A 144,179-nucleotide genomic window follows, 5' to 3' on the forward strand; every position below is an offset into this window, starting at 1 on the left:
GCCCGCAAAGTCAGTTTGCAAAATACAATTTTATGTATTTTTATTAAAATACGTTCTATTTTTACTGAAGGAACAGTTTCAGAGTATGGACTTCCTTAAACAACTGGCGTTTATAACAGATATCACAGGTCATCTGAACAAACTGCAGTGAAGAAACCATCTGGTGTCAGATTTAATGGGAAACATAAATGGGTTTCGTAATAACCTGAAGATTTTCAACGTTACTTTAGAGAGGAATAATCTGGTCCATTTTCCAAGCTGTCGGCGGCTAGCAGATGATGAAGAAGCACTGGACATTTTTTAATTCAGTGCAAATATTAAATAAATAATGGATGAGTTTGACTCCAGATTAAATATTTTGAAGAACTTAAAGCAGCATCCAGCTATTTAGCAATCCTCTTGGCGTTAACATCGAAGAACAAGAAGCTTCTCTCCAACTTGAATTGTGTGATTTGCAAGGCGATGTGTTCCTTCAAACTAGCTAAGAAAAGGGGCCAGAGTTTTTCAAATACCTTTCAAACGAACGCTTTCCAAACCTTCGTAGTATTGGACAAAGAATAACATGGATGTTCGGCAGCACATACACGTGTGAAAGTGTTTTTTCTTCAATGAAGTTCATCAAGAACCGCTACAGAAGTAGACTGGCAGATTCTTCACTGCATCACATTCTGAGACTTTCAAATACAGAAATTGAAGTGGACATTCCAACTTTAATAAAAGAAGCAGATCGGCCTCAATTTTCACATTGAACACTTACTATGAAGGATTCTTATTTGTATGGTGTGTTTTTCATTTCTTTCAATTCATCCATAAGTATTGGGTTTTTGTGAAATAAATTGTAATTATACAATTTTGATTTGTGATTCCATTGTTTTTAATGCCTCATTTTAGAAATTTAGGTCATCCGAAAGATGGTACTACATTCTCAGTTCAGTACTTACAATTTTTGTAATTTTTAATCCCCCCCCCCCAAAAAAAATGCGGCCCGCCAATCAACTGCTGGATATAATTTTGGCCCTCGGACCTTTTGAAGTTGGAAACCACTGTTCTAAAACGACGCCGTACGCAGTGACAGAATTCGTTTTTGTCAATTCAAGCAGACAGAAAACCATTTCTACCTGGCTAGCGGCCATATTGATCGACTGACGTCAAGGGCGCTTATGTGATGCTGACGTCATGAAAACAAACGAAAAGTGGAGATCGTAAACTTGAAGACTTTCTCTGTAAAACGGTACTAAATGCTTCCTGATAAAACAAACAAATTTCAATTTATAAAGTGTTTAAACTGTCCATTTCTTTTAGGATAACCCTGTATATTCTGGTCTTCAGAAATATAAAGTGTGGCCTCTGAAAGAAAAGCCAGACTAGTGAGTCTGTATCAGAAGGAGTATTTTATATTCTTTACTCCGTTGGGTGTCTGACTCCCACGCAGTAGACCCGCATTCTATTCTCACGGTGAATAATCTGAGGTGGAACAACATCTATGCATTATGGAAAGCCAATTAAAAATGTAGGCGAAGTTAGAAGTAATATAGAAAAGAGTAAGTTAAGTACCCCTAAAATTACTGATATTGATAGTGAAAATGGTAAACTTGCCATTACTTATTATAAATTACTTAAATCACTTGATAATAACTTATTCTTAATTGAATTTACTCCGGTTACAAGTAAAATGCATAAATTAATGCATCTTCTACCGTAAACGTGCAAAATTTAAAAGTAAAACTGAGATGGCCAAGGAAATATTCAATGTCTTGATTAGACACAACAAAAAGAAGCTTATCGATCCTATAGATTTTTGTCATTTTTCTTTCTGATTTCCACACCGGCAGAGAATCGCATCCACAGATATTACAAATTACTTATTCCTTTTTGCAATTCAAATTTCAATTGAAATTCGCTCCTGAAAGTTCTTGTAATGCGTGATTAGCTTGGAATTCAAGACACAGTCTCAGATGAAGAAAGAACAACTGTGCCGATTCAAATTCTCTTTTAGTACGATTTTTCATCTAACCTTCTTGTCTTATTATAGCTATGTCCTGTATTTTATAGACAAGTCTAGGGGCAATCAACAGACACTATGAATAATTCACCTTGTAACGTAATGTATGAAGTAGAGTATTTCAATTTCCAATAATTTAAAGTTATCAGATGTAACTTTAAAAATTCTATATTGTCGTTGAAAGTTGTGTAACAAATAAAATATAGCTGTAATACCTAAGTTTTGTATTTATATTGAATTTTATCGAACCTTAGTGCAGAATTGATTACACTTAGGAGGTTCATAAGATGAACAATCATATTCAGAAATGTTAACTTATTTGATCTATCTTATCAGGATAACAGAGAGTGAGGAATGATGTGTGTCGATAAATTCATCAAATGTTTGGCTAAATAAACTGTATAGTGCAGTGGTTAGCGTAAGGCACTAATAAGCATGGGGTAACAGGTTTGAATCCTGGAGATTAACCGAAGAGGTAAAAAGAGGACGAAAACGAACCAAACTATCCCCTGTCTCAGTTATCTCTGGAGCAAGGCCGCGCATAGCCGCAGAAAGGGCAGAGCAAAGCAGTACAAGCTGCTGCGAAGGCTGGTAACTGCAGTCGTTTTCCCACCCTCCACCCAATCCCATTCCCTCTCACATGTTCATTGGCGGAGCCGTCTCACGTCACTACTTGCGCAGAGATTTTTTTTCGTTCGCTTGCTCGAGAGATAACCGGGAGTACAGAAAAGCAGATGTGGTTAATGGATCGTGTTAAAAAGAGGGGGGAGGGGTTACACGGTGCACTCATTGACATACCTTTTATTTTTTGCATTGGTAAATAAATACTAGAACATACTATGAGACACATATATAACGTTTAAATAATTTGATACAAATGATTGCGATTCAACTTGCTACAAAATTTTAACTCCTGAAGGGACAGGGATTGCCATATCTCTCCCTTCAACGTTCATATCCTGTCACTGCTGCAACCAACAAGCGCGTTACGATTTGCGGGTTGCATACCCTGCAGGATCGTAGGTCATTTTGCTTAGTCCAATTGAATACAACGATGCTCCAACCCTATATTAAAGGCACAGAGCTTCGAAGAAAGGGGTCAAAAGTTGGAATCCTGTTTAAGGCACGCATTTGTCCCTTCATCCATATCATAGTTCATCAGTCATCGTTACGATTAACAAAAGTGGTAGAAAAGCAAAGTAAAATAACTAAAATCAAGGAATTTACATGTCTTAGGGTCGGATGAATATAGCATTTTACATAGACGCTTATGGAAGCGTTGCTTTTAAAGTACTCTACGAACATGTTAATTTAACCGCACACACATCGGTATCCCCGATGGCGCAGTGGTAGCGTCGTCGCCTTGTAATCAAGCGGTCCCGGGTTCGAGTCCCGGTGGAGGCACATAGGTTCTGATCCCTTTTTAAACTGTAGGTCCAGTCCCGATTAGCCTTACTGAGCATAAAGTGGACCTAAAACAACAACTCAATAAATCAATCAATCGAACAAAAATAGGTACAAAACAAGGTACTGATTAATGAAAACAAGTTAAAGAGGGAGTGTTTTCATCATACACAGCAGTTAAAACACATTTGTTGTATTTGAAGGTAGTATTTATACGAGTACAACGTATATCGAGATTAAGAATCGACTTAATGTGCTGTTCTCAACTGGCACGAGCAGGGAGGAGGGGGGAGGCATAACCGAGAATACATCAGAGGCTCTGGGCCTCCCCGAAGGCGTAGTGGTAGCGTCGTCGCATTCGGATCCCGGGTTCGATACCCGGTGGAGTCACATGACACAGTGGTTCAGATCCCATTTTAATATACTGTACGTCCAGTACAGAACAATTCAAGCATCAGAGGCTCTGTTCAATTTTCTATTGATTGAATTATGTTATTTTACGTCGCCTTTCTGCCAATTTTGGTTAATCGCGACGTTGCAATGAGATGGATGAAGGGACATACACAGGCACATATGATGACACCATGCAATTCATAGAGCGGGTTATATTGGCTGTAGGTCTGGGCACCAAAGCCTCGGTCGTCTGCAAAAGGCAGTCCAAGGAGTACTACGTGTAAGTAGGGTTGATATTTAGGTACATTACGAAAGGGACATCCATTCAATCTTCGAGAACATTTCGATTGAAGTACAACAAACGGGAACCTTGTGTGATATTGTACCCCGTACTCTTAATTTGCACATACTTTTTGAAATGTGAAACCTGACATGAGCAAGGGTGTTCTGTGTGGGTGTCCTTTCATGAGTTCCATCAACCGTTGGTTCTTTTTTGCCCTTCCATTCACCGTGACTAACAAGCCGAATGACTGGAGACAAAAGCACAGAACAAGCAAACAAGAGACGGTTTAGCGTTTAACCAATTAGTTGGAAACGGTGCGGCATTATCAAGGGGTCGGGAGTCATAATTCCGTGAAATCACCACGCAGTTTCAATGAGCTTAATCTCGGAATGAGACGAGATATTCTACGACGCTGCTCGTTTCTTAATTTCTTCTTGAAGGATCGCGTTACGTTAATTTCATTCGCGCCGAGTTGTATTATATTTACGTATGTAACAATGGGAAACACTGTTGACGGCCACCGTGGCTGAGTGCTCTGAGCATCACGCTAACAAGCCAGAGACCCCAGGTTTGAACCATGATCAGGCATGGATGTGTCATGATTCGGGAAAGGATTTTAAGGTGCAAATTATGGTCGGGAAAGGAAAAAAATGTTTCTGAAAATGTTTTCAAGAAGGTGCTGATAAAATGACTTTATTCCATACTGTCTTCATCATCATCATCATTCTTAATGGTGTAAGCAACGTCCCGTGGAACTTGGCTTTTCTTTTGAAGGGTGGTGCTACACTCAGAGAAATAAATGCATCATATCGATTGATGCACCAGAATGCATCGATTGTTGCACTAAAGTGTGTTTTGTAGCTTCTTCAAAGAATCAGATTCACATTTCATGCATTTTGGTGCATTTTTGTATGTCGCGAAAGAAACACCAAAGTGCACCATTTGATTCAAGTGAGGGTTGTTTCAGTCGAGATGCACTTTAATGCATCAGTTGATGTTCCTTGATGCACCTTCCTGCATCTTCTTGGATGATGCACTTAAACGTTTCGTCTGAGCTACATGAAGCATCAAAACGCATCAGCTGATGCATTAAAGTGCATCTTGACTGAAAGAAATCCTCACTTGAATCAAATGATGCACTTTGGTGTTTCCTTCACGATATACAAAAATGCACCACAATGCATCAAATGTGAATCTGATTCCTTGAAGAAGCTACAAAACACACTTTAGTGCATCAATCGATGCATTCTGGTACATCAATCTATATGACGCATTTAGTTCTCTGAGTGTAGGTAGGAGTGGAAAATTTTGTTGCTTTCGTTTTTGGGATATGCTTTTTCCTGCTGCAACTGCAACAGCTGAGTTTCTAGGGTAGGGAAGAGGTTTTTGCTCCTGTTTACTTGGCTGGAGCTTGAAGTTTTGAGGTGGTGTCCTCGAAAGGGTTTAATTTGCCTCCTTAGAGGCTGAGCGTACCGGCAGTTCGTTGGGGGTGGGGGTTGTCTCCCTCGGCTGGTATGAAGGAAGTGAAGGATTTGGTTCTTCCAAAGAAAGTACAAGGAAATTTCAAGAAAGGTATATGAATTTACAATGGGTCTTTGGTTCCTAATTTATTTTTGATTTTGCAATTCGGCGTATTTTGATGGGGGATTAATTAGCGCCCGCCTTCTGTATATAATGCGCGCGGACCGCATAGAGAACGGTGGTTCTGCCGAATAGGTTACGTTGAAGTTTGTGTTTTCTCTCGCGGGTTTTGCTACATTATCTTAAGAACTATTGGGTCTGGAATGATTATATTGTACTATTTTATAGCTCTCGTTCCGCTCTACAAAATGAGACTATAGGATTTTATATAGCTGCTCAAAAAGAGTGAATTTTTTTTCTGTCCAATATTTTTTAACAAAACGTGAAAAAAGAGTAGGAAAAATGTGCTGAAACAAAAAAGAGGGGGTAAAAAATGGATAAAAGAGGTAATATAACGAAAAGATGCAACAAAGTGTGTTCACTTTACTTAATACATATCTCAAACGATCCTTATGAAAGCACCTATATTTTTGGAAAGGGGCTGCCTGCACCTTAAAATCCGTTCCCCAGCCATGATACTTGTCCCATCAGGAATTTAATATATTTGCCTTGGCCTGACCGTCACGTTCACTTGGGTGTCCGGTGACTTTTGGCTACATAGTGTACATAACATGGGATTAATTCCTAAAGAAAGGTATGATGATAGTTCCAAACTCTGATTTAGCATAATTTCGTTCTTGGTATTCGCTGTTTCAATTCCGTCGTCTTCTACCTCTGCTTCTTATCTTAATTCTCTTATTTTCCTCTTCCTTTCAATCTCTGGATGACCGTCTTCATGACACAAGACATAGTCCACTAAACATCACGTAAACAACTGCCCACTACCAAAGACAAAAATGGCGGCGGCAGAACGATGATCCAGCATCGTTTTCTTTCTTTGCAGAACTTCATCTCCTTCTTCACAATCTTGTACCAGAGATTCATCTCTTCCATTCTGTTTTCGTTTGGTCGTCTCAACATTTAGCGCCCTAATGAAAATCTCTTTTGTATGTATGTATTTTAATGTTCTCTTCTACTTATTACTACCAGTAATATTGATAATAAATAATATGCAACAATCTACTCCCCCATTAAAACAATACATTTCCTTCCAAATATATGCATTTCCTTTTTGTATTTGAATCCAGAAATTGAAGTCACTATAAGCTCCCTGCCCCCCCCCCTCCCCCCAAAATCAGAAAACTGTTCGGATTGAATGGAAATATTGCCGGCCAAACCTTCTTCACTTTAATTCGTTTTGTTTCTCGAGGGCCTCTTCGATTCCGTAGTGGTAAACAAAGACCCCCCCGAGTTCGATACCCCCAACGGCATATAGTTGTTCGGGTCTCACTTTAAATTATACGTCCAGCGCCGATTTGCCTACCAGTGCATAAAGCGGACTTAAACTTCTAACTTAGTTTTCCGCAGTGTAATATTTCCAGAATTGAGAAAAAATGTGAACGAAACAGTCAAATGTACGCCCAGTTACGTTGTTCAGAAACAGGCAGGGAGAAAAATTAATGCAAAATAGATAAATTTCTGCGAAATTCTTAAAATGTACCGAAAACTAAAACATTTTATGGGGCACGTTGAATTTTAAAATTATATTTGTTAAATAGTTTATAAAAACTCTCTTAATAATAATATAGCTACATGGTGTATTAACGAAAACTAAAACTAAAGTGGACATTAGTGCCAAAGTCGTAAAATTCATGATTATCCTTTTCAAGATATAATTGTAGCATTAGAACCTTAGGCATGTGATATTCAACGACCTTCATATGATAACACATAACAAAGATTTTTCTTTATTTGCTTATAATTACAGACGGATTTGAATCTCAATGTGAATGCTTCTTCATCTATCTACCTCAGAAATAACAATATCACTGCAACGGAATCCGTTGACTTATATGTTCATAAGTCACTTTCACTCGACAAGCAGAAATTCCTGCGGCAGAAACATGACAATCTTCTCCAGCACCCTCTCTTGACCTTATAGAACTCCATCTCCTTCTCAAGGATTCTAAAATCCAACTTCAGCACTTCAATCAGATTCTTTTTCGTTTCCTTAATTGACAGGCAATGACTTTTTATGAACCGCACAGCATGTTCGTGGTCGAGTCGCTTGGGTTGTTCAAAGTAACATTTGAGTCTGTTTTCGGAAGCCATCTGTTCGTCCGAAAGCTTTCGTTTAAGGCTTCCGTCCAAATCCTCGATCTTTTTGTCAAATCTAGATCGTGCACTTGTAGAAAACAGCTTTTTCTGCAGTGAGGACTTCTGGGAGTCCACAAACTGACTAATTTCTTCCTCCGCACGCTTCCATTCACTGTTATAAACTATGGATATGGGACTCTCTTCGCTCTTTTCAGCTTCTTTGTCGCCGTTTGCCTTTCTCTTCTTCTGGTTTTCGGTATGGACAACTATCATTTGCCCTCTCTTCCCTGCGAAAGTTAAAATCTCAGGTGCCGGGGGAGTTCGCTCCTCTCGTGGTGGACTTCCCACGGAGCCCCGCCGACACTGAATGCAATAGTAACAAGGCATAAGCGGCTTCTCCTTTTTCTTCCCAACCATCTCGTAGAAACTTCTCTCTTCCAGAATCCGTCTGAACTTTCGTTCTATGTGGTTCATTAGATTCCTCCTGAACAGTTTTACAGTCTTGCATTGGAACGTAGCAAATTTCAATGTGTAATGTGCTCTGTTGTTATTTTTGGAGAGCAGGAAGTATTGCAGCTCTTCCTCCTGTTTCGATTGCAGCTCCTCGCACCTCCATACAAATGCTGCTTCCAAGCTGGCAACCTCCTTCTGGAAGACGGTTAACGTGCTTTTCTTCAAAAATTTCCCTTTCAAGCTCTTCATTGAAGAGGATTTTTTTGCTTGAACAGCGCAGTTAACCATCACCATCGTGTCCTCCCACTCAGCACTAACGTAAGTTCTGATGAACTTTTCGCCCCGTCGAGAGAGCGAATCTTCATCTGCAAGCTGCGAGGGCGTTGTTTCCTCTACTTGAACCTTAATTCCATCAAAGCGATCCATTTTAGTAGTTCCGTGTTGCGTTGCATCGTCTCCCGAATCTTGAGTGTCTGTGGGCGAGATCGCATCAACTGCCAGAGCGCCTTCACGATTCGTGGTCGATTCCTTACGATCTTCTGGCAGTTGACGTGTCGTGGCCTCATAAATCCTCTCATGATGTCGTTTTTCCTTTCGAGCGACCTGCACGCCGTGGGAAGAAATTCTACTGTAGTCGTCGCCTCTTTCGTAGACGTTCCTAGCAGTGCTTCCTTCTTTCAATGTGCTGGCTTCTCCAGGTGGTTTCACATCGGCAGACAGAGCGGCTTCATTATTCGTGCGTGGATCTGCGCGGTCTTCCGTCAGCTGATGCGTCACGGCCTCGTCCATGTTTTCAAGTTCTCTTGCATTGTAAGGAAACTGTACGCCGTGGGACAAGAGTTCGCAGTAAATGTCACCGCTTTCGTGTACGTAGCTAGAAGAATACTTAGATGCAGAGGTGGTCACCCTCCGGAGGGCGACCCTCATGAGGGCAGACCTCACCCTCACCCTCCGAAGACTTGTGAGGGTGAGGGTGTGTGAGGGTGAGGGCGAGATCGACCCGTGAGGGTGAGGGCGTGTGAGGGTGAGGGCGTGTGAGGGTGAGGGTGAGGGCGTGTGAGGGTGAGGGGGACTGGTGAGTCGTGAGGGTGAGGGCGTGTGAGGGTGAGGGCGAAGCCGAGCCGTGAGGGTGAGGGCGTGTGAGGGTGAGGGCGACTGGTGAGTCGTGAGGGTGAGGGCGTGTGAGGGTGAGGGCGAAAGGCAAATCGTGAGGGTGAGGGCGTGTGAGGGTGAGGGCGAAAGGCTAGTCGTGAGGGTGAGGGCGTGTGAGGGTGAGGGCCATGTCAATCCGTGAGGGTGAGGGCGAAAGGCTAGTCGTGAGGGTGAGGGCGTGTGAGGGCGAAGTCGAGTCGTGAGGGTGAGGGCATGAGAGGGTGAGGGCGTGTGAGGGTGAGGGCCATGTCAATCCGTGAGGGTGAGGGTGAGGGCGTGTGAGGGTGAGGATGAAGTCGAGTCGTGAGGATGAGGGTGTGTGAGGGCGAAAGGCGAGTCGTGAGGGTGAGGGCGTGTGAGGGTGAGGGCGAGGGCAAGGAAAATCCGTGAGGGTGAAAGACGAGTCGTGAGGGCATGTGAGGGTGAGGGCGAGGCATGAAGGTGAGGGAGATTGAACGAAAATGACCACCTCTTGTTTAAAGTTGGATCCGAACTACAATGTGCCTCCTCCACCGGGTCTAGTAAGAAATAGGCTTTAATATTTTTAATTCGTTTCATTGTGTTTCTAGTCCAAAAACGCATTTTTATATTGCCTATAAATGCCTATTAGGTGAGTGCCTATTTTGCTTAATCGTGCCTAAAATGCCTATTCTGCCATTTTTGCTTATTTCAGCTTTGTTATGCGCCTTTGGCTTTCCATATGTTGAATGTAAGCGTTCGTTGACGTTGAACTGCCTGAAAGCCTCAATCGGGGTAAGCAAACTGGACGACCTGTTAGTGACTCATCATATATGTGGACGCAACGACGCCAGCTCTCCCCTTCTTTTTTTTCCCCTGAAAGATTTGTGGGAATCAATCGGTACTCATTTGCTTTGTTGTGCCTGTGAAAAAATGTGGTTATATGAGGAAGTATCATGTGTTTCAAAATGACAAGGGATATGACAGCCAGAAATGTATTAATCAGTGGCGTGCCAAGAGGGGATCGGTGGGGTTCATAACCCCTCCCCTTTGCTCCAGTATTATTTTAAAAAAGTGAAAGGCAGTAAATGATAGAAAATACTGCGAAAATCCTGGACACGCCACTGGTATTAATTAATAATTCATCTTCGCAGGGAATTGTGAATTAAAGTAATTCTGATATAAAGAACTTGCACTAACCATTCGGCCAATTTGAACAAATACCCCAATTTCGGATGGCATCCCATTTCGCCTAACCGCATAAACCGGTCGGAAGGGGGAATGAGGGAAATTTTGATCCAAGTAAACACCAAACAATTCCCAACATGTGCCCATGCCAAATAGTCAGGCGTTGCTCCGAAAAAGGAGCATTGTCACAGAATCCAGCAGCCGGGGGTGTTTGTTATATTTTCTATAAGATAAAGGAAAATAGGACTCCATTTCTTGGTCGATCTTTTAGTAGGCAAAAACAATCCTCCACTCGACCCCCTTCAATCTCTGACTTTAGTCGGATTAGAAACTCTAAGCTGCTTCATTGACGCTTAATGTTCTGCTTGTTCTTGTTTTATATAACCTAACCAGGTGTGTGATATCAAGGATAACTAAGAATGACTTTCATAACTTGCACCGGAGTTCGGGCATTTATTTTGGTTAGAATAGGCAGACAAAAAGGCATTTATAATGTGGAAAATAGGCACCAAATTAAAAAAAATAGGCACAATAAACAAAAATAAAGTGGGAAAGTTCCAAATAATTTATCTCTATAATTTCATTTTAAAATCAACTAGTAAACAACATATTTACTTTCATTTGTTGCCTTGATTACACACAACCACTAGTTTTTTTTTGTTTTTTGCTTTCTTGAACATTCATCTGTCATAAAGAATGATTTTCATAACGAGAACGATCTCATTTGACCACCCATGAAATAGGCTATTGTAAGAACTGGATTCATATCGTGAATAAAATATTTTTTCTCCTTTAAGAGTATCACAAATCGTTTTCAAGTTTTCCAGTTCTACATTTTTACTCATTACACCTTTGCACTTTTCTGCAACAGCTAACTTTTTCTTCTGACACTTCAATTAGTAGCCGCACCGATTCCTCCAAGAGTTTAATGGATAAGAGTTTCACCTCTTTTTCCCAGCTTTGTAATTGTTTCTGGCAACTGGCAACATCGTAATGTGCTAATAAATAATGTTTTTGAAAGAAAACTAAGTTATGTACAATTTTTTAAAAACACATTCTAAAAATGTCATTGAAAATTAAAAAAACAGGCGTAAAAAGTAAAGATATAGGCAGTAGGGTATAAAGTAGGTAAATCGAAAAACTTTCTATATATATTAAGACAATTTTTTTCAATAAATGCAGCAGGAAAAAACAGGCATATCGGCCTGTGGAGGGACCGTTATATTTCATAAATCACATTATACGCGTACTGTGCCGATAAGCAGTTAGGCAAAGGGGATTAGGCGAAACTGGACTACATGCAATTTTGTGTTCAATTGTACGCACAAAAAGGGATGAAAAGCAATTTGCATCCTTTTAACCAAAAAAATATTTTAAATGGTATTCCAATTAAAATTTCTGGGAAGAAATGAACTAGCGTTACCTATTGCGCTAATTGCGCACAAATGTTTCATTGACAATGGATTATAATTTTAATCATATTCTCATTTGCATGAAAGCTAAGATAACATAACCTGATTAATTGAAAGCATTTGCATTCTTTTATTTTTGTACGATTATATGACCTGTTTATCTGTGTATGTGCATCAAATTATAGAATAAGAAATATTTGATTTTGATCTTCTAAGTGCACATGTTCTGGTGAGCCAAGAGAGGCCATTATCCAAATTATTAGAATTATATTATTTAGTAGGAGAGACAATGAGCGAGCAGGTTAACCGAATGGGCATAAAGGTGTAACATTTCTCAAATAGGGCAAGTAAAATGTGCTGTAAATTTCCCTTCTTGTGGAACTGTATTTTGTTTGTAAAAGAATAAATACAAATGATGTATTAAGTACAAAAATGTGTTGAATTTAATTGTACAGGATGGCTCAAGTCACTTAACACCTCCGGTAGAAGGCCACTGCAGCGCGCAACATGGAAATGGTGATGACCAATCGTTATCAGGCCAAGAAGGAACCACATTGACGCCACCCGCGTGGTCGACGGCCATCTTGATGTCAGCCATCTTGAATTCAACTTCAGAATTTTAAATGGGAAGGGGGTGATATGATATATCAAATCAGGCTAGAATTTCACGAGAAATGCAATGGTGAAGGTTTTTTCGACGTATCTTTAACCAGTAAAAGGTTATTACTGAATTCTTGTACCAATTTGCTCCTTTTCGAGGTGTTAGAAAAATGTATTAAAATTTGTTTAGCGCATCGGTAGCGCATCAAGATCAAAGAGATGTCTAGGGAGAGAAGTTCGCATGCCATTGCACACGACTTTAAGAAGAGCTGCTCATTATGAATGGTTGATGCGAACAATTTACAGTGTGACGCTTCCATTGAATTAAAAGTCCTTCACAATGACAAGGCCGTTTCGTTTCTACCTGGTGAGGCGGTGGAAAAACGTATGTCAAGTGGAAATCACCACATATTAATAAATTATATCTCAAACGTTTGCACATAGTTAGCACATGAATGCACACTATGTATTTTTATAAGCACACGAATATTAATCAAGATATTAATGAGTTTATTGTGGCGATTCTGGCTTGATATCGCTACAAATCAAAATAATATTTTTCAGCAACAAAATTGTACTATCTTTTAGGCATTCGCTAGCACATGAAAGCACACTATTTATTTAAATTAGAATACAAATAGTAATCAAGATATTAATAACATTATTGGCAATTCTGGTTTGATATCAAGATAAAATCGCCACAAATAAAAAAAATATTTTTCAGCAACAAAATTGTACTATCTTTTAGGCATTCGTTTAGCACACGGAAGCACACTATTCATTGCCAGCTGATCTCACCGAGGGACGAGAAGCATGTGAAAGAAAAGTGTTGTATGTGAACTGTGGCTTCAACAGGACAATAAATATTGTGATTTGAAAATTAGATATGTGAGATTGATTAATCTATCTCTGCTAGACTAGCTACTCCTCAGTGCACGTCACTCCGTATTTTACTTGATCCGGAAAGAAGGTTCACTCAAATATTATGAGATTTCAATCGAAGTTGTACCAATTACACCTGAATGTAGTCAGTTCAATGCCATGAATCTAACCTTTAGTGATCAGAGCGAGATTAAATTTGCTCGGATCATAGAATGCATCACCGTAAATCAATTTCGGTGCAGTGGCGGCGATTGGATTCCAAAACCGGCAGGGGCAATGTGCCAAAACTAGGGGGGGGGCACAAAGGCAGTATATTTTCCTTTGTAGATAAGGTTTAGCAAAGTACGAGGGGAAAAGTGGCGAAAAGTTGGGGGGCAATTGCCCCCTCGCCCTCTAATCGCCGCCACTGCCTCGCTGTTGTATTTCCTTTTTCATGACATAGGAGCTACAATAATTATTTTAAACTTTCGTTTCAGAAGTAAATCAAAGAAAAAAATGGTTGCTGGAGGGTAATTTAAAGGGAAGTTTTCCCAACTTCTTTAGATTTTCTTATTGTCAAGAAATTTCGGGGAGGGGTTGTAGCCCCTTATTCCCATTCCCCCTCCTCCGCGTACGCCAGTGGGGTAAGCAAATTGTGTGTCTGCTAGTAGTGGATTCCCGAGATCCTTGGATTTCAAAGCGAAAGCGTGGGCACTACATTATATGGGAGTTAACCAATGGGAACCCAACGATACAATTAACCATGGAAAATAATGGTAGAAATTGACTGACATATTTAAAATTATAACACAGTACTATTGTACTTGTACTTTGATTGTTGTTCTGTCTCATTCATTTTCTCTTTTCAAAAACTTCCACCCAGTACATTATATTTCCATGTCCACTCTGTCTTCAAAACTCTTCATTCACCAAGCTATAGTAAATGCTCCTGTTCCTTCTGTGAGATTACCATCATGGTTTCCAAGAATGAATGTCTTTCTTCAAATCGAATCTGTCCCTCTTACAACAAAGGATGGGGTGGAGGTAGGGGTTTTGAACACCTGCGGGGCAAGTCTTCCTTTTCCATGGAATTCTAGTAATTGTCACGTAGTGAGATCAAGTTCAACATATTTGTGCAGAGGATGAAGAGATCCCACAACTTAGATGTTTACATATCAATAGCTTGCGGATTTTTTACGTATTTGCCTTTTTCATTCTTTCGTAGTAAAACATAGGCTTTAATATTTTTATTTCGTTTCATGGTGTTTCTAGTCCAAAAACGCATTTTTATATTGCCTATAAATGCCTATTAGGTGAGAGCCTATTTTGCTTAATCGTGCCTAAAATGCCTATTCTGCCATTTTTTCTTATTTCAGCTTTGTTATGCGCCTTTGGCTTTCCCTATGTTGAATGGAAGCCTTCGTTGACGTTGAACTGACAAAGCCTCAATCGGGGTAAGCACACTGGACAACCTGTTGGTGACTCATCTACCGCCTAACTACCCTTTCTTTTTTCCACCTGAAATCTTGTAGCAGTCAATCCGTACCCATTTGCTTTGTTGTGTGTGTGTGTGAAAGGAAGTAGACAGTTATCTGTGGAGATATCATGTTCATATTTTTGAAAATGCCAAAAGCACAAGACTGCCAGATGTGTATTGATTTAAAAATGGATTTCTGCAAAAGTTTGTTTAACCACCGACGGAAAATTTGATTTTTGTTATTCAGCATCGCTTTTTTTTCACTTTTGGCTAATCGCGAGGATTCGGATGAGGGATGACATGATGACATTTATGAAGGAGCACTCGCAAAGAACATCCATGCCCAGGCCAGGATTCGAACCTGGAACCCCTGCTGTGCTATCCACTTCCCCACGGAGATCGGTCCCACTGACAGAAAAGTAATTTTCTGTCAAGCTTGTGTTAAATTACTATACAAATTAATATTCTATCCCACATACACGTAGTACCTATATAGTTTTACAAAATATCCTTGTTCAAAACTCAAGTTCTCTGTACGTGATTTAAGGCTCCTCTGAAAATGTATTTCTACCTATCGCGTTATTAGGAAACAAGAATAAATGGTGAACAATGCACACCGAGATGAACCCTCTTACATTGCCTCAGTTCTGAATGAAACAATGCTAAGTTATAAGTTATGTGAAAAACTTAGTGTAGTGCCTTTGTGTTGCATAAGTCAAACGATGCTATTTATTCTAAAATGTAATGCCATACAAATTAACAGCTCACGTATTGGTGTAATGTGCGCAATCAGCGCAATGAGTAACCCAAGTTCATTTCTTCAGATACATTTTATTGGGAACATCCACAATTTATTTTAAGGGTGCAATTTTTTTTCATAACTTGCAAACAATTGGGCATGAAACTGGTGGAATTTACGTAAAAATGACAAAGGCAATAGTGGCAACGGAAAAAGTGGCAAATTGAAAATGGCAAGCGGATAAAATGGCAACGATACAAATGGTGAGAATAAAAGTGGCAAATACAATTATTATGATTTTACTTGAAAATTGAGAAATTTCTCGCATTTCACAGTTTGAAATTAAAATTTAACATAATGGTATATTTTTGCAGATATATTTACAAGAAGTATAACTTGCACATGTAGCTCAATATCGGACACACTGGACGGAGCAGAACTAAACCTGAAATCTTCTTCATTAAGTTTTAGCCTAATGTACGAATTTCCATTGATTGATTCTGTTTATTTTACTTAAATTTTCTTGGATGATCGCGAAGATGAGGATGTGTGATGATTAGGGTACGGATTTATAGGCACTAAAAACCTCTGAAATAGGCAGGCAATAGGCACAAAAATGATGCAAATAGGCACTTAAAAAGGACTCTAAAATAGGCAACTAAACTAAAAATACATTAAAATAGGCATTTTTTACTTCCAATGCACATGCATACTGTATTAGCATTCCAGTTTACATATAAAAATGTGCTAACAATTCACAAATTTCAGAGAATCGTCAGTTAAAGTAATTCTCGCAGAAATAACTTGAGCTAACGATTGTTACGTGAATAATTGTTCTGAAGTGATGAAAAAAGGATTTGCACCATTTTAACAAAAAAATATTTTAAAGGATGTTCCGATTAAAATTTCTCCGGAGAAATGAATTTCTGTTACCCACTGTACTAATTGCGCACATATATTTCACAAACAGTTGACAATAGTTTGAATGAAATTATCATTTGCAGGGAAGCTAGGATAACACAACCTGGTTAATTTATTTATTTGAATGTATTTTACTTGCACTTTTTGCACGAGTAGATGAGCTGTTCATCTGTGTATGCGCATAACATTTTAGAATAAATAATATCGTTTGACTTAGTGTCAGTGCTCGAAGTGAGTCGGCATGCGAGCGGATGGCATCCTCGCAACTAGCGCCAAGACACGCTATTAGTGTAATTCTCCATATTCAACACAAAGCCACTAAACGAAGTTTGTCACATAACATAGCATTGTTACATTTAGAACTGAGGTAATGTAAGCTGAAGGCTCGTCACAGTGTGCATTGTTCACCATTTATCCTTGTTCCCAAACAACACGAGAGGTAGAAAAATATTTTCTGTGGAGTGGGAATTTATACGTGAGCAGCTCAGAGTTTTGAACAAGTGCAATACATAAAACTATACATATGTAGTACCTAGGTACATGTGATATTTCCCATGTGAAAGAAATTGTTTATTTGGAAGTAATTTAACAGTTAAAGATGTCTGCTTCATACAAGCTTGACAGAAAATTACTTTTCCGTGTGGGGACGACCTCCGTGGGGGAGTTGTTAGTACAACAAGGCTACAACTCAGGGGTCCCGAGTTGGAATCCCGGCCTGTGCATGGGTGTTCCTTGTGAGCAGTGTCGTGCCCAGGATTTTCGAAAGGGAGAGGTTATGTATATTTTTTCTTGGTAGTCAGCCCTCATTTTGTCATATTTTCCTACCTTTGACGTTCTCTTTTTTTAGGAATACTTTGCGAAAGGGGGTTATAACCCCCATCAAGCCACCCTCGTGCACGCCACTGCTTCTGAGTGTCTCTTCATCAGTTTCATCATATCACTCATCCTCATCGATGCGATTAGCCAAACGTGGAGAAAAGCGGCGCTAAATAACAAAAATCAAGTTTTCAACCGTAAAACAACCTTCTGCATCAATCCATTTTTGATTAATACACTTCTGGCTGCCTTGTGCTTTGGAATTTTTAAACATATGAACACGATATCTTCACACCTAACTGCCTATCTCCTATCACATGCTCAACAAAGAAGATGAGTACTGGTTGACACAAGAGGATTTCAGGTGGAAAAAAAGAAGTAGTGGGTTCAAATTTGGCGAATACCATATTTCAGTTAGTTCAATGTAACCAATGGCTTACCTTCTTCAATGTAGGGAAAGCCAAAGACGCATAAAACAAGCTGAAGTTATCAAAAAAGGCAGAATAGGCATGTTTAGGCACGATTAAGCAAAATAGACACTAACCCTCAAAATAGGCATTTATACGCACTAAATGCGCTTTCGGACTATAAACACCATGAAACGAACTTTAAACATTAAAGCCTATGTTTTTCTGCAAAGGAATAAAGAAAGCAAATAAGCAAGAATCCGCACCCTAGTGATGATATTTTAAAACTGAAGAAGGGACACTCACAAAGAACACCTATCCAGGCCAGGATTCCAACCCGATACCTGTGTCATCGTAGCGCGCAGTACTAACTACTCCGCCGCGGAGTAGTTCTCTTAGAAGAAGAAGATGAAAAATGGTTGTAGCAGCAATACCGACCTAGTTTAACTTTAATGTGGTGACATGATAACAGTGTGGCAGCGGGGGGATGATCTGTGAAAATGTTGCTAACTCGGGGAAACCATGCCCCCTCACTTCTTCGAGCACTGCTTATCCTCTTTTTTAAAAGTGATAGGTAGAAAAACAAACCCTGTCCTGGATACGTTTTCGGAGTAGCCGAAAACCACGTAACCAGCTGATAGTTTTAAACAAGGCCATTACATAAAATTACATATTTTTCCCATGTGGGAAATAAATATTAATCTGTCTTTTGATTTTAGGGTGTTTTTTGAAGTGCTTATTTTTTTTTATTTTTGTGCCCATTTGTCTGCCTATTTGAGGGCTTTTTAGTGCTTTTAAATCCGCACCCTCATTGTTAGACATTATACACGTACACATTAATATCTACTCTTTTCCGGGCTCGGTTTTAAAACTGAAAAGTGGAGTTTGATCTTTCCAATTTCCCTTCAATTATGCCCATGGAATGATAACTACCAATTTTATTGTATTGTCTTCACACATGTATATTTCTCAACATTTATCCCTTAATAATCAAGTAATGTAATTTTATCATAAATCGAATGTGTTTTAAATAAGAATGAGAACTTAGCAATATTCCAGTGGTTTCGAGGCCAAATATCCGACGCATACATAAAACATAAAAACTTTCACTGTCAAACGGGAGGAAAGCAAAGTAACAAGAGGATAAAAAATAACGGATCCTGGTGTGTCTTACAGTACCAAGTTTAGTTTTAAAGAACATATGTATCCACTATGTCGCAAACCAAGGGTACGAAAAATTCGGTTTTTGTCAGATGTCGTGGATAAGATCTGGCAAGCGTAAAAAATATTAGAAGTTGTTGATTGATGTGATGAATAAAGATAGAACTCTAAAAGTAGTCTGCCAATGTTTTCGACATTGTGAAACAAAACATCGCAGTGTCTGCATGCCAATCGTATATTTCTTTAACTTTCCTATTGTTTTTTTGGCACTTGACAATTAATTAATTAAATATTTCCTCAATTATAGTATCAGTTACATTTCTTATATATATATATATATTTGTGTGTGTGTGTGTGTGATGGTGTGTGTGTGTGTGTGTGTGTATTTCCATGCATTCTTTTACAACATACTTGTTTCTCTTAACATATTGCCCTCTCACCCCACATCAGTCCTTTTTATTTCTCTTCTTATCTAAGTTCCTCTTTTTTAATTTACTTGTTGTTGCTATCCCCTCATACTACCCAGGTCTTGTGAAATATATGCCGTCAAATATTTCTCAGTGTTCACATTGTATAGATATGTAGACAGAGGCAAAGGAATTGAGAATGGGAAAGAAATAATTTAATAATTCCCATTCAGTATCAATGCCTCATATGCAAACAGGTAGGAGCAAGCGAGTACTCGACTGTTTCCCCTATTGACAATGACGTTACTGTAACCACATTCGTTAAAAGAACAGCATTCATATCATGACGATCAGATTTCCATTTACCTGGTAGAGGTTAAATCAACAAATTTTCTTGACGGAAAATAAACTAAACTAAATGTTTGGTAATTGCAACGTTGTGTTCTCTTAAAATCGAGACGAATTACATGGGGTGTAGGCAGCAGTAGCATATGATATTCGTAGTATCTTTGCCATAACCCACTCTGTTAAACGCAGGAAGGAACCATGTGATTATTTATTAATCGAAACACTGACCGTGTATTATGACGGATTTCTTCCGAAAAAAAAATGAAGTGAAATAGTTTTTTGGGGAGAGAAAATGAAATGAAAAGTTTCATGTGCCCAGATATGGGTTTTTCTTTGTGTTCCCTCGCCTATTCCTTATTCATGTATCTTTATCGTTGCTATTCTAGAGAAGTATAATTGGAACGTGAAGAAACCAAAATACGATTTGATTGATTGATTGATTTGCTTTATTGTACTCCGCTTTTGTGCCAATTTTGGCTAATTGTGAAGATGGGATGCGTGATGAGATGATACGATGAAATTAATGAATGGTGACTCACAAACATACATGCACAAGCCGACAGTCGAACCCGGGACCCCTTGCGTCGTAACGCGATGTGCTAACCACTCCGCATCAGGGGCCGGTTCAAAATAAGAAGAAAAAGAAGCAATGCACATTGCCCATCAACAAGGTAGTAATATTTTATATTCGTTATCAAGGGATGTAGTTTGTTAGACGTAAACTTTATGCTCAAATAAGCTAATATCTACTGCACCTACAATTACAATGGGAGAAGTACTAAATTGTCCACCAGCTAGAAGTGGAATCCTTGGATTCCAAAACGCAGAGGTGCAACAACGAATTTTGTCGGTGGGGGGGGGGAAGTACCAGGATAAAAGTACCAATAGCTGTAGTAGTAGTAAAAAATGACATTATTATTATTATTATTATTATTAGTAGTAGTAGTAGTAGTAGTAGTAGTAGTAGTAGTACTAGTAGCAGCAGCAGCATCAAAAACGTTATCATCCTCTTAAATTACGCAAAAAGGGGGTAGAAGTCGGTGCTAAAGTATTTGTTTGGTCAAACTATTTGAAATATATTTTCAACACGTTCAATTTCACATTAGCTAATAATGGAAAACAATCACACAAACTGTATTTTTGAATGGCAGAAAATGCACGATAAATGCATTCTGATTATAATTCTTTTCGTACACATGACATGTATAACTTTCATGTACATCACATGTTGAACACATATGCAACATGGAGCGACATAAAATAAGAAAATATATATGCAACATGCTGCCACTAAATTGTGCACAAATTCAAAATTTATTCAATACATATATGTACAACAGATGTATATTGCCTAAATATATTACATTACAGAAAACAATTGTATTGCGAACAAAGCGTATATGAAAATTTTTAGATCCAATTTTTCCAAACTGAAAAGAATATTGATTTAATATGACGCAAATAATTTCACGGGGCGCCATGGCATTCTCTCTTTTATAGCTTTTTTTTTTTAATTTAGATCGCTCAGCGTCCACGGCCGACTCCCGCCGCCCCCTAACTACGGCTGTGAACATGACGAGATTGAGAAAACCAGACAGTGCGAGCGAAGCGTGCAAGAAAATTTTACGAAATGTATTTTTATTTGCACAATATTTGAAATCAATGGGGGGGGGGGCAATTGCTGCTATGTGCCCCCTGGAAATGCCCTTGGCCGTCAACGTTTGCCCCCTTAGAATTGACTTCCTTCGAAGCTTGGGGGGGCAATGCCTCCCTGCTCCCCTGTAGTTGCGCCACTGTCAAACGACAGCGTGGGCACAAGTATGTTTGACAAAGGAAAGTTTATTTAACCACGACACAATACAATCAGCGATTCACGAATCAATGAAAAATAATTTTTGAAATTGACTGACATATTCAAAATTGTAGCACAGTACTATTGTACTTTGATTGTTCTGTCTTCATAACCACGAAATTTATGCCTCGTCAATATATTTCCCCCTTTTAAAAGCTTCTACGTTCTATTTAGTGAACATATTTCCATTTCCAAGCTGACTTCAAGCTACTCTAAATACTCCTGTTCGCGGTGCAGATTTCCATCACGGTTTCCAAGAAGATCAGTGAATGGAATGTTGTTTTTCAAATCCAAACTGTCCTTGCAGACAAGAGGGTGGGGGTAGGGGCTTTGAACGCCTGCGGGGCAAGTCTTTCTCATCTATGGAATTCCGGTAATTGTGACGTAGTGAGATCAAGTCCAACATCTCTGGGCAGAGAATGAAGTGATACAACTCAGATACTTGTATATTATCATTGTTATAGTGTGATAAACAACAATAAATAAAGACGGAGCAGTTTCACCATTGATAAGGTGTTTATAAAGTGAACGCTACTGTCAGTGGCCCACCCACAATACTGTATATGACACGATTTTTGTGACAACGTATAGTTAAAAATAATAAATATATTAAAAATAATAATTATACTTGATGTAAATTAATTATGCATTATATAACTCAAATAATCTTAGTCCAAAATGATAGCCTACTCATTGTTAAACCTTATTGCTTAATAAAGAAAATGTATTATTATTATCATTATTATTAACTTTCTTCACATGAATGAGTTAACAATTTCGTGTCATTTCAATGTATAAAATGCACGTGGTAAAGGAACCAGTTATTTCTTCAAACATCGCTAACTGTCTACGGAGGGCAACCCTCATGAGGGCAGACCTCACCCTCACCCTCCAAAGACTTGTGAGGGTGAGGGTGTGTGAGGGTGAGGGCGAGATCGATCCGTGAGGGTGAGGGCGAGATCGATCCGTGAGGGTGAGGGCGTGTGAGGGTGAGGGCGAAAGGCAAATCGTGAGGGTGAGGGCGTGTGAGGGTGAGGGCGAGATCGATCCGTGAGGGTGAGGGCGTGTGAGGGTGAGGGCGTGTGAGGGCGAGGGCGAAAGGCAAATCGTGAGGGTGAGGGCGTGTGAGGGTGAGGGCGACTTGTGAGCCGTGAGGGTGAGGGCGTGTGAGGGTGAGGGCGTGTGAGGGTGAGGACGAGAGGCAAGTCGTGAGGGTGAGGGCGAGTCGTGAGGGTGAGGGCGAAAGGCAAATCGTGAGGGTGAGGGCGTGTGAGGGTGAGGGCGAAGCCGAGCTGTGAGGGTGAGGGCGTGTGAGGGTGAGGGCGACTGGTGAGTCGTGAGGGCCTGTGAGGGTGAGGGCGAAAGGCAAATCGTGAGGGTGAGGGCGTGTGAGGGTGAGGGCGACTGGTGAGTCGTGAGGGTGTGTGAGGGTGAGGGCGAAACGCAAATTGTGAGGGTGAGGGCGTGTGAGGGCGAGGGCGAAAGGCAAATCGTGAGGGTGAGGGCGTGTGAGGGTGAGGGCGAGATCGATCCGTGAGGGTGAGGGCGAAAGGAGAGTTGTGAGGGTGAGGGCGTGTGAGGGCGAGGGCGAAAGGCAAATCGTGAGGGTGAGGGCGTGTGAGGGTGAGGGCGACTTGTGATCCGTGAGGGTGAGGGCGTGTGAGGGTGAGGACGAGAGGCAAGTCGTGAGGGTGAGGGCGAAAGGCGAGTCGTGAGGGTGAGGGCGTGTGAGGGTGAGGGCGAAGCCGAGCTGTGAGAGTGAGGGCGTGTGAGGGTGAGGGCGACTGGTGAGTCGTGAGGGTGAGGGCCTGTGAGGGTGAGGGCGAAAGGCAAATCGTGATGGTGAGGGCATGTGAGGGTGAGGGCGACTGGTGAGTCGTGAGGGTGAGGGTGTGTGAGGGTGAGGGCGAAACGCAAATTGTGAGGGTGAGGGCGTGTGAGGGTGAGGGCGATAGGCAAATCGTGAGGGTGAGGGCGTGTGAGGGTGAGGGCGAAGCCGAGGTGTGAGGGTGAGGGTGAGGGAGGTTGAACGAAAATGACCACCTCTGCTTAGATGTCGGTTCCCTCTCGTCATGATCCGTGGGTCTTCTGCCACGGTCTTCTGCCAGCTGACAAGTCACGGCCTCGGCAATCTTGTAAAGTTCTTCCTTCTGAGGAATACTCGTTGCTTCCTGTATTGTTCTCCTCGCTTTCCCTTCAAAATATCTGTCGCAGCAAGCACAGGGTGCTGCACAATCTATAACAGAGTTCATTTCCAGGGGTTTTATCGGCAAATCACGGTTTGGTTTAAATCTCTCCGCAGCAAGTGGCTGCGTGACCGTTTGACGCTCTCTTCTTTTCCAGTGCACTCATTCTGGTCGGTGGCCTTTCTGAGCGACTGCAAAGTGCTCAGTGCCCTAGCAGCAGGGGCGTGCCGTGACCTTTCGTGATAGGCAAGCGATGGGTGAATTTTTCGTTTCGGTTAATTATAACAATTTCAAATATAATATAGGCCTAGACACATCCCCATTTACAATAATGTGCTTAATGGTGACGTATCGGGCTTGAGTGTGTGATGTGCATACATACCGTAAAATCAAATCTTCGCTGCGCGGTTTTTAAAGAAGGAAAACAGCCTTCGATATAACTTTTAAATTCCAACCATGAAGAAAATTATGATTTACCTGACATTTGAGGGCAACTATACATTAAATTACGTTCTTCTTTAACCCTGAAAATAAGAAACATCCTATTAGCATAAAGTTTTGATATTAAATAAACGGACGGGTTTCGGTTCCTTACTTGGCTAGAATTATGAATCATGACTTGTCTTCAGTTCCTGAATGCAAGCGCAGATGTGATTCTGCGAACGTTCATGTATTTGCACTGCATTATAAAAATTGCTCAAGTCACTCACCGTAGCCTGTACAGTTCCATCAGTGGCGTGCTCAGGATTTTCGAAAGGGAGGGGTTATGTATACTTTTTCTTGGTAGTCAGCCCTCATTTTATCATATTTTCCTACTTTTGACGTTCCTTTTTAGGAATACTTGGCGAAAACCCACATCAACCCCCCCCCCCCTTTGGGCACGCCACTGAGTTCCATGGTCCTACATTTGTACTGAATAAAACGCATTGCGAACAAAATAATTTATTAAGATCATTGCTGCCACATAAGTTATGTGACATAACCAGATAATATTGTTGTACTGAGATGTTTTAAACTGCCTAATGAAAACTTTCCCATCTTTCTAAGTTGGTTTGGTTATGAACAATTCAGGACACGGTCGCTCATGGTTCACAAGCTCCAACCTTTCACCTTATGTTCTCGAAGTGAATGGTTTTGAAAGAAGGCCCCTAATAATCAAGTCCTTACCTGCAACACTGCAAATCGATGGCTCATCTGGTATGTCAACCATGGCGGAAATTTTCAATGTAGAATCATACTTTTACATCCGGTACAAAAACACTACATGAAGAACAGAAAAACACAGCACAATATCGCAGTAAAAAACAACACTCATCCGCAGCACCTACGCTTCTTCCGTTTCACCCTACCTGCAGTTGCAGTGTTACATACCCTCCATATTTCCCAGTAACTGACTACATGACGGATATGTTCAAGTACCGGCTGTGATTTCATTTCTTATAAATAGCACACGACTGGTGATCACTGGCTAACTTCATAATGTAATTTGTTAATTACTATAGAGTTTCAAACATGAAAATCGAATCGTGAGGTGGTGCTACAGATGCGCAGAAAATTCTGGAAGCTAGCAACACTTGTGGCCCGTGTGGACGAATTCTTTCCAACACCCTTGCCAAAGACAGATGCGATCTTGGTGTTGCTTGCCCTCGGCCTTTTTTCTTCGTGAACGGGAATGGACAGTGACCATGCAAGAACTGCATAAGTCACTCGAAAAGCGGGGAGAAAGGCGAGTAGTCCTCTTCTTCTAACGCGGTCAGTCGTACCGCATCGCCCAACGTCGTCAAGGGTGCAGTCGGTTTATGTTTCAAGCCAATAGAACAGGAAATAGGGGAAATGAAAATTCTGTAATGTAAATATCTTATAGTAAATAAATTCCATTCTAAGGTATATAAAGGCATTGAAAAACACGGACTTAAGATATCAAAAGTGTTTTAAAAAACAACGCAAGCGGCGCTTGCCCCGCCTTTCCTTACCGCATGCTTCTGCCTAGCAGCGATGCCATATCTGCGCTCGTCATTTACAATGTATGCACCTGTTGATTCATTATTTTTCACCCTCCATGCAGGAGAAAGAGTGACGACCAGGGCTTCTCCTTCAGGCAAATGTATCTCTTCGCCACGTATTGGGTGCGAATGTGAGTTGGGGTCCCAATGCCTATCTTCTGCATTAACTAGTAGAATATCGTCTTCTGTTAAAGCAATGTTCGTTCTCTTCGTAACGTTTTCATTGTTCTCAATGGTAAGCAAGATTGGATCCTTGTTGAGTACAATTCTATCGGTTTCAATCGTCTCCGTAATCTTGACGTGCTCGTCTTGGGTGAGAACAGCAGCTTCCTTTTTGGTCTCCATATTACTCCTTGTCACTGAACTTTCAACAATCTTGTGGAAACCATGAACCAGCACGTCGAAAGCTCTAACTCGTAGCGTTTCTTCAGTCATCTTATAAATTTCTCTAATGCTGACAGAAAAGATTACTCGAGGTTGGCCGTCCGTCTGAATGAAATAAGCGTATCTCAGAACCGAAGAAGATTGATACGACAGGAGTCGATAGATGAAAGAAGAGCTGTAAAGACGATCCTGAAAAGTCCATAGTGTGAAGAACTGGGTTGTTTGTATGTGATACGCATGATGCGAGTAACGCTCGTCCAAATTTAGAAATTTTCTTAAGTAGTTTTCTGCTTGACGTATATGTCTATGTACATCATAGCAAAGTCCCGCAAGCAGTTTTCTCCGAATTGGGGGATTAAATGCACTTGTAGTCTCTCGACTGAGAATTTGCAGCCTGGTCCTGACGGACATCAAATCACCAAAGATCTGCGACACAAGATCCATAGCGCTATCTATTCACTTTTGCACCTTTCTTTCTTCGCAGCGTTTAACGCACTTCTATGTCCAAATACTTGTGTTCGCAGGTCTAATTACCGGGCAACGTGTTCTCCTTTATATTCAGAGCCAACAATGCGCTTGATCGTTTATGTACTGTTGCTAATCCCATTTTAACTTTTGCTCTGATAGTAATTATTACTTTGCTTCCCTTATTTTTACAACTCACTCGTGTTGCTTTCCCTGAATGTATAAAACTCGCTCTCCCGTTCACTCGATCTCATTGAACCCTTTCGCTGCTCCGTTAGGGAATGAGGAAACGACAAGCGCTACAGGAAGCGAAGAGGCGAAATACTTTTGTAGCCCCACCGCAGTTAAAGAGTGTGGAGGGATTGTAAATGCTCGTCTAGTTCTCGAAATATATACTACAGGGTGTCCCACGAACGGCGCAACTGGGAATTAAGAGTGGCGTTACTTGTAACCGAAACCTGTACATACATAAGTCATACACCAAATGTTAGCCCTGTCCAAGTAGATATTTTTAAACATAGAAACAACAAACGGGGTGCAGTGTTGCTAAATGTAAGTGAAAGTGTAAATTTATTTTTCCACAAAGCATGGAAAATTGCATGTCAAACATTCGTACGGAAATTTGGACGTCAATTTCCACCTTGGGTAGGTGGACTATTTCGCATAGTTGCCAGGAGTAGGTAAGTAACACTTTTTTCACCATAATTTTCACTTTCTTTTTTTCCTGTTTCCAGTATTTCCATGTCATAGACCATCACTAAACACACCTTTTGTTGCCTTCAAACATCAACAGTGTTGCCACTGTACCTCATATTTTTTTTTTAAAACACCCATTTGGACCGGTACGCCTTTACGAGGCATTTCAGGATTGGCTATACGCGAAAACGATCGGTTTTCTTCTCTGAACTATAGATGGCGAAATAGTTCACCTACCCAAGGTGGAAATTGACGTCCAAATTTCCGTACGAATGTTTGACATGCAATTTTCCATGCTTTGTGGAAAAATAAATTTACACTTTCACTTACATTTGGCAACACTGCACCCCGTTTGTTGTTTCTATGTTTAAAAATATCTACTTGGACATGGCTAACATTTGGTGTATGACTTATGTATGTACAGGTTTAAGTTACAAAGTAACGCCACTCTTAATTCCCAGTTGCGCCGTTCGTGGGACACCCTGTATAAATTTGTGTGTGAATATGATGGTTGATGTTGTTTACTCTTCGCTTTTCTGCCACTTTTTTGGCTAATCGTGAAGATGTGTGATCAACTCAATGTACAGACACTCAGAAATAACATCCATGCTCAGGTCGGGGTTCGAAGCCGGGCCTCCTGGGATCGTAGTGTGCTGTGATAAGCACTCTACCACGGGAGCCTGGTAATTGCATATGTATTTACATATATTTAGGTATGTATGAGTGTATAAATAATTGTTTTGTGTATATCGACGAATTGCCGTTTTTTACTGTGGTTTGTCTCTTGTGATGGGTATCTGTTAAACTAACGTCGTCGCCCTGTAAAGCATATAGTGGTTCTCATCCCACTTTAAACTGTAGACACATTCACGGTTAACCTTTGTGCATGAAGTGGACTTAAAAAAACAACTTTAACAAGCAAGTGTGTATGTGAAACAAGAGCTAAATAAGCAAATAAAATATTTCATTAATCACCGTCGCGAGAAATACGAGTAAAAAACGACACCAAGAATTAGTATTTTTTTTTTTTTTTTGTAATTTAGCGCACCGTACTCTGTGGCGCAGCGATCAGCAAAGCGCGCTACGACACCAGAGTTCAAATCCCGGCCTGGGCGTGTTCTTTGGCAGTCTCCATTCAACAATTTTATCATATCATCACGTAACTTCATCTTCGCGATTAGCCAATAGTTGCAAAAAGCGACGCTAAATAACCAAAATCGAGTCGAACCCAGAGACGAGAGTCTACTACACAACACGCTCGCCACTGATTAGGCGTACCCTCTGCCAACCCCCCCCCCCCTTCCAGTGCAACGCGTTGAAGAGAACAAACATATTCGTATTCGTATATGCTGCCTCAACAGGTAGTCCACGTTCAGGCATGTATCTAGAATTTTTTTCGGAGGGGGATCTGAACCAACCGTCTCAATAATAATAATAATAATAATAATAATAGCAACAATAATGTAAATCTTTAAATTAATATAACTAAATTGTAATTAAATTAAATACTAATTAAATATTTAAATTTAATAATATTGCATTTTTATTATTACATGAATACGTAAAACGATATAATATCATATATTTATTATCTAACTTGCGTGTACTGAAGATCTCCAAAATTTGTATAAAAGCAAGAAAATTAATGTCAAATACATAATGAATTGAATATTTATCAAATAATAATCCAGTTGATCCAGTTAGATCCAGTTCACGAAAAGTTCCTGATTAATATTTTGTGCATATATCAGAAGTAATAGAGTTCATAAATCTTTTGTGGTACTATGATCCAATATAATAATAATAGTAATATATATAATAATAACGTAGTACATTCGAGTCCAGTATTATGCTGAAAGTACATTTTCATTATTTTATTTTAGTGCTTGGTGTCTTTCGAGGGGGGTTCGGAACCCTCCCCCCTAAATACGCCCTTGTCCAAATTCAATATGCCGCTAAGGTAGACGTTCCAATCTCACTGTCTTTACTTGTTCTTAGCCTTTTAGCACGAATATATATATATATATATATATATATATATATATATATATATATATATATATATATATATCTATCTTCACAGTTCGTTGCATGTAATTCTGGTAGCAAGATCCTTATATCAGTTCGCGTGCATTCAGAACTTCTTACAGGTTTTTAAAATTTGCTCACATGGGCGCTAGGCATTACAGTTGAAAGGAACTAGACGATCAAAAAATAGAACGCAAATCTCTCATGTATACACCGTACATATCCTCCGTGGATCTTCGGGCATCATCGGGGTACTTGCCTTGCATCGGTTGTTGTATGTTTCGATGGTCATCGATGTCTGCTTGTGTCAGGGCTATTAAAGCTCCAGGAACCCGTAAATTCTAATGGGTTCTATTGGGTTCCGCTGCAGGACCGGAACCTTTTCTTAGCACAATTTAAATTCCGTCCAAGTTGCGTATTTTTTATTTCAAAAAGGGTTCCTGGACCGTATTTAAATTGATCCGGAAAAGAATGTTCTTGGACCGTATTTAATTTGAGCCGAGAAAAAGTTCCTGGACTGAATTGAAATATTTTACAGATAAAAAGGTTCTTTACGGTTCAGAACCTATTTACGCTTCGTGATTTTCTCTTCTGGACCGGAATTGAATTTATTAAAAATTTCTGGACCTATAACAACAGTGGTTTGTGTAAATAAAAGCCCTTGCTCGTAATGCAAAAAGACCACACTTAAGAATGTGTACAACTGTGAGGAAGAGTCGATAGTCTGCCACGTGGGACACACAGGTGGTTCGATTCCCGAGATGGGCGATCTAAGGTCGGACTTTTTCCGGTCTTGCATTGAGACGCGGCGAAACACGGAAATATCCGGCAACAGTTTGTCTGCTTCTGTTGAAATCCAATGGTGTAACGCCCACTACATGGAAAAGCGCGGAACGGAAGCCGGAATTTCCGTGCCAGAAGTCTGCAGGATATCTTAAGATCTGTCGCCCACTAAGAACTCGGAAGCTGGTCTGTTGAGTTTTGTTGCCGCGTTTCAGGCGTCTCAGTGGGCGTCAAGTTTTAAGCGGCTCTGCGGCTCACCCAGTCTCAAATCAGCGCATTTGGTTTAGCCTGAGCTCTGTCTGGCATGCGCAAAGCGGGAAAGGTTTGTCGTCTGCAGAGGACGTCACGTGACTCATAGGAGCAATGTTGCAATAAGCGGAAGTTACAATTCTTCTAGACAAAAAACTGGCAAAGCTATATGCTGTTGTCTTGTCTCACAAAAAAAAATACACTTACGAATCTAAAGTAGCACGCTGTCCTTCACGATCGTGAAATTCGTCAATTGCTCTACGAATAACACTTGTCAAATTCGTCCACATCACTTTTAAATGTCTTTCTTCTGCGTGGTTTGTTAGGCGTTACTAATCCCTTCCCAGTTACTTCGTAGCGATTCAAAGTACTTACTGATATATCAGTAGCTGCGGAAACACGCTTTTGCACTTGTTTCACGTTCAACGCAAGACTACTGTCAGCTTCTTTCTTCATAAACTTATGAACGTTAGGATAATTTCTCTACTCTGACTATGAACCACTTTGCTTTCTCCAATATTCATTCCAGTTTTCACCCCAGCTTTCGTTGAATAAAACACCCTAAGCAACACAGGTCAACAATCACCTTATTCGTGGTAACACGATCTGCCTCCCCCTCCTTCCCCCCGAGAGGAAGAGGAGGAGAAGGAGGATGCATGGTTCTTTCGTCGAGGGGTTTAATCAATTCACCGTCAAAAAGAATCCTCTGTCATTCTTTTCCTTGAACTATCACCTTCTCAAACTGTCGCTTTTTAATATATATATATATATATATATATATATATATATATATATATATATATATATATATGTAATTGGTGATAAAATAACGCAGTAAAGTATGAAGTAAATATATTTTATCCCACACTACTTACAAATCATGAAAGCAGTCAAATTCGAAATTAAATTGAACGGACGTTCAAAACGTTTAAAGATAGCACTATTTCCATAACAGATAATCATTTTTTTTACCATTGACCCTCAGAAATATCTCAAACTGACAATGAACGTTCATTGAACTTATTTATGATCGACAGCTAAAACGTCATTCATTTGTGTGGCTGGTTGATAATCCACCACCAGATAGAATTTACACAATATTTACCTAAAAACTTTGGGTAAAGTCTCCTTCCCCCTAAAAAAATCCCTTTCGTGTTCTCACAAAAAAAAGTTATAATTTGGCACAATTTTTCTTTCGCAGGCAAACCTTTTGTAAAGGTGTACTTCAGCCCTTTCCATTTGTGAACAATATACTGGGGAAATCCCTCGTCCTTCACTGATGTCATTGCATTACAACCCCATCGTGATTTAGTATTAGGATATCGCATAGTGAAGAACTGTTTACAAGCATCGCCCAAACCATTGATTCTCCCCAAAAGATTTCCCTGTCTTCTTTTTTTCTTTTCCTAGCTCTCAGCATGTGGTTTTCTTGGAAGACTGGCGGATTGTGAAAGAAAAAAGGGACGGCGGACGAGTGTTGAGGAGGGGGGGGGGGGCGGGTTGAGCGCGAGCGGTACAGAGGGGGAAACGGCTAGCGCGACCAGTTTAGAAAAGTCGAAGTTAAAATTAACATACATTGCTCTGTACGTCGAAAAACTACAGACATTCTAAAGAAAATTATGTAAGATCAGTTTCATTTCTTTGCTGTAGAAGAACAGTTGAAGCTTTCTTGTGCTTTAAAATGTTGGTTTAAGTTATTACATACAATTAGCGAGCAAGTGAATTTTACGAAATCGAGATAAGGAAAACTACGTAATAAATATTCGAAATATTAAACCACTGATGATATATTGCTAATTTCTGTAAGAACAACATAGAACTAAAATCTCATGATTATCAATTTCCCTGATTTACTATTTTTTAATTCACTAACTCACCTCTAACCAATATGGCGTCATCTCACATCGAGTACACTAATCGACCTACCTGTATGTATCTACCTTCGTTATATTTACGCAGAGATCTGGCAACATGTCAAACGGTGCTGCCATCTGTTATCGAAAAATTACCACAAAATTGCCTTTAGTAGGGCCTTAATTGCTTCTGTTTGTCATCTAGCAGGACAATATTCTTATTTTATTTTTCGGCAATGACAATCAAAATAAATGTCACTATTGAGTTTGGGAGGGCAGTCCATAGACTTGTAACTTGCATGATTTCTCTGTTAAACTAAAACATTTATTTTCTTAATTTTATTGTGTGACGCTCAAAATGTAGGACATTTAGGACATTTTTCAAATTCTCCCCGGATGCCGGACACGAGGCTAAAATGTAGGACATGTACGGCAGGCACGTATCCAGGAATTCCTTTCGGGAGGGGGGGCTCAACACCATTTTTTTTAAGGGGTATAGTAAGAACCTCACAATTGTATGTTTAAGATCAGTGGTGGCAATTGGGTTCCAAAACGGGGGGGTTGCGGAGTGCGTTGAAAGGAAAGTTTACTTTCTCTTGGTAGCCAAGGCTTAACATTAAGAGGCCATAATTTTGAAGCAGAATAATAAAAACTGGGGAGCAACTATCCCTTAAATCGTTGCCACTGTAAGGCTATCATTTTAATCAGAACGTGAAATCGGAACATTTTTTACCACTCGACTCCTCAAATTTCCATGCATTAATAATGTGTGCCGGAACCATCTCAGTATGTGTGTTTGTCCATTTCTTCTCATCAGCTATAAAAACATCTATGGTATCTTCGAGTGTTTTTACGAAGCTGTTACACATGCACGGGATGGACAATCCACTCGACAACGCGAGATTCAAATTGTGGGTTGCGAACTGGACGCAGACAGCTCTTGAATATTTCTCTCTGATTCGAGCCTGAACATCACTAACGTGTCTTGTCCTCACATTTTTTCAGCTCTTATAAAAGCCGAAACCCACCAAATTGTTCAGATTCAGGCCTTAGCACTCACAAGTGTTCAAAAATGCCTGTCACAGCTTCCGCTGTCTTGTTATATATCAGCACGAAACAAAGGAAGTCTTCTCGAATACATGTGGATCACGAAACAATTAATGCATAATGAAAACCGTTCCGTTCCCAACACATCTAATGTTTCGTCTCCCAGTATGATCAAATGCTTACTCATTTATCTCCAGTGACGTGCCCAAGGGAGGGTTGGTGAGGTAGGGTAGAGCCCTGATTTGGGTCCTGGTAGAGCCAGGCCCGTAGCTAGAATTGATCTCTAGGGGGGGCTCACGGTTTATCAGGGGGGGGCTCACGGTATATCAGGTGACTTTTTAAAAAAAACGTTTCACATTAAATAAAGGTAAGCTATTTTGTGTGTGTTAAGGGGGTCATTAAAGAAATAGAAATATAATACAAATAATATCCTCTTTTTCAATATCTTCTAAAACACGGTCATCTCTCGAAGTGTTAATTGAATGCTACTGAACTCATTCCTTACTAAACACTTCATACACTTTTGATTACACAAATATTTGTATCCCATATGAAAAATGCATGTTACTTCTCTCTTCATAAACTTTTGTCTTCTCGTTTAATATCTAAGAAACTAAAAGTTAAAATATACAAAACAGTAATTTTGCCTGTAGTATTATATGGATGTGAAACTTGGTCCCTTACATTGAAAGAGGAACATAAATTGAGAGTATTTGAAAATAAGATCCTTAGGAAAATCTTTGGACCTAAAAGGGATGAGGAGACAGGTGAGTAGAGAAGGTTACATAATTTAGAACTACATAATTTGTATTCATGTCCAGATATTATTAGAATGATTAAATCAAGAAGACTTAGGTGGGCAGGCCATGTGGCACGAATGGGAGAGGAAAGAGGAGTTCACAGGATTCTTGTTGGGAAACCTGATGGTAAGAGACCTGTAGGAAGGCCAAGACGAGGATGGAGGGACAACGTTGAGATAGACCTAAGGGAAATCGGTAGGGATGGAAAAGAGTATATAGATCTTGCTCAAGATAGGGAAAGATGGAAGGCCTGTGTTGCTGCAGCCATGAACCTTCGGGTTTAAGAAGGCTAGAGAGTTAGTTAGTTAGTTAGTTAGCATATGAAAAATGCACAATATTCAATAATAGTGACTACAGTACATACCTCTGCCTTAAAAAAGTTGGAGTCGGCGATTCTTCATGTTGTTGAACCTGTGAAGCAGTCTCGACATATCTATGTTTGATGCTCGTTTTTCTCAAATGCCAGAAAAACAAGATTTGCCAGGCGCTTGCTGCACATTGACAGTCTTTGAGGGCTATTGATGCGGATTAACACAGAGAAAGTGGATTCACACAACGCTGTACTGCATGCAAAAGTTCTTATGCCAGCAAGTAGAGCATAACTGTCTTCGTAGGCCATTCTAGTTTTGTAGAGTTCTTTAAAAGTATCAGGGGAATCCAGTTTCTTGAGATATGCATTGGCAACAGTTAGTTCCTCTTTTGACGGAATGGTGATTCCAAAGGCTGATAAATATTCAATGTTGCTAAATTGAAGGGACTCAGCCGATGATATAGCCTCCAATAAGTCGTCGTTATTGGTAAAACGTCTATTTATTTCTGTTAGCACAAGATCTAAACATTCGTAGAATATTTGTGTGAGAGATGTGAGCTTTTCCTCTCCTAGGACGTCAGTGATAACGAAGTCTTGCAACTGTGTATTTCGTTTTCTCTTTCTTGTGGGGTGCTCAACAATCTCGTCATGAATTCCATCCTCTTCTAGCAGTACATTACTTTCTTGCAGAATGCCTTCGTACACATCTTCCTGACGCATGCTCCTTAATGTTTCTGTGGCAGCTTCAATCATCCTTCTACCAGCATCCAAATGAGCATTACGTGCTTGAAACATTTTATCAACTGGGCTTAATATTTCAAGGATCTTTTTCATGAACACTAAGCAAAACCGAAACTGAGGTTTGCTAATGACTACAAGCAAACCAACACTTGCTGCTACGTCATCCCCGTTAAAATTTCCATTTTTCACCAACTGCAAAACATGAATTATATCTCTGTAGTTTTCAAATATTGTTCTCGTCATTTTTAAATGTCCTGACCAACGTTGTTCTAAAAGTCGCGAAAGACTTCTCCCCTCGTATAAAATGGCAACTTTTCCCTTTTTTAGAAAATTGTGCAACATGGAACTCTGTTCGAAAAAGTGTTTAATTGGAGAAATTTCATCCACACATTTAACAATTACCAGATGTAACCGATGGTTAAAGCAATGAACGTAAGGAATTAGACACCTTAGCCGTTGCTGGATTAAAGCTTGCACACCCCCTTTCTTCCCACTCATAACTGAAGCCCCGTCAAAACACTGGCTGAGCAATTTCGCACTATCCAAACCATATTTCTGAAAAATATTTAGTGTTAGATCTGCAAAAGACTCTGCATCAAAAGCTGACAGTGTTTCTATGCACAGAATTGATTCCATGACTGTCCCATTCTTTACATAGCGGATTCCTATGGCTACGTTTTCTCTGTTGTTTTTATCTCGTGTACCATCTTCAAGCAAAGTATACAAAGGAACATCTGCACTGTTAATGTCACTAACAATGTTTTCACGTACGATGTCAGCCATTATTTCAATAATGTCATTTTGAATTTCAGGGGACAAGTAAGATGCGTTTTTAGGCACCTGCTTAAAACAGTCTGCAGGTTTCTCATCTTTTCAAAGCGTGAACTCGAAAAGATTTCGAAACAGGCTTTGTTCCTCATGTTCTTCTAAGTGGTACGTTCCCCTAAGAGGCAATTCGTTTATTGCAAGGAACTGAATAACTTCAGCAATGCTCTTGATATAATATTGATTCTTTTCAAGAACATTCTGATTGACTAGTGTAGAAATAGATTTTCCCACCAACGAACGGTTTTGCTTTTCTGCCCACCTTGACTTTGCTTCTATGTGTGTAAGTGTCGCATCATGTTTCACTAGCCCTGCTTTGGTTTTATCGAGAGCTGCCTTCCAGTTCTTAAAACCTTTAGATGTAAAGGCCACTTCTTTGCATCCGAAAGGCCGATATTGTCTACAAGCATAGCAGAATGCTGCATCTAAAAATTGTGAATACTCTAACCATTTGAACCTTTTAAACAAGTCACTTTGAAAACACCGTCCATCAGCATTTCGGGGGTAATGTTTGAGTTTTAGCTGTTTAATTTCCTCACCTGGTTTGGAAATCTTCTTGATTGGAGGCAGCCGTAGATGGGGAAAGAGTAGGTACGGTGGTCGCCGTGGTCAAAGATTCAGATGTTTTTTTACGAATTATAAATTTATCCATGGTGCTGGGGAATCGTTAAAATATCACAATACTACACACCAAGGATGAAACATGGTTATATTATTCGTTACTAAAACCACTCACTATCACACGAATCAGTTTTACGAAGATACGAAACACAATAACACCCGCGCAAACGCGAAACCTTCTTTACACGAATGAAGAACTCAACGAAGTGTCTTTGTCAATGTTTTTCCCCGACAGGGCATGGGCAAGCCCTTATATTCCACCCCACCCCTGACCGGGCAATAAAACTTCCCTTCGCAAAACTTGGGAGCCGATGACCTTTGATGCAGATGGAAAGGACCTGCTACAAGGGAAAGCCGAAAGAGGGGGAGCGAAGGTGCATAGATCCCCTGTGGAAGAAATTTGGAGAACCTTCTAAATACTTCCCGTTACTTAAACTTCGGTTTATAAACAAGAAGAACAAATGTGATAGCTGCTCTTCATGTACTGTGAATTTATCCTTCTATCAAGTTATGAGCAAATAATATCCACACTCTACATTTTCACTATTATGCAATAGTTTTACCTAATACCAGGGGGCTGACGACAACGCCAGGGGGGGCTGGCGACAATGCCAGGGGGGGCTCAGCCCCCCCTGGCCCCTGCCTAGCTACGGGCCTGGGTAGAGCCTGCAATTTCCGCCTAAAATGTCTACATATTCAACATCTTCTTGCTTTCTCTTCTCGACATTCATAAAATTTTCGGCTCTCTCTTTATGGTAGTTAAGTGTTTGAATGTTTTTCGAACCCAGTAGGCTTAAACAAAAGTATTTTTTTATATCATGAAATTCTCAGAATGCATATACGAAATTTAGTTCTGGCAAAACTAAATCATCACTCAAAACTTTGATTTTCAGTTGATCTATGCAGTATATTTCTGTTTTAATATCCGGTACTGATGAAATATTCACTTTAGAGAGAGAGAGAGAGAGAGAGAGAAGAGAGAGAGAGAGAGGCAGGTCTTGATCTCTTCGGCCCTCGAACCGAGCTAGCACTACTCTGAGGCCCCGGAAGTTCTGCTGTCGTCAATGTCTTCATTTTCGAATCACTATATCTTATAAAGCAAACAGACGCTGTCTGATCTGATCACCAATCGACTGTATGAATTGTCACACTTACCTCTGAAATCTCATTAACCGATTCCTTGTACAGATCAATCGAAAAATTGAATCGGCGTATTTATATCCTCATTACATTGTAGAACGTTCCGCAGATAAAAGGATTCGTTAATATCGCCAGTAATTGACTCCTTCTCTCACTCAAGAACGTACCCTCTCCCGCCTTCCAGAGATTAGAAATTACAACGAAACGCCATACGTGTGGCTCTACCTTTGTTGTGCAGCTTCCAAATGCTGACAAGTCTCTACATAGTCCTCAAGTGCGCTGAGACAACACCGAAAGCGCAAGAAAAGTGTACGTGCAATATTACCAACAACAGGGTTATAGAACATTCTCCGTCTTGCCTCGATACTTGTCTATCTCCTTAAATCATCGTCACATTATTCAAAAAGCCAAAAACCTAATTTTATCTAGTGTAAAATAAAAATAAAAATCCTGGGGGGGGGGGGCTCGAGCCACATCAAACCCCACCTTGGATACAATAACAGGGTTATAGAACATTCTTCATCTTGTCTCGATAATTATTTCTCCCAAATTATCATCACATTATTCAAGAAGCCAAAATCCTAATTTTATCTAGTGTAAACAGAAAAAAATCCTGAAGGGGGGCTCAAGTTTCCTGATTCCCACCTTGGATACGTGCTATTGACAATAATAGGGTTATAGAACACTCTCCGTCTTGTCTCGATAATTATTCCTCTCAGGTTTATAAATTTATTATCTTCACATTATTTAAGACGCCAAAAATCTAATTTTATCTAGTGTAAATTTAAAAATTTCCTGAGGGGGGGGCTCGAGCCACCTCATGCCCACGTTGGCTACGTGCTATTAATAATAACAGGGGTATAAAACATGTTCCGTCTTGCCTCGATAATTATCTCTCTCCTTGCATTATTTTCACAGTATTTAAGAAGCCAAAAACCTAATTTTATCTAACGTAAACTGAAAAATTTCCTGGGGAGAGGGTCGAGCCCCCTGTGCCCCATCTTGGATACGTGCTATTAACAATAACAGGGTTACGGAACATTCTCCGTCTTGCCTCGATAATTGTTTCTTTCCTTAAATTATTGTCACATTATTTTATTTCACACCACAAGAAACAAAAAAAACTCATTTTATCTAGTGTAAACCTAAAACTTTCGGGGGGGGCTCGAGCCCCCTAAGCCCCCCCCTCTGGATACGTGCCTGATGTACGGGAAAAACCGGACGTCTGGTAACTCTACCTATGCTTTCCACGTAATTTTTGCAAACACCACGACGTCACAAAATATAGCGTGCAGAGCCACCTGGTAGTTGTAGTGAAAACTAGTTCGTTGTCATGGCAACCTATTTGCCAATCAGATCCATGCGTTCCACGCAATAACCCCCCACTTCTCGTCCTATTCTCGATATTTTCTAATAATAATGTGGACATTTCTCCTAAATTTAACACGGCATATCTACAAAGACAATAAGAGTAAATTAGAAATGATGATTTTTTTTACTTTTTTTTTCTTTCGGTTACTTCTGATGTTCTGTGTTTGAGGGAGATCTCTTAGCAAAAACACAGCAAATCGTAAGTGACTGAAGAAAAAAAAGATGCCTAAAAATCATCATTTCTCAATTTACTCCTATTGTGTTTGTAGACATGCCGTGTTAAAGTTACGAGAAATGTCCACATTATTATTATTAGAAAATATCGAGAATAGGATGAGAACTGGCTGGCAAGACTTCTTCCCCAAAAAAGGAGGAGAAAAAGGAAGAAATATAAATATTTGTCTAAGGCGATAGGCATGGAAAAATTGCACAAATCCCCAAATAAATAATAATAATGTATAAGACGAAAATATTTGCAATCCAATGTGAAGATTAAAATCGTCGACCAAGTATTGGAAACTTATAAGCTGAGAAAGAGGTTGTGAAATAATTTAAGACTGGTTGGTGGAGGAAGATTTTAATTTACACCCACACACAAGCATATTGATTGATTGATATGATTTGTTTTAATTTGCTTTTCTGCTACTTTTGGCTATTCGCGAATATGGGGACGCGTGATAGAAATTATTGAATGGATACTCACGAACACCCATGCCCTGGTCGGATTCGCACCCCGGATCCATGGCATCACAGCTCGATGTGCTAACCACTGCGCCACAGACGCCGGCACATGCATACATATTTGTTAATTTATTATAAAAGGCAACGTTCCCCGGGTATATAGCACTAGGGGTGTGTGGGAACCCAAAAAGTCGGGTCCGGGATCGGGAAATAACTTCCCGACTTTTCGGGATCCCGAGCAGTCGGGAAATACTGAATGGTCATTTTAAAAACTTGTTAATTCTCGACGTTTTCTGCATTGCAAGTGTCTGGAACTTATCGGAAATTGTTTGTTCCAGAAATGCAAAAACAATCACTTAAGTTGAAAATGTGAGATTTTAAGAGGTTCGGGAAATTTTGAACATTTCTGTCCTGACGGGAAATACCGAATTTTTCCCATCCCGAATGTCGGGATTAAAAAAATTTCCCGACCAAAAAAATTCTGTCCTGCACACCCCTATATAGCACTGTGCCATAATAGCATATTTAGGGGATGTGGGGCCCACATATTCTCGAACTTGGCTAATATTGGAGGTTTAGCGATCAGCACCATGCTCTGGCTGCCTTTTCCGCCCTCTTTCCCCCAGGAACCAATTTCATTTGACTGGGTGCGCTCCCGAAACGCTTAATGCAGGTACAAGTTCGGAAAAATTCCAACAACCTTAGATCACCCACCTAGGAAATTGGCACCCTCGCCTATAATATTTTTTTCCAGCTATTTAGCAAATTTTGTATTTCCATTGTTGGCAACACTATAACATCACCAGGATGCAGAGAAGGCTTCAGTCTCCAGCGCTTGGGGTTGGAAGCCAGCAGGAGGGATCACCAAGGTCGTCCCTGCCAGCACAAATACGTCATGGGTTGACAGTGGCGTCGCTAGGCCCTTTTGGAGGGGGCTTCAGCCTCCCCAATTTTTAGCTATTATTACATACAGTATTTCGAGAAAACATATTTGAACAATTGGTAATGCAAGAAAATTCCTCTAGATACATATTCTGGGAAAGAATCGTTTCGTTGTGACAGTTTTTTTTTTAAACCACGATTTTACATCTGACACGTCATGTCTTTAGCTGGGAACAGTGCAAACGATCGCCGTCATTTGTTCTATTTTCACAACGGTTGCTACGCGAGCAAACTGTAGTGGTGCGTTTTGTGTTACGGAAATTGTGATATTGTGTGTTTGTTATCAAAGCTTTTTGTGACATTTACTGTTGTTCGTACAACAATGGACAAATTTATTATTTGAAGTAAGCGCCTGAAATCGGAAATCGGAAAAGGGAGTGTGTCATGAATTGTGTGTGGATTGTGTTATTGATAATTTTGCAAGAAATTCGAACCGCAGAGTACAGCTGATACATAAAGTCATAGTTCACCAGCATTAGAAAAACAGAACAAGACTATCCACCTGTTTTCATAAAAATTAATGCAGTAAATCTATGTTAGTTTTAATTCCTTATGCTTGTTATATATTATTGTCTTATTAATCACTTTGCTATTTTCAAACATTAAAAATATTTACAATAGTAGTAAGTGTATCTGGTTGCAGCCCCCCCCCCCCCCCAAAGCAGATGGCCTAGCGACGCCACAGTGGGTTGAAAGCACCGCCTGCTGGTTCAAAGACTTTTCCCTCAGACGAAGAAGCCTGAAGATAAATAAAGACGACCATACACTAGAGCTTACCCCTTGGTCGTTAGTTGAGAGTGAACCATCCGTTAAATTTGCGAGGGATTATTTCCTGTATTTTAATATGGGCTTCGGCGATAGCCTAGGTAGCTTAGAATATACGTGCCTGCTTCATCCCTACTCAGCTTCATTGCTTCAGTTTACTCCATTTTCCAGCCACTTTTGGCTAATGCGAAGATGAAATTGATGAAAGATCAATAACGAACACACAAGGACAGGATACAATACAAGCTGCACACCAGGGTGTGACTTTTGACAACAGAGCATCATTAGTCTGTAAATGCACTCCATTACATACTGAAGAGATGTTGACATTTGGGTGTCTTCAGAATCATTACTACAACACAAGTATTATCCATTGTGGCAACTTTGTTTTCTGAAATAAAACTGAGTGAGTTCCAACAGTGCTGTTTATCAATTTGGAGAAGTATATTTCTGTATCACAGAGAGGGACTGTATGTACACTTCCTGGTAATTGCAGACTTAATATCAAAGGACAAAGAGCAACTGAGTGAGAGGGGTGAATGAGAGAATGGCTCTTCCTCAGCATGAGTTCTCAGGTGGGAAGAGAAGTTTGACATGGTCAAATGTTTTCCACAGTGCTTGCATTGAACTTGTATTCTCACTTTACTCCCTCCACCTTGAGATGTTGGCTGGGACAACATGACTTTATTGGGAAAACAATTATTTAATAACAATAGTTTCTTAGCTTTACAACTATTTTTCATGTGGGAAAAAAAGTTCTGTTTTTTTACCTTAGTTCTGCATTTTGGACAAGGTACAAATTCTCTGAAAGAATTAACTAAAACTGCCTGACAGGGTTTGCCATGCATTTTCATATAGTGTGCAAAATTGGATGAAGGGTGTACACATTTATCAGGCACAGAAATATTCGATAAAAATTTATGTTTGCAACTTTTCTTATGCCGTAATAGACTTGATGCTGCGATAGTTCGCCCACATTCTGGACATGATACACGCTTTCCAATGTAAGGATCTCCTTCATTCTTGCCTCTGCAACTTCTTAAGTGATGTTTCAAGTACCATGTATGAAATAATTTTCCACATATGCAAAGCACTTTCTTTCTAGGTCTTGAAGTGGTCTTTTCATTGGGATGTTTTGAAGAATCACGTCTTTCATTACACTGGTAACTGTAAAAAAAATGTATTATTTTTTTATTTTTTTTAAGAAACTTGCAATATTCTTTCAACACAAAAATATTTAATAATGTATGTTAATATTGTACACATTTTTAAGTAATATGGAAGCTGCACATTTCACAGCCTTTGGTTGATAGAAATATTTATCTGAACACTTAACTTAATATGTCACTGAAATGGGCAATCTGGAGGCAACGTGCAAAATCATTGGAGGCTTTGTGGGAGGGGAGAAAGATCTTAATTTACACACACGAAGAGGAGCAAAAGTGTGGACTAAGACAAAGACAAGCAATATTTTAGTGAAACATGAAGTGCTTAAATTAGCATCTTTGAAGGACTTTCATGAATAATATGGGAAAAAATATACGAATGGAACTCGTAACTGGATATTTGTGTATGAATTAAACAAAAAGGTTCATTATTATTACTGCAATATATAACAGTTGAACTGAAAAGTTCGTAGGCTGACTCATAGATGGCGTTACTAGAATTAAATCCATGTGATTTTTACTTAGTACTAACCTTCAAAAGATACGTGTATAAATTTCACAGCTGCCGGATAATTAGTTCGTGAGATATAGCATTGTGAGTGAAGCAGCTTTTGTTATTGTGAAAAAATGGATAAAAAAGAATTTCGTGTGTTAATAAAGCATTGCTTTTTGGCGAAAAAAAATACTGTTGAAGCCAAGGCTTGGCTTGATAAACATTATTCGGACTCTGCACCAGGAAAATCAACCGTTGAGAAGTGATTTGCTAAATTTAAACGAGGCGAAATGAGCATCGAAGACGATGCACGCAGTGGACGCCCCAAAGAGGCTGTTACCGACGAAAACATCAAAAAAGTCCACAAAATAATTTTAAATGATCGTAAAGTGAAGTTGATCGAGATAGCTGAGACTTCAAAAATATCAAAGGAACGTGTTGGACATATTGTGCATGAATATTTGAAAATGCGAAAGCTGTGTGCAAATTGGGTGCCGCACGTGCTCACAATCGATCAAAAGCAACAACGTTGTGATGATTCGGAGCAATGTTTAGCGATATTCAACCGTAATAAACACGAATTTTTCCGTCGATATATTACAATGGATGAAACATGGCTCCATAACTACACTCCAGAGTCCAATCGACAGTCAGCAGAGTGGACTGCACGTGATGAACCGAATCCAAAGCGTGGAAAGATGCAACAGTCGGCTGGCAAGGTTATGGCATCAGTATTCTGGGATGCGCATGGTATTATATTCATCGATTACCTCAAAAAGGGCCAGACCATCAACAGCGATTATTACATAGTGTTGTTGGAGCGTTTAAAGGATGAAATCACGAAAAAACGGCCCCATTTGAAGAAGAAAAATGTGCTGTTTCATCAAGACAATGCACCGTGTCACAAATCAATGAAAACGATGGCAAAATTATATGAATTAGACTACGAATTGCTTCCCCATCCACCATATTCTCCAGATCTGTCCCCCAGTGACTTTTTCCTGTTTGCAGACCTTAAAAGAATGCTCGCTGGAAAGAAATTTAGCACTGATGAAGAGGTAATCGCCGAAACTGAGGCCTATTTGAGGCTAAAGAGAAATCGTACTATAAAAATGGCATCGAAAAATTGTATGACCGCTATAATCGTTGTATCGCCCTCGAAGGCAACTATACTGAATAATAAAATCGAATTTTGTCAAAAAAATATTTTTTACTATGTTAGCCTACGAACTTTTCAGCCCAACTGTTATATATTTGAAAGAAATATACACAAACATTTGCATTTTCAATATTTCCTGTCACTTTCTTCTGATTTAAAGTAATCCCAGTGATGATAACTGATTATGGCATGAAATTTGATAAAAGAAAATTCAGAAAACTCCCTTAGTGCCATCGTCATGATAGCAAAGGAACTTTCAGACCAATGCGACAAACGACACTGACATGACTACCTATATGGACAATTCCAGTCTGTAAAAAATCATTCATTGAGTGGCATGAAGGAGTTTGAAGAGTTATTATGCACGCTATTGAGAAAATGAATCAGTCCGATTAGCACACGCACCATAAGTGAAAAGTTTAGCTTGTTGTGTCATTTCAATACGAGAGACTTCAAATTATTTCTGAAGGTTCATTTCCAAGCAACATGTGTCACATACAAAGTAACATGTGGCAGGGGGGTTCACAACCAAGTGATATGCGGTACGGCCCCTTCAGTATATAATAAAGTATAATGAAGCATTGATGCTCACTGTGCAAACAACACAACTAGGCGACACGATGCATGCCATTGAGGGAGCTTTCAGACCGAAGTGATATGAATTAGGTGACAGGCAACAAGCGTCATGCGACACTTACGTCTTGGAAACTAACCTTCAGAAATAAATGCAACTTTTTGACCCAAAGCGACACGATAAGTCACATGTGTCGCTTTCTCGCCAGCATGTGGCTCAAACTGGGCTACTTCCTTAACACTGTGCAACATGTTGCCTCATTTTTTCTCACATGCGCGATGAATGTTTTGCATTAGGGAGATTTCACACTGAAGCGACAAGCCACAAACGACACTTGTCGCTTGAAGATTTCATCAACAAACATAGGTCTCTGTGGCCCGTTATGTTGCTACATGTCTCGCTTCAGTCTGAAAACTTCCTTGGATTGAAGGGCCCTTGTTGCTTGGGTGTGATATACCTGTGTCGTTTGTTGCATGCTGCTTGTGTGTCTAAATCTCCCTGAGGAAACGGCCCAGTCCGTGCTTGTGTCGCTTTGATTCGAAAGGCTGCATGATTACCGAGTGCTCTCTTCCAAGTGACATGTGTGGTTTTTTGCTTTGGTATGAAATCTCTCTGATACTACTTATTTTCTATTAACATAGAGAAATAAACTTTAGTACACAACCCAAACCTTGACACCCAGCACCATATTGCAATGTTGCTGCTTGTGTTATGCATGCTATTTATTTATTTATTTTATTTTAATTTTCCTTCCAAATTAATACCATTTTGAGACAACAAATAACTCCACAAATATAACTGTTTCCATCAATTTGCTTACCGTCTTTCAAGACAAGAAAATGTACACAATGTATTCTAAAAACTAAGCTGTATTAATTTCATAAGAAAAGCAGTAATGAAACAGATCGCACTGCCATCTATGTTGTCATCTACCTTGGGAATCAGATTTTTTGGGTTCTTTTCCACACCCAAGGTGCTGTAATATGACTAGCTCATTTGAACTGAGAAATGTTTAAGAACTGTTCTGAATTTTGACCTCAAGTTATAAAACACCACATAATTTATTTTCCATGTGCTGCAGTGTAAACTGTGATTGCAATTAATAGAGATCATGCAAAGAAACTTAATTACCCCTCTTCCAAAAATTTAGCTCACATTTCTAGGTATCCTTGTTTAATAAGTATTACCGAATAGGGATTCTGTGGAATAGTTGTATAAGCTTTTGCTATCGAAATATTAGGGTTGGCCCGTTTTAACCAATGACGCTTTATATTTTCATTTTAGTCAATAGTGAAGTGGATGGAATCAGAGGTTACTTATTAGCATATTTGTTGAGAATTTGTTACACAATGAATATGATATGAATGAATATAATAAATTTTAAATAATATCAAATTACAACAAACAAATTGTGATGTGCAATTTTTGTGACTGAAGGTGCTGTAAGCCAATCTTTTTAAATACTTGCAAAAATACCTCTAGCATTTAAAGTGAGAACTAAGATAGTATTAAATAATAAATGGTTTATTACACAATGGTTAATACTTAATACACCATTAACACGACACATTGAAGCCAGAAAATGTATCTTACTATTACCTACATTATAGTATTTCCACAATGAAGATCAAAATTAAGAGCAAAATTAGATGGTTCAAAAAAAAAACTACTATACAAGAAAAAAGGGTCCTGTGTTTCTTAAAATCTTTTTTACAACCAAGCATAATTCCAAACTTATAGTACTTTACCAGGAGATAGCCATGATTATATTTTCATCTAACATATATTACAAATTTGTGTTTTGTGAAATGAATTTTGAAGATTCTTTTTTTATCATGATAAATGTATGTTAACAATTTGGTTGACAGTGAGTTGACTTATATTAGTTCACTTTTCTACCACTTTAGGTTAATCACAAAGATGAGACTGAGAGGTGATATGATGAAATTGATCAAGAGATGCTCACAAAGAACATCCATGCCCATGATGGGATTAACTGGGACCCCTGGCATTATGGCAAGCTGTGATGACCACTCAGCAATTTGGTAGAAACTTTAAAAGTTTAACATACTCATGAGCACTGTAGATTAGTTTAGATTATGTGAGGCATTACAGTTCACTTTTAATACAGGTGCTATTTGGGAACATTTTATGTAACCCGAGCCATTGATATCCTGTGGAAAAGAGACCAAGGATCTGTAGATTTATGGGTCAAAGTTTTATCCACCAGTCACCAGGGAGAGAGATATCCGAAATGTGCATAATTTGACCATGTCTTCATCTAAAGCACACTGAATTGTAAACCATGAGCATTTACTTGTGCAAACTTCTATTTATTGATACTGTTTACAAATTAGTAATGTTGTATCAAGTAATTTTTATATTTAACAGTAGAGCACTAACTAACTCTCTAGCATTCTTAACCCTGAAGGTTTATGGCTGCAGAAACACAAGCCTTCCATTTGTCCCTATCCTGGGCAAAAACAATCCACTCTTTTCCTTCCTTACCAATTCCTTTACGCCCATCTCAATGTTATCCCACCATCTTCGTATCGGCCTTCCTACAGGCCTTCCCTCTTACCATCAGTTTCACAACAAGAATCCCGTAAACTCTTCTTTCCTCTCCCATTCGTTCCACTTGGCCTGCCCATCTAAGTCTTCTTCATTTAATCATTCTAATATCTTGACATGAATACATATTATGCAGTTCTAAATTAGGTAACTTTCTCCACAACCATCTTAGGTCCAAATATTTTTCTAAGGATTTCATTTTCAAATACTCTAAATTTATGTTTGTCTTTTAATGTAAGGGACAGTAGAACACTAATGCAATAACTATTTTCTATCAGACAAATCACAAATTGAAAGCGAAATTGGTGTAATGTGTGGATTCCAAGATAAAACTACCAGATTCTTACATGACAGTATAAGAGATTCAATAGAAACAGTAACACCTAAGCAAGGAAAATAAATTTTGTGCAAAAGTAATACAGAATTCCCAATTTGCTGGAGAAGAAACTGTGGCTGAAATGAATCACACAGAAAATCTCAAGGAAAATGTATTTCCTTGAAGAGATGTTGCTGCAAACTATGCCATAAGTAAAGTTCCTTGGTAAAACTGGCAGACTTTAAATTAAGACAAACTGATTTTTAAATCTATAGCACATCAGCACATAGGCTATATTCACCCATCCCACAATACAATTTGTAATTTTCACAAATAAATTTGGTTATTATTAAAATTTATGAGTTGAGCAGGTTCTCTTCCCCTTTGATATTGTTCAGTTAAAGTATTAGGTGAGTAATATGGTTTTAAATGGAGATAATTAATGAGGTATTCACATAGGTCATACACAGAAATTTCAGTGATCACACCTGGTACTTTTTTTAATAACAGTAAAAATAAAAATGTTTTCACTGGAATAAAAGACATGGGATGAAAGGTTGCAATCTACAACCCCCCCCCCCCCCAAAAAAGTTGTAAAAATACATTGAATTTTCAAGTTTTGTGGTAGTAGGTGAAGCTTTTACCGCCGTGTGAATCACACCCGGAACTCCACTTATTCTGGAATTGTCCAATCACAACATTGTTGACAGACCTCACTCTTCAGGACAGTAACAATGTCATAATTCTGAAACTATAATGATGATATGGATGAGCTCAATGTCTTTGTTAACAAAATATTTAGATTTGAAGCATGTGATTGTCACACTCTGAACTCGTGGATTGGCCCCATTTACCACATGTATTCACTTTTGTCTGCTTCTACTCCCGCCATCGCTTTACAGCTTGTATAGCTGCTGAGGATCATCCTTAGTGATCATCCAGCAGTAGTCTTCCCACATGGAAGTGGTCCACTTGACCTGATGGAAACATTCCTCATGTGCATCACTAGCCACACCACAGTAGTCGAGGAAGAAGTGGGAATGGATCATGTGTATCTACAGGGAATTATTACATCCATGTTTCTGATACAGATACGTGTTCTCCATCAGGTCTTTGTAGTTTTCTGCACTTACATTTCCGAGAGCTACAGTGGTCTAGTCGGTAGGGTATCTGTCGGCCATGTGGGAGACCTGGGTTCGATTCCACAGGGTGGGTGATCTAAAGACAATTTTTCTGGCCTTGTCCCTTTCTGGCTCTGTGGCTCACCCAACCTCAAATCCTGAGGGGTAAAGGTGGCCGGACATGGTACTGATCACATCACCTCCAAAATTGCTGACATCAAGAATGTGTGGGGCCCTACCTCCACATCCCATAAATATTCCTTCGTACATGTTCAGTCTTTTATTTATTTATTTATTTATTTTTTTTTTTTTTTGTTGCCACCCTGTTGAGTTGTGTCTTGGTAAAGCTATGGGTGTTAAATTCGGCTGAATATGCACAATGAACCTTCATTGTCGTGGGCGTTCATGAACATTGCAAGTCAGTTAAGTCAGTTTGAGTTTAGTGTTTTCATAACAAGGGCGGTGTAAGATAATTTTACTCGTATGCCACGAAGTACACTTGTGACAGGATTCAATACAGCCCTTTGATTGAGTTGATTTATTTTACTTCGCTTTTCTGCCACTTATGGCTTATCGCGAAGATGAAGATGGGTGATGGTATGATGAAATTAATAAAGGGACACTTACAAACACCATAAAACATAATATTTTACCCTTGGTGCCTGTGCTAATAGCACTAGGTTTCGGGAGCGACATTATTAATTTGATTTGCTTTATTTTACTTCGCTTTTCTGTCACTTTTGGATAATTGCGAAGATGGGAGTGAGTGATGATATAATGAAATTGATGAATTGGCATTCATAAACATCCATGTCCTGGCCAGGATTCGAACCCGGGACCCCAGGCATCGTAGCGTGCTGTGCAATACAGCCCTTATGTTTGATAGTTGTGCAATAGTGTGTGTTCCGTCAGTGTTATTTAATAATGTCGTGCCGGCAACCATGGTCGAGTGGTTAGCATATTGCGCTACGATTCTAATCCCGGCTGGGACATGGATGTTTAGGAATACCCATACATCAATTTCATTATATCATCACTCATACCCATCTTCGCAATTAGCCAAAAGTGACAGAAAAGCGAAGTAATAAAAACCAAAGCAAATCAAATCAAATTAATAATGTTGCTCTCGAAACCTAGTGCTAGTAGTACAGGCACCAAGGTTAAAATATTACATTCACAAGACAGAAATATGGTTCTTAAAGTGTATTCTTACTTCAAGGAATTGGCGTCATAAGAAGTGCATGCTGAAAGAGTGTTTTCTCGTAGTCGAGAACTTATGGCTAAAGCGTGTGATGTATGTGTGCATACTGTGTTGCGTATTACATATAAAACAGGGTAAAATATCTACCACAGAAATAGGTGAACACCTATTCAAATCTCCTGGGAAACATTTCAGAAAACAAACAGAAATGAGAGTGATGATGGCCTTGCAGTTCCTCTATAATAAATACCTTCAAACTTCTTTCAAGTGCGAGTTTCTCTTATATTCTGCAGTTATATGATAGAATTCTTCACTATATATTTCATTGTACTCAAATATCATGTGCATGCATTATATATAAAAACTTGAATATTGGACAACAAATTCTCTGTGTTTCCCTTCCGCTAGCAGTTAGTTTGGCAACAGCGCGACAGCATTGGCTGTGTATTGGCTGAACTCATATTCCTTCTAAAAGCGTACGCCGTATAATTCTCATCATTGAAGAGGTTTCGAATCTGAGGACGAACAAAAAATGCCTTTAATTGTAGCCTCACTAAGAAGAATGAATTTATTAGCCAAATACTTGAAAGCTAGACTGGTGTGGTCAATGGCTCTGACAAAGTTCTTCATCAGTCCAAGTTTTGTGTGTAGGGGCAGGAGAAAGTTTCTGTGCAATTCTACAAGTGGTGGGTGTTGCACACTGTTCTGAACTTGCAGGGAATTTCTTGCAGGCCAGTCTTTTCCTCATAATGCAATCTCCTTGCTCAGTCGCCAACCTCTGTACCAGAGTGGTTAGCACACTGCTCTATGACTCCAGGGGTCCTGGGTTCGAATCCTGGCCTGGACATGGGTGATATTTCTGATGTTATCACATCAATTCCATCGTGCCATCCTCATCTTTGTGATTAGCCAAAAATGGAAAGATGAAGTGAAATAAAACAAATCAATCAATGAAAACAACGTGGCTGCCAGCTGTAGAAAGCTGTCGGATCGCGTTTCGCAAAAGATTGGCTTTTCTGTGTTCTCAGTTTAGGTATGAATTTACAATACCGGAAGTATCTCCAATTGCTTTCAAATTCAGCATACTCACTAATTTTGGCCTTCCAATCACGAATCTGCAGTTAAAATTTGGAAGTCACGTCTAGAAATTGCAAAATAACCTTGTACCGCTATGATTCTCCATACACTAACATGAAGACGTCTTCCTTTCCGCACAACAGTCCTGCTACTGACGTTGCTCAAGTGCTGTGCAATAAGTGAGAGCGTTGATTTGCATGTGAGAAAATGGCATCTTGCATAAAGGTGGAAAAAAGATGGAAAACATGCCCCACGAACCATTCAGGGTAAGGTTAGGTTAGGCAAGCATAGTTAAAATTAAGGGTCACCATAAACATAGTTTTGAAATGCTAATTATTGCAAAAAATAGTTGTTTTCTTCAAAAATCAAGGGTGTTTACTCCGTTGATGGACCCACTTTTTTAGACTTATGTTGGAATTTCTGGACGTGACCACCAAATTTCAACTGTGGATTCGTGATTACGAGGCCAAAATTAGTGAGTATGCCGAATTTGAAAGCAATTGGAGATACTTCCGGTATTGTTAATTCACTCCTCAGTTTATTTCTTAATTGTGGTACTTTGCACGGATGTTAAGCTATTGCTATTGAACAGTGCCGATGGTAAAAACATTAGCCCAAGTGAGTGGAAATGCAGTGGGAGATGTTTTATTGTTCCAGCAGCAGGTGTCCTCCCGATGCTTTTCTCTGCCTCACCGAGGGAGACACGTGCAACAGACAGCGGCCCAGCTCTTGAACTTTCTTTTTCTTGTGCTGTTGTGTGGAGACATTAAGCTAAACCTAGGCCCCAGGCCAATGGAAAACAAGTTCAGTGCATACTACCATAATGCCCAGAGCAAAAAAAACTTTCTGACTCCACTTCGGAATTGGGAGAATTTATGGAGCAGGACTGTATTGCAATAACCGAAACGTGGCTCAACGACAATGTACTGGATTCCAAACTGACATTTTCAAAACAGTTCACTATGTACAGGAAAGACAGAGGCTCAAGAGGCGGGGGAGTGATGCTATGCGTAAATAATATTGCAAGTTAACCACGTTTCTGTTATCACAAGAATGTCAATCTGTTTCTCTGTAATTTCGATGCATATTTCCTGAAATTTGGGGAATAATGACCTACGTTTAAATTTGCTATTTTGAGACCCAGGGAGCAGCCGGTTCTTTTGTCATCGGCAAGAGGGTGACGGAGGACATGCCCTAGAGCAGTGGAGTTCATTTCAAGGGGAGTGGTAGGTTCTGTTAGAGGCATAACGGTAGAAGTAACTTCTGGAGGGTTGCAGAGCAGAGAGAGGTTGCAAACTCACTACATTTATCCGCAAATACATAAAGGTTACAAATATAAATAAAAGTTTTCTGCTTTTTACGGTACTTTTGATTATTAGAAATTTATGAATATGTTTTTTTTTATTTACTAACAATTAAACTTTGCTTATGTACAAGAACGTATCTCACATTTACGAAACTAAACTGAAAAATTATGCAGTAGAGATTAAAATATTGAAAGTAGTAAACAATAATAAAAGGAGCAAAACACGTATATATATCAAAGAAAAGAGGAACTTAAAACATTTAAAAGCTACAACTTAAGACTAAATGTGTTCCCGATAAATGAAAATGATAAGAGTAATGGGAAGTTTAAATTTTATGTTATAAAAGGTAAAAGATTTTAAAAAATGATAAAGTTTACAGATCACTCATATCTTCCCGGTAAGCGTTCAAAGTTCATCTAATTGCTTTCTGCAAGTGATGAAGTGCTTCACATTTCCAATGTTTATTACGATATTCCCATCTTGGGTCCAACAGTTCTTGTAATTGTATTTACTCATCGCCAGTTTCAGAAGCTCGAGACGTGCGCAGCAGAGATCTTCTGTGATGGTGATATTAGAACCCTTTAGTTTCAGTTTATTTCGAAACACACTTGCTCTCGCACGGTAATTAGTAAATTTAACAAGAATGGCTCTTGGCTTACCTCCCTTCTTCTGTCCTCCTACCCTGTGGCTTCTGCAAATATCACCATGCTGGATTTTGATGCCCAGTTGCTCTTCAAACAAGGTGGTTGCTTTGTTGTCAGAAGTTTCGGGAATACCGAATATCCGGATGGAGTTCCTCCTCTGGTACTGCTCTAAGTCGTCCAATTTGTCCCTGAGCCCTCAGAGTTCCTCATCCTTCTTCTTCAGTTCATCCTTCATGCTGTGCATTTCTTCAACGTTAAAGTTTAGTGTTTCCTCCAGACTTTGAAGCACTGATTTTGTCACTGCCTCGACTATCAAATCCACCATAATTTTCATCATTTCAGGTGCCTGCACAGCAATCTTCACTTCCTCACAAACACATTTCACAAATTCTACGTTGTTCCAGTTGGAAACACTGCTTATGATGTTCGGTGATCCCTGGTTCTTTCCAGATTTTTTCGGTGCCATGAACGGTGAATTAGTAAATAGTACAATACAAGACACAAAGTAATAAACCGAAGGTGTGTTATCTGCAAATGCACTTCTCAGATATTAATCTCACCTTACAATAATAGTTTGACCATTAGAATGTTCACTTACTGCAGTTGTTTACGTTATTTCGGGAGCACAAACGTTACGCACTAGCGACCATCTGCCATCTTAGTGTTGGTATACTGCTTTAGATGATTTGTCATTTTGATCATGTTGTTCTATTAACCCTTAAATGCATGAATTATTTTTTGTCAATTTTTTTTTCTTGTTTTGAGTCTAATATCTGTTATGTACTAATAAGTGAATTAGAATCATTTTTTGAAAATTTTCATTCTCCCTTTTCAAATTTTGCCCAGTTACCATATGGTAACAATATGCGTTCACCCCCTACAAATTAATTTATTATTGAAAACTTGGAATTTTTTGAATTAACCTTAAAATTACTTTCAAAATTTGATTATTTTTTTAAAATAATACAAATATTATAGATCGATTGTACATTAATCTCACATTTTCTGAGCTAAAGGAGCTCAGGTATCTATTTAGTACATAATGTTTACTCTATATTCACATATTGTTTATCATTCTTGAATATTCACTTGTCGTAGAGACTTTGCATTGAGTTGATTTGGAGTTTTTAAGTCCACTTTATGCACAAAATAGCTAATCGGGACTGGACCTAAAATTTAAAGTTAGATCGAAACCAATGTGCGATGTACTTCCACTGTGTATCGAACCCGGGACACCTTGATTACAAGGCAACGGCATTACCACTACGCCATCGGGGAGGCCCTTGTCATAGAAACACATGGAACGTGAAGTCCAACCACAGATTTCATATGTCCAATGCGAACACTACTGGTGGACCACCAGCATACCACACATCTTTTAAAATCTTCCTTTGTGTTGTAATGGGCCGCCAAGCTCCTTTAGGTGCAACATGAAATGATATCATATAGTTTTGAGCAATATCCATCCAAATTCAAGCTGGAAGAATTTTTGTCTCGGGAAAATTCATGTAGCATATGGATGAGGGAGGAGCTGCAGTTTTTCTAAATTTGTTCTCAAATCTTATAGGTTTACCTCTAATAAATAGCTTGCACGAATGTTTTCCATAATACGGGATCACAGACTCAACAAAGCTTAGCCACCAAACAGGATTATTATGGAAAACATTCGTGCAAGCTATTTATTACTTTTATTGTGTTATATTTATTATTATTATTTATATTATTATTAAAATAAAATATAAATTATAAGCAATAGAAATAAATAAACCATGCAAAAGACGAGAAAATACTTTACAACTCGAATTTCTTGCTTTAGTTGCAATAATAAATAAAGTAATTGTTGAAAAGGCCTGTAGCTACTGTATCTGCATAGCGTTACCATGTGCTAACGCCACCGTTATGAGCAAAAATCGAACAAATTCTTGAACAGAAAACTTCATAAGTTTTTAATTACATGTGTTTACTAAATGCTGAAAAATTCAGAACTACATAATGAAAGACACTCAGAAAAAAACCACTATATTTACTTTCCAGTGTATGACATATTGAATAAAAAAATCGAAGGTCAAAACAAATACATCCTCTCGCAACAATGCCATTACCTGGACTGAAACAAATGGTCTCAAATGCAAGCTTTATGCTTCCTAGAGCGACTTCTGACACTAGGTTTGCCTACACACTCAATACAGACAAGCCTCTAGCACGAAAGTGTGCGAATATTGAGCATTACCATATGGTAACACTATGCGTTTAAGGGTTAACAATATTAATGTATTAGTGATTCCCTGTATGCTATAATAGTTGTGGATTAAGTGTACTTCATAGTAACACCTTGCAGATTACTCTGTGAAACAAACAAATAAACATTTTCAGATTCGTATTTTCAATTTTTTGACGCAGGACAATTTTACTTTTTAGTAAGTGAAAATTACAGATAAGATAAAAGCAATGTCATTATTGTATGGACTACTAAAGTACTTTTATTTACCCAAGCAGATGGATGAGTTCTTTGAAGGAGACACCTTATTAAATTCTCGGCCTTAGGAGTTTCTAGCTAGGATTCAGTATCTCGTCAACCTCCATGGCAAGATGATTAGCACACTACGACACCAAGGGTCACAGGTTCGGAAACTAGCCCCTGTGCATGGGTGTTCTTTGCGAGTGTTCCTTCATGAATTTTATCATATCAGCACTCATACTCATCCGCAATTAGCCAAAAGTGGCATAAAAGAGAAGTAAAACAAACCAAATCATTCAATCGGTATGTGTGTCTTGAAACAATAATTGATTCTGTCACACACAAGCCAGTTAAGGGACAACTACAACATGCTATTTGGCTTGCCCAGGTTAAATTTTCTATCTTCTATCTTACGTTTCATTGCAATTGCAATTCGTGTAAAATACTCAAATTGTGGGTTTTTAAATCTTAAATATTCTCCACACACAAACACTGTTAAAATGCATATTTATATAATTTATGTTATGACATTGGAGATGTCGAAAATTTGAACAGTTAAAATAATATGGACAGTTTAACTGGCTATTTTCTTCAAATAAAAATGAATTATTACATATTCATCCAACCTATTTGGGGTGATTATGATAAATAATTTTGGTGGTAATGCATCCACCATCTTGGGGAGATGGGCACCCCTGTAAGGTGGAGGGCAGATCAAGTATAAAGTGTTAATTAAAGCCAAAAAGCAAGCTACTTTCAGTAGACATGCTGTAGTAATTAAATACTTTATGGGTATTATGATATGATTGGGGGGAGGGATGCGCCATTTGCCTTGGGGGGATTGACATCCACCAAACTTTAACATTATGGTTTAAAAATATTGCTCTATTTATTTTTTGTATATTTCTTGTTTTAAGTCGCTTTTATACCTCTCGAGGCAAATCGTGGCACTGAGGATAAATGAAGATTATGAAATTAACGAAGGTCCGGGACTCGAGCCTGGAACATTCGGTGTCTGTTTAGTTAATCCACCACTAACCGCGCTTGGCCGCAGAGTGCTCTCTCTTACTCTTCGGGCTTGGTGGCCAAGCATGTTACGTGGTCCACTTCTGATCCCACAAAATTCTCAGGTTTGAACCCTGGCTTCAGTATTGGTGTTATTTCCTACAATCTAATCAAATCGTCACTCATCCTCATTGGCCAAAAGTAGCAGAAAAGCCACTTAAAATAACAAACGGTACAAAAACAAATTTGTTAACAGCTAGCAATTTCTGATCAAGAGATGCGCATCAGCTTTGATTGTTGACCCTTTAATGACAAGTTTACGATTATTATTGTTAATATGAATTGCCATCCATCAACAGACGGACCAATCAATCATTCTTAATTCATGTCGCCTTTCTTTGTAGTATTTATTGTTCCTTCAGATCAGCTTCGAAACCTAAGGAAATTCTTAGATGTTTGTCTGAATGTTACTGACAGTGGTTCTTTCAAGCCACTGGGGTGGGAACAGCCTTTCTGGCAGTGACCCTCTGTTGCCATGTTTACCTATGAAGGAACTTGCAGTCATACGACCAATTAGACCTACCGCTTCGGCAAGAAGCGATAACTTTACAAAGCCCTCCTCCCCGAAGCAGCCAGCAGGAAAACAGGATTTTGTCAAAATAGCCCTTCTGCTCTGTTAATGAGCAGCGGTTTCTAACGGCGTCCCGACTTAATTGATTATTATACATAGTTTTTTGTTTTGATTGACTATACATTTTGAGAGAGCACCTCTTCTCTTAACTTCAAGCAAAGAAATTTTGTTATCTCTGAGTGGGTTTCGAACTATGACAGTCGGTGATTTTGCTCCAAATCTTGTGTGCTAACCAACTACTCTTAGATGCCAATTTGAGATCGACAGCTATAGAGCAAATATGTTTGAAGCGAAGAGTCTTATTGAATAAAACATAGCTCGACTCACCCTCACATTTAATTTTTTTTAGATAACTAACATGCATTTCGTATAGAAGACACCGCGAGACTGAAAATTCACACTATTTTGCATGACAAATAGACCTTATTCCAGTGAACTGAAAGTTTGATGTATATAATAATTGTCAGGAATTAAGTTCAATGCCCTCTGTGTGCGTGTGTTGTGATGGGTTCGCATGTTCCAATTTTGTTTTAATTCCATTACATGGTCAGAAAGGTTATCCAAGGTGAGGCCTACAGTTTAAAGTGGTATCCGAATCACTAGGCACTTGTGCCTCCAACGGGAATCGAATCTGTGACTCTTTGATTATAGGGGGTTCACGTATTAATGTCATTACAGTTTCATGAATTCAATGAAGCCAAGGTGGGAAAAAATGTGACGAAATGTCTTCTACACAGAACTATATATATATACATATATATATAATGTGTGTGTGTGTGTGTGCAAAAACTTTCTAGCACATCAACTTCCCTACATGCACCACCTTCATTGTTTTATCATTACGTTGAATTTTGCACCAGTGACTTATCACTTTAGCTCACATTACTTTGAGTCGTAAAGTATTGTATGTAATTAACTTTTAGTATAGTTGATAAGCTCTCACCAAATAATTTTTAAGGTGAAAGGTGGAGTTCAACTTTCAGAAAAAAATAATGCGAGTTCAATTGAGAATACGAAAATGGAGCAGAATAATTGAAGGAGTCCGCCATATAACGTTGTAAGCGCCAACTTTTCCAATGTGGAGATTTTGTGGCAAAAACGGAGTATGCGACATTCCCCACCATGTAGTAAATTTACATTGATCATATATTAGGTTGGTAGCACTGCAAACCTAAGTGAGAAGCACGGAAATTTTGCTCTTGTCGCCAGAAGAACGTTGTATGCACCAAACAATGGACGCTGTGTCGGGCGTTACTCTGTCACCGGGTGATCAAAAATGCATAAATAATGGAAAAAAACGGAAAGTTAATGTTTCGCATTGGAAGGATAAGAAGAGGAAAGCTTTGAGAGATGCTGGCATGCCATATGTAACAAAGAAGAAGAAAACTGTACCCGGAAAACTGCCACCAGAAGAGCTGAGTAGAATAACGTTGTAACCACCACTTGTTGCAATACGTTTACATATTGTGGGGTTCTGATCGTATTTGTTAGTGTTACCCTTGAATAATGTAGAGTCCGCAGACAAAATTGTACGTATGCCTGTCTGTCGGCATCGCATTTTTGATTCCGGAACCATACATCCAAGCATGCCTAAAATTGCCACGATTCATCTTTGTACCTGCCTACACCCAGGGAAAACTTGTTTGGGCAAAATATTTTTGCACCAATTTTTTATGTTATTTTTGTATTATGGCTTTGGGTGTCCAAGTGAAAGGGATAACGTTCCTTATTACGAATATGTATTATATTTTGGTTCAAATTTCAATGTTCCATTTTAGTGAAGATTAGTAGTTATATTGAAATATAAATAGCAGTATGTTGATTTAGAAATCGTTATCATGCATCAAGGTAGTCGATATTACTCGCAGACGGGTAAGTGAAGATATTTCTAGAAGACATTGCACTGTAGAGTATTATCTTCCAACGAAGGAAAGTAATGTATGAATATGCCAAAAAATGTTATGCAACATTTTAAAGATCACACCTCGCCGTGTACAGATACTTCTTGATAAAATAAAGTTTGATAAATCTTTGACTGACAACCGAGGGTTACACGGGAAACAAGGAAAGACATCGGATGAGACTAGGGAGCTTATTAAACAACATATTTCCTCATTCCCACAGAAGGAAAATCATTATTCAAGGCATGAGAGTAAAATACAATGTTTGGATGCAGGGCTAAATGTAAGGAAAAGGTGGGAACTTTTTTTCATTAAACATCCTGAAGTTAAAGTAAAACTTCATCTGTACCGTGACATTTTCAATTCTGATTTTAAACTAAGATTTGGTATGCCCCGGTCTGATACTTGTGCATATTGTGACCGCTTGCACATTCGTATGATTTCAACCAACAATGAAGCGGAAATGAGACAAATTGCAAATGAAAGTAACCTTCATCACATGAGGGCAGATCTTGCTTATAAGTCACTGCCAGAAGACACGAAAAATGCCAAGGAACACGGAGAGAACATTGTTTTGTGTATTGACCTGCAGCAAGTTTTATTTTGTCCCAATCTGACCCATAATAACGTATTTTATCAAAGGCCTTTGTCCTGTTTCAATCTTGCTGTCCAGAATCAGGGTAACAATAAAGCTATGATGTTTTCTTGGGACGAGACCATTGCCAAGCGAGGGTCAGCAGAGATATCATCATGTATCCTGAAGTATACACAACTAAATTTTTCCAAACTGAGAGAAGGTGAAACACGCAAATTGACGTTGTGGTCTGACAGATGTGTTGGGCAAAATAACAACTGGCACATGATAGCTTTAATGCAACATGTGGTAGTAAATGAGTACTTTTCAACTGTTGAGCAAAAGTTTATGACTACTGGCCACAGTTTTCTCCCCTGTGATAGGGATTTTGCCGTTATTGATCGAGCAAAAAAGGGGAAAAAGTGTATGTCCCATTTCAATGGGTAGAAGTTATTGCTAATGCTAGGAGTTCCGACCAGTTCGACGTATATGTCATGTGTACAGATGATTTCAAGAACTTGGGACATCATTTTGCATTCCTTGGTCACCAAATCATATAATATTACAGACCATGTATGGTACCAAATCGTCAATGATGACCCGACAACATTACGTGGAAGAACATCCCACAACGTTCTACAACCATGGCAAACGTACTGTTTGACCAAACAATCCGAAGGGCCAGCCAAGAGAAATCTTCCCCCAGTGAAAGTGGCTGCTTCTCCCAACCTGTACGAAGGTCGTCTCCCTATAAAGGCTGCCAAAAAGAAAGATTTGGATGATATGTGTCAGTATCTTCCACGAGAATTTGTTTCCTTTTACCAAGAACTTGAAGTTGAGTAATGAAAATGTTAACCCACAAGAAAATGTATTATCCTCATTTAAGATTATGTTATACTTTTATAATACCATTTTTGTACTTTTATCTACCATTGCTTTACTTGTATCATAAAATAAGGTATTGACAGGAATACTGTGGTACGTTTTTCATTCCTGCCCCGTCCCTAGTTGAGCGACACCATCTAGTTCGGGGTATAACGTTCTGCCAGTCGCTTACAACGTTGCTACCTCATTACATGGTGTAAAAAGCTCTCTAACACATTAATGGTTTATTGCAATAAATTGTTCTTTTGGTTTTATGTTTATTTCAATACGAACTATACATTCTAGCTGAAAAAAGTTCGAAACAAACACCCATTTATTCTACAAATGTTTTTGCTCATTTCTGAAAAATTCTTTTTGTTTGTTTGTCACTTACAACGTTATACGGCAGACCCCTTCAATTATACTGCTACAATATATTCAGGAAAGTGAAGCAGAAAATGAATTCTGCCCCATACCTCACCTCTGGTGAGCCCATGGTATTGTTTATGTTTGTAGGTAATATACTAGCCATGAATATCAGCATAAACGAATGCTTATGAGATGATTTATTAGTGTTACCAAGCTAAAGGTGTGGAGTGTGGCCTGTTGCCACTTTCATTATGGAATTCCACATGTGAAAATTGATCAGCTGTTATTGCGAGTAACCGTTATAGAAAGGCACTAGGCTTAGACCAAATAGTAGGTGTTTATATTTCAATTCACTTCCTCGACAAACGTTTTCTCGATTGACTAGATTTTAAGTCTAGCATCATTCAGTCTGTTGTGTTCCTTTTACAGCAGCAAGAGCAGCTCGCCGCACTGCCAGTGCCACGCCCACTTGTTGAGATGCGTTGCATCTGCGCAGACACTGCTGTTCTCTTAACATTGTTGCCTCTCTATTCAATATTTGTATTTTAGTTGTCTGTCACTACACACTTCAGACAATGCTTCCCATACAACAAATACAAATAATGGATCTGTTAAATAGTTCTTTTCTTGATTTTGTATTAAGGCTTTCTACAGTCAAGATATATTAACTTGGTTCTGTTTCTTATTCCCACAATCTGGCTTTGTACAGTAGGTGTTTATATTGCAAACTAAAAAAAAAACATTGACAGGTATTTTAACATTTTAATTTTCATTAGTTTCATGATTGTATGGAAGAATACGATGGTAAAAGTGCACTACTTGAGACAATATTACTAACAAGAATTGGCTGCCATTGTGCCCGATCATGTTAAGTAGTTGGCTTTTGATTTCACTGCCGAAATTCCCGGGTTCGAGTCCTGGCCCGGACTTGGTTGTTTATGAGTGTCCCTTCATGAATTTCATCATACACTCATCCTCATTGTTGTGTTTAGCCAAAAGCAGTATAAATGCAAAGTAAAATAAAATAAAGATAATAATATCCATCATCACCATGATAAATCTAGCTGCCCATTGATTGATTGATTTGCTTTATTTTTACTTCGCTTTTGTACCACTTTTGGCTAATTTGCAAAGATGGAGATGAGTGATGATATGGGTGAATGGACAGTCACAAGTATCCATGCCCAGGTGAGGAAACAAACCCGGGACCCCTGGTGTCGTAGCGCAATGTGATAACCATAGCGCCATTGGGGGCCGGCTAGCCGCCAATTGACCGAGCATGTTGTGTAGTTGACTCACCGAAGGTTACGTGCTCGAGTCTAGGCTTAGCATGTGTGTTTCTTTATGAGAATCAGTTTATCAATTTCATCGATTTATCCTCATTGTTGCGATTAACCAATACATGGTGGAGAAGCTGCAAAAAATAAGATGTAAAATAATAACAGAATTTTCTCTCCACCGAAGATTAAATAAATGCTCCAGAAAACATGCAACATGTAACATGTCTGTAAACATAATATAACTCATGAATGAAGAAGTTTACGTTAAGGTTTCATTTTTGACAAAGCAGTACGGGGTTGGAAACACTACGGTTATAGTGTTGGAAACACTACACTTCTCGGGAACTGCTCTTCCAGTCGAAACTAGTTGATACAAAATTCCAGGTTGCATAACAGTAAGGATGAGAGATTCTTAAGCCTCGGCTGGATGTTGAAAGAAATCCAAATTTCGAGGGTGTCGTTAGTTCCGTTCTAACAACAGTACCAAGGGAACACGAGGGAGGCGCTGACGTCGCTTTCAAGAAATTCTCCTTTTTCCCAGTCACAAATCTCCCATATTCTTACCATCATTACCCAGTTTCAGCAATCCGACCTCGCTGCTTTTACGATCTGGCAGGGAGAGGGGGAGAATGAATGGTCGTTCCCACTGGCCATTGACAGATGTGCCGAAACCCTGAAGAATAACTGTTTTCCTTTCCTTAGTTGAAAAAACCTTACACATCGTCCTTTGAGATTAATAGCCTATGCACTGTGAAGCTGCATGCTTCTTTTTGTTTCCGTCGGTACATTCATTTCGTTACAGTAAAATGGCCAACTAACATAGATTACGTAGTAAAATACCTAAAATATAAATTCTCCGCTTTGGAATCAGGATTCTGTTGTTACTGTTCTCGTGCAAGAAGCTACACACTTTGTGTTATCAGGGCCTCTCCGATGGCGTAGTGGTGACGTCGTCGCCTTGTAATCAAGGGACCCCGGATTCAATACTCGGTGGAGGCGTAGTGGCTCCAGTGGCGTAGCAGCCACCCCCGCAATCCCCGCAATGCAGGGGGGGCGAGGTGTAGGAGCCCCACAATGCGCTCTTGAATTTTTTATATAATCGCAGAAATTCCACATATAGTGTCGCTTATAAAAAAATCGATTTGAGAAACAGAAATCTGGTTCCCAGTAACATCATATACGACGTCTGCGATAACAAGCAGTGACGTATTATCTCAGCCAGAGGGGCCCCAGTAACTTGTCATATGGGTCCCCCTCCGAAATGCAGAATTAACTTACTTGCTCGCAGATGTCCATCGATAGGAAAATATCCCTCATCTCATACCTATGTATCTACGCAGTTTGTCGTAAACGTAGTGTAGCGTGTCAATTGTCTATAGTTATGAATCCAGTAGAAATATTCAGTTGCTCAACCAGTCTATCCTTATTTTACAATAAACATCAAAATTGTTAATTTGTAACCTTTTAGTTTTCCACGTGATATTTAAAATGTAACTTCCCACCTAATATTTTCAAAGGGGGTCCCAATTCTTTTCATATTGAAATAAGAGCTGAAAAGAATTTTCCATATTGTCTACACTTGTTACGTTTTACTTCAAAGGGGACGAAAACCTCAGTTAAAGCTGGGACCCATAGTAAATTATCCCTTTGCTGTAAAGACCATTATCCCATCCTCTGCCAAGCAGGGTATACAGTGTATGAGTTAAATGTGACCATTATTTTGTGTAATTTTGTAAGTTCATTTTTCTTACAATTTGGCATTTTGTGAACATTTCTGTCGAACTAGTTCTTATTTTCCAATGTGTTACGATTTTTTGATCTGCAGTGTTCGAAGGGAAAATTCCTCGCTGCAAAATTCCTTGTTCGCGTTGGGGATAGAAGAAAGGAAAATTCGAGCACTGATGGTCTATTAATAAAAAGGTTCTTGTTTCATGAAAAGGTATTTAAGAAATTATGATCACTGGTCTATCGAAAAAATAATGGCAGCATTAAAATTATGAATAATGATGTTGAGGTCTACTAACCTGTGGCAACCTTCTTTTATTTTGTTGGGGGGGGGGGTGTAAGACGGTGTAAGAACTTGGGAGGTTTCAGTCCTTCCAAGCTGCATTTCATGGAGTGACAAATTTTCAGTGAATTAGAGTTCCTTCGCAGCTTTATTATCTATCACTCAAAGACTAGAGTCCGCAGTTATTTCTTCGTAGCAGATTGAAATTTACCTTGCGATAGGTTACTACCGACAATCTAGATATCCGGTTCAACCCCCTTTACTGAAGGATAAGTTTGTTGCTTGAGTATATTACTCACTCAGTATTAGAAGGCTAATATGAGCGACTCTTTACGTTGAATCTTGGCCTGGAGGAAACAGGGGATGGCTTAGGGGCTGAAGGCACGTCCACCTCAAAGTCCAAAAGAGGAGTGTTTACTATCTTTTTACAATTCCACCAAAACAGTATTTCTTAATATCTGTGTAATATATGTAACTTCATTAAAAAAAATATTTCAAGCAAAAATACAAAGCATCAGGAACAAAATATTTGGCACCGGGAAGCTTCCTCCTCCTCCAAAAGTGATTCCTGGCTTTGTCGCTGCGTTGAAGTAGAGAAAATATTTCCAGATTCTTCTTCCAGTTATTTTTCAGAGATTCAGACCATCCTGATTTAGTTTCAAGAAGGTACTACAGTGACATAAGTCGATAACAAAAAAATGGGAAGGCATAATATTTGAGATAAAAGTTAATTTCTTGTACAACGAAGGGGGGAGGGCAGATAACTAGCTAACTATTGTACCTCCGTCCCACTCTGGCATCATAATTTTTTTTGACACTAAGGGGGCCTCTCAATATTTTACTTGCAAGATGGGGCCAACGATCTGCGCTACCCCACTGAGTGGCTCGGATCCTACTTTAAACTATACATCCAGTCCCGACTTGCCTTTCTGTGCATAAATTGGTCTTAAAACAAGTTTAACAAACAAACTTTTTGCTATCAGTTCACAATCATAATTGGCTGTGCTCAAATAGTTGGAGATATTGATAAGTGTCCAAAATGGATAGATGCACGTAAAGAGTGAGGTATTTGCAAAATTTTTGGCAATTACTCTTGAAGCATCGATATATTATAAATTGTACATATATAGTCTCCCCACAATAAAATATTAGCAAGCAGATGGAGGACTTACCCTTCCCTTTCAAATACCATTCTGTACATAACCGCCGAACTCGGGACCTCTATTACTCAAAGATTAGTCTGTCCGATACCCGGTGGAGGCAAATGGCACAGTGGTTCGGATCCCACTTTCAACTGTAGGCCCAGTCCCGATTAGACTTCCTGTGCATAAAGTGGCCTTCAAACAACAAATCAATCAATCAATCAAGATTAGTCAAAAGCAGGCACGTATCAAGAAATATATTTCGGGGGGGGGGGGGGGGGAGTCCGAACCAAGTCTCAGAAATAATAATAATATAAATGATGAAATTAAAGTATTCACATTAGATTAATGACATTAATTAAATATGTAAATTAATTAATAATGTATTATTATTATTACTTGAATAGGCAAAAAGACGGTGTAAGAACAGGGATATAACAACACACATTCTTTATCTAGCTTAGGTGTAGTTAATATCGCAAAAAAATGAAATGAGAAATGAATGTCAAATAGATCAAGGATCGAATATTTATTGAATATGAGTGGTCCTATTAAATGCACAGACATAGAAATTTAGACGATTAAGAACGTGTGTTTTATGGAATCATGTCAGCCAAGACACATTTTCACCTCACTCAAGAGCAAGGATTATGTGAATTCAATTGAAATTGTAGCAATATCTACAACTGAATGTGAATGCGGGTTCCGTGTCATGAATCTAATCTTTACTGAACAGAGGCAGATTAAATATTTGGTTGAATCATAGAATACATTGCCGTAAATCAATTTCAGTGTTGGTGTTTTATTTTCATTTGTTATGAGCTCAAATTACCATTTTAATCCTTCGTTTTAAAAGTAATTCAAACACAAAAATGCTTATTGGGGGTCATTTTGAGTTTTTTTCGACTTTATTACTACCTTCATTTGAATTTTTTATTTTCTAAAAATTTCGGGGGGGGGGCTGTAGCTCCTTTAGCACCCCCTCTGCGTATGGCAGTGTCCTCTGGATCTCCCTCCCCTAAATAGTCCTCGGCTCAAAAGTGACAGAAAAGCCAAGGTGAATTCTTTTTTATAATCTCTAATTCTCCGAAACTATTCTTTTTGGAATGAAAAAATAGAGATTAAAGTTGATTTCCAAAAAAAAGAAGAAGAAGTACTGAAGGACAATAACAGGGAAGTTTTCCCTTTGTAAAGTCGGCTGGGAGTCTCAATGGCCTGCTGGAAACTAAGATTAGGTTCCTGAGCGTGTTTTGTGAGGTCGGATTTTTGCGGCCTTCTTTCTTCATAAAGCGGCTCTGGGGTTCGCCCATTCTCAAATAAATAGGTACCATTGAAGGAGACACCCCAAGGGGCGGGGGAGGCTAAAGGAAGCCGGAGTGTGATGCTTAAAAACCAAAGGATAGAGAATGAAAGTGAAAATAGGATTGATTGATTGATTTGTGGTTTTAAGTCCACTTAATATTTAGTTTAAAGTGGGATCCGAACCACTGTGCCATGTGCCTCCAGTGAAAATAAAGAGGCAAAACAGACTGAAAGAGAGGAAAAGGAAGAGGAAAACCAACCAAAACAGAGTATATAGTGCAGAAGGCCTTAGAAAGAGCGTTTCGCGGGCTAACAGCAGACGTCGCTCGCACACTATTGCCGATACTCTCGTGTCGTCTGCTCCTCAGCCGAACAAACAGGCCGAGGTAGCAAGAGGCAGAGGTCATTCACCCTTCCAGAAGGGTGCAGCGAGAGCTAGCTGTAGCAACCGGGCTCGCTCATTCGCGGACCTGATTGGTTCTCGCAGACACACCCCCATATTGTTGTCTGCTGTAAGCCCGCGAAGCGATCTTTCTAAGGCCTTCTGCACTATAATAACAGAGGAAGAGGTGGATTGAGAGAAATGAACATAAACATTTCTCAAGATGGACTGAGAAAAGGAACAAAGAAAAGAAACAGTACGGAACGATAAAGAGATAAAGGAAGGACAAGAAACAAAAAGAGAGGCATACAGAGAAATCTATAGAAAGAGAGAATGAGAAACAGGAGCAAAAGGTAGAAAGCGAAATAGAGAACGAGCAAGTGGAGGGAGAGAGAGAAAGAGAAGAGCAAGAAATGAAGGAAGCTCTATATCTGAAGAGCCAGGGAGAGAGAGCAAAGAACGCAGGAGGGAAAATGGAACAAGACCTAATCGTGAAAAAGGTACTATGGTTTTACACACACAAAGAGTTATAAATAAAAGTTAGTTTTCTGTATTACAAGTTCTAGACTCTCCCAAGTATCATTCCAGCTCAAATGAGGCGGAAAAAAAGTCGCCCTAGTTTCGAGTGTAAGCGAAATTTTAAAATTTTACTCGCTAAACTGCTGGAAAAGGAACACAATTCAATTGTATTCAAATATTATGCATTACTAAGGAAGGCCTCCCAGGTGGCTTAAAAGTAACACCTTGTAAGCAGAGGGCCCAGAGGTCAATAGCCGGTGAAGGCACGCCGCTCCCGAAGGAGTGGTTTGGATCCCACTTGAAACTAAATATTAAGATTTCACCGGATTTCTGACTGTGATGCACCGCAAGGTCATAAGTCCTATAGGCTCGAATGTCAGTTAATGAATGAATGCTTCCTTAGTTAATGTTACCAATGTCAAGTCATTGTTCAAATTGAAGGGGATTACAGGTAAGTGTCTCCTGTCTCATTTTCCCCAGCCTCTACATCTTCCAACCAGTAACATAAATTTTCCCCTTCGTAAATTTTCTGTTATTTTTGTGTAATTTGTCTTTTAATTTTTAGGTTGATTTAACGCCGACACGTCAGTCAAAATTGTCAATTTTTACATAATCTTACATTAATTTTTGTATTAAGTCCTATGTTATGCACAGATAGGCTAATTGGGATTGGACCTACAGTTTAAAGTGGGACCCTAACCCGGGAACCCTTGATTACAAGGTGATGACGTTACCACTATGCGATCGGGGAGATCATTAATTTCAGATGAAATTCATGGTTTGGAAATAAATTTATTAAAATTTTGTTACTGCACACCAAACTCACACAGAGCATTGTCGTCCTATTAAATTTTGCGCTTTACGTTTTATAATAATAATAATAATATGATGAACGTTAATTTAAATGTTTATTTTATTATTTACTTTGAGCCTCAATAAATTAAAATAAGTCAGTTCTTGGGTCTCAGCGCGGCGCAAAAGATTTAGTATAAGTATAATTATTGTATTAGGTAAAAACAAAAGTCAAAATGCGAAAATAGGAATCTCTGAACCACCCTCTTCCATCCTACATTTTCTTCAATTCCCATTATGATGCATATAACCTAGATGTGTAAAAAAAATCGGAGAGCATCACAGAGTAAGTCAACGAAGTAACTGGCTTTCTTGTTTCGGATCAGACTTGTACGAACCGACGCAATTTGTGTAAACTAAGTGATGGCGATTCACTTCCTCGACTTCCAAGACTGTCTGTCTTGTATTTTGAAAGTAGCCACCCACTGAAGGAATGAATGCACTTCCCTGAGTTTCCAAGGTCTTTGCGCGGACAAAACATAAACCAGATGTCAAAGCAAGATAAGTTTATAAATTGCGGTGTGAAACCCTAACCCTCCTCCGCTCCGAGCAGCACATGACCGGTGCCGCAGATGGGAGAATACACATTCAGAGGGTTGCTTGCCCAGAAGCGACAGCAGTGCCATAAGCGGAAAATCCTCGAACTTGCAGAAGGCATGGGAACTAAATACTTGTCTTTTTTTAAATAAAATTATGTAATTTCTGTTGAAGATATTGTGCAAACGCTTGGAATTATCTATATAAATTCACGACGCTAAGATGCACAATATTGAACTTAAATGCTAAAATGGTTTAAAACTATTCAAACGTCCCATTTAAAGCTGCTTTCAGATCCAATTAATGCTGAATTTCCAATTTTTTGTACGCCAAACTAGTATCCCAAATTGATTTTTTATTCATTACATCACTCCGTTTATCCTTCTAGAAAAGCCTTGCAGAGTATCATCGAAATTGGAAGCATATGTTAGATTTTGTCAATAGAAGGAGAAGCAGTTTTCAGCTGTTGAGAGAAACATCCAGCCGAGGCTTAATTTTGTGGGTGTACATTTCTTTCATTATAAGGCTAAAGCGTGTCTGACTGGAACAGCTGGAAACTGATTTCCAATATGCAACACCATTCCGTTCAGACTCAATTTCGATGAGTCTGAACAATGTCCATCTTTGTGGGTCATGTTTCATTCAAAGGGCATTCATCAAGCCATTTACATGGGTGCAGTAGACATGGTGGTCTTATTTGAAACTAAGGAGAAAATTCCTCATGATGTGGATGAAATTAAATCACTCGTACATTTTCTGAGATAAAATTCCATAGATGAAACCTTGATGCCACTAACTCTGATATTTCTTTTGGCAGTTTCAGATAGCGAATATGATCATTGTTGTTCTTGGGTAAGCATGTGTGGTATAGAAACACACCCTGGTTGACACACATGCATCATCGTCAGATTCCAGAAACATAGGTTCATCTCATTGCTCATCATCTTCTGAATTGGTGGAAACATTCTCATTGCTCATCATCTTCTGAATTGGTGGAAACATCTTTCAGAGTTTGGGAAAATGGCAATTCTTGGATGTGTGGTATTCCTCTAAGGGTAAATGATATATTCGGGAATGCCTTTGTCTATTTGTTTCTCTCTGTGAAGCCTCCTTCAACAGAGGGTACAATCAGGGTTATGCAATTACATGTCAAGAAAGGTTTTTTACATGACATTTAAATTGCGGGTAAAATACGTAAAAAATTGATGTATGGTAGTTCACAGTGGTAGAAAACAAAAAAAAATAATAGGCTTTAAAAAACTTTCCTTCCAAATGTGTATGTGTTCTTATATTGGAATTTTACAAACCACCATATTCACCTTCATAATTAGCTTATGCAAGTGTATAATACATATGAAAAAGGAATTTGAAGCTGTTACTAAAACTCTGAAATCCTATCAACATAATTTTTTGTTAATCATTATGGGATGTTATAAATACAAGTATGTGCTAGTGCAAAATGTACAATATCAACAGGTTTCTCAATTTTTAAAAATGTGTGAAACAACAGTTCTATTTTTAAAATCTGTTAGTGAGGGTGAGGTGGCTGTATAAATAATGATTTTATACTGAAATATGTAAGAAAATTAGTTTTTACATCTGTGTAAATTGGTGTTTTAAGTCCTCTTTATGCACATTAAGGCTAATAGGGACTGGACCTACAGTTTAAAGTGGGATCCAAACCACTATGTGCTACTGCCGGGTATCAAACTCTGGACCCCTTGATTACAAGGAAACAATGCTGCCACTGCACCATCGGGGAGGCCCTAAAAAACTGGTTTTCTACGTGACGTAAATTACTAGTAAATTATGTGTAATTTACTTAAAATACGTAACGAGTAAATTACCTTGCCAAACCTGGGTACTGGGTAGCTGTCAAATACATGATTGCTTGGCTTCCCCTCCCCACCATAGTAACAGAAAAACGAATTGACATGCTACTGCCTTTTAACCACTTCAGAGAAACTCAAACACATGCGCTGCAGCAAATATGTGGTGCCCAGGGCTTGTGGTGTGATTTGTTTGATGATGATATTGTGCTATTGTCCAGGAATAAAGTTTGGAGTACAGTATTGCCAATGGATATGTGTTATGCAGACTGTGTAGACCTACATGTAGTGTGTAGGCTGGTAAACTAGAGCCAATCAGCATTTTTTATTGTCATTTTCGTTTTATACACTGCAGAATTAGTACAAATTTGCTATTTTCATTTCAGTGGCAAATTGGTGGTTGGTTAGTGATATTTGCAAGGTTAAAGCCCAGTTTTGTGGTTTTTACAAAAAATTGTCACTTTTTTAAATATATGATTCTAACAATTTACTGTACACTAAGCGACACACAATTTAGAAATCCACCAGTCTCCAGTAATTGTTCAATTTCTTGTATCTTCATCAAGATTGTGTGATAGATGCAGAGGCAACATTGTGTGCATTGAGCCACATCAAGGTTACTAGAAAAAATTAGTGCCACCTTCCTGGGTGGATCGGTTGTAACTTCAGGCAAAAAACAAATATGCATTATTTGACATGAAAGACTTTTTAAGGTACATTTTTGGATTTTTAATTTGCTAATTAAACAAGCTGAGGGTAACCATGATACAATGTGCATGTTCCTTGAGTTGAGTTTTCTTTTTTTTTATGTGTAAAATTCCCTGGCTGGGATCAACATTTCCAAAGATAGCCCCAAGGCTCATTTCTCAGATTTGGATTCCATTTCCTGTCGAGCACCACCCTCTTCCACAGGCTATAATTCTAGAACTACTTCTCAGGAAAACCTAATACAATAGAACCTAGATTTAAATTTCCCACATTATACGCTCAGTCTCAGTGGTCCTATCATAACAAAATGAAATAAATTTTCCTCTATTTTACATTTTCCCCGCATTTTAAGATTTTCCACCTTGGTCCCCTGAAAATTTAAAATCAAAGTTCCACTGTATTTAGAATACCAGCCTTCCAGACATGACAACCATCATGACAAATTTCATCCAAATCCAAAACTACAATCAGGAAACTTTTCTGAAATTGATCGATTTGACACAGAATGACCCAAATGTAGTAGTTGCTATGCACAGAGAATCTTTCCTTACTCTCATGAAGAGAGACTATTGTGGCATTTCACCCCAGAAGGTGACAATAACTCAAGAATCTGGAGAAAAACCTCTCATAAAAATAAAACTTTCAATTTCAAGCATTGTAACAGACTTTTCCGTAACAAATGATCAAAAACAGGTGGAAAATGGCAAACACACATGCAATTCAGCCTTCTTTCTGAATATGCAAATTTGAAACAACACACACATTGAGTTGACAGGTGGCAGTCAGTGACGATGCCAGAGGGGGACAGGGGGCACCCCAAAACTGACGTTAAAGAAGTATCGTATAATAAGATAGTTCATTTCTAAGAGTATGATGATTTTCCCCTTTTCTAAGTGGTGTAATCTACATGATATCACTTTTCCTGCTTATAATACCAGCATGACTATAACAAAAATTAATTTTGTTTTAGTATATATATGTGTGTGCGACTTTCGTTGAAGATTCCAGCGCCGACCTGGGCATAGTGATTTTCATTCATTTATGTTCTGTAATCACACGATTAACCTAAGTTTTAACTGGAAAAAAGCGTTAAATGTACATGGTCTTAAAACATCACAAACATTCTAAGGACCACAAAACATCATCTGTAGTACAGAAAAATTATTCTAATAGTGGATTGTTAGTGACAACACTAATTAGTGAGACACTCAAAGGTGATTCAAGAAAACAGACATTACATGTCGCTGTTGTGGATGCATCGCGGATTCTTACTATTCAGGGACTTGCTTTTCGAGATGATGAGTCTGATGCAAGCCTTAACACAGGGATTTTATTGGAACCCTTGAATTTATTTTGAAAATGAGGCGATATTATTTGGAAATGTATTCAACTTGAACCTTAAAATGCACATTACACTCAAAATTCGATTAAAAACAAATTAATCTGCTTAATGTCCACACTTATTCTCAGCAAATAAGCCAAAGTGGAAGAGGCGAAAGTATTCGCACTGATGTCAGATGATACAAAAAACAGTACGAGAAAGGAACAGGACAGATATTTGTATCGCGGGCAGGTAAAAGAACATTTTTTTAGGATTTGCTGTTCCTCAATCATTAAATGCAGGTTCCCTCTTTGCAGATATCAAAATCAAAGAACTTATTTCCAAGACCTCCATAGATGCCTGTAATTGTGGAGCACATACATACTTTGGAGTGGTAGAGTGAGAGGTGCACCAGGGTCAGAATATTTATTGAATTATGAGATAACTGTAACCTTTTTCAGGATTTTATACCTGTGATATGATTTCCCTGAAAGGTGAAATGCAGATTTTGCCCAAAACTCTTTAGTGTTACAAAGATGACTAGGAAAATATAAATTGGCATTTCACAAGGTTCACACTCTAGTTGCATTCTCTGTAGCAATCCCAGTTTCCAATGATGGAAACCTTTGAAAAGTCTTGTGAGCCAGCTGCCTCATTTGGCTGTCCTTACTATTGAGAAGATGATGTCAAGTCTTGGACGTACCGAAGGTGGGCAATGTGTTCTCCAAAGCACATGTAGCAGAACCTACAGGAGAATTTCACTTCACTAAGTGACTTTCGTTGTTTCTAATACTTAAGAAAATTAAGTTCTTCCAACGTCATGTTTATCTTGCAAGATAACTAAACTCTTCAAAACACCATACATGAATATAACAATAAGTATTATGTTGAAACATGTACCTATGAGGTACACACGGTACAGCATACTGTTCTAACATTTCAAGGTAACTTGCTCCCGTAACTGTAGCCCCTTCAAAGAAAATAAGCCCAATTACAGAATCTCGTGTCAAAGCACACCACACCTTTAACTTTGGGCTGTGGTGTTCATGTTTAATAACTGCATGTGGATTTTGCTCACCCCATATCCTGCAGTTATGCCTATGCACTTTTCCCGATCTATGAAAGGTAGCTTCATCAGAAAAAGCAACACGTGTAAGGAATTCATTGTCCTGATCAATGCGTGATAGCATTTCCACAGCAAAGTCAAACCTAGCAGGTTTGTCAGTGCACCTAAGTTTTTGAACCAGCTGTAACTTGTACGCGCTGAGCCTTAACCTTTTATGTACGATATCGTGCACAGTTGAACGTGGAATTTGCAGTTGTGAACTCACACGTCTAATTGACTTGCGCGGACTTAATTGAAAAGCTTCCTTCACTACAACCACTTTCCACTCGTTCACACGCTTCTTACCACTGGCTTACCACCAGTTTCCAGCAATTGTTTGTGCCATCTAACAATGTAATGACGATTTGGTGGTTCTTGTCTATATTGTTGGCTAAATCTCCTTTGCACTGTTACATGGGACTTCAATTCCGCAAACCAAAAACAGCACTCAACTTTCTGACACAAAGTAAACGATGCCATTTCACTCACTACTCAAGAACAAAGCGGCGCATGTGCATACTCATGTTGAGTTGCTGTTATTGTTTTCCATCTGCTGGTAAAAAAATTCTCTGATTCCCTCTTCTGAACACCTGTGCAAGGGTTGAACGATCTACAAGAAAGAATTATCAATGCATGTACATCTGTGACATGTCAAATGTTGCACAACATATGGATTGAGGTTGAGTAACGACTTGATGCTTGTCGAGCCACCAAAGGAGCTCACATTGAGATTTAGTGAGGTCAGTACTGCAATTTTCTTTCGCTTGTCATAAAATTATATGATTCCCTCTTCCATATAAACGTAACCGGACATTTCTATCACCCAACGGTTGCAGAGTTATTCAAATTTCATATTGGTATATTTTCATCCGGACACACTATATTTTCTCGACCCCCGCCACTTTTTCTTGGCACCGTCACTGGTGGCAGTGTTCTGTAATAACTTGTTGCCCAACTGAATATTGTTTAAACATTTAAGCAGAGGGGTCATTCCACGTCAAATCATCCAGGCCATGTCACCCACCATCTCCGATTTTGATAAAATTCGGTACACTTATAGAACTTTTGATGCTAATTACAAAAATTGCAACTTTTGGCCAAGGTGTTCAGAAGTTACCCGCTTTTTAAAATCTCCGTGTGCGCCACATGAGGCTTCATTTGAATGACACGCATTAGGTTATAAATGATAGTATCTCCTCTCAGGTTTGCCGTAGAAACTTCAAGTTTGTTTTCTTTTGTTCAGAATAGTGTGAGCTTTCATTTAAATAAAGTTTCAGACAAGTGCATTAATAAACATGTATTTTTTTAGAAAAATAAATGACTAACTTCAAGAGCGAATTTCGTGCAATGCCACCCTTCAATTTCTCCCCAATTTTATATGTAGGTAGCTCAGAGTGGGTACTAATGCCTGATGGAAAAATTGGGATGGGCGGTTCCGAGACAGGGTGATAAGAAAATAATTTGCATCAAATGACATTAAGAGTTAATCTTATTAAAAATGCTTATGTACAAGGTAACCAAAAAAAGTTCTTGCCGTTCCAGAGCAGTGATAAGCAAAGAGCAATACAGTGGACGGTACGTACCTTTAGGTTTAGTTTCGAAGTAATCTCCATCAGCATTCAGCACCTTTTGCCAACATTCCTGCAGATGCATAATACCCTGGTGATAAAACTCGGCGGGCTTGGATGCAAAGAAGTCCGTGAGTGCATTCCACAGTCTCCCTCATTTGCGAAGGATCTCCCACGGAGGTGGTAATCAATGGAATGCAACAGGTGGTAATCTGTTGGTGAAAGGTCCAGTGAATATGGTGGATAGCAAAGTGTCTCCCAGCCAAGTTGCTGAAGGGTTTCCCGGGTCCACTTTGCCACATGTGGCTTGGCATTGTCGTGCAGGAACAGCACACCCTTGCGATTCACCAATGCCGGCTCCTTCTGCCGCAATGCACGGTGCACCCTTTGCAACTGCTGAGAGTAGCAGTCAGCAGTGATGGTCTGACCAGGTGGAAGGAGCTCGTAATGCACCACTTGCCGACAATTCCACCATACAGAGAGCATACCCTTTCGTGGGTGCAGAGGTGGTCTTGAGGTGTAGGAACAGGAGGGTTACGTGGCGACAACCAATGCCTGGTATGCTTGGGAGTGTCATAGGGGACCTACTTTTCGTCACCAGTGAGCAAGCGATCAAATATGGGTGTGTTTAGGTGCCGAGTGAGCAAGGACAAACAGGCTGTCACTCGTTGTTCCTTGTTGGCTGCCCACAATGTGTGGGGTACCCACTTGCTTAACTTGTATGACTTCCCTATCCCATGCAGGTGCAGTCTGACAGTTTCAGCAGAAACCTGGAACCTTTCTGCAAGTTCATCACACGTTAGACCACTGTCCTCCTCGATGGCTGATTTCAGGGCCATGTCATCCAACACATGTGGTCGTCCACTGCGAGGTTCATCCGAAAGGCTCACATCTCCCGAACGAAATTTCTGGAACCAATGCCTGGCAGTGCGTTCCTTCACGGCATTCTCCCCAAATGCCTGGCAAATGTTGCGACTTGATGCAGCAGCTGACAGGCCCACTTTAAAGTCATACAACAAACACACGCGAACAAGCTGCTTCGATACCTCCATTTCTCTTCAACACTGGACGAGCTATGACTGCTGTGTGTGTGCAACGTGCCTGTATTACTGACAGGCGATGGTCAGACTAACTCCCGATCACTTGGCATGCATGTGCGTCATTTCGTTTCCTCTCTGTGAGCGCATGATTAATGGGACGTCAAAAACGGCAAGAACTTTTTTGGTTACCTTTATTTAGCACAAAGCCTGAAGTACAACATGTTTTAAGGTATAATATTCAAAATTTCTGTTCACTGTGTGTGAAGGTAAGCATGGGCATAACCTGGAGGGGGCAAAGGGAAGCATTTGCCCCCTCCCAAATTTATAGATTAATACAAATTTACAAGTTAAATATATTTTGTGAACCTTCTGGCACTTGAGGAAGAAGCAAATAAAGAGTAATAATTGTGATTTTTCAAATGTATTTAGCAAATAATCCTGGACATTATTTTTATGGGATGGAAAACTTTGCAATTCTCTCCACCCAAAGATAGTTCCTAAGTTATGCCCATGAAGATAGTACCTAATAATACTTACTCTATTGTACTCTATGCATTGTCAAAATTACATGAACTTTAAATTGTGCCGTTCACATTTTAGAAGAATATTTTGACCATTTCAAACACACTAAAGTATTTGATTTATCACTAAGTACATATGCTCTTCCATTTGTGTTTTTAATGCCCACTGGACACAGAATACTTTGTGGTCAGTAGTATGAAGTTGATGAACCAATTGGATGCAAGAATTAAATTGCTGCATTTCCTTTTTTCAAGTGGACTTCTGAAGCCATCTTACAAACAAGTTTGAGTCGCACACACAAGCTACTACACAACTGTTTAGAGCTGGAATTCAGAAAGCTACTTCTTCACAACAGTCAAACAATACAGTTATACAAAACATATTTCATCAGCACTTATCATTTTTGAATTGTCTGTTAAACAACCAGTGTTTCGAAATATCTGGTTACAAGTACGTTACTTTTTATTGAGGAATTCTAACTGTAACAAGCGACTTTTAAAAGTAAATAACTATATCGTTAACAACGGTGACACAGTTACTTTTTGCAGTAGTGGAACAGCTAAATTTGACAATTCTGTTTCCAACTATAAAAAAAATATATGTACCTTCTCTGGATGATAGGTGAAAGGACTTCCTTGAAATTGCTGGCCTGGCAAGGAAGCTATGCTTTGTTACATGCTAACTTTAGAACATTGACGCTTTACTTCAATTCATTTCTAATTATGTAAAACTTCAGTATTTTTGGTGGACTGCTGCGTTCGTTTGGAATGTGGTTGTCGAGCTAGGAAAAGGTCATTGTCAAAGGAGTGGATCTTTGGATCTTATTGAACTTGGAATAGGAGAAAGAAATAGGTGCAAGTGGAATCAATGACACTATATTCAAAATACCATGGTCAGCATACAAATGATTTCTTAATGAAAATCGTTCAAGCAAAGCTGACTCTGGGTTCCATCATTTATTTGCAGTAGTAATGTAAATATATGAAGACATATTATGTACTAGAAACATAAGTAAACGCAACTATAAATGCAAGTCTTCATGATCATTGATTGTGTGTAATTTTTACGCACAATCAATGATCATTAACTGTAAGTTACTTTCACAGTAACTGTAAAGTACCTCACAGATACTTTCAAAGTACCAGTAACTGTAACAGAGTTACTTTTTAAATGAGTAACTGTAACTGTTACTTGTAAAAAGTAACTTGCCAAACACTGTAAATAGCCTAAGTTCAAAATAGTGCATACTTAATCTTTGAGGAGATGTTTTATACACAGTACTGACACATTGTACTGCAGGTTGTTGTCATTTCACCTTACGTGATTAATAAGAAATTTATGCCTTGAATACTATTTCTACAGAATTGGTACATCATTGCCGCACGTGTTACTTATTACTGTAGAAGTCTATACATTTTTTTTGAACTGTTCCAACCAAACCATCACAAAGAGATTTTCTGTGGTATGTGGCAAAAAAGCTCCATTTGGAAAGATTTCAATCAGCAACATTTATTCTTACTTCATATTACGTATCCCCGTGAAGAGTAGCCAAAAAAAGAACTACCATATTGAGATAAAATTCACAGAAAGAATGTTCTTGATGAAAATTTGCTAAACTTGGGATTGCTAATAATGATGATTATAACTTTTTTAAAAAAATTGAAGACAGTAGAAACTTAAATACAGTGGAACCTCGATTTTACGTTATTCAGGAGGACCAAGCTGAAAAAACTTAAAATGCGAGAAAATGTAAAACTGAGGAATATTTCTTAGCAATTTGATATGTTGGGACCACCTACATTGAATGTAAAATGAAGGAAATTGTAAAATCAAGGAACTTGAAATCGGGGTTCCACTGTTATTATTATTATTTGTAAATTTTAATTTATCTATAAATTGGAGGGGGCAAATGCTTCCCTTTGCCCCACCAGGTTATGCCCATGCTTACCTTCACACACAGTGAACAGAAATTTTGAATATTATACCTTAAAACATGTTGTACTTCAGGCTTTGTGCTAAATACATAAGCACTATTAATAAGATTAACTCTTAATGTAATTTGATGGAAATTATTTTTTTTATCACCCTGTCTCTTATCCGCCATCCCAATTTTTCCATCAGGCATTAGTACACACTCTGAGCTACCTACATATAAAATTGGGGGAAAATTGAAGGGTGGCATTGCACGAAATTCGCTCTTGAAGTTAAGAAAAAATACATGAAACTATACATAAAAATACATGTTTATTAATACACTCATCTGAAACTATATTTGAAAGCTTACACTATTCTGAACAAACAAAAACAAACTTGAAGTTTTTACGGCAAACCTGAGAGAAGATACTATCATATATAACCTAATGCGTGTCATTCAAAGTGAACCGCAAGTGGCATACACAGTGAATTTTAAAAGCACGTAACTTCTGAACCCCATGACCAATCTAAAAAAAAATTGCCATTTTTGTAATCAGCATTAAAAGTTCTATAAGTATACCAAATTTAATTAAATTCAGGGATGGTGGGTGACATTTTCACAAAATTCTGGATGATTTGACATGAAATGACCCAGAGCCTCAAAAGAGGCTGAAAGATGATGGAGTGTGAGTGAACGTTCTCGCTACGTTAGTATGCAAAGAAACATTCATACAGGTTCCCTTCACACAGATAGCTCCTACCACCGCATGCTGCACAGAATATGGTTGTCTTATCTTTCAGAGAGAAAAAAACACAAGAGAAAACACCGCACACAAAAACCTTTGAAAGTTACAATGTACCAACTGCTTCCTTGTGACACTGTCAAGAATAATAATCGAATTAAAAACAGGTGTAAATGTGAAACATATGGAATTTGTGTAAAGATTTATAGTTACCTTTCATGTTCCTGCTCTTTGATAGGTAAGACAAGCACTAGATATTACATTAAAACTCTTACCGTCTGTTGCAGAAATTAATGGCAGAGTTCTAATATATTTATTCTTTGCTAAATGAAATTATTGCTTACCTGTCATTTCTCTCTTCTTGAATTTTCTGAGAGATATTATTCTCAGGAACTGCAATAGGGCTCGCTATATCTGAATCAACTAGATGAAGTGAGTTTGAAGTAATTTCTCTCGTGGATCCACCTGGACTTGAGTTTTCTGCATCACATGGGATTTCATCTTGAGTGATTCCTCCTCTAATCTCGATGCCTTGATCCAAAGCATCAGCATTTCCTTCTGAATCATCAACAGCTTCTCCGAATGTAGGAGGAATAGCATCTGCTCTGTTTCCAGGTTTTGTCAAATAGGTTTCACATGAAGAACTATTGCTGTTATTCTCGGTACTGAAATTACAGAAATAAAGTTATCTAAAAATGAGATTTGTAAAATATATTCATACTTCAGGTTTGTGCGACTTACTCACTTTTATATATATTCTTTCGTTTTCTTAAAAATTAAAAAATACAAAATTATTCATTACTTACATAAAATGAGTATCTATTTTGTTCACCGGCAACATTTCGGGAACCACTGTTCCCTTCTTCAAGCCCTATATCTCAGCTATTCTAAAAATTTTCATAGCCAAGTCAATTCATACACTCGTCAGGAAACGGAAATGGTGCATTATGGTAAAGGTAAAATATTTGAAAAACGCTAAAACCTTTGCTGGACCCATGTTCACTGTTATTTGTTAAAATAATCACTATAAAACCATCCACTTAAAAAGCAGTGCAAGTTAAAGCTTTTAAAAAAGATAAGATGCCCTCTTATCACACAACTCCCATGTGGTCTGCCTGTGCTTTTTACCTTTACCATAATGTACCAATTTCTTTTCCTGAAGAGTGTATGAATTGACTTGGCTATGAAAAATTTTCGAATAGCTGAGATATAGGGCCTGAAGAAGGGAACAGTGGTTCCCGAAACGTTGCTGGTGAACAAAATAGATACTCATTTTACATAAGTAATGAACAATTTTGTATTTTTTAATTTTTAGAAATACGAAAGAATATGTTAAATATATACACAGTGCGGCGATTTGAAATCAGGACTCATATTTTTTTCACCGTAGGTGGTGCCACTCTGCAAGTGTTTTATGGTGCGAACAAGTGAGGAGTATCTCACGAACAATTGATACAGAACTCATTGGCCTTGATCAACATTGACACATGTGGTGTTGTGAGTGTGGGTATGTGTCATGAAAGTGCATTGTGATTTCAACATGGAACAACGAGCAAACATCAAGTTCTGTGGGTGCCTGGGTAATACTGCTATGAAAACATTTAACATGTTTCAGCAAGTGTATGGGGACATTTGTTTATCCAGTACGCCAGTAGCAGCTGGTAGTCTGGGTCTATGGGTGTGCACTTCAGCTTCGCATCCAGAAGTGTTGTCACCCCCACCCTATTATTCACACCTATTTCTGTTAATTGTATTGGCAATCCAAGATATGATGCATCGTTCACTGATAATGAGACGATAGAGTTATATTTCAGAAAATTTATAAAAATAAAGGTTTGTTACAAATACCCCAGTCAATTCTTCAATCAATCACAAAAGAAGATATATTGTTTGGTCTCTATTGTAACCTGTAGAAAATTCAGCATATGACAACCTGACAAAATCACTTACAAACTGTAAGGGATAATATATTTTGTGTAATTACAGTGTTTTAATAATAATTTACAGGGTGATTCAAAAGTCCCACAACACTCTTTTTCTCTGAAACGAGTGTGGTAATGGCAGATCCAACTTCACTTGGGTACATCAGGGTAAGGAGCCCATATGTGAGGGTGCTTCCAGGACGTGGCCGCCATCTTGAAGTCCGCCATATTGGATCAAGGTCAAATTTTTCAAATGACAAGAAGCCATGTGGGATATCAAAACATTATAATCTTTCCAAGAAATGCAATGCTGTAATTAGTTTTCTGATAGGTATAACGGTACAAAAATTATTGACACTGAAAATTGCCATACCTTCTGTTTGTTGCAGGTAACGAATGATAGCACTAACACTGCAAGAGAGGATTGAGGTGTCCCTGATAGCTGGAGAAAGCAGCAGCTGCGTCATAGCTGCCAACTTCAACAACAGACACCCTGATAGGGCTCCAATTTCTCACACAAATTGATTGCCAAGTTTCGTGAAACGCGAAATGTAGCAGAGAAGCCCTGGAGACTATTCAAAATCAGGGACTGACAAGATCACGTTCACGATGGTCCTCGCAGCCATAGCAAATAGCCCAACGAAGAGCACCCAATGTTTATCAGAAGTATACCATTGTGCAGATTCTGCACACTAATAACTGGCATCCATATAAGATACAAATGTGTCAGAAAGTAGCTGAGGATGGCTCAGAGACGAGTTGAATTCTGTAACTAGGCCTTACTCCAACACCAACAAGATACCCTGTTGGCTCAGAGCATAGTGTTTTCCAACGAGGTGTATTTTCATGTCAATGGCGAGGTAAACTATCAGAACCACCAGATCAGTACTGGAGTGATACAAACCCGCATTGCTTCGATGCATCCAAGGAAATCGTCAGTCCGAAGGTGATGGTGCAGTGTGGTATATGGGACACCCATATCATCAGTCCAATATTCCTTGACACCTTGCTCACTGCTCAGCACTACCTTGAACTGCTTCAGGATACAGTGTTTCCATCTAATTATTTCCCACCACCCCCTACTATGGACAAGAAGTTCCTCCATGACTAGATTTACAACTCCCCGGTCAATGGATTAGGCAGCATTGTCCCGTTGAATGGCCGCCAAGATCTCTCGACATCACTCCCGTGGACTTTTTTCTGTGGAGTTACTTCAAATAGCTTGTGTACTCCGAGAATATCCACCTTTGCTGTGACCAAATACCAGTGTTTGGAGGTAACTAGTTACAAGTAACAGTTACTTTTTTTTTTTTTTTTGAGAAAATGTAACTAACTGAGTTACTTTTTTACGGTAGAAGTAATGTTTTAACAGTTACTTTGCGACACTTAAATTGCTATGCAAGTGTCGTAAATTATTGGCTATTTAGGACTTAAAGTGAGGCAAAATTCAGTTTCTTCTGCGATATAAAAGCCCATCCAGGGTGCAAAATCATTCAGAACTGGTGGAGGGAGAAAGTTCTTCTGTATAAACCCCCTCCCCACAAACATATGTGTAAATCATACGATATACATATTTGTAATGTTATTAAAAGTACAAATACATTATTATTATTAATTACATAAAGGAAATAATTTGTTACTTTTATACATATCAGATATTGCAAAGCAGCTAATTCCATTAATAACTGGTTAAAGATGTTAATAAATTCTGAAATAGTTGAAATGGTTTTATTATGTGTAAGTTTTTGTTTAGTTTGTGTTTATGTTAATATAAATCAATTAGATTTCAGTTATTTTCTTGCATTCTTGTTTTACTGCTATCGTGTGTATTGATGTATATATTTTTTTAATGATCTCTTGAAAGAGAGAGAGAGAGAAAGCATTCAATATTCACAACTACACTAATTTGTGTGATATTATTTTTAATAAAGTATATTTCAAATTAAAATTAATTGCTTATCTTTTGTTTGTTATAACAAAAACTCTCCCCCCCCGGAAATTTTTGAGGCCAAGATTGTTGGTGGGGGGAAATCCCCCCAGTCCCCCACAGGATTTCACACCCTGAGCTCATCCTATGATTCTTGCGAACAATAGGTGAAGAGGAAAAGAGAAAGTTGTTGTACTAAATTTGTCTCCTGTCGGTGGGCAGTTGGTAGACTCCAGCCAGGTTCCAGGAATTTCAAGGTTTATCGTATGTTTCATGTTTCGCTTGGAAGATCTGAATTCCAAACCGATATACACACCTCGGAAGAGGACTGGATTTCCCAGAAGCGAGAAGATAAGCTTCTAGGAGGAGAATTCCTTCCTATTGCTGACAGTAGGCCATTGGCAGTTTTATGATGTGAAGTGCCTTGTTTCTGTACTTTGTTCCTTTGTGGTGTTCCCCCTTCTGTAAGCAGCATCCGGTAGTTATTTTCTTTGCTATAATATTGGAAACTGAAAAGGGACGTACTGCAATATTTCAATGTTTTTACGAAAGAATTCAACAGTACTGGTACTATGAACGAAACTGAAAAAGACGAGTTAGCAAATGCACATACGAATGGAAAACAATGAAATTGTTTCCATGTGATTTCATTTATCTCAGTTCCTGATAATTTAAAAATGGAAGTAAAAATATTTCCAGTTAGAATTTGCTTATTTACGATTATTCAGCATTTCTGAAAATTTTGAAAAAAACTTATATATTTTGGTAAGTGCTATTCGATTAAGATGTGAATGAAGAACCAACTTCTTGAAATGACAGATCTCACCATTATTATTGATACAACAGTGAATTACAACTCTCAAGTGGCAAACGAACGAATTAGGAAGACCCTAGCCATCATTCTTGCTTGTTTATGTAATTGACTCCGAGAGAACTGTAGGGATAAGTTTAAAATGCCATTTTCACCCTCCTTGATACAGAACAATTATAGGCTACTACATTATCATTTTCTTGTTCATAAACACTTATAATTGTACAACAAATGTATTTCTCTGACACACCCTTTATTCGCAACAGACCTCCCTTGTTAGAATATATTCTATGTGAGTGATATCTCTCTCTCTCCCCCTCTCTCTCTCTCTCCTCTTTGAACTATCTCTCTTTCTAAACACACAAACACAATATACAGTGGAACTCTGTAACTTTGTAAGTGGATGTTTTGAAGCTCATACATAATTCTTCAACACCCCTGAATTAAAACACGAGGCCAGTTGGAAGGTGGTATTTTTTGTTAGAAATAATTTTCGGTTTCAGCATATGTTCTCAAGTAGCATAGCGAACAAATATCATTCCTAAAATACAGAAGAATCTATATTGAATTCATTCTCTTCATCAGTACCAAAACAAAAGTGAATTATGAAATTATGTACACAATAATGAGCATCAGAGATATAGTTGTGTCTTTTGCTATCACCTTGTATTCAATAGGTTTTCTGGTGGGAGAGTGAAATCTCACTTTAACCCGTAGGCCTAGCCACAGCAGCTTTTCTGATCCTAAAGTGGCCTTGAACTTTTTCTTTGTCAGGATAGAACCTTAAATCAGCAATTTTTCATCAACTATTATAAAATGATGTCCCATATTTTTAAAAAATGTTTTGTACAAAGATCATTTTGAAATTAAATGACTAGTAAAACAGAAATGTGGTTCGACCCCGTAAATGTCGAGATAGCACCCTGCATTCCTTTAGCGGACACAAAGACACACATATGTCAGCAGCAGATTAGAGGAACCTGTACGTTACATGGTATAAAATCATGCTATTTCTATACAGTTTCTAAAATACCCCCTCTAATGGACACTCCTTAAGTACAACTATGATAATAAATATAAATTTGATTTAAATATAAATGTATGAGTCATGGTATTTTTCTCCGTGGCGGAGTGGTTAGCACAACGCACTATATGCCAATCCTACGTATGCCAGTGCCTTGAGAATACAGAAAACAGAGAAAATTGACATATGTGAAAATTGAGAAAATGTGAATAACAGGGGATTCTACCGCATAGCAGAATTCTTTAAAAAAAATAGTTGTTGGGGTGCCTTACTACCATGTGAGAGACCCATGTTCGATACTCGGTGGGGGAGAAGCGGGATTTTTTCCACCTGTTGAAGCGGTTCCTGCACCCACCCTGTATCGTATAAAGTGGGTACCTGAAGGAAACTCTGGGGGGTAATGGTGGCCAGGGGCATGGTACTGATCACACCACCTCCACCTCCGGCAGTGTGAGGTGCTAACTCCCCCCCCCCCCTACACCTTCATGGCACTGCGCAACGCACAGGAGAGCACTTTATTTTGTAACAATTACAAATATAGGAAGACTTATATTATGTACCAGTAACATAAGTAAAATACATGTTAGTTTTCACAAAATATTTTATTACAATTAATGATCACTTTGTGTAATTTGGTCGCAAGAAAATTTTCAGCAGAAAGTAACTGTAAAAGTAACTTACAGTTACTTTTGAAGTACAGGTAACTGTAACTGAGTTACTTTTTACAATGAGTAACTGTAACTAGTTACCATTTTAAGAGTAACTTTACGAACACTGCCAAATACCCCCACAGATGCTAATGTGGGTTCATGCAGAGTGGATCTCATGCCTCGAAGAATGTGTTTGGCATGATGGGAATCACATGGAGCACAGAGGCGAAGATATAGTACAAGCAATGCAAGCACTGCTTGCATAATTCGAATATCATTTAATGTACTTAATGTTCTAACCGTATTTAGTTTCCATCGCACTCGATTTCGCGAAAAAATGCGGCTGCAAACTCCCCCAGCAGCTCTGTAGCAAGCACCAGCCTCAATGCTTGCAGCCGTTCTGCGGGAAAATAATGCCTCCGAAGGAGTCACATGGCGAAGCATGAAATTCTGGTGGAACCCGTCCACAAAGCTTCTACAAAAAGCTGTGCTTTCCGAGCTTGCGTGATTCTCGAAAATAGCCGAGTTCAACCGAAAGCAGAAGGATTCATCTATGGCAGTGGCGTGCCCAGGGGGGGGGGTTGGTGGGGGTTAAAACCCCCCCCATTGGTTTCGTCATTTAAAAAAATTCAAAGCAGAAATACATTTTATTTCATAAATCGCCAATATTGTAAAATGTTTACATTTGGCAATGAGAAATGTATTTGCTTCTTCAATTACTTTTGATAATATTGGAGTTGAGTTACAGCAATGCACAAGCATTCATTCATTCCTTAGTCACTGAAAAGGAAGTAGAATTTCCTTCTCAGTATGGTCAAGAAAAGAGCCGCAACCCTTGGAATGCGAACTGAAGGAATCCCTCCTCCCCTTTCTTTCACCCACGATGACCCTCTTAGGAGAATGACCCTCCCTTTCCTGTTACGACAGTGCTGCTAACTTCCCTTTTCTTTCTTTCCCCTTCTTATACTATTTATGCCAGCAGAGCAAAGTACTGTGAGATTTGAATCACTACAATTAGTAGGCAAAGTAAGTCAAAATCTTATTTCGCACCTGGATGCATATTTATTTCAAAATATCAATAATTATAATAATAATAATAATTGTTGCAGGCAGTAGCGAGGCATGGTTTTACGAAGGAGGCAAGCGATGTTTTGTACAATAGCATGCCGGGAGGGAGGGAGGGATGCGTTATATAGCGCAACTGGCCCAGTCAGTTTCATAAACAAAATAAAAGCAATTAATATGTCAAAATATTATACGTTTTACTCTTGTGCTCTTTACAAATTAGATATTTTTTTCTCAACCAATTTCCAGCCTTCAGTTTATTGAATTTTCTTGTAACATGTGTGAAAGATCTCACTTGAATTTGTGCGTAAATAATTTAGCAGTTGCCAACACTACTGACACTGACACTACTGGTTGCTGTCAACACTGGTGACGTAATTTGAGCTGGACCAAGTTGGATGCATGTTTCAGACATTCGACCGCCCGGTATCTTTGTCCCAAGTCTTGGTGTTCTCTGGGGTTGTAGCGAGTTGCAGTCTGCAAGGTAGCAAGTCGAAGTGGTCGTGTTGTGTGTTACGTTTCTGCGTGTGTAATAGATTTTTGACGTGGAACTAAAGATGGATAGAAAAAAGAGGAGAAATACATTATTAGATTATTTCCAAAATAAACAAAAAATGGAAGTTGAAGCTTCACCTTCCACAAATAGAACGTCAGAAAAGGTCGATTTAAGTTCAGAGGAATTCCATCCGAATTGCGAGAGTGAAACGTGCGAACTTTCAGACTCTTGATATTCAACAAGAAGGCATAACAGAAGATATTGCAAACCTTGTTGCAACATTATGTCAAGGAACTGTCGAGGTAAGTGACGTTCATTATTTGATAGCAGATATATCCATAGACGGATTTAGAATTGTTTTTCTGGGAGGGCACAGCACGTGCTCTAAGCATACAATCGTGTGTGTGCAGGGGAGGGGGGTGCCCGCGTGTGTATGTCTGGAAGACGTGTGTAGGATGTCACCCTATATCACCAATAAACTTTCGCAGGGCGAGAGAACATGAAGATGAACAAGTTCCCTCAATGATTTCAGGGGCCTCACCGATGGTGGTGTAATCAAAGAGGTCCTGGGTTTGATCCCCTGTGAAGGTGCATTGCACAGTGGTACGTATCCCGATTTAAACTTTAAGTCCAGTCCCGATTAACGTATCTGAATATAAAATGGACTTTACAATCATTTACTTTTTGTTTTGTTCACGAACCCTCGAAAAACGATAGATCCACCAAGGCATTTGAAACCCTGGCGTCGGAGCAGTGGCACTAGTGTCGCTAGTTAAAGCCACGGGGAAGCCTGTGGTTCACGTATTTTCCGAGGTCCCAGAAAGCTTGGTGCTACTATACAGTGTATATGTATGCAACCACATTATAAAATCAGTTTTATTATTTTGTAGGAAAGGGATAAAATTTGTATTACTACACGGGATAGACTAGATAGGCATCCTATTAACTGTAAATATTCCTTACAAATCTTCTGAATATTTCTCTTATACAAACGCAACAAATACAATAAGTAATATACGTGTGCAGTAATAAATTCATTTTATGAAAGCATCTTTTCTGGCATCAGTGGTCGAAGTAGGTGATGCTGCCTCCAGTTAAGAAAGTTTCACAAATCATACCCCCAATTAGAATAATTTTCATATTGAGCATCCTCCACCTACTGTATTGTCTCCATGTTGATCCATACAAGGATGTACCCCATCGTATTTCCAAAATCGATCAAATATCCCCTCCCTTTTCGGCTACGAATTTCTATTTCGAGCACTGTCTGGCAAGATTTTGTCGGGCTCAGTGACAGATCCTGTGGTGCGGTACTGGGCTTCGGAGGGGAAGGGGGGAGTGGCCCCTTCAACAGTTGGTTTCGCAGTTCCATAACGTTAACATTATACACAATTCCTCTCCATAGACCTAATATGAAAATGAATATGACACATTAATGACACTGTAGTAGAAAATGTTAATTACTGAAGGGGTTCGTATTTGTTTATCGACTGTCAAACAAATGTTTTGACCAATAATATAATAATACAATGCCAAAAATGTACACAATATTTAGCAAATCCATCTCCACAACAAGTACAATGTTGATTGAATTGATGTTTTAAATCCACTTTATGCACAGTAAGGCTAATAGGGACTGGGCCTAAAGTTTAAAGTGAGATCCGAACCACTATTAGCCTCCACCGGGTGGGTATTGAACCTGGAACACCTTGATTACAAGGCGACGACGCTCACACTGAAATGAAACTGTGGTATCGTCATCTTGCAGCAATGCAAAGACGTCCAGTAAATGCTCTTGAAGCAATTGATATATGCATTGAAGTAATATTTCCCTGGGTAAACACACGTTTGCGCATATTATGTACAATCCCGGTAACAACAACATCAAATGATAAATCATTCTCAACTTTGAGACGTTGAAGACCTATCTTCGAAATACCATTTGCGAAGAAAGATTACATGGGTTAGCTGCTCTGAACATTCACTGGGATATAAAAGTTACTTGTGACGACATATTGTCAGAACTCGCACAGAAACCTCGATGCCTAAATTTCAGAATTTAAATTGTTGAACTGTGGTACCTTATTTATTACTGTCTTTAAGACATCAAGTAGTCTTAATCTCTTTAATGTTGTTACAATGTTGAGTGTACATTTTTTGTTTAAAAATTATATTTGAGCAATTAAATATAAAATATTAATAATTTGGAAATATTCAAGCAGGTGCTTTTATATGATGCAATAAAAACATGAAGCATCCATAGCAAATACATTGATTGCGTTCATTGGGGTAAAATCCAAGTATATTAATTATCTAATTTATTACAAGAAATTTGACCTGTGAACTGGAAAATGTATTGGATTCATAACCCCCCCCTTACGAAAATCCTGGGCACGCGCCTGATCTATGGGTACGTTGCCAGCAAAAACTAGTAACGAATATTTGTCTTCATGAACACGTAAACAAGATCGCAAATATAATAATAATTGTTAGTCATAAAATAACTAAAAGAAGTTATTATCACTGTTCTAAATTCCATATATATCATATTATATTACAAATTATTTTAGATTTCGCAAAATGTAAAACGCGTAAAAAAAGTTGACATTGGGAGTTGGGGCAGTGGAATTTCTGCACCCCCGTGAAGAGTTTTCTCATGGAGGGAGGGAAGATTGGACGGACCTTGGTCCTGCACCCTGCTTCCTGGTCAGTCCAGCTCAAATTACGCCAGAAGTGTTGACCGCTACCAGTGTTTGCAACTGCCAAATTATTTACGCAGTAATTCAAGTGAGCTCTTTCACAAATTTTACAATCAATAAATTGACTGCTTTTGAATAAAACTTGGGGTGAAAATAAAGCTATCTGAGAAAGAACTATCTACTGATATTTGTACATGGCATAGAAGTAAATCGTATACATTCTGCATATTATGAGCACAAGAATATGTTTTAATGATTGATTGATTGATTTGTTGTTTTAAGTCCACTTTATGCACAGTAAGGCTAATCGGGACTGGATCTACAGTTTAAAATGGGATCTGAAACACTTGTACCTCCACCGGGTATTGAACCCGGAACCCCTTGATTACAAGGCGACGACACTGCCACTGCGCCATCGGGGAGGCCCGAATATGTTTTAAGTTCTATTATTATGACTAGGGAACGGAACTTTATGTGCTAAAAAACTCAGAAATATTTATTTTTTATGTGTCATAAATGTTGAAAATATGTGATAAAAACAGGAAAATATGTGACAAAAATAAAAACATTTGGTAACAAAAACAAACTATAACATGCATTTTAAACACCTGAAATCAGTTTCTAAATGATTACCTCTTAGTGAGCTATTTTTTGGAAGAGTTGCAGTGGATCACCATAGTTTGTTTCCAAATTCTCCATTGTAAATCTGTCACGATTATCTCTAAATAGCATCTTATATTGTGAGAAAGATCGCTCCACGTCACAAGAAACAATTCTTGCATATTTGAAGCACGAAATGTCACTAACGCTGAAGTTTTCCAAAGCTTCCTCTTCCTCTACTTCACTTTCCAAAACACGTGCAATTTGGCACAAAGTTTGAAAACCTTGTTTTTTCCCAAAAAATTCTGTACATTTAGACATTTGCACTCGTGCGTTAGATCCAGTGAATTCTTTCAGTTTCGTTTCTACTATACACGGACGATTCAAGCTTTCGTATGGAATTGGAGAGAAAGGACAGGTTTCTTGAGATGTATGCCAATTCGACTTTTAAGGAGGGCTCCATCAACAGTTCTTGCAGAATTCTTCTTTGTCGAGATCATTTACAACAGATACAATTTTTTCAAAGTTCTGGGCATAACATCTGCATCCAACCAAGTGCCCCATCGCGTAACTACAGGTGTAGGGGGAAGGGGAACTTCAGGACATTTTTGTTTAAAAATGTCTATTCTTCTAGGCGACTTGATAAAAACTTTCTTCCCATTTGAAACCAGTTCATCGACATTGGGATAAAGAGCTCTTATCTTTTCACATATTCTATGCAACGCATGAGCCACACATGTAACGTGCACCATTTTGGGGTAGCTAACAGCAAGGCCTACTGCATGTAAGCTGCAGCATCTGTCAAGAGAAGAACATTGTCAAATTTTATGCCTTCCGGCCACAATAGCTGCATTGCTTCATTAAAAAGCCTTGCTATCGTTACGTGTAGCCAGCCCCAGCTACTTACAGCTATTTTCTCCCAATAGGATCGTAGGCGAGGTGCCAGAAGTCTGCCAGCGAGGGTGCTTAAAGACAAAACAAACCTAACACTCTCGATATGAAAGAGGTACGGAGAATAAACATTTTTCCTTCGAGGATTTCGAGGTAGATGAAGTCAATGAGCGATTTTATGCATTTAAAATGAAAATTCGCAAAATATGTATTTACATACAGAAAACTGGAAAATATGTGTTTTTATGTAAAATAAAATTTGCTGTGTTGACATATAAGGCTATGATCAGAATTTTGGCAAAAATGAGGGTCTCTATCTTATCGCAGAAAAAAACATTTATTTACCTGAAGTTCCTTTCCCTAATTATGACGCAAGTGGTGTTCCCAGGGTCTTTTTACGGTCCCCATTTTGTCATATTTTCCTTCCTTTGACGTTTTTTCTTAGATATACTGGGCCAAAAGGGGGTTATGTCTACCATCCACCCCCCCTTCGCCCCGGGCACGCCATTAAATGACACTTTATTACTTAAATATTAATGTATATACTCGTTCTGCTGAAATGATTCTGATTCCTCCGCGTAATTTTTATCTCCAAACTGATATATCTTTCCTTTGTGACGGATAAAATTAAGGAAATAGGTTGGTATCACTTTCTGTTGTTTCAGAGATTTTCAAAGTGATCTTGTGTGGATGCTTGCATTTGCAGTTGTGGAAAACGCGTGGGATAGTGTGAGTGTTTGTTGCTTCGTGTTTTGTGCTGTGAATTTATCGGAATGAACGCGTATTTAGGAACTGTTGATGTGAAGTGCGGGTGTATTATTGAGCAATTGAAAATTGCTTCGTTTAGCTCGAGAGAGATAAGTGTTAAAATGAAAATCGTGGAAGGGGGTCGACCAACACCAAGAGTTTGAAATTTATTGTGGTGAGTACATCGTCTATGCATGTGTTTCTTTGCTTTGAAATGAATTTTTTATTGTTTGTGTTTAACTTTTAATTTAGTGTTTAAGTTACTCCAATGCGGTTTTTAGGGTGCCCAAAAATACTAAATTACATCATGCAGCGTAAAATAAACAAATGATTCCCACTTTTTTTTTATCTAAATCGGTTTGGTCACCGTTTGACCATATTAAATAATAATGAACAAATAAAGGTACTAATAAGTAAGTAAGAAATTCCGTCTCCCTTTAGTCGTATGCGGAAAGTTCGCATAGGCAAAACGTTTAATATCATATGAATAACGTTACCTGGATTTTTTTAAAAAAGTAAATGTGAAGTTTGCGGATCATATGGTTTATTTTTAGTACAGTCACTTTATTACGATATTTTGACAAATCCAGCGACTGGGTAAATGAGGCTATAAACCTTGAATCTTTCGACTTGGCATGTCGTTGTACTACATGTTTTGTTGTACTGAAACATTGCTCGCCTCCTTCGTAAGACTACGCTTCGCTACTGATGGAGCACATACTCTAGGTTGGTACCTCAGCACGTGGTTGCCATCTTTCAGGGTCAATAACTTTTGTACCATTACAGAAGGAATGGAAAGGGATTTCAACACTACATAACGAAGAGGGTAGTCAGGGTATGCCTCTAGGTACTATATCTCAATTTTTGTGCGAAGTGAGTCTGAAAGCACACCGATCCTAGCCATAAGAGCCTTAATGCTTTCTCTATTCGCCACTGAAAACAGCACCACGAAGGTTTTCACTTTGAAAGGTTGCTAATGTGAAATTATTTGATAGAAATGCTGAAGCAAGGTAGTAAATGGAACATGATTTGGCCCAGGAACACTTGGATGTTTTGAAGAAATGGCATTCAATGAATAAATAAAAATTAATTGCATAACACATTTACTTGAGCGTGCATGTGCGAGTGTGCAAGTAAGCAGCAGCTGCTACGGTCGTTCGGGTGAATTTGAATGGCACAGGCATTTCAGTGAATGGAAGTTAATAGAAGACAGCAAGCATCCAAGTGCAGTAAGGATGGAGAGTGTACCAGAATTGGTTGAGAAAGTTAGGACTAAAATCTCACGCTTCAAATGTTTGCTGATGAGTTACAAGTTAACAAGGAAACTCTGAGGCAAATTATAACTGAAGGTTTGATTCACTAACAAATGAGCAAAATAATCTAACACAATTATTTTTTGTGGTTTTCAGATAAAACAAAAATCACAAAAAAAAAAATTGTGTTAGATTAGTTTGCATCTACAGAAAGTGTTATACGAACCTTTACGAAGAACATAGATACAGGACAAAACATGGGTTTTCCAATATGACCCATTGACAAAACGTCAAAGTGCTGAGTGAAAGTCTCTGAACTCTCATCAAGCACAAAAATTGCACCAGTCAGTCAAACATCAAGATTTTACTCATTGTTTTTTATGACAGTAAGGGCACTGTGCACAAGAAATTTCTGTCTACAAGGCAAACTGTTACTGCTGCATCTTATCTTGAGGTCCTGAAACGGTTGATGCAGAGAATAGCACAAGTGAGGCCTGTGCATTGGGATGATGGCAGTTGGCATCTGCTCCATGACAATGTCCCAAGGCACAATGCTGTGACCGGGAAAGATTTTTTGGCCTGAAAGGGAATCTGTGGATTGTCACACCCTGTTCATTCAATGGATCTGCCTTCGTGTGATTATTTTTTTATTTCATAAACTGAAAGGTTTCTACTTTGATGAATGTAACCAAGAAGGCTACGACAAGGATTTTGAACAGGATTACACAAAACAACTTCCAGCAATCCTTCCATGCACTGGTAGGCACGGCCCAACGATGTGTGGATGCAGCATGGTCCCACTTTGAATGATCCTACGTAACTAACTTTCTATGAACACTTGTTTATTATTTACAGCACAAATCCCAATTTCAAATTGCCACACTGTGTATATTAGGAAAGAATTATATAATATCTATAAACACACATGCATGCACAATTTTTTTAAACTAAACAAAATCCACAACTAACATTACAGATAGAAGCTTACAATTTCAACTTGACCAAGCAACAATCATGAGAAATTAACACTGAAGTCAATAATTTACAAGTTCCATGTAAATACTGGGCATTTCATGATTTAATTGCCACATGAAACAAACTGACCTCATCATAGTGATCAACATGATACCATTTTGTCTACTGTGCATCTCCTTAATGAACAAATAAATGATTGTCCCTCTTCTTAAACACAACATATACAAGGGAATAAACCTTGTTTGTGCTCTTTTCTTATTTTGGTTAGATTTCTGTGGTGTTCCATAACTGGAACAATGTTAAACATATACAAGACCACAATGGTGGGTGAACCCTAAAAATACCTTTTCAATAACATGCTCGGTTTCAGAAGGCAGGGCTATGTTTGGCTCTTTCAGGCCAAAAATGACCTGGTACCTTTCAACCAATATTATGTTATGAGATGCCCTTTATGAACAGAAAGGCTATTTGGGACTGGACCTACAGTTTAAATTGGAATCCGAACCCATGACCCCTGAATCACAAGGCAACAGAACTAATTACTTTACCATCAAGGAGACATTCTCAGCTAGTATAATCCTATTTGTGTTTCTATTTGGTGTTTTATTTTGTATTGCTATTCTCCAACCTTTCACTACTTGTGATGTGGATGAAGGGACAATCACAAACACACTACAGCACAAACCACAAAAAGGAATATAATTTCTCCGAGTCCCGATGACAAAGCCTCTTTGCCTTGTGTGAAAGCTGAATTCCCAGGTGTACTACACTGAAGAGAGTTGCAGGGAATTGTGTATTGCAATGTGTCTTGTTCACATGTGTCGATTGATTGATTGATTGAGTTTATTTTACTTCCTGTTTTGTGCCTCTTGGCTAATTTGCAAACAACCAAGCCCGAGCGGGATTCGAACCCAGGATCCTTTGCGTTGCAGCGCCACATGGGTCGAGCAGCACCCATGTTTACAATTTTAATCATGTCCCTTATTTCTGTTCTTAATATTCACAATTAAATCATATATTTTATGTTCTAAATACATGGTAGGAAGTTCATTATTAATCCTAGAAAGCTAAGGCTTTGGCAAATTGATGACGCGTGCAAGTACAAAAATGTATCCTCCAACCATTCTTATCACATGATGGATGCTCTTGGCACTCTTAGTACCTTCAATTGGCCTTGAACTGTGCAGGGAGTGACACTGTCTGGGTTGAATTGCAGTTGTTCAGTTGACAAATTATTTTATCTGTGTAGTCATTCTAACGAAGCATTAACTTTAACGTAAGCAAATTTCCCACATCTATTTTTTGTTTCGACAATGAAAAATCAATTGTGTTTTGCAAATCAAAACTAAAAAATGTGGTTTTGCTGCTCGAAACAACTCATGGCACAGCATCTATCTATCTATCAAACTTCCAAATAACCTGTGATAACCATGAAAGGAAAGGAGGATGACAAAAATGTATTGCAGCCATTGTTTCAAAGCAATATGTGGAGAATACCAAACAGGTTGCTGTTTTAAATGTAACTATGAATGTTAATTCATATTAAGACTTTTTCCTTGTTACTAACACTATCAGAAACAAATTATGCTATTAGCCAACTTTAATTGCCTATAAAGCAAAAGGGTAAGGTTCTCAAAATGACTATGTCTTAGCTTTAGCGTTCCTCATTTTCCACCTTTAACTAGGTTAAATATTATCCATAATTTATGTTCTACACTTAAAAAGGTTCATGATTAACTTTTCTTTTAAAAAAAATGGAATATGGAACTGTTATTATAAATACAGAGATTATGTATTTCCTGAGATTTGAAAAAAACATTAATTGCACAAGTTTAGCCTTCCACATTATTTTGTGTATTCTTAATGTATTGTGTATTCTAGTGCTACATTAAAATACAATTTTTGTGGCATATGCCCTATGATGTGTAACACCTGATATAATAAGAAAAATATTATTTATTGACAAGATACATCTACAAAGACTTACCTTTCTTCTAACTGAGAAAGTAGAGGAAAGTCCTTGCATTTAGATAGCTCTGCGACCAATTCATTTGCCAGAAGTTTCAATTTCTCTGCAATCTGAGTATCTGAAAGTTCTGCTTCCAATTCATCCATTTTACCTCACTTCATATCCTACCAGAATAGAAGTAATGACCCATTAAGCATATATATTAATATGAGGGTCGTTCAAGGAAAATGTTTCCCTATGTTGCATAAAATTTATTTCTTAAGTTACAGACAAAAATCAAGTTGCACCAAGTAGCATGGTCCTTTCTCACTTTTCACCATAATTTCTAAGGCGGCACAAGCATTTGTCCTATCGTTGCACAAGCTTTTGAAAGCCATCTGCAAAAAATTCGGGGTCCAGGGAACAAAGAACACTTTTCACAGCTGTCTGAACCTCCAAATCAGTGTGAAAACGTTGACCCTGCAGATGGGACTTCAGTGCAGGAAAGAAGTCACTCTGGGCCAAGTCAGGGCTGTAGGGGGGTAACCTTTCCCATTTCATTTCTCGAAGTTTATCCTGTGTTAGTGCTGCTGAAAGAATGACACCAGCATAAAGGTGTCCAGGACGTTTGCGGTGAATTGCTTTTTTCACTTTCTCCAGTGTTTGGCAATAACGTGCAGAATTGACTGTTTCCCCTTTCTTCAAAAACTCTGTGAGCAATACTCCACACTGCCAAAACACGTTGTTCCACCATGACTCGCTACTCCTTATGGCCAGGGCATGTTTCTCACTGCATGACTCATGCTAATCAGGTGCCACACATGCACGGTAGCCTGCACGAGTATTGCATTGTGTGTAAATGTAGAGGATAGACGAAAAAACACATTGCTAGTTTTATTTCATTTATCGGGCTCGCACTTTCTCCAAAAAAAGGGGGAAACATTTTCCTTGAACGACCCTCGTATAACACATATCTGTCTGTTTTTGTGTGTGAAAGTGAAAGTGTGAAATGTAGCAAACAGGTGCAATGTGTAAATTTCACCTCCACACAAGCCCTGTCAACCCAAAAAAAAAAAAACATCTCTTGACGACAATCAGTTCTCAAGCTATGATTCTGTTTGCACATTTCTCCAAAAGGTACCTGACCACCCTAAAATATTTCTAAATCCAAAAACCATTAATGTGGTAATGTCACTCTTGAACACCAGTAGGGAGTATCCAACTTTGGGTCCCTTTACTATGCAAGGAACACAATGGTGTAAGATTCATTCACCTTCTTGCTTATCACATGAAGTCAGAAACTACATAGGGGTCAAACACATCAACAGACAAAACACAAAACTTAAATATGAGGAATAATGATGGAGAATATTTGTGATTCTGTATGTTGAAATTAGAACCAGAGAAACTTTTGTGAGGTTGGAAACACTGAACTTGGTAGTAGTCCACCGAGAGGAAATCACTGTCAAGCCTGAACACAGAGAACCATTGATTACAAATAGCTTCGATGAAATATATTTAACAGTACCTTTAAAAGGACTGTGCAATTCACAAGACTTAATATTTTTCATAATATGTAGCAAAAAATGTGATCGTAACATGAGAAAGTGGTAATTTTCTCAATTGTAGACACGTTTCAAGCCACTTGTTAGAGATTCAGTGAGCAACAGAGGGGAATTCTTTAGAAGCTACTTCTCCTTCCACACTGAGTTCCTGGAGTGGTAACTGACAAATTTTACAATAATTGGTCGTTTTCCCGATCTCACTATTTCTGCCGCAGATCTCCTTGGACGACGAACCTTGTGGCAACAGTTTATGTGTTCCAGTCCCAGGTGTTGCAACTTCAGTTTGTCGTGGAGCACCTGGAGGATGATGCTGTCTACATCCTCATTTGGAGTTTCGGGGAGTCAGTGAACCAGAATGCAGTTCCTTCTGGAATATTGGGCCTGGTCGTCGATGCTGTTATTCTGCACTTGTTTGTCCATTGCTCCCAGCTCTTGTCGTAGGACTCCAATGGAGTCATTTGTGGTCTTCTTAAACTCCATAAATTCTTCCCTGAGACTGGCGAGAGATTGGTGAAGGTTGGCATTGATTTGTACTGGTCCATGTTGGGCAATGAACTCATCAAGCCGCTCTTGGAATGACTCCATTGTTTTTCCTATCTCATCCACTGTGTTACAGACTCCCGTAATGCCACAGTCGCAGAGGGGTGCTAACGCGGAGCACTATTCACGCACGTCTATCCATTTAAACTACCAACTACCAAAAACTAACTTATAAAAATAATATTGCAGGAACATGATAATTTCATACCAACGGAGTCTTTAAGGGGAAGACAATATTATGGGGGGAATATGCCTCTTCTCCCCCCAATCCTGCATGAATGTTTTGATTTTAATGAATATTTGTTTGAAAGCATACCCTTATAATTAATTATATTAGTTTATTTACATTTATTAGGAAAAAGACACATTTTAAAAATTTAGAAAGTAGTGGATACTCTAACTTTTAACACATGGAATGAAAATAATAAGGAATGTAATTTGTATTATAACTTGTAGATTTGGTGACCGATGCCAACAATACTTACTGTCGGATTAAAAATCATGGATACTAGAGTTTGGACTCCAAGTAAAAATTAGCCAGTAGGCTTACATAAAAACAAATTACATCAAAATTTAACTTATTCAATTCTGCGTTAATCTATGTTAAGCAATTCTTTTCCAGTATGCCTTCTATTTTTAGTCGGGATGAGAAAAAAGAGCTTTCTTCTAGAATCTTGCAAATTATCCCTATCTTCAATTTTTTTTAATATGGTGCAGGCAGAAAGGTTTTAAACACAATTCTTAATTTTCAAATTTTTAAAATTGGTGAAAAAAAAAAACGTTCTTATCAATTTTGTGAAACAACTTTTTCTTACTATTGGGTAGTCTTACAAATACAATATTGGCACTGTTTTGAGGCTCTTTGCATCTATTTTTTAAAATACAGTATCATTGTCAATTCACATAACAAAACCGATTTTATACAGGTTTTTTATTACACTGAGTAAAGATTTGAAATGTGGTAAAACCACGCACAGCGATGTCTGTTTAACCATGGAAACTGCGGGTTGTCACTGTGAGGTGAGTCACTGCAAGCAGTCTTGCCACGTTCCACGTACATCTTTACTCCGTTGAATAAAAATCTGTATCAAATCGTTCTTGCAACGTGAATTAACAATGATACTGCATTTTAAAAACAGATGCATAGGGTTTAAAAAAAGACCAAGGTCGTAAGACCAAACCTAAGATAAAGTGGTTTCACAAATTGAGAAGAACAGTTTTTTGGCCAATTTTTGATTTCTGAAAATTAAGAATTGTGTTTAAAATCTTTCTGCTTGCATAGTATTAAAATTTCATCACGATTTTATTTATAGAATTTCAAAGAAAGGGATAACTTGCAAAACTCAAAAGAAGGGCACTTTTCTTTCTAATACTGATAAAAATACAAGACATACTGGGGAAAAAATCTTTAACATAGATTAATGCAGAATTGAATAAGCTAAATTTTTATGTAAATCATTTTTAAGTAGGTCTACTGGTTAATTTTTAATTGGAGTCCAAACTCTAGTATCTATGATTTTTAATCCAACAGTAGTTCCCTTTGATATCCACATTCATTTCTTTGCATATGAATATTCCAAAGATTTATCTCTATTTGTGAATATAATTGGATGAATATTGTTTGATGCTGTATGCTCAGATGGGATAATAGAAATAACTTACTATGCCATCAGCAAGGCTCGTGTAATGCATTTTATTATCTTGTATTTATAGTCATAATTTGGTTACATTACAGCATATGTTAATGATACTTTTTACATGAATTATGCATAGGGTTGCCAGATTTTTAAATAAAAAACAGGACATACAGATTATGCAGGCATGGACATAGTAAAATAAATTTTTTATAACATTTTTAAACATTACAAAATCAATTGCTGATTAAAGCATTGTTAATCTTTAATTTTTAACATGTTGACAAAATATATTAATATTTGAGTGAACTCTTGGTGTCCTTTAAGAGGACATTTTTCCCAATGCATTACTATAAAATTCAGAACAACTTATTCTCATTCACTTATTATTTCTATAGCTAAATACGGGAGAAATGGGCATCCCGATAACATTTTCTACAATACCAGGACATTTCTTTAAAAAAGGGGACAATCCCATCTGGCAACCCTAATTATGCATATGTGTTAATATAATTTGTTAAAATGCACCATGCTAGTTGATAGCTGAGAGGGAAGAAGTATCTCCACTATAACCCACCCGGTAAAAATTTACTATCCTTCGGACACCTCTAATTTTTTCGTTTCGTCAAATTTTTGACATTCGTACTTACGTATCTGCTTTGGGGAACATTCCTGAAGGTGTATCAATGTTGTTTTGATGAAAGTAAGAGCAATTTTTCACATTACCAGTACGTCTTTCTGGTAGGCCTTTTCGCTTGCCTGAGACACAATATGACGAGTACACCTTCCTACATAATCGCGCGTCGTGCTTGTCTTTTGTCAAATTTTTGACATTAGTTTTCAGAATGGAAACTGTCGATTTTCGCAAATTTTTTTGTTTCACAACCAAATACTACCACGACACCAAATTTTAACTATGTTTCCTAACCTAACTGAACTAACCTAACCACGTGCCAATGGTTCGTGGGGCTAGCGCCAATGGTTCATGGGCTAGCATCAATGGTTCCCAATTATTTCCAATTTCTAGATCCTGATACTAACACGACACCACATTTTAACCATGTTTGCCTAACCAAACCACATGCCAATGGTTCATGGGGCTAGCGCCTATGGTTCGTGGGGCTAGTGACACGCCATCCTTCTAACTCTCGTTGCAAACGCAGACAGTTCGAAACACTGGATACCCAATGAACATGAACAAAACACAATCACGACGAGTGATGCATGAAGAAGAAGAAGATGATGCGTGATGGTGTACGAAGGTGTACGTGCCAAACGCTATTCTCCGTCGGAGAATTAATTTTCAGCTATGAAACATTCCCACATCACACAAAACACTTTCCCGATGTTCGACAATGCTACAGGAACTTATTACAGTAAGTAGTTTCTTCTGTAAAAATAAATAAATGTGTCCGAAGGATAGTAAACTAGTACCGGTAGGGTAGTTTTACCGTTTCTTATATCAGGAACCTAAAGAAAATGCGTTTTCCCTGTATCAAATTGTTACCTTCACACGTAAAAATTACCTGTGCATCATAATAAATTCGGAATTAAACAATAGGAGCTTGGGGCCGACACGCCTACTGTTTCTTTGGCTATACTGATTTGCCACTGTGCATTTTTCAATTAGATGTTTCTGTTCTATGAAATAATACAAACTTTCTTACATTACTTACCATAGTTTCTTCCTGTGTCACTTCCTGTGACATTCATCACAGATCATATATCCCCTAACATTCATGTTGTAAACACACAATATTGCCAGGTCGAACCTTGATTTCTAACGTGGATATACATGCTAATTTGTTCCACTAGGATTCAACATTATTTCGTGTACTGTTTTCATCCGTACTTATTTTTATATATTTAGTTTCTATTTTTGAATAGCTGTAAACGTTTGTCGAGCAGAGGCGTCGCCTGAAAGGAGTTTACGGACGGAGCACACGAACCCCCAACCGAAAACTGAAATTTTTAAGTTTCTTTTCTTTTCTGCACAATAAAACACTACATTTCAATATACTTATTTTACAAAGCAGCTTTTTTCGTTCATAAAGTCTTCACAATGCTTCAAATTTCCCAATTTCCCCCCGACTGTTGACAAGAAATACTCACCACGTTAGGCAACGAGAGGCTGGAGCACATCTGGCGATATGAACTCCCTCTGCTGTATTCTTCCTGTGTTCGAACAACTCTATATAGGGGCAGTGTTGCCACAGTATGAGGGCACAATTTCCCTTTCCAAGGGGCAAACTTTCCCTTTTTGGACCAATTTTTCCCTTCACCTAAGCAAATCATTCAATAATAATAATAATAAATATTAGTAGTGGTAGTAGCAGTAGCTGTAATTATTATTATTATTATTATTATTATTATTATTAGTGGTGGTGGTGGAAGTAGCATTTCCGTTGGTCCATGTCCTTGTGAATAAAAAATGTTAAATTTTTCATATACAGGGTGACTGGTAATTAGATGTATTCCCTGAAAGGGGTTAAAGTAGAGACAATTTGCAATAAATATGACCATATGATACCCCGTCCGAAAATTAGTAGTTTTCGAGATAATCGAAATTCAATTTTTTTTAAAAAAAATGACAATTTTCCACATAAAAAGATGAATTGAGAAAAAACTGCTCATTGTATAATAATAATTACAGCTACTGCTACTACCACTACTAATATTTATTATTATTATTATTGAATGATTTGCTTAGGTGAAGGGAAAAATTGGTCCAAAAAGGGAAAGTTTGCCCCTTGGAAAGGGAAATTGTGCCCTCATACTGTGGCAACACTGCCCCTATATAGAGTTGTTCGAACACAGGAAGAATACAGCAGAGGGAGTTCATATCGCCAGATGTGCTCCAGCCTCTCGTTGCCTAACGTGGTGAGGTCGTTCGTGAACGAGTCGTTCAAAAGTAACGACTCTCTCTTGTGAGCGGTGAACGACTCGTTCACCAGAATTGAACGACACGTTCAAAGAGTCGTATGTGTGCCACGACTCCTCCGCCCGCCAAGCAACTATTATTCCATTATTCCCTCTCCTTTCCACGAATTTTGCGAGGAAGGCGCATGCGCAAGTGTATACTCGCTTGGCGGCCGGAATTTTTTAAAGAAAGCAAGTCGATTCTGCGGGCAGCAAATGGGGACTGGAGAGGAGAGGGAGGGGGGGTCCTCTCTGTTCCTTTTCCCTACCCCTAGTTGAGTAAAGCTGGCTGAAACGTGCCGTGTACGATGAGAGGGGAAGGAGCATGCTCGCGAGTCGACTCTTTCCTTCGTTCAAAGAGTCGTGGCACACTTTAGCGACTCTTTGAACGAAGGAAAGAGTCGACTCGCGAGCTCGCGACTCGCGAGTGTTGTTTGCAGAGAGAGAGAGCGCGCAACCTCAGCCCATGACGGGCAGCGAAGAACAGCCAACAAATTTGTCCTGTAGTTTCAAGTTCGGCCAAACCATTAGCGCTAAAATTACAAGAAATTAAATGTTAGTAAAAAATATTAGGGGAGTCTTGTAAAGATTTTGGGAAGGTGTTAGGCACAGACCTCTTGATTACAATATTCCGATTAGCCTATTTTGAGTTGTTATTGTTTAAGTCCACTTTATGTGCAGATAGGATAGTCGGGACTGGACCTACAGTTTAAAGTGGGATCCGAACCTCCACTTTGTATTGAACACGGTACCCCTTGATTACCGGCGACGTTATAACTACGCCATCGGGGAGACCCGATTAGCCTATTGGAGCATAAAAGTGGACTTATAACAATTTTTGCCAAGCAAACCATTTTAATACATGACAGCGTTAACCACTATGCTATTAAAGTGAATCAGAAAAGGGAGGCAGTAATTTATAATTTGCAACACAAAATACTTAGTGTGGAAAGCGATTGTTACTTTTAATTATTTTCTAAAGCGCCGGCCTCCATGGTGAAGTGGTTAGTACACCTCATTACTCATCCTGATCTTCGCGATTACCCAAAAAAAGTGACAGAACGGCGAAGTAAAATAAACCAAATCAATCAACCAATCATTATTTTCTAAAGCAAGATCAAAGACAATAAACACCTTTTGTTTTATGTTACTCCAAATCCAAAAATGACGTAATACAAGCAGCAAGCACAAGTTCAAATGATAAACCTTTAGTGAAAATAACAAACATGTATTAAAACAAAAATTATAACTTACAATTTTTTATATTCAGTTAAGAATTACCTAATAGAACAAACCACATGATAATGAATTAATTATAAGTGGACTCGTGAAATGAAGGTCTTTTTATATTTGAATACTACATTATGTTCTGTTTTTCTGATTTTTTAATAAAGAACCTGAGAGACAAACACACGCTCACACACGCAGTTATACATAATTTCTTATAATCCGATCTATAATAGATATTCAATTTGTTATAACATTAATTTAATATATTTTGTGTAATACAAGGAACAAATTTGAAATTATGCGGGGAACGGTGGGGATTTCCCCTCTAACGATCATATCATGCAATTTCCCTCTCTTTCTCTCTGTATGCATGTGTACATACATATACTTATATATTATACACGTGAGATTAGAAGATTAAAATTTAAATCACATTGAAATGATAACGTTATTAGAGACGAATCACAAATTTACACCAATAGGAACACAGCATTATATACAAAATAAAAGTAAAACACAAATGAAAAGCAAAGATAAATATGAAAATTCAGTGCGCAAAATCATTGCAAAACAAAAATGCAATCAATAAAATTAATATTGACAAAACTAACTCAAGTATTCTATAATGTATGCCGGCGTGGTTAGCGCATCAAGGGTCTCGAGAAATATAGTTTAAGGGATGTAAGGGATGATCCTTCCACGTAGTACACCCAATTGTCAACCTCACTTAAACATAGTACACCCTGGACTGCATTTTGCAGACAAACGAGGCTCTGGCGTCTATACCTACGGCCAGTATAATTTTCGTAGGAATGTGTGTGTGTGTGTGTTGTCCTGTGTTTTGTCCTTATGTGTGCAGAGTGCCTTTACAGCCTCAGCTTTTAACCGGTCAGATTATTTTAATATTTTAGTTACTACAGGACATTACAGTTATGTTATTTTAGTTCTGGTAAGGGGCTGGATCCCGTATAAAGTGAAGGGTGCAAAATAGCCTAAGTGACGCACACAAAATTTTAAATTCATATTCAATCATAGCCTTTAGTATAAAACAGAGATGTGATGGGGAGGGCCGGCCCCCGTGGCGGAGTGGTTAGCACATCGCGGCACGAGGGCAGGGAATCCTGAGGCCGATATTCGGTGGAAACACATAGCGGCTCGGGATACCACTTTTGCCCAGGCTTTGCTCTTCTGCCACTTTGGCTAATCGCGAACATGAAAATCAGTGATGATATAATGAAATTGATGAAGTGACACTCAATTCCGAGATTCCTCTTAGCGCACTGTTCTAACCACTCCTCCACAGAGGCGACTGAAATTGTTGGAAGTGAATCAGTTTCACAAGTAGCAGGACATTACAAAATCGCAATGAAAACAGGGCCAACCCTTCCAAAGTTGGTGAGATGATGAGAGACACTCTGTGTAAAATGTACTGTCCGAGAATCTCGTCTCATTGGAGTAACGATACCGATTTATGCTTTGAAATCGATAAGCGAACAAGACCTGACAGGTGTTTTTAACTTGAAATCAAATCACGAACAAGATATGCATTCTCATTCACGAGTTGAAACGATGTGCCAAGTCATCTTGTCTCACCACGATACTCGATCGAGTTGCTCTTCCGCTTCGTGCACATGTAAACCTTTTAATTTACACGTTCAATTTTATTTATCCAAGAAAACAAATCTGTTAACATGAGAATGAACAGAAGAAATAAGCTACTAGTTATTTTCCCATTAAGGAACAAACAAATTTTAAAATGCTATAATTTCTTATAAATTAGCATGGAGTAATTATATTTTATAATTTATTAATTCAGTTTTAATATTTTAACTGCCTAACACGCTTTGTTGTATTTTATGCATCTTTTATACCTAATTACTTAGTATTGACAGCGAGGATGAATGAATTTTACGTACAGATAAGCTAATCGGGACTGGATCTACAGTTTAAAGTGGGATCCACCAGGTATCGTTACAAGGCAACGACGGAGGATGGATGGTGATTAGAGTAATTGACAAGAGGTTAAATACAGATTACCACTCATCTCTGGGCTGGGGTTCGAACCCGGAACTTTCGGTGTCAATAGGCTTACTTTGAGGAGGGCTTATCTGTCACTCCAAGATTATTTCAAGCTGGCCAACATAGAAACCAAGAAACAAAGAACATGCACCATGGAGTATGTTTTATTTATGTTATTCAGCCATCCTTTCATTCCTTGTTAAATCCTGGTAAGGAAATCGCTTCCTGTCTCGGATTCGATCCTCTGTGGAGGCACCTTGCCCAGTGATTTAGACCCCCAGTTTAAAATGTAGCTTCAATCCCGAGCATAAAGTGAACTTTAAACATTGTCTGACAAAATCGTTTTCATATGACGTGAAATATTTCATTAACATTAACGTGTAAATATTTTACTAATGAAAACAGCATTAAAGAATAAATATAGAAGTTTAATCATAAATCTCATCGTACATGATACTGCAAAATAACTTTTATTGAATGACTGCAGAATTAGGAACAACTACGTAAGATGGACATGGGTCATGTTCACGAGTGATATAAACAGCTGTTGGCCATCTGCGGTGAGCCTACGTGTTAAGGTGTTTTACTAGCAGAAAGCAACATTAAAAAAAACAACATATAATTTGGCCCGCTTTATAGAAATTCGATCATACATTAAGATATTGGCAGAAACTTATATTGAATGACTGTAGAACAACAAAAAGCTACGGACATGGATAATGTTCAAGAGCGATATATATTTCTTAAACACAGCTGTTAGCCATCCGCGGAGAGCGAGCGGGTGGATCCTACTTTAAACTGTAGATCCAGTCTGCTGGCGAGACTGCCGCCGCCGCGCCTTGTGTAAGAGAGCTCGCGACTCGCGAGCGAACGATGAGTGAGGAGAAGAGTCGCTAAGGCGAGCGAGTCGTAAAGGTGCTTAATGACTCTTCGTGCCGACTCGCGAGTCGTGAACGATGAGGGAGGAGAAGAGTCGCTAAGGTGCTTAATGACTCTTCGTGCCGACTCGCGAGTCGTGAACGAATGATGGGGAAAGAGTCGTGGGACTGTGCTGTGACTCTTCGTGCTGTTTGAAGAGTCGTGAACGAGCGATGCTCGTGGAAATGCAAGCATGTGTCGCAGCGCAGATCTGGAGTGCATTTTGTTGCGATATTAAAACCAGTGATCGAATGCAAAAAAGGAAGAATATGTAAATGCACGTTATTACTAATAAAAGGTTGATATAATTATATAGCATTTCTGTGTATGCTATCGTACTGCATAATTTGCATTATCCGCAGCATGAAATGTAAACTGAAACAAGATACAAATATAGAAAATCTCACTCATGAGGCAGAGTAATGAAAACAAGTATGTGTATAAAAAAAAGTATAAATTTTGTTTGTGTGTGTGTGTGTGTTTACTGTTTACACATATATGTATATCCACACACATACAGAATCGTATTTGTATTTTTCTTATTTTATGCCGCTTTTCTTCAAATTTTAAGTAATCGCGACGATGAGGATGATGCGTGATGATATAGATGAAGGGACACTCGTAAAGAATATCCTTGCCCAGACCGGGACTAGATCCCGGGAACTTCTGTGGCAAGATCAAATGTCGATTACTTCAGAATCTTGGCCATCTAGTCGGCTACACGCACACACACATACACAAAAATGCAATACAATTTATTAATCTTGAAGGACGTACGTTGTGTTCGTTTACTTAAATACAATCATCTGCTTCAACACCACCTACCCCCTTCCCCCTCTTCAGGCATGTGTTTCGAGAAAAAGAAGCTTGGCGACTCTTTTGAACGACTCATTTGAACGACTCTTCTCAGTGAGCGAGCGCTCATGAGTCGACTCGCACAAATGAACGGCTTGAACCCATCACTAATCTGGCGATATGAACTCCCTCTGCTGTATTCTTCCTGTGTTCGAACAACTCTATATAGGGGCAGTGTTGCCACAGTATGAGGGCACAATTTCCCTTTCCAAGGGGCAAACTTTCCCTTTTTGGACCAATTTTTCCCTTCACCTAAGGAAATCATTCAATAATAATAATAATAAATATTAGTAGTGGTAGTAGCAGTAGCTGTAATTATTATTATTATTATTATTATTATTATTATTAGTGGTGGTGGTGGAAGTAGCATTTCCGTTGGTCCATGTCCTTGTGAATAAAAAATGTTAAATTTTTCATATACAGGGTGACTGGTAATTAGATGTATTCCCTGAAAGGGGTTAAAGTAGAGACAATTTGCAATAAATATGACCATATGATACCCCGTCCGAAAATTAGTAGTTTTCGAGATAATCGAAATTCAATTTTTTTTAAAAAAATGACAATTTTCCACATAAAAAGATGAATTGAGAAAAAACTGCTCATTGTATGGAACTTATTTTAGCGTTTTCTGATAGCTAACAAATAAGTGGTTCGTTGAAAAAAAAAGTTTTTCCCAAATAACAATCACATGTAAGTAACGGGTGGGTCTAAACTTATAAGTGATGATAAAAAAATGCACTCTTAGTTTACTTGACAACGTATTAATAACAAAAATGGTATGACACGAAGCGTATAAATTACTTAAATTACTTCCTTGTGTCATCTGCTATCCAACAAGGTACAAATGTTGCTAACATTCACATTTGTGTACAAGAAATAATACTTCATTCATCTTCCTGTGAATGGAATCAATGAACAATACAATTAAAGAACATTACACGTCTTGCTCAAAGTGGGCACCTCCGTTACGAATGCAGGCACACAGGTTTTTACGGACATTTGGTCTCTTAACTCGTGATGTGATGGTGTCCTTGATGTGTTGACCAGCTGTTAAGATCCTGTCCCTGAGCTCTTCTTGCGAGTTTACCTGTGTCTTGTCATGTGGCTCCAAATGTAAAAGTCGCAAGGATTCAAATCGATCGGGGGATCGAGCTGGGCAGCCATCATGCTTGTAAATTATGTCACGGCTTGTAGCTAGAGACACATCCTCCAACAACATTGCCATCCCGTCCCTCAAGAAATGTTCATAAGTGATGCGTTTTAAGATTTGGGGCAGGTAAAATGGCCCGATCAAATGATTGTTGATTACGCCCATCCATACTTCTGCTTGGGCGTGCGACTGTGGCTGGATGAAAATTACCCAAAGAAATGGATTGACCGAGGCGGCTCGATTCCCTGGCCGGCTCCATCGCCCGATTTGAAGCCTTGCGACTTTTACATTTGGAGCCACATGACAAGACACAGATAAACTCGCAAGAAGAGCTCAGGGACAGGATCTTAACAGCTAGTCAACACATCAAGGACACCATCACATCACGAGTTAAGAGACCAAATGTCCGTAAAAACCTGCGTGCCTGCATTCGTAACGGAGGTGCCCACTTTGAGCAAGACGTGTAATGTTCTTTAATTGTATTGTGCATTGATTCCATTCACATGAAGATGAATGAAGTATTATTTCTTGTACACAAATGTGAATGTTAGCAACATTTGTACCTTGTTGGATAGCAGATGACACAAGGAAGTAATTTAAGTAATTTGTACGCTTCGTGTCATACCATTTTTGTTATTAATACGTTGCCAAGTAAACTAAGAGTGCATTTTTTTATCATCATTTATAAGTTTAGACCCACCCGTTACTTACATGTGATCGTTATTTGGAAAAAAAACTTTTTTTTTCAACGAACCACTTATTTGTTAGCTATCAGAAAACGCTGAAATAAGTTCCATACAATGAGCAGTTTTTTCTCAATTCATCTTTTTATGTGGAAAATTGTAATTTTTTAAAAAACAATTGAAATTCGATTATCTCGAAAACTACTAATTTTCGGAGGGGTATCATATGGTCAAATTTATTGCAAATTGTCGCTACTTTAACCCCTTTCAGGGAATACATCTAATTACCAGTCACCCTGTATATGTCACTTTCATCGCTTCCTGACCAGATGTCCCAGCTTTGGATCCTGGTCAGGAATCCATTTAATCATTACTATTATCCAAAGGCGCAGAAAAGCGACGTACCTAACAGAAATATAAATAGATGCAGGCTATATTCAAGAGAACAGGAAAAAACAGAAAATGTGAATATGGAACTGAAACTTAACATTTAATACTGTAATAATGTAGTCAGATGTCTTAAAATTTCCCTGAAATTGTGGTATTTTTCATCGAAATTCCCTTTTCCCTTTTGGCTAAAATTTTGGTCCGAATTTCCCTGCAAAAGGGAAATTTCTTTTCATGTGGCAACACTGTATAGGGGCTATCTATGAGTAAACAAAAAACATACCGAACGGCACAATCGACACTGTAGCACTGTAGCACAAAAACTTCCGGTTCACGGCGGCCCGTTAATTAAAGCGCGTACTTGTGGCCTTTCTTCTCGTTTTGTATACCGGATGAAATGTATCATATAAAAGCACTTGACGAGGAGAATATGAGATATCAGGGCAAAGTAGAGGCCTTTACATATAAATTTGATGAGAAGCTAGGAAGTACTTGTAATCATGGCCGTATTTAGAGGTGGGGTTTCTAGGGTTCAAACCCCCCCCCCCCCCGAAACTTCTGACATGTTGGATTAATGGAAGTTCAGAAACCAAAATCTGTAACAAATTTTCAATTCTTTTTTCGAAGCATCACAAAAATACATGGAGACAATGTTGAAACGATCGAGCAAGAATTTTCATACATTTGGAATTCTGAAACTTGAGTGAAACAGGATTTATTCTCGGAATCGTAGTCCACCCGCGATCCCTTTATTTTCACTTCTGCTGTCCTCTTTCCAGTGTTGCTCCTGCGTCACAAGGAATATAGACTGAAGATTCCCTTATGATTGTCCCAAAATTCCCTTTCCAGCTTTTAAATTCCCTCTCCGATAAAGTCGAAAATCCCCCTTGATAGGAGTTCAAACCTAGGATCTCCAGTTTTGTAGCACATTACGTTCGCGATTGAGGTTACAATCCATGCACCAGGCTAAGTTTTTAAAAAGAATAACTGGTTCCACACTTTTCAAAATTCCAAAAATTTAATTTTAAAGTCAAACAACAAAAGCTTTATGACTAAAATTTCCATCTAACTTTTAAAGCTTTTCTCTTGAAGGTATCTAAAGTTTAATGACGAAGTATAATAATTGTGCATTTCAGTACACACTGTATGAAACGTAAAAAAAAACAAAAAGAAACTTGTGCTGGATATTCACTCATCTGCTGGATTGAGTAAGCCCCCTCAAGGATATAACAATAATATAATAATAATTATTATTAGTATTATTATTATGGAATAAAATTATTTTATTATTATGAAATTTTAATTATTATTGTACAATTATTGTTATATTTCTATTATTCAAATTTCTGGCGACGCCCATGGGAACAATTATGGATGAACCCCCCCCCCCCGAATTTTTTCCTGCCTACGGCCATGCTTGTAATACGGCATTATTCCAGATCCATTTTCTGATCGTCGTTGCATTGGCGATATTTGTAGTCTACATATTTAATAGAAAGTAATTTGAGGACTAAAAATGGTAAACGTTGTAAGTGCCAAAAGCGAAAGTGTTGGAAAATCGCATCATTGAGCACATCAACCAGGCCCGTAGCCAGGAATTCTTAGTAGGGGGGAGCGAAGTCAATCCTAGAAGGGGCAAATTTTTAACATATTGTGTTGTATTGACAGTTATAGCAAGGTACAGAGAGACACTTGCCCCCAACCTCCTCCAAAAATAATAAGTAACAGGAAAGGGATGTTATCTTGAAACTCCAACAAACAAAAAAAGTTCGAGCAACATCAAATAACAATATTTCGATAATAACCTATCAGACTACCAAAGAATACAAAGATAAAGTGTAACATAAATAGGCTAATCGGGACTGTATCTACTTTATATTTACAGGTCAATAATGTTAATAGACAATTAATATGTACCAACAGCTTCGGTCTTCTCCGCAGAACTGATTAAGGAAGTCATTTATAAGTCGTGCTTCATAATGTTTCCCTCTAGTTTCCAGTATACAAGATTTTTACGCAAAAAGGAATCTAACGAGAATCCAACAACACCATTGTGTTGTATTATGTAAGAAAAATCTAATTAATTAAATAATGATGGTTACATATTATCTAGACTTCGATGAATTGTGTAAAAATGTGTAATACATTTGTTGTAGGCCTACTTGCTAAAACATTGAAGCATGGGTCTCTTACTCCACCACGGATTCTATTTGCTTCAAATGAAAGACTCTTGCATCACTACAGACAATGTTTGCCTACTGGTTACGTTAACCATTTTGCAAAATATTGTGTTGTTGAAATTCATGTGCTTGACACCTGACAATCAAATAGGAATACCCTGATTGATCAATGACTTCTTGGTTTACAGCGTCACCATTAATATTTCATATCAAGTTTTATAGAGGGAAATGTTGTATCCTCTTTACATTATGAAAAATACCTTCCTTAATGACTATGGTACGAAACCGAACGATACAAGAGACCTCCTCCGTTTATCCCATTTCCACGGCACGAGGTCTCTGGGCCGCTTATCGCCACCACTTTTTGAGAAGAAGCGTGCAAACCCCAAACATCAGTTTTTTTAAATGCTGATACTGATTTCTGAGAGTCACAGAATGGCTTAAGATAGAATGAATAAACTTAGGAGAATCCACTCCTTAGCAGAAGAGTTGACATAATAATTTGTCAAAAAATTAGGTTGTGCCTGAGGTACTTTAACAGACAACGTCTATAACACACACAATGTAAATAGATTATAATTTGAGAGATTTTCAATCGTATTTAGGGCCTCCCCGATGGCGCAGTGGTAGCGTTGTTGCCTTGTAATCAAGGGGTCCCGGGTTCGATACCCGGTGGAGGTACATAGTGGTTCGGATCTCACTTTAAAACTGTAGGTCCAGTCCCGATTAGTCTTACTGTGCATAAAGTGGACTTAAAACACCAATTCAGTCAATCAATCATATTTATTTCACTGCAGCTTTTTTCTACTTCTCATTTTCTTGAATCTATATTCATAGGGTGCCGCCTAATAACACAGACAACTTTCACAGTGTGTATACAGGACATCAAGGCAAGCAACTCTTCTCAGTCACTATTTGCTTGTCTAATTCTTCTTTCTATGTTACAAGCAATCGAAATATGGCATCTTCTGTCCTTAATGTATGCAATACCGTTGATAGCTTCGCAGTTGCAAATGGCATTAATTTTTACTGCCGTTTAAAATTCTGAGAGCAATATATAACATGCTATAGAAACGATATCATGCAAACAGTAAGGGTTAAAACTTAACTTTTCCTTTATAAAATGGATATCATAACACATACCTATTTTGCTTATCATATTTGATGCGTTTGCATAGAGAAATAATACATAAGATTTGAAATTGATATTTACACTCTATAAGATGCTTAGTGTAACCTGTATCAAACTACAACTTTTATCGCTTTCTAACCGAAATCATAAATGTGAAACACTATCACATTTTCATCGTGTCTGTTAATAATTTGAGACAGTAAGCTGCGTCCTATATCTTTCACTAGCCGAACTGCATATTGGGATGGTTACATAACACACTTCGAATCCAGAGGTTTCAGGTTCAAGCCTGGACATGAGTGTTATTTGTGGGCAGAGGCGAAACCACAAATTTTTATCTGGAGTCAAGCACCAGGAAAAACATGCAAATAACAATAACAGTACTATAGTGGTGGTAGTGGTAGTAATAATAGTAGCATTAAAAACGTTATTCATAAATCATGCAAAAGGGGGAGAAGTCGGTGCTAAAGCATTTGTGTTTGAACAAATGATTTGAAATATGCATGACGAACATTATTCTTTTTGTACATATGGCACGTATAACTTCCATGTACAACATATATTTTACACATATGCAACATGGAGCAACGTAAAATAAGAAAATACGTATGCAACATGTTAATGCTAAATTGTGTACGTATTCAAAGTTTCTTTAATATATATATTATTTAAATACATTAGGCTACATGATCAATTCCTCCGCCAAATTGTGTCTCAAATGTGGGGGCTCCTTTTTTCTCAAAACAATTGTTCATGCATTTAAGCAGCAACAATCTGAAGTATACAGTATATCTGGCCTTCCTTCTCTCTCCGGTAATTTAGAATGCATTACAGAAAAGAATCATATTGGGACAGGAAAATCGTTAATCCAAATATTTACAAACTGAAAACAATATTTATTTAATAGGGCGCAAATAATATAACGGACGCCATGGCATTCTCTTTAACATTTTTTCCCCATTTAGATAGTTTTGGCTCCCAAGGTTGACTTGCGCCGCCCCCTAGCTATAGCTCTGAACTTAGACTATAAGAATAGCAGATATTTCGCTTGCGAGCAAAGCGAGCAAGGAAAATTTACGAAATGTACTTTTATTTGTATAAAATTTGCAATCGATGGTGCAATTGCCCCTCTGTGCCCCCTGCAAGTGCCCTTAGCCATCTGGAAGAAAAGTGCAAGAAACACTTCAAAACTAATTCCACCTTGAGTATCCATTTGTCCTGCTATTCTTAGATTCTGCCACTCATGTTTCTTTACTTCAATGTTTGCCCCCCCCCGCCTAGATTGGACATCCGTCCAAGATTGGGGGGACAATGTCCCTCCCCCCTGTGGTTGCAACACTGTTTGTAAGTGTATCTTCATCAATTTCACGTCATCACTCATTGTCACGATTAGCTAGATGTGGCAGAAAAACAACGCTAAGTAACAAAAATCAAATATCCACTCCCTCTCTCTATCACACGAATCGCTATTACCAAAAGGTAGACTTGGGAAACAAAAAATTATGCAGTTCAAACCTCATAGCAACACATCCCAGAAAAACATCCAAACACATTAGGCACCTTTAATACAAGACTACTCAAAATGTCACAACTGTTCTATATACTTAAAATTGCGAAATCATTTCCCGAAGTCACAAACTGGAAGGGAATTCTTTCCCCTCAATCCTGATACGAGATTATACAGAATCCACCTTCATAAATCACAAAATCAATAAATGTCTTTGTTATGTTGCTAGAGTAATACAGAATATAATTGTAAAGATTAGTGAGAATCCCAGGTAGGAATATGTTCTGTATTTATCACAGGGCGGGGGGGGGGGGCAAGGCAGGCTCTCAGGGAGGCAGTTGCCCCACCGCCCCCTCTAGCTACGGGCCTGACATCAGCCCGTAAGAATGTTCACACTACAAAACGTTTCAGGAACCACTGTTCCCTTCTTTAGGTCCTATATTTCGGCTATCTGAATATTGCCATAGCCACGTCAATTCTTACTCTCTTCATGGAAAGGATTAGGTATCATATGGTAAAGGTAAAATATTTGGAAAACACCAAGTACGGACGCGATAAGAAGCGGCGTGCAATCAGAACGTAGAACGGCAGAACGTGACAAAATTCTGTCTCCTCGTTGGTTGCCATGTGGCTGGGGGTTTCTACGTTGCCACGTTCGCACAAACACACGGACAGGCTAGTCAGCTGTTGGCAAGCTCGGGCATTCTGGCAAGCATGAAACATTTTATCTTCCTGCTCTACACAGCAACCGAAAACCTTCACTGAAAGAACCTTTGTTGTGTTTTTATTATGGTACATTGCAAGCATCAGCTACCGGCATCTTTTTACTTATGTTGTATCGTATCACAATTACCAACAAAAGAAAATGCGTCTTGTGTTATGAACAACACTGTGGCAAATCGTTCTCCTTTGATTTCATGTCGCCTCTCTTTGCCTTCTTTGTCACGCCGCGATTGTTGAAGCTTCAGAACGTACAAATGAAATGTATTTCTTGAAAATTAGGGCAAATTACGTATAAACAAATTACGTACAACTTCGTTTCGTTAACACGGTTTTAAATTATATTTTGAGGAACCTACAAAATTCACCTCCAAAACAGAATTTTACAGAACTGAGTTACTGTATTACGGAGAAGAATTTATCAAGAACAAATCAATTGTGTGTGAATTGATTGATTGAGTTGGTGTTTTAAAGTCCACTTTATGCACACTACGGCTAATCTGGAATGGACCTACAGTTGGAAGTGGGATCCGAACCACTATGTGCCTCGACAGGGCATCAAACCCAGGACTACTTGATTACAAGGCGACAACACTTACCCTACCACTGTGCCATCGGGGAGGCACATGTTTGTGTGTGAAGTGAGATAATTTAGGAGCTATATGAGAATACAGGCTCTGGCAATACACAGAGTTCAATAAATTACAACGAAACGCTTGGCAATTGCTCGATTTCCTTAACATTAATGATACATTTGGTACATGTGTTATTAATGCTTTGAGCTACCTGTATGTAAAAACATAAAAAATGAATGTACAGATGAAGAAGTAGTAGTTAAAGAATCAGTTGTTTTTGCTTACCGGCTACCATTGCAGTGGCGCTATCCCAAGATCATCTTCATTGTTGGTTAGTAAAGGAACATCTTCATCTGAGCTACTACTGTCACTGCTGTCTTCCCGCCCAAGTGAAATTACAAAATCCTCCATTTCCTGCTCTTCAACTCCCTCCTTTTCCCATGCTTCGGAAATAATCTTCCTTGTGTGTTCTATAGCCGAACGCCACCTATCTGCTGTCACATCCCCGATAGCCTGTTCTGTCAATTGCAAAATTTTAGACGGTGTAAAAGGTGGCAAAGTGTTCCTCTGTGCTACCAGCCCTTTGACCTGTGCCCAAATAAGTTCGATTGCATTCTACATACAATGATAAGGCGGGAGACGGACCACCGTATGTCCCGCTTCTTCTGCAAGCTTGTCTATTCGATATATGAGGAACTGGGGTTTGTGTAACATAAGGAGCTGCAGTAGTTCAGCCTTCCTCACGTTTCTGTGGGCTCGCGAGAATCCTGAAGTAGGTCAATCCGGCAACAGCGCGTCGCTACCAGAATGGGTGGTCCCACGCCGCTTGATAGCGCGTCCCGACAAACCTCTTTACACGCCCTTTGAACTACTTAGAGGACTACCAGCTACGTTTCAGGTTTATGCATTATAAAGCATGGCACACTTCACAGTTTAACTTGGAAAACGGGGTTTGAATTATTGTGGCACTTACAGCGTTTACCAATTTTAGTCTTCATTTTTCCTGCAGAGCGAGAGCGTTTAAAGCATGTAAATCTTTGGATGCATACATTTATGTTTTAAGTGAAAAAGTGCTAGATATACGGACATATAAAAAACGAAAAAAAAATACCTTTTTTTCTTCCTTTTCTTTCTTCAGTCAGGGCGAGTCAGAGGGATGCGGTAATGCATTGGTTGGGAAGGAAACAAGACTGGTTATTTTTCAAGTCCTGACGTTCAAAACGGGAAAAATAATGTTATTTCACGACTAAATTGGGAGATTATAGGAACGGAAAATATTCAACATTACCCAATACTACAAAATTTTTTAATTATACACACAATTTCACCCTCGAGTGATGATTTATTTTGCATTTTATGGACCGTAGTGCGCGCGGAGCCGTCATTTTGTTTATTTGTGGGTCAGATGGATGGAATCTTCTTAATTTTGCCACCAGAGGGCAAAAGCATAGGTTACGCAATGACGTAACAAGGAAACCTTGGTGCGAAGTCGCAGCCTCTTCAGGCAGCGCATTTTGGATTCTGGCCCAGGGAGAGGAAGTAGTCTTTCCTCTAGACAGACACCTTAAGAAGGGGTCCGAGAAACCACGACATGGGAGGAGAAGGATAAGTACTTTTAAGTTTCGAATTGGCACTCTCACACCCAAATTATATTTGTTCATCTTTCTCGTCCGTTAAACTACGTGGAGAGTTGACTTAACTGTAAAGGAATAGATTTAATTCATCATTATTAATTATTTAGTTCAATTAATATCCATCCAACTGGCACAAGTGATACGACACAAAAATGTTTAGTTCAGCGAGTTTAACATCGAAAATCTTTCTTTATGTAGACTAATGGTGCTTGCACATTATGTGAAAATGAATAAACTCGCATATTTTGGAAAAGGTGTTTTATCTGTACTTTCTAATAGCATAGCTGCCCCATAGCAAAATAAGTAGACCTATAAGGCGGAAATTTCCACTGCGCGCTTTCTAAAGGTTTGTATGCATTAAACAATCAAGTTTAACGTGCATACAGATGCAGAGCATGGTTCTCTGTCGAATTGTATGGGGCAGTTAAAACTTCTGTCAAATGGCGCACTACCAGTTAAACCCATTTGTAACTGTAGATGAAACGGGGCTACTAGATACTCCACAAGAAATTCATTTCGCCGGAATGTCTTCAACTAGAAGATCTGCGTTACATAATGAACTAAATCCTTTATCTGCAATGGAGTTCACGTGTGTAAACCGTGGTAACTCGAGTGGGGGAGATTTGATTAACTTTCAACCCATTTCTCGTCAAGAAAATGTCACGTCTGTTGTGAATACAGGTACCATATTCAAGGGACCAGAACTATCTAAAATATCAGCGCAGGCAGCATCTAGCTCTATGCAGAATCTCTTACAGAAAATTCCTCGCTTGATTAATTGTGATGCTATATCTATATTTGGTTTCTTGCTGGAAATTCAGAAAATTCTGGAACTTAAAATTTTCCCTACACACGATGTTCTTGTGTCATTACTAGACAAAGTACACGAACGTTTAGTGCCTAAGTGGTTGCAACATCTTCGAGAAGGTGTGCAATGGCAACATTTAGTAACTGATATATTAGACGTTTTTGTGACCTCATTGGGCAGGGACGAGATTATCCAGAAATATGTGCTATGCAAGCAGTCAGTGAAGGAATTCCCACTCCAATTTTTCTTAGATAGAAAGCGGTGTGCATTGTTACTACAAGTGAATTGGACAGAATCTCAGTTCATTGCGCTTGTGATCGACAGGCTTCTCCCAAATGTATCAGAAAGATTATTGTTTCTAGAAATTCCAAAAACTTATGCTCAATTCGAGATAATACTCGAAAAACTACAAAAGCACCTCACGATAAAAAGTGACTTTTACCGAAGTTCACAACAAAAGGGAAAAGACGAAGAAAGGAATGTAACTTATTTTAAGGAAAATATCCCCAAATTCTGTCATAAGTGTGGTACAAGACATACAGCCTCACAAAAGTGTAATTACGGTTCGCGTAATGCTAACTTGCTACAAAATTTGCGTGTTCAAGAAACACCAGAAAAAAGTGAAAAAGCCACTGCAGTTTTTGTAGATAGTACATTAAACAAAGTGATAAATGTTAAAGCATGTCTTGATACCGGAAGCACAGAAAACTTAATTTGTAATAAAACATTTAATTTGTTACGTTCAAAGTGTCCAGTTAATGTTCAAGATTGTTATTTAAAAATAACACAAGGAGAACAGAACGTCATCCTTAAAAAGGCAGTGCAATTCACTGTACAGCTTGAAACATTGACTTGGCCTATATGGGCATATTTATATGAAAACCTTCCAGTGGACATAGTGCTTGGTGTAAACTTTATGAAAAACAATAAGCTTCTTCTTGACTTTCAACAAAAGTGCGTTACGGTTCCTTACGCGAAAGTGAAAATACCGACAAAATGGCATTTGAACAGTTTCTTTACAGACTTTAATTCGTTACAGACAAGTTATCCACAGCAATATTCCAGGCAGCAGGAAGTCCCGTGTACTACGCCTCCAAGGTCAACTCCATCGGGGCAACGATACGGAACAGGTGGTGGAAGAAGAAGACAGCCAAACATGCACCGGGCAAACTTTCGCTTTCATCGAGCTACAACACCTGGGCAGGCAAATTTCAACTTCGGGACTGAGTCAGGAGTACGATGTGACGTAGGCAGCACCAAACTCCAAACAAATCAGGATGAGGACTACTGGAAAGAACAACTTGGTGAGTTGTTACATTCTTACAATACGGTAGTGACTGAAAATGTAGGATGTTTCAATGGTTGGAAATATACGATTCATGTTACAGACACTATTCCTGTGCGTAAACCTCCTTATTATGCACCGAAGGAGAAACAAAAAGAAATAGACGATGCCGTTCAAGAATTATTAGACGCAAAGCTCGTTGAACCGTGTAATTCTCCTTATGCGAGCCCTGCATTTATAGTTAAGGGGAAAGGTTCCAATAAACGATTAGTAGTAGATTATTCTGAACTGAATAAAAATATCGTGTATGATTCATACCCAACACAACCTATGCAAGAATCTCTTTCGTATCTCTCTCGGGGAAACGTCTATTCGGTTCTCGACGTCAGAAAGGCTTTTCACCAGGTCTTATTAGACGAAAAAAGTAGAGATCTTACTGCTTTCCTTACGCCAACGCAGCAATTAAGATATTGTCTGGTTCCATTTGGTATGACCATTGGTACAGCTTGTCTCGCAAGAATGATGGAATGTATATTAGGAGATTTGCGAGGCAAGTGCCTAGAATATTATGCTGACGATATTATTGTCATAAGTAAGGATTTTGACACACATTTACGTGACCTACGTATTGTGTTCGAACGTTTGAAAAAATTCGGGGTGACAGTTTCAAAGAAGAAAAGTACCTTTATGACTAAAGAAATTAAATTTATTGGTTTCTTAATTAAAGATCACAAAATAGAAATAGATCCTGAAAGGATAGAAATAATTAAGAATTTACCACGTCCCAAAAATTTACGTGCATTGCGACGTTGTCTGGGATTCTTCAATTTTTTTCATACATGGCTCCCAGGGTTCGCTGAAATAGCAACACCACTGTACGAGCTTAGTTCGCCAAAAACACCATTCCAATGGGAGACGATTCACGAAGATAGTTTCAACCAAATTAAAAGGTTATTTATGGAAAATGCCATTTTGTCCCTTCCAGATTTTGAAAGAACGTTTGTATTAGATACTGATGCGTCTCTTAAGAGTTATGGGGGATGTTTGATGCAACCAGATGATGATGGGATACTCCAACCAGTTGCATTTTTCTCTAAAAAGATACCAGAAAGTTCCAAAAACAGAACAATTTATGAGCATGAATTAAAATCTCTTGTACTTTGCTTAGAGAAATTTTCATATTACCTAAAACATAAAAAAAATTGTACTAAGGGTAGATAATATGGCATTATTTCATATGTTAAGAAAAGCCCAAAAATTCTCCAAATTCGCCAGGTGGGCAGAATTTATATCTGAATTTAAATTTGACTTGATCCATATATCTTCTAGTCGCAATTTAGTTGGTGACTTTTTAAGTCGTCTATATGATCAACGTGACTTTGAGAGTGATGAATTATATGAAAAAGAAATTCCTTCAACATATTTGTCACTTTGGAATAATAGTACACTAATTGACAATATTCGTCAAGAACAAAAAGGAGACCCTGAAATAGCTGAGATATTGCACAAGATACAGGTTCAAAAATTAAAAGTTCCAAATTGTATTGTGAAAGATGGTATAGTCTTTAAGAAAACAAAAAACAAAAATATGCCATTTAAAGTTCTTGTTCCAAAGCTAATGATTAAAGCCTTGGTTGATTTCTATCATACAAATGCATTAGGCGGAATACATAGTAATTGGTCCCGAACACTGAAGAAACTGCAAAGATATTATACCTGGGACAACATGTTAAATTATGTTAAACAAAAGGTACTGTCATGTCAAATTTGTCAGAAGGCAAAATACACTAACATATCTCCTGTAAATGTATTAACTTCGGAAGTTATTAAGAAGCCTTTACAGCGTATTTGCTGTGATATTGTGGGAGTTTTGCCTCAATCCCATGGGTATAAATACATTCTAGTAGTTGTAGATTGCGCAACTCGTTTCGTTTGGTTTCAACCCATACGACAACTTACCTCAAAGATCATAGCTGATTATCTGTTAAGATATTTTCTGCAATTTGGATGGTGTGCTGAAATAACCACCGATAATGCAAGTTACTTTACATCAGAATATTTCGCAGGATTTTTATACGGCAACGGTATAAGACATATCACTATCAGTGCGTATAATCCTCGTGCAAATTTAGCTGAAAGAATTATCAAGAATCTGAAAACTTCTTTGAGATGTTTTTGCTATGATGATCACAATTCATGGTTCAAATATTTATATTATATTCAACTTGGACTTAATACTATTTGGCATCAAGCCCTTAATCTTACTCCATTTGAATTATTCCTGGGTAGAGCTCCCTTAGATCCTCTCATAAATAATTGGAGTTTAACTGAACAGGAACTCTTGCAGGATAAGGTTAATCTGAGTGAAAAATGGAATAAGGCAATTCACAAGATGAAATTAGAATGGAACAAGAGAAACAGGCTATATCAAAGAAAGTTTCAAATACCGAAGTATAAAATACATGATTTCGTTTTGGTAAAAACTCATCCAAGGTCTTCATTGCTAGAAAATAAGACAAAGTCATTGTCATTAGTTTACGAAGGCCCATACAAAATTGTTAAAATGCTAACTGAAAATAGTGTTCTTCTGGAAGATCCTAAAAATAATACTAATATAAGACGTTGTCATGTAGATCAACTGAAACCATATATTGAATGTAATTAGTTGGAATCCCAAATGCCATTTGTCATTTCTTCTTCTTAGGGAATAAAAGGGAATAAATAAAGAAAATAAACAAATTGAAGTTTTTGTGAGAAATTAAAGGAAGAGGAAATTACAAATTAAATATTAAATGGGTATTATAATTGTGTAATGTCAAATGATGCTGGTAATTTATTTTGTTTCCTTCAGGAATATATCCTGGAGATTCCAGTTGTAAAATGGAAGAAGGAAGACCGTAGCCATAAAGCCTTACTCCAAAATCGAGAGACATGGAAAAGTCGACACCTACCATCTATTATACCATCTGTCTGCGATCAACAATAAGGGCTGGCAAGAAACGATTTACACTTCCAATGTTATCCTTCCATTATTAAGTTTTCATTAGTGTTTGTATATTTTTTTGTTTGAGGGTCTCGCCCGCACTGAGTCCATGTTTTTTTTTTATTTCACATGGGGGGAGGGGGAAGTGTGTGGACCGTAGTGCGCGCGGAACCGTCATTTTGTTTATTTGTGGGCCAGATGGATGGAATCTTCTTAATTTTGCCACCAGAGGGCAAAAGCATAGGTTACGCAATGACGTAACAAGGAAACCTTGGTGCGAAGTCGCAGCCCTTCAGGCAGCGCATTTTGGATTCTGGCCCAGGGAGAGGAAGTAGTCTTTCCTCTAGACAGACACCTTAAGAAGGGGTCCGAGAAACCACGACATGGGAGGAGAAGGATAAGTACTTTTAAGTTTCGAATTGGCACTCTCACACCCAAATTATATTTGATCATCTTTCTCGTCCGTTAAACTACGTGGAGAGTTGACTTAACTGTAAAGGAATAGATTTAATTCATCATTATTAATTATTTAGTTCAATTAATATCCATCCAACTGGCACAAGTGATACGACACAAAAATGTTTAGTTCAGCGAGTTTAACATCGAAAATTTTTCTTTATGTAGACTAATGGTGCTTGCACATTATGTGAAAATGAATAAACTCGCATATTTTGGAAAAGGTGTTTTATCTGTACTTTCTAATAGCATAGCTGCCCCATAGCAAAATAAGTAGACCTATAAGGCGGAAATTTCCACTGCGCGCTTTCTAAAGGTTTGTATGCATTAAACAATCAAGTTTAACGTGCATAATTTCTGGAATAAAAACTAATTTCAATATTCGGATATTATGTACAAAAAAAATGTAAGCAATAAACTACTTTTAAACTCTATCCGAAGTCTGGATCGGAACGGGATTTTTTTTTTTTCAGGATCCGACTTTTTGGGTTCCTGGACATCAGTTTTCATTACTGCGGAGTCTACTCCTGCTAATGGGCTTCCAATTTACATCCTCCTTTTACAATCAACAGCAAATTAAATAGGAGAAAAATTATTTTCTCGACGAAAAATGAGTTGGCAATGCTGCGAACATCGAGGCATTTGTGATAAGACGCTTGAGGAGCCTCAAGCATAGTTTTCTCAACGCACAATTTCAGTACCGAAGGTCATGTCGATTGGTAACTTTCGAGAGCATGTTGTCTGTCTACCTCTACACAGTTCTCCCCAAATACCTGTTTGAAAATGAACTGGTGTTCACTTTTTTTTTGCCAACGTAGTTCTGACATTGCAGTAATCTTACAATATTTTTTTTGTTCTTCTTTTGCTTTGTTCTTACCATGACACATTTATAATTTATCGCAACTATGAGGATGGATGATAATTACATTAAATTTATAAGGAAACACTGCAGAGATAGAACTCGATGCCGAGACCAGGCCTCGAACTCGTAAGCAAGAGCGGGAAAGTTTAGTCACATAGTTTTAACTCTCGGCAACGAGTTAGCTTATAATTATTTGTAATTGCTAAGGAATATATATATATATATATATATATATATTCATGCCTAATATCTGTTTCTGATTTATGAGTAGTATTAGATCCAAAATGTGTTCGTCGGGGCGTTTGGGGAGGCACATCTCGTTCATATCCGAGAAACAATTAGAGTAAAAATTGACATGTGTGAAAGTTTGAGAAATGTATGAATGACGGGGGTACTACCAAATAGGAGTATTCCTGTTTTTTAAAAAAATACCGGCCTGGTCAATGTTTTTTGTGTGCTTTTATCATATCGTGACTCATCCTCATCATCGTGATTCTTTCAACCAGAGGTGCTCAACCTCGTGACGGCAGACCTCACCCTCACCCTCCGGAAGACTTGTGAGGGTGAGGGCTACTGCGATCTTGGAGGGTGAGGGTGAGGGTGGTGGAGGGCGAGGGCGACTGCGATCTCGGAGGTTGAGGAAGGTTGATTCCAAATGAACACCTCTGCTTTCAACACGTCTAGTATACGCATATTCTGCAACAATGCAACTTGCGATCAGTAACTAACTGTCACAAATTTTGGACTAAGTAATTCTTTCAATCCACGTTTTGCATAGAAAGGCTAATCGGGACTTGACATACGTTGTAAAGTGAGATCCGAACCACTATGTGCTTCCACTGGGTATGGAACCCGGGACCGAAAGAAGTAAATAAAAAAAACCTGGCTATACAGCCCTGGAAGGGCCTTCGCCTATCTCCCGGCTGCCAGTCTCTCTCACAATGAAAGAAGTAAATAGATGATTATATAGTTCAAAAGTGAAATTATATACGCAAGTATTGCTTTCAGTTATCTTCACATGCTCTGAAGCAAATTATGGATCTGCATTACACGGAAGATTCACGAAGACCCACACACACTTGATATGCAATGACCGAGGTGGAAAGTTCTGTGAGGTGGATGCTGGATTGATCCTTGAAAACAGGTCGGGGGAGGAGATGTTTAGTGTTGCTATTGTTTCGCATAATTACTTACAAAAGTAAGTAAGTAATCTCCATAGGTATAAAATACAAATCTATCATATTCAAATTTTACGATATCACATGTATCGTTAGAAAACCAAACATACCAAATTTTGGAAAGTAGGAGCTAGTAAGTGAAATACAACATTTCAAGTTGATGATTGATATTTGATAGAAATTCTATTAAGATGTCAAACCTGAAGCCCATAGTCAACTTGTATGATGAAAGGATAGAGGATAAGCTGCAATCAAACTTAGTATATACTCACAGCAAAAATGGCGACTGAGTGACCTAGAGCAACGCAAAGCAAAGAAAGCACTCCATAATTGGAACAAACAATGAGTTACAAAGGCGAAAAAAATGTATTTGCTTTTGCAAACTCGACGTTAGTTTCCCTTTTCCAAACTAAAATGCCATATTTTGAGACCGTTGTGTCACATGCTAAATTAATGCAGCCTTGTAAAAATCAGAGTTCAAAATGTTTCAAAGAAAATAAATATATCGTCTCTAGGCAAAACAGAAAGAAAGAAAGGACACACTCATTCAAACAAACAAAAAATAAACTTGATTTTGAATGTTTGAAATAATGTTGACGTGTGTTCAGTAAAGAGTCCACCAGTCATTGTCGTCGATTGCCTCGCGTAATCTTCTGGGCATAGATAGATTCAACAAGTCTATGACAAATACGTGGCCTGTTCTGTATAGTTCTCCATACGTCATACACATGGTCACGTAATTCTTCTCTTGTTCTTTCATAGCCAGGTTCCCATTCTCTCACCATAATGGACCATACGTTTTCAATTGAATTGAGGTCTGGTGATTTTGCTGGCCATTCAAATGGCTGAATGTCAGGGTGATGTGCAAGCCATTGCTTCATTCTTTTGGACGTATGGATACTGGAATTATCCTGAACGAAGTTGTTGATGGGCATTTCCTCCCGAGGATAAATAACGCGAACTGTCGGTAGCATATGTTCTTCAAGCACTTTAATATATTCTTCGGAATCCATCCTCGAGGATATTTCTACGATCTCTCCTGCACCAGCTGCACTGTTCCACGCCCAAAATGCCACTGAAATTCTTCGATTGATACGAACATATCTTGGATCATAACGCGTTCTGTCCGGTCGCCACAAATTAATTTGGCCATCTTCATCCGAACAAAACACTTTCTCGTCAGTCCAAATTACTGTTTCCTAAAAGTCATTTGCCATGGGTAGATATTGTCAAGCGAACCCAAGCCGAGCATTTACGTGTTGCGCTGTGAGTTGCACTTTCTTCGCTGATGTTCTGTGCCGTATCCCGCAGCTTGTAGACGCCTTCGTATGGAATCACTCGAACACTGCAGTTGTAAATGTCTGGCAACAATATTGGCTGGAGAAAATGGATGATTTGTAATGTGTTCCATAATAGCAGCATCTTGCTCTCCCGATGTCACTCTAGAGAGCCCTGTTTTCCTTCTTGTTTTCAGGCCCTCTTCTCCTTCATGTTGAAAACGCTCTATCCAATGACGAACAACATTTTCATTCCGTCCAATTGCTATTGCGATATCGGAAATTGTGCGGCCACATTCGAACATGCCAATTATACGGCCACGAGTAGCTTCAGACGTGTATGGCATCTTGACTCCCTAGCTCCAATGAACGATTGCTCGTCCTGGCCAGGTTTCCGACTACCATATCGCAAGTCATTCACTTGGTCTTCAATTAAGGGTTGCTAACCTTATTCTCAAAAAAAATATCGTTGATATGCAAGGAAAATATCGGGGATGGTCACGACATTACGATCCAACAATTCAAAAACGGAATTTTTCATATCTTGCTGAAGTTAAGGTAAACTGATGCTACTGAATTTCTACTTACGAAATTTCATCGCTGATTCTTGTCATACGAGGTGAAATGTGTATTTGTTTCGGAAAAATTACAGGTGTAAATTATCTTCCCAGGAGAGTAATCAGAGTGCTAGGCACGATAATTGTCATTATTATTGTTTATGCTGTATAACCAATAGCATAGTTATGAAAGTTTCAATGAATGATGTAACCCCTTATCCCTTTACCAATAATCATAACCAATATTAACACTCGAATCTAAGTCAATCGAATATCCAGCTTGGCGAGGGGGGCGGGGGCGGAAATGACAATTTTTCCATCCCATGAATAAGCTGTAGCGTCCCTGGGCTAGTGTGCTGCATGATTTCTAATTTGATTTGAGAAATCATTTTAAAAGATCTAAATTTTTGTTCCTCAGGTCCCAGGAGCTTAACAAAAATATCCTTAACGAGTAAATGTAAACAAACCTGAAACTTTTGGGGCCAAGTGTCCCTCTTTCAGATGCCAGGATTTGAACCCTAAAATAATAATTCTGAATTGACGAATAGTAGCATGTTGAATGGAAGTGGGTAAAATTAGAGGTGCTGTGCGTATTCTCACGTTACGAATTCATTTTCGTTCTGAAGAATGTTACCATTCCGATACAGACAGAATATTTCGAAAAGTCCTTAATCATTCTGAGTCTGAGTTTTATGCACTGATAGGCAAACCGGGACGAGATCTCCAGTTTGAACTAGAATCCGAACCACTATGTGCCTCCACCGGGTATCGAACCGAGAACTCCTGGATTACAATGCGGCGACGATTTCCTTGCGCCATCGTGGAGGCCCTCTTTAATCAGTTGCATATGCATAAATTAGTATAAATTGATTTTAGTATATTTCGCATACTACATAGAATTCATTATCACCGCAGTCGGGGAAATTAGTTTCAGAGAAAATTATAAATAGAGGAATATCTATCGCTCTTCTTGTTTTACTATTTCTTATAAAATAAGAAGCATTTCACATCACTGTCACAATCTAGAACCGCTATTGAATGCAGAAACAGCAATATTTCAAAGTTTGAAATCGACACAGAGGGTGATATTTTTGTTATTTCACGTCACTGTTCTACCACTCTCGGATAATCGCAATGATGAAGATTGAAGATGTGGTAGATGGAAGTTGGATGCAGACAATGACACATCTTCATCTTACTTCGAAGCGCGTGAGCTAACGAATTAGCCACGGGGTTGGCTTTTTTGTGTTTGTCAGTTCTCTAAATTAATTTATTCGTCATTCAAGATCCAGAGGTAGAAAAGCAATTTAAAATAACGAAAACAGAAAAATTCCATTCACTTATCATCACCAAACAATTTCATGCTGACCAAATCCACACACGAACCTCTTTTGGCATTCGTTTTGCAGAATGGCCTTGGGGATTAAACATCGCCCATTTACTGGTTCAGCTCGAGACAATCCAGGTGACCATGTGATCGAAGCTTATCTTCAATCCTTCACACAACTTCGCTATTTGCTTCTTACAGGTGTGACATCTTAACAGAACTTCTATCGAACATTGCTCATGGAGTATATTTTACCTATCAGCTCTTAATTAACCTTCTAATTTTCACATATATTTTAATTTTGCGTCGCTTTTCTTCCACTTTTGGCCAATCGCGACGACGAAGATGAGTGAAGATAAAATAAATAGAACATTCAGAAACAACACCAATGCCCATACGGTATTCGAACGTAGGATTCCTGACGTAAAATGGTCCAGTGCTACCACTCAGTCAATTTTCACATAGAAACTTACACTTACACACCTCTTCCTTACATATGTGTTTTGTTTTACCTGCTGCAACTCTCTAATGGTGAACACTAACCACTCATTTCTGGTTTATCTAATATTTATAGCTATTGCCTTGTAGTGAATGATAATCCTATTACGCCATGTGAATCGTACTTAAAAAAAAAAAAGCTTAGAGGATGGAAACGTTACGTGTGTAGTGTTGTTAAAAGTCTGCTTTGGTTAGCTTTTTTAATGTATTGAATGAATATTGCATTTAAATTTCGTGTTGAGGCATATTTTCGTCACCTAGATTTTGTATTTAAAATATGTAAGTCCAGTATACCGGGGGGGGGGGGGGTGCTGAAAAGTTCGTAGCCCAACCCAGAAGGAGTGCACGTGGAATGATGAAATTTTACAGTTATTCTACATACTCCCCCTGACGTTCAATACACTTCCTTGCATGGTGCTCCAATTTTTGCAGACCAGTAAAAAGAAATTCTGAAGACTGTTCCACGCACCACTGTTCCGTAGCACTATCAGATCTAAAATGGCGTCCTTTCAAGTGTTGTTTGAGTTTGGGAAAGAGGTAATAGTCTGACGTAGCTAGGTCTGGGGAATAAGGGGGATGATCTAGACATTGGAACCCTAGATCATGCAATGTCAGTTGTGTTTGCAGTGCTCGATGGACAGGGGCATTGTCCTGCAGGATCAGAATTCCTTTTTTCATTTTTCCGCGGCGTTGCACTTTCAATTTGTCTTTCAATGTTGTGAGTAATGCAGAGTATTACTCTGCATTAAATGTCTGACCTTTGGGCAGGTAGTCTGAGTACGACTCCATCCTTATCCCAGAAGAATGTTGCAAACACTTTCCCAGCCGACTTCTGCCTCTTCAACTTCTTGGGGCGAGGGGAACCTGAGTGCCGCCACTCCATTGACTGTTGTTTCGTTTCAGGATCGTAGTGGTACAACCATGTTTCATCCATGGTTAATATTCGTGACAGACATTGGTCAGCATTGCGTTCAAAATTGGCAATGACTTCCCTTGATGTCCTCACTCTTTCACACTTTTGATCTGCTGACAGATTTTTGGGAACCAATTAGTGTCGAGAGCTTGCGCATGTCCAAGTCATTATGAATTATGGTACCAACGCGTTCCCGAGAAATGCCCAAAATCTCTGCCACACGTTTTGCTGAGATTCTGCAAATAAGGTCATGAATTTCATCTAAGATTTTGTGGACAGTCACTGTTTTTGGTCTTCCTGCACGTGGAGCATCATCTGTTGAAAAATCGCCACGTTTAAACTGTGCCACCCACTTCTCCACCACTGCATATGATGGAGGAGAGTCCCGTAGTGTTCCACTGATTTCCTCATGAATTTGCTTCGGCGACTTTCCTTGGTGGAACAAAAATTTGATGACAGCTCTGGTCTCGATGTTTGTGAAATTAGCTGGCTGGACACACATGATCACTTCAGGGGCTTGAAAAGCACAATAACAATTCCGTTATCAATATGAAAATTTGCATGTGTACATAAAAAAAAGGTAAAGTGCTCCCCTGTGCATAGCACCACGCCATGAAGGCGTATAGGGGGTGTGGGGGTAACGCCCCACACTTTCTTGATCCGGTCGTGAGTGGAGGTGATGTGATCAGCATCACGCCCCTGACCGCCTTTACCCCCCAGGGTTTTCCCCAGGTACCCATGTTATTCGACGCTGGGTGGGCGCCGGGGCCGCTTCCATCGTTAGAAAAGTTCCCGGATTTGAACCGGCCGGGGATCGAACCCGGGACCTTTAGCATGGTAGTCAGACGCGTTACCGACTGAGCCACCGCGTGCGTGTGTACATACCAAGATATATTCTTTAAAACTGTAAAGTTTCATCATTCCACGTGCACTCCTTCTGGGTTGGGCTACGAACTTTTCAGCACCCCCTCGTATATTAGTCATTGTGGATTCGAGTAAATTAAAACATTTTGCGTTGTTGCGAGATTATCTATGAGTGGTAGGGAGACAAATTTATGGTAAATAAAAACTTAGGAGAGCGGTAAATAAAATGTTAGGCCAGCGATATATGCCAGCGGTGGAAAAAAAATGGCACACACTTTTTCATTATGAGAGGAAACAACACACAAATGAGCTATAAATTGATAAACTTCTTCATTTTTGTATACTGTACACATACACAAGTACTTAGCTCTCCAACCAAAAAGAAAACATCAACACAAAATCACTTTATTTCTAAATTGCATATCTAAAGTGATTTATTCATTGTATGTATTTAAAGGATATCCTGGCTGTCCAACAAATAAAATAATCACTACTGCACATACACAACCACATGTTGAAAATCACATGATAAACAAAATTCATTCATGACTGAACACAAATGACACCATTGTTTCCCTTCATGTGCGGGAACAGACTAATCTTATCGCTGCTACAGCTAGCAAATTCAATGAAACTGGAAGTTGAGTAGACATTCGGGGGAAGAAAGGAATGCAGCTTGACAGGGAGCGAAGTTTTCGAACTGAGATTATGTGCATGGGAAATCCCAATTTGCAGGTCTTCCTGATGTGATCGAAGAGAAAACTTTCTTCAGTTGCAAGTGGTAGGAAACTTAAGGCAAACGTTTCGTTACAAATCAACAGTTTGCGCGCACAACCTCGATTGCCGGTTTTTGCGTGTTTTCTACTTAATTTGATGATATTTCACGGTTATTTCGCGAAAAATCTTTCATTTCGTGGAAAAGCACACATTTCGCATTACTTCGCGAATAAAACTCATGCATATTTCATCATTGGGGGTGTAGTTACGTGCAGAATGTTCAAAATTTCATCTTTTTTTCACATTTCGCGCATCGCCAAAATTCAATGTCCCTATCTATGAGGCATAATGAATAAGTAGAGAAAATGCAACTTGTATATCAAAATTGCTATATCCAACTGATCTCCTAAAGTATTGTTTAGCACGTCACATTTCAAGTATAGTCCATGATTGTATTTAGTATATAAACGAAATGTGTTCCTCCTCTCAAACAATACGTGGCTTGACTCCACCGAACGAAGTGTGTCACTTATAAATTAAGTGTCCAAAAGCAGGTCTCGTAGTAATGAACAGAACAAAAAATACTCCTGAGCAATTACAAATTTTATACTCCAGTTCATGGCCGGGAGATATTGACGGTCTCCCCACCCTATTCGCTTTAGGTTCCGGGTTCGAGTCCTGGTCTGCAATCTCTTTTTTAAGTGTCTCTTCGTCAATTTAGTCTGATTTTCATACATCTTCATTGTTTCGATTAATTATAAAGGTGACATAAAAGCAAAGCAAAATAAGAACAAATAAAAATAATTGTAAAATGACTACAATATCAGAACTATATTTGAAAAATAAAATGCGAGCAGAAGGTTCATCTTCAAACAGGCATTTGGGGAGAATTGTGTAGACAGACAGCATGCTCCCGAAAGTTTCCAATCCACGTGTAGCATGACCTTCGATACTGGAGTTGTGCTTCTCAGGAAAGTTTGCTCGACGCTGCTCAAGCGTCTTATCAAGATTGCCTCGGTGTTCGCAGCATTGCAAACTCATTTTTCGTCTAGAAAATATTTTTTCTCCTAATTAATTTGCTGTTGATTGTATATATTGTATATATATGAAGACATAATGTATATTATTATGGAAGTGTATGTTATTAAGTTCACATATCATAACAGATTGTTAGAAAATAAGGTAAAAATTTTAAAAATATAATTCTAACACAAATATGTCAATAAGGATTGAGTTCCTTGTTGGGCGCCAGATATGACAGGTATTGCCTAATTTACCTGCAAATACATATTGTTACTATATGCACTGTTCTAGGTAAATCAATCAGCTGTTCATGCTGAGACAAGCAATAGTATTTTGTTTGAAGGAATATAAGTAGTCACTTAATGCTCATAAGTGACATTTATGTAAAATAACATACTAATAAATAGGTAGTAATAGGTCAGTTTGAGGCGGTGTTGCCTAATTTACATGCAAATACATATTGTTAGTATATGCACCTTTCTAGGTAAATCAATCAGCTGTTCATGCTGACATAAGCAACAGTATTTTGTTTGAAGAAATATCAGAAGTCACTTAATGCTTATAAGAGATAGCCATGTAAAATTACGTATCATACTAATAAATAAGTCCAATAGTTGATGAATTCTGTTTCACTTGGAATTTACATGGGATTTATTCTGAATTCGGTGAATGAATCCATGTTCTACCATATGTGTATTCTCTTTCAGCAGAGGGGAAGTTTGGGTGTGCTTTTGATGTATCCAGTATAATCACACATACTAAACAATCTCACCAAATGTTTGGGAATATACAATGAGCAGTGGCGTAGCGTTATAGTACGCCCGTACGCCCGGCGTTCCCAGATTTAAAATTTCAAAAATGCTTAAATGCTGTGATTATAAAGTAAAACGTGACTAATTTCATATATGTTTGACCTTCATGGCATTATAATGGCTATTTTTCGCGATCCGCTTGCAACGCTCAACTCTCAACACTCGTTCTAGCATCTCTTTTCAATGCCTTTCCCGGCCGGACGCCGAGCAGGTTCGGCGTACAGGACACCTATATTCCTTGCTGCCTTTATGGAGGGAAAGCTTCCATTTCTACAGCACGCGCGTAAATGGGCTCTCTTCCGCCAGCGTACGAGAGGTCTACCGTGATTGGTTCATGTGACCCTTCCTGCCCTCTGAAGCAGACGACAGCGGCAGAATTCCTACCCGGTTCTTCGCGCTCATGCAACTCGTGCTATGTGATGCTACAATACGCAATATTGACTGACGTAACTTTACCAATCTCAAATATACTGCTTCTTTATGGCCACTGCATTGTATAATTTATCGCACGAACAGCGATGTGTATTAGAAACTAAAAGATCAACACAGTTTTTGTCAAATAAGTTGGTGAAGTCCTCGTGATAGAAATTCAGCCAGTGGCTGCTCTACCACTTAACCCGCAAGACTATTATTTTTTTATTGTATTTTTCGTTATTATCTAACTACTTAATATTGTGTGAATGGAAATGTTTAGCATTCATTTGAAAAATCTTAACATCGAATGGTCTCTGGACAAAATTATTTTAAAATGTTTATCAGCATTCTCAAGATGTAATAAACAGTGGTCTGAAATACTAATCGGCACTGTTACGTCAGTAGAGTGTACGATATTTGGATAATCCACTCTGCTTTTCACAGTGCACCAAGACGACAGAGGTCCCTGCTTCGAATCCCGGCGTGATAGTGTTGCTCACGGGACGGGACATGTCCCGTCTCGTCTCGTGTCTCGTCTCGAAAACGAGACGAGACACGAGACGGGACAAGAATTTTGAAATTCGAGACGAGACGAGACGGAATGCCTTTCTCGTCTCGTTTTCGAGACGAGACACGAGACGGGACGGGACGACTTTTGAAAAGTCTCGTCTCGTCTCGAATGTCTCGAAAAAATAAAAGCAAAATTTTTAATCAGTTGCAAATACTTGTTTGCTTGGAATCAAGTATTACAATTAGAAACGTTGATAAGCGTGTGTTAAGTCAAATTAAGAAGACTATTCTAGAGAGAGGCATGAATGAATACCTAAACTTATTTCCTATACTCTTTCGAAACACAGCGTTTCTCCCCATTTTTTTAAAAAAAAATATTCCAGGTTAAAAACTTTATGTTACGATAGTACTCCAGATACTAATACAATTCTGAATAACCTCAAGTAAAAGGGAAGGTAGAGAAGGTGGAAGGAGGGGCCAAAAGATCGTGGAATGTTTGCGTCCGAGGTTTATCTTGTAAAAGTAGTCTCAGCTCTATAGGTTGGAAAGATAAACGGACCGACGGATATGGTTTATTTTTATTATTTAATTTTTACATCAAAGGGTGTACAGAAGTGATTGTTATTAGGAAGTAGGAAAAGCATTGTAGGAAACATGGCAGTACAAATTGATAAGGAGTTGTTGGGAAAGTTATTAAGGAGTCCAAGATATAAGCAAGACCTAGAGAAGGAGATAATTAGGGACAAATAATCTTGCATTATCCCACTCCGAACAGCTGAGAGCTAAAGAGGAGGAGAAAATACGGGAAATATGGAAATAAGTAATTTGGTGATTTTAGTGTTTACAGGGAACCACGACAAGATTTTACCACATGATTATTTGCATGGGTTGCGAAATTATTAGAATGTTATGGAAATTTCGGATATGTCTTTGTTGAGAAAATTCTTGTTGTTTCTCTCAGGCATTCTGCAGGTGGTTGGATTCGATTTTTTTACGTCAGTTTGAAGATTATTTCCAATGTTTTTTTTTATTTCTTTATTTCTTATTTAAGGAGAATACTATTCCTTGGATTGTAATAACGAAATACTGAGGCTGATATAGAATAGATTTCAAATGAAGGAAGTGCACTAAGTTCTGTATAATCGTCGTAGAAGGAAACTTTGTTCTATGAGGGGACTCGCCGATGGTACAGTGGTAGCATCGTCGCCTTGTAATCAAGGGGTCCCGGGTTCGATACCCGGTGAAGGCACATTGTGATTTGAACCCCACTTTAAACTGTGGGTCCAGTCCCGATTAGCCTTTCTGTAAATCAGATGAAGGAATGTTGTAGCTGTTCTTTTTATTTTGTAAATTTAGCCTTCAAGTTTATGAGCAGAATACATGTAGTATGTACTGTCTACATTTTCACTCGTTATTAAACACATTTCACAAGGTAGTGTTATCGAACTTCAGAGGGAAGCTGACACCAATGTCAGGGTGGCGGGAGCTTGTTTACGGCCAGGGTGTATTCCGAGACTATTTTTCGCCGTTCCCCACTGACAAAGGTTTCGCTTTGAACAATGGACACCGTTGCTTCAGGGGGCACACACCAAACATAGGGCGAGGTTGACCTGCAGTAGTGGGTACGTGCCATAAATCCAGGCCTAAAGTAGGAATGAAAGTTGATGCAAGGGAGGGGCAATAAAAATTATGTAATTTGGTTTGCTTGCTGACAGGAAGTTTTGCAGGAAGAGCTGAAAAGGAAAACGGCAGACTTTGAATGAAAGAGGGACAGCTTCCATTTCGAAGGTGAGGCTATCAGCAGCAAAGTTATTAGAGGGTTGGAAGCAGTGACGACGCCAGAGGGGCAGGCGGACGCCCCATTTCAGACACTCGCCACCTCCCCCACCCGGGCCCCCCAAATGAAGTTAATAAAATATCGAACAATAAGAGAGTTCATTTATAAGAGTATGACGATTTTCACCTTTTCAAAGTGGTGTATTCTGCATGATATCACTTTCCTGCTTATAATACCAACTTGATTAACAAATATTAATTTGCTTCGTCAAAGATTCGAGCGCCGACCTGGGCATAGGTGATTTCTCATTCATTTATGTCCTGTAATATACGAGATTAACCTAAGTTTTAACCAGTCTTAAGAACTGGGAAAAAGTGTTGAATGTGGATGATTTTAAAACATCACGAATATTTTCAGGACCACAAGACATCATCTGTAGTACGGGCAAATTATTCTAATTGTGGTCGTTAGTGACAACTCTAATTATTAAAAGACATTCAAAGTTGATTCAAGATTTGGTTGGTTGGTTGATTTGGCGTTTGAAGTCCACTTTATGCACAGTAAGGCTAATCGGGACTGGACTTATAGTTTAAAGTGCATCCACTGGGTATCGAACCCAGGACCAAAGGTGATCGGAGAAAAACCGACACTACATGTCAGTTGTTGTGGATCCATCGCGGTTTCTTACTGTTCAGGGACTTGAATTTCGAGATGATGAGTCTGAGGAAACCTTGACAAAGGGGATTTCTTCGATATTCTTGAAGATAATGAGGGGATATTATTTGGAAATGTATTGAACGTGAACATTAAAATGCAAATTACACTTAAAATTCGATTCAAAACATAACGCGGGCAGGTAAAAGAAAGCTTATTAGGATTTGCCACTCTTCAATCATTAGATGCAGGTTCGCTCTTTCTCGTACATATCAAAATCGAAGAACTTCTTCCCACGAACTCAATAGGTGCCTGTAATTGGGTAGCACAGACATACGTTGGAGTGGTAGAGTAAGAGTAAGTATTGCCAGGATCAGAATATTTCTTGAATTATGAGATAACTGTAACCTTTGTCTGATTTTTTATCCTGTGATATCATTTCCCTGAAAGGTGAAACACAAATTTTGCCCAAAACCCTTCAGCGTTACGAAGATGGTTGTCCTTAAAATCTTTGAAAAGGCTTGCTCGAAACAGGATGCTGGATGCAAACTGCCTCATTTGGCTGTTCTTGCCATTGAGAAGAAATGTCAAGTCCTGAACGTACCAAAGGTGCGCAATGTGTTCTCCAAAGCACATAGAGCAGAATTCTCCTACAGGATAATTGCACTTCACTAAGTGACTCACATTTTTTCTAATACTTAAGAAGATTCATTTCTTCCAACGTCACGTTTATTTTGCAAGAAAATTAAACTCTTAGAAGCATTATTTTCATCATTTATTATATTATTATCTTATAACTTAAATATTTATATCAGTAGTTTCATCTCAAGAAAGACGATGAATTATAAAATTGTGAATGTCTTTCAATACTGAAATAGGCCACTAGAGACAACGCAACTTACCAATAAAAAAAGAATTAATGTCTTTATTCAAATGAATCATGTGGAGATAAACTCGTAATCCAGAAGTAAATTTAGGCAGTAAACGTCCACTCTAAATAAAAGACACACACAAAACACCATACATGAATATAATAATAATTATAATAATAATAATAATTATTATTATTATTATATAAGTATATATATGTGTAGTGTTTTCGGGCGTTTTAATGTGACTGCCCCCTTACAATATTTTGTTCCCCCCCCAGTCAAATTTCCCTGGCGCCGTCACTGGTTGGAAGTAAATTTATTAGGACGAGGAAAGTAACATTAGCTGTTGACAGTGTTGCACCAAAGGACGTGATATGTGCTACTGTTTGTATAAATGATAGGAAATTTAAGCAAAAATTTATAATTGTTGAGACTTGAGAGTTGGTTCCTTCATTTGATCTTAGGAAGAGGTTTTCTGAGACAGAGTGGGATTATTTTACACATACATGGGAAAGGGTGGTTGTTTAAAGATAGAGACGTATTTTGCACATTTTTTAAAAGTTCAGATAAAACGAGAATTTAGCCTTACTGTTATGAAAAGAAATAACGCAGTACGGGGAAATAATAACTTCACATTTTTCGCACCTGGTGGGATGCAACACAAGAGTATTGCAGGAAGTCTATGAACGAGGATGAAGAGGGATATGTGAAATTTGACTTACCTGCGGGTGAATTAGTTTACTCTAATATTCTTAAGGTTGATATTGTTTTTTGTTTTATTTTAAGTCCACTTGATTCGCAAATAGGCTAAATCGCGAACCGACCTACAGTTTCAAGTTTACACTTTGTGCCTCCATTGAGCATCGACGCGAGGACCCTTCATTACAAGACCTCGAGGAGGCATCCAATTTACACAAATATGTTGATTCCAATAACACGTTATATGCATAATCTGATAATGATGCACTTTGGGTGCATCTAAACATATTTTTTTTCAACTATATCATGTCTAAAGGAATCATTGAAGTTGGGATTTTTGTAACTTCAGGAGGCACGGCTCTGTAAACGTGCGATATAAACTTAATGCAGGTTTGCCTTCCATACGCGGTGGTTTCGTCACGTTTCTTCGCTTCGTAAAACATACACTTTTGCAGGAAAGGCTTCTTGCATCCTCCTGGGGCCTTGCTCTAGCTAAACAAAAAATATATTGTTTAGCATAATCGAGGGTTACATATTCCTGCCGAACTTACTAGAAAACAAGGATTCTATTGGGATCATACTGCTTTGAATGACAGTATCAATGAAGTTTTATGTACGCTACTACTTATAATAATGAGCATAAAATATTAATCAGGAACTTTATTTTTCGTCAACTGGATGTAACATATTTTTTTGTTATTCAGCAAATATTCAATTCATCACCTTTTTGACATTAATTTTCTTGCCAGGACAGCTGTTTTTATGCAGATTTTGACGATCTTAACTACACGTAAGCTAGATATTACCTAATATCGTGCTGTTATATTACTATTCTTCTACCATCTTTGTAACATGTCATACAATAACAATAATAGAATTGATTAATTTACATATTCAAGTGAATAGACCTATGAATTATATTAATGCATTAATTTAAACATTTGCTTAATTGTTGTCGTTAATGTTATTATTATTATCATTTTTTCTGAAACACTTGGCTCAGACACCCTCCCCCGACATATATTTCTAGATGCGTGCCTGCCGAAGGATAAATTAGATCAAACGGTGGTGGTATCGGGCTTAGAGGCTAAAGGGGAAACAAAGAAGTATGTGCGTCATAAGCTGGGCATAAGAAACAGCACAATATCACAAAGAAACACTTTTTGAAACTTATGTCATAGAAGATGTTTAACAATATTAAGAACAATAATTGCTTTCTATTTGTAATATACTAAATATTGAAATTTTAAATAGTCTTTTGTGTTCGTACTACACATTCAAAAACTTTTTTTGTTGCTCCCCAGCGCCAAGCTGAGAATTTAAAGAAAAAATGTACATTTTCATAGTGCACGGAAGTTCGACATTCAGAAAGAAAGAAAGAAAGAAAGAAGGTCTATTGGAAAACATTTCAAGACTTCCAAAGGGTATAGCAGTAATGAAAAAGAGCACTCACTTATACCGTGTTTGTTACAACCTGTCCGGCTTCCCGCGGTAGCTGATCGCTGGCTTTTCTAGCATAAACCAAGCGGTGTTGCTGCTGAAGACCGCCTGAACTCCGTGCTGGGGAAAGCCAAAGCCAGGCAGCAAATTAAAATACGCAACGTGGCAACAACGTCTACGTAAGCTCCTCTCTTCGGGCTTCCATTCGCTCCTCGCTGCCCAGCAGACGACTTTTTTCTCCTTAGTAGTGTAATTGGCTATACAACCAGCACGAGAAAGTATGAACCCCCCTCAGGCAGATTTGCCTACACTTAAAACTTGCTCAACATGCCCATATGAGCTTTTTGCTCAAGTGTGGAACCCTGTCTAATCCAAGATTTTTGTAAAAATGCCCTCGGGAATTTCCTGAGAAAGTATGACCCCCCTCAGATTGATTTGTCTACACTTACAAAAGGCACTTCTGTGAGATTGTTGTCCATAAACCTGTCAAAAATATGCCCCTCTTGATATTTTTTTTTCCCACACCTAAAACTACGCCAAACGTATTAACACACACACACCCACCCCCCCCCCCCACCCACCCCCACACACACACATATTTACTTCCGGTTTAAGTTCAATTGAACACCAGCCTCAATTTGTTTATCTAATATTAAAACAATGTAATATTCAGAGACTTTCTAGAATTGCTCTGTGACTCTCTCATTTCTTACATCATAAACATATGATTTTTCACCTATGAGAATAACACTACATATAGTGTCATCAGGGAGTGTATTGTGGAATTCACAGATAATTTTAATGTTTGTCCTGTCATTAACCACAACTTGTTTTCTTTTTGAAGTGTTGATGACAAACATGGGTCTCTGTGCTTTGAATTCATCTGGTGTGTAATACATGTCAGTATTGCCAGTAGTGACCCTTTTGTATGCTGTAAATGCTTCATATAATTTAAGGAAATCATCCTTGGACATGTCTAAATTATAATTTTCTCTAGGAAATACCTCATTTCTGCCATTTTTAAGATATATGTTCTTGATGTTGCAGTTATCAAATCTACTTGAATTTTTTTCCTGATTATTGTGTCTTCCAGTCTGAAACAGCACCACCACAAAATTGTATACTGGAGAATGAATTTGTAGCATCAAACTCATAATAAGTACCAGTTGCAGGCTTCTGTACACATTGATATGTATAAAATTGTAAAGGAATCTGTGAATTTTTTATTATATCTGCTTTGTATTTAAGAGCATAACTGGCTTCATATTCAACAACTGGAATTCTTAGCTCCATAGCCTGAATAATGCATTTGCCTCATCAGGAAGGGTATTAGGCAGAGCTTCCCCTGTAGAGTTTAATGTGCTGTACCTCATCAGAGCATTATTATCATTGGCAGCTCTTCTAAATGTGATTCTTAAACCACCCTTCCACATAATATCTTTGTAATCTGAGAAGAATCCTGGCAACAGGCGCATAGGGAACAGCACTGTGTGGCTCTTGGTTAATATTTTATCACCAGCCTCAAATCCACCTATTTTGTAGTATGATGCCTCGGTTTTGGATAATTTTAGTGTGGCCAAAGCTGTGGAGGTAATGCCGGGATAATCCACTCTGTTTATAACAACACCATGTTTTCTGATCTCAATTTCAGAGAACAGATGCGGCACAAAATTATCTACCAATCTTATATTTGAATTTCCCGGATAATCTGTTCCATCGAGCTTTACAACATCAAATTTGATGTATAGATCTGCTCTGTGGGGGTGTATAAAGCCATCCCCTACATCAAGATCAACCTCAATTTCTGTGTTGGGTTGATTTAAATTTGCAAATGTCCTCCTGTTTGGGGGGAATGATTGTAGCTCATAACTCTCAATATTTTCCATTTTTTTTGTATGTATTTTTATTTAAATATTAATTTCTATGATTGCAGTTGTTGTGGCTCCAGCAAAATCAACTAATTCTTCTTTTTCATTAGTGACCATCAACTCAATGTTATCTATTCTATTATGGCACACAGGAAAATATAATGTTGGGGATGGAGTGTAGATGATTGGCTCCATGAATTCAGAATTAGGTTTGAATGTTGCAATGATGCCAGTTTGTTTGTGAGTGCCTATGCCATTTGATTTGGTGATCATACTGTGATGGACTTTTCCCAGCGTCCACCCCAAGGTATTTTTTTTGTTTATTTTTTTTTCTTCTTATTTTCGAAAGTTAGCGTGGGTCGTGGGAACTCTCATGGACGTCACCCCTATTTTTGACCACCTCCTTCGCACAGCATGGTGCTGTCACAGTACGTGAATTTACCACCATGCGACTTTCACGGTCGAGGGACAGAATGCAGCAGCCAGTCTAGAAAGCTGAAAAAAATGTAACAATAGAGCTAGGTCTCCCCAACAAAATGCGCGTCTGGACGTCAGTGTTGCCAGGCATATCAAAATTTCACCGGCATAAGTATGTAAAGGTATCACTTTGTCTTTTCCTCTTTCAACTTTCTAAATCTAGTGATTTTCTTCCATGCTAGATGGCTCCACACCCTCCATTCTAGGGGGGGTCTCTTCCGATGGGTCTCGCACCATATTTTCAGACATTCTCACGTCAAGCCTTTTCTCTGTCCATCTGTGAGATCATATATTTGTCTCTCGAATATTTACAAGCCTGTCACCATTTCGAAAACATCCCTTGCGTAAATTTCAGAATTAAGCTCAATGGAGAACCATTTACCTTCATAAATTTCGAACCTAGGCATGTTTCTGTCGACTTTAGTAAAAGGGTGAGTTATATATAACGTTGTAAACTTGCGAGGTCACACACCCTCCATTCCATGTTCATTGTAAATAGTGCGTCAGTAGTGCATAATGGAGAAGAAAGTGCAGGCTCCTGATTGGTCAGAGGAGCACAATAGTGCAAAATAGTCTTTCCAGGAGTGTGGAGAGTCCTGGGACAGACAGTCTAAGTTTTAACGGTGAAGAAGTAAGGAGGCAAAGTGGTCGCTCTCGAAAAGTTCTTTGATTCTTTGCCTTGTACGCATACGAGAGCAGTGCGGATCTGTTGACGCTCGGGCGTGTGAACGTGCAAGTGTTAAAACAGCGCCAAGTACGAACTGTGTGCAGTGCTGATTTGTTGACGCTCGGACGCGTGAACGGGAAAGTGTTGAAGCACCGTCAAGTACGGCGAGTCCAACGTTAAGATGCCTGCCGAACAGCTTATACAGTAATCAAGCGCTGAAATGGACTGAACCGGAGACGACCAAGGAACCCGCCAGTGGTTGTAGCTGCTCTACTGAAGAACCGCCATCATTTCATCTATTACCCCCCCCCCCCATCCATATCTCTTCAAACGTGACGTCAGGACCATATTAGAAGACTGGGCCCCAACGATGAACTCAGTGCGCGCTTATATATATTTTTCTTTCTAATGTGCATCGGCAGACAAGGTAATGTGCAAACTGTAGTGTAGTACGCGTACTGCATGCATTATGTAATTGGCCAAATAATTTCAACTCTTTATTGCTAATTTAGTTTGTGACAGTGTGTGTAAATTTTATCAATATGTTTATAGGTCTTGATTCTTGGATCAGTTTTGGTCACCTTGCATAGTTAGCCAAACTAATAGAAATTAAAATTATGGAAATAATAATGATTGTGTTTGCATCTCGATTTACCTCCTCATATTGAGTTTCACCTACAAATGTGTGTGTTACAAGGAGCCAGTTGAGGTTGTATGCATAGCTAGCCGTGGATTTAATTTTTGATTTGTCTTGTTTTGTTGCCCAACTGGTTCCCGGAGGCACTGTCGCCTCCATGATGTGGTGGCTCCCTATTTCTACCGGTAGGCAGTCATTACAGCGTGGCGCCCAACGTGGGGCCCGATATCTGTTAAATCAGCTAAGAAACCCTGTTTATTGAATTTGGATATCTGTCATATATTAGTAATTGTAATCATTGATT

The 144,179-nt window shown here is 38.6% G+C and overlaps 2 protein-coding genes across 5 annotated transcripts; both read right to left on the reverse strand.

The window, feature by feature from the left end:
* Positions 1-39,485: 39,485 nt before the first annotated feature.
* LOC145997224 (uncharacterized) lies at positions 39,486-102,553 on the reverse strand. 4 transcript variants are annotated; one of them, XM_083134005.1, is made up of 4 exons: positions 102,504-102,553; positions 96,692-96,837; positions 79,989-80,309; positions 39,486-42,608 (listed from the first exon to the last, which is right to left on the reverse strand). In XM_083134005.1, the coding sequence occupies exons 2-4, from the start codon at positions 96,817-96,819 to the stop codon at positions 41,897-41,899; spliced, it is 1,161 nt and encodes a 386-aa protein (XP_082990131.1). In that variant the 5' UTR covers positions 96,820-96,837; positions 102,504-102,553; the 3' UTR covers positions 39,486-41,896. The 4 variants fall into 4 exon arrangements, with proteins under 4 accessions (XP_082990131.1, XP_082990132.1, XP_082990130.1 ...); XM_083134006.1 differs by lacking the exon at positions 102,504-102,553 and adding an exon at positions 102,059-102,079; XM_083134004.1 differs by lacking the exon at positions 102,504-102,553 and adding an exon at positions 102,068-102,141 and having other exon boundaries at positions 39,487-42,608.
* A 27,988-nt stretch (positions 102,554-130,541) lies between these two features.
* Positions 130,542-130,946, reverse strand: LOC145996739 (protein GVQW3-like). Its single transcript, XM_083133266.1, has one exon. The coding sequence runs from the start codon at positions 130,944-130,946 to the stop codon at positions 130,542-130,544; it is 405 nt and encodes a 134-aa protein (XP_082989392.1).
* Between the last annotated feature and the right edge of the window lie 13,233 nt (positions 130,947-144,179).

Source organism: Lepisma saccharinum, chromosome 13 (assembly GCF_977018435.1).
Source record: "Lepisma saccharinum chromosome 13, izLepSacc3.1, whole genome shotgun sequence".
Classification (NCBI taxonomy): Eukaryota; Metazoa; Arthropoda; class Insecta; order Zygentoma; family Lepismatidae; genus Lepisma; species Lepisma saccharinum.

What these genes read in the sequence shown, in the direction of transcription:
- LOC145997224 (XM_083134005.1), bottom strand. Translation starts at nt 96,819, where the DNA reads ATGGATGAATTGGAAGCAGAACTTTCAGATACTCAGATTGCAGAGAAA. An exon ending in CTTTCTCAGTTAGAAGAAAG is followed by an intron (nt 80,310 to 96,691) that starts GTAAGTCTTTGT and finishes CTGTAATTTCAG; the next exon opens with TACCGAGAATAACAGCAATA. An exon ending in CAAGAAGAGAGAAATGACAG is followed by an intron (nt 42,609 to 79,988) that starts GTAAGCAATAAT and finishes TTTTTTTTACAG; the next exon opens with TTACCAGTGTAATGAAAGAC.
- LOC145996739 (XM_083133266.1), bottom strand. Translation starts at nt 130,946, where the DNA reads ATGTGTGTCCAGCCAGCTAATTTCACAAACATCGAGACCAGAGCTGTC.